This window comes from Equus przewalskii, chromosome 11 (assembly GCF_037783145.1).
Source record: "Equus przewalskii isolate Varuska chromosome 11, EquPr2, whole genome shotgun sequence".
Taxonomy (NCBI): domain Eukaryota; kingdom Metazoa; phylum Chordata; class Mammalia; order Perissodactyla; family Equidae; genus Equus; species Equus przewalskii.
In genome coordinates this window covers 31,183,929-31,297,339 of record NC_091841.1, presented here as the reverse complement: position 1 = coordinate 31,297,339, position 113,411 = coordinate 31,183,929, and the positions used below count along the sequence as shown (strand labels likewise).

Below are 113,411 nucleotides of genomic sequence, written 5' to 3'. Positions count from 1 at the left end.
AGCTTACGGTACTAAGTGTGAAGGTGATGCGTGGACTGGAGTCAGACTGCCCGCGCTCCCTTCAGACCCCAGACACCCCGTGTTAGGCGGCGACTCTGAGAAAGTCACGTAATCTCTCTAATCCTTACAATTCCACTTCGACAAAGAGCTCCTAACAAGAGTCACTGCCCCGCAGCGCTGCTCTGAGTATCAGGGGCGTCAACATCCTTCACACGCACAAAACACTGTAAATCGTGTGAAACGTTGCTGCTGGGGGTGATTGCCGTTCTGTCGCCTTCGTCACAGCCGATAAGAAGTGAGTCCCTCGTGAGTGCTGCAGCGTGATCGCTGGCGTCCCTGAGACTGGGCCCAACAGCAGAGAGAGTTGTATTAAATAGACAACGAATGAAGGAGTAGATTAGAATTATTACTATTTTTAGCTCCATAATCCCTGGAAAGATGGATTCCTCTGTGCGTCCCTGAGGTCGGAGTTGTCGAAGTGAGTTCTGAGTTTGTGAGGGGAGAGGGAAGGTGGCACAGACTCTTCCCAGTTGCTCCCTCGTCCCGAAACTCTGGGGTCCGCACAGACCTCAGCCTGGACGCCCCTCACCCGGGCACTGACTTTGGAGTGACCGTGGATTCTGCAATGACCGGCGATCGGAAATCAGCTGTCAGCACTGCAGGTGAGTGGTCCTGCCCCTCTTAGCACGTGTGGGCTCCATACCTCAGGCTGAACTAAAGAATGGAGGAAGGGTATGGGACTGATGACATTTGGTATTTCCAAAGGTGAAGAACAAAAATCATGTGTCAGAAGGAACAAGAACATGGAAAGAGAAGCTACTCCAGATGTTTGGAAAGTACCAGAATGGGTCCACCGTCAACTTACTCAACAAGCACGAGGAGGGAGGTCATCCTTCGGGTACCCATGCCAAGGCTCTCCTGTGCTCCCAGCACCCCTAAACCTTTGTCCTATCTCGAGTATTTCAGGGGAGTGCAGTATTCTTGGAAAGAATAGAGTGTATGTTTCCATCGTGGAAAAACTCAGGGTGTTATCAATCAGGCCGGAGCGGCAATTAAAGTATCTGCAGATGGTCTAACATGACCGGGAATGAACAAGGAGGAGGGACGTGAGGAATAACACGGAATTTACCCACCAGTTCTGCTCCCTGAGTACATGAGCTGGGACACTTATGACCGGAGAGGAGAGCGCGTTTCCAGAACACAGTGAATGTAATTGGTTTATATTTATGGGATGAAAATACGTCATAGATCATCAATAGAGGAGACATGGGGAAAAAGAAATGCATAAACTCTGCTTGCAGGCACACCAACCAGCACGGAGGAGACTCTCACGACTGAACGAGGACCTCAGTCTTCTGGTTTGTGCGTTTTGTCCTCACGTCTCACAACTGACGTGGTCATCATTGCTCCCAGGACATATATGATGTTGACATTGTGTGTTCTCAAATAATTATGTCCTTGTCTGCCCATCGTGAATCCTAAACCAATAAGGCCATGAAACACTTAGGATAAATTGTGGAGCCACTACACTAGATACAAGATACTCACAGAGCTACAGGATTTTCACTGTGTTTTGTTGGTGCGAAGAGAGACAAAGAAGTGAGTGTAATATACCTGTTTGAAACAGTTAGAGACTCACTCATATGAGTACACCTCATTTATCCTAAAGAAAGCACTGTGCAGAAACGTGGAAGGCCATACTTGCAAAGAGTACTTGTCATATAATTGCCATTTCTAGGGGAGTTGTGAAACCTAGAATGAAATAGTTAGAAATATTTGCTGGGCTAGAAGAAGAGAAAAGATTATTTGAGATAAGCTTTGCTAACTGCAGCTGTGCATACTCAGCCTGATCAACAGTTGTTTAAAAGTAACCAGGTCTTTTTGCCCCTCCTTAGTATATGAGGGAGCTGTTTTTCCCGGGAAGTCAAGGTCCAGGTGTCAACATGCAGCCTCACAAGGCCAAACACAGGCTGAAGATGAAAACCAATCAGAAACGTCTAGACAGTCAAGCGGAAAGAGAGTTAAGATCAAATACAGGCTGAAGATGCCAGCCAGCAGGGCCACATGCTCCCCCTCCACTACCCCTGAGCCCAGAACCTGTTCCCTCTTGCCTACCTGAAACCCCAGGGAAAAACCCCACCTTTTCCCTTCGAGGAGGTGGATTTGATTTTTAACTCCCATCTCCTCATCTGGCTGCCTTTCGATAATAAACCTCTTGCCTTGCCACAAGCCCGACATTTCAAGGAATTGGCCCTCCTGTATACTGGGTGATTGACCTGTGTTTGTGTTCGGTAAAAATTTGGTGAGCCAGCCAGGAGGTTCTCTGCCCACAGTCTGCAGCCCCAAGCCAACTGGGATTTCCTGGGAAGCAGTGCAGCAGGTCCCCAGGCAATGCACCCTGCAGACCGTCCCCGGGACTTTCCGGCCCACCTGGCACTAGACTAATTTTTCTCGTGGCATGGAAACAAGCTTCAGATTTGTTTGTTTGTTTGCTTGCTTTTGCTTCTGGTTTGGAATGGACATCGTTTTGGTGAGTTTCCTCATTAAAACTGACCAAGTCCTATTTGTCCTTTCATTTCTTGGCGTCTGCTTCAATGGGTTTTGTTCCAGCTTGCTGGAGATTGGTCAAGGGGGCCTCAATTTCTTTGCAAGTATTAGAGACCTCACTCCGAGAGGACTAACTATGGGCTCCATTTGTTTGGACGCTCGTGTGTGTGTATGGATGTGTGTAGTGTGGCACCATACTGGGAAACTCCGATTCCATTCCCAGCGGCAGCCTTCTGGGTTAGGTATTGCAGAACTGGAATGTTTTCAGCTATAAACCAATGAAAAAGAAGAAGATGAAACTTAATCAAATTTGGGGTCTCAGTTTCCTTTCATGGTCTTGCAGAGGCTAATTAAAGCATTAAGTTAACAGAAAAATAAAAAGAAGCTGAGAATAAATAGAGGGGCTCTTCTCAACAAAGTGGAACTTTTAAAGGGGTTTTCAGGAAATAAGACAGTGGGGTAAATAAGACAATTTTTTTTTTAAAGATTGGCACCTGAGCTAACAACTGTTGCCAATCTTCTTTTTTTTCTGCTTTATCTTCCCAAACCCCCCTGTACATAGTTGTATATCTTAGTTTCAGGTCCTTCTAGTTGTGGGATGCGGGACGCTGCCTCAATGTAGCCTGACGAGCAGTGCCATGTCTGCACCCAGGATCCGAACCCTGGGCCGCTGCAGCGGAGCGCACGAACTTAACCACTCGGCCACAGAGCCAGCCCCAGAATAAGACAAATATTGAAAGAGAAAAAACAAAGAGGAATCAGAGAGTTAAGAGTCCCAGAATTCATTGCAACAGGATGGAAAACTTTAGCTGCTTATTAAAAGAAAAATGGGATGAATAAAATGGACATTAACGAGGTTAAAACAAATGTTTTAATAAAAGACTGCCTAATGTTGAACAGGCCAAAGGGACTCCTACTGGCCTGCCAACATTAAAGGACCTCAAACAAGTCCATTTTATTCACCTCAGCCTGGAAAACATTTAAAAGCCAGCAGGCAGAAATCACAATGAGAAACCTGACCAACAGTTGTTTGGGGCAACAGTCAGGCCGCTAAGGTTGATAACATTATAAAGACTAAAATGTTGCAGCTAATATTATATGAAGAGGTCATGTCAACTTTGCCTGAATGTTTTTTGGGAATGGTTGCTGTGTCTGGCTGGGAATGCTTCCCCTACACAATGTCATAAGACTGCGACTTGTGCATGGAATCCTAACGGAGAGTATGACTAGAGGTATAAGAGTTGATAAAATTAAGATAACATTTTTTCACCTAGATTAGTATATTTAAATGGGCTTTATGTGAAATGATTGCATCCCTTTTGCCTGATCTATTGTAGATTATGTTGTGGGGATGAACTTTGTGTCTCACTGGGGACTGTTTCCCCTGCCTGATATGTGAGAGCATATTAATCCACCCTCCAAGCAATGCTAATGAAACATGCTCAAGGAGATCTCACTTTAAAATGGCCAAAATGGGGTAATTTCAGGTTACCCAACCTGGCGTATTTGCATATGCAATGGGAAAGAGCCAGCTATAAAATGAAATAACCAATGGGAAGCCTATTTTAGACTTTAGAGGCTTCTAATGAAATCAGGAATACCTTACTGTCTCTTTAAAAGAAAAAAGTTGCATAAAAACATGCCATATTCAAGGGCCTCAGGTGCACCAGCAGGTGTGCGAGTAAATAAAACTAAATCTGCTGCTCCTCTCTCTTCTCTCGCTGAGCTCCCCTCCTTCGACTCCCTCCAAATTCCTCATCTAAAATTAAACGAGTGGAAATAGGTAATCTTTGGAAGTTGTAATGGCCATTCTGGGGAAGCTCTGTTTCAAATAAGTCCACTTTAAGAGTCACCCTGAAAGGAAAGGATTCAGAACCTCTCAGAGACAAAGGAATGCAGTCTTTGATTTACATGCAGAAGCTCCTAAAAGACAAAATGATTTCAAAAACAGCTCTAAAAAGGATCCTAGCGGTGAAAAGGAAAGAATCTTCAGTAAAAATCTTCAGCCATCTGAGCAGGTCCATCCACCATGGAGTAATTTGGATCCAACTATTGTTTTGAATTTTGTACCTGAGACAAGGCTAAAATTTGAAGATCACTGTTTGTGTCTATCTGTATGTCAGTCTTTCTCTATGTATTTGTCTGCCACCAGAGGATAGAATTTCTAAAGGAGCTCTATTTAATTGGCGTAAGATCAGCACTTCTATATATTATTTCTAAATGTAATAGAAACTAGCCCAAATGCCTTTCAAGTGAACATGATGTAAAATGATCTTTAGTAATAAAAGCTTGTTGAAGTTTGTTGGTTTGATTTAAATAGACATGCCCTCATACTTATCAGCATTGGATATGATACAAGCCTGTTATGTCTGTTACAAAATTTGTCAGCAATAATAACAACTTAGAATAATAGCTGATTTTGTTTGGTGTCTCATGAAGTCTTTGTAGGCAATCTAAATATAATTGCTGGACACAAGTAAGCTGAATAGATATAAAACGGGTGAAAAGTTTTGGGGGAATTTTTGCACAATAATTATGTGTTATGATGTACGTACTTAAAAGAACTTAAGATGGTGGCTAAGTGCTTTAGTGTCACAGAATGTACTTACGAGGAATCTGAACATAATTGTCGGAAACGAATGATTTATATAAATAAAAATGGGTGACAGTTTTTGGGTGCGATAATTATGTTTTATGGTATGTGTCCTAAAAAATAGCTTCTAAAATCTTTGTGGTGACTTAAAACCTTCGAGTTTTGCTAAGTTCAATTAAATGATGACATTTCATTGATTATCTGTATCATTTTCTACATAAGACAAAATATGAGAATTAATTACTAAACAAAGATTTATCTATCTTTGGCTTCTTGTTTCAGAGAAACTGAAAAATGCTTGTGTTTGTGGATAAACATGTTTTGTGCATGCCAAGGAATTTTCTGTGAGACAGTGTATATTTCTAGACAGTCTGTATACAAGGAAGGTAAAATGTATGTTTTCAGTAAAGAAGGTATAAGGAATGGAAATATTTTTGTTTGCTTTGTTAAGAAAGATAAATTTATTGTAAAGTACTAAGAAAGTAAAGAAAAAAAGAACGAAAAAAGAAAGTAAAAGGCAGGGGGCAGATTCTGAATGTACAAAAGCAAGTGACAGAAGGTTCTGGAAATAAAACCTTGAGGAAAGAGTTTTGTGCATGGCCAAGTTGGCTGAGATTAAAATGAATTCAATTAAATGAAAGTGTTTCAATATCAAATGCAAGCTGGTACACACTTACGATTTGGCTTTCCCTTTCTTAAAGGGATAATTGTCTAAACTTTTGGTCTGCTCTTGATAAAGAGATTATAAAAGTGTTTTCTTTATTTTTAAGTGAGTCTACCTAAAAGACAGAAAATGTATGCTTTGTCAAAATAATTTCCTATGTTCAAAAAGACTGAGGTCTCTCTATTAAGATTTCTTAAAACTGTTTGACTCTCTCTGTCTTTGACGTCTTCTGTTGTCACCTTGATAGAATAGATAACTAAGCATTGTTTCCTATTTCACCAAGTGTTTTCAAACCTTTTGATATTTCTGTCAAATTGCCCTCCCAAAGTCAAGTTTTTCTTTTCTCTTAAAAGTCACTTTGAAAATTTCCAGTCGGCCCTGGGACTTCTCAAACAATTCGATCTCTCTTTTTATAGAGAGGGAAATATTTAACTAATGAGAATTATTTGGTATGTTACATTACATGCTGGGGCTGGCTCCGTGGCTGAGTGGTCAAGTTCACATGTTCTGCTTCAGCGGCTGGGGTTCGCTGGTTTGGATCCTGGGTGAGGACATATGCACCGCTCACCAAGACATGCTGTGGTGGCATCTCACATGTAAGAACTAGAGTGACTTACACCCAGGATATATGACTGTGTACTGGGGCTTTGGGGAGAAAAAAAAAGAAAAAATATTGACAACAAATGTTAGCCAGAGCCAATCTAAAAAAAAAAGTTACATAGGAAGCATCGTCAAATAAGTGATGACAGGCCTTCTTATGTTATATTTGGTCGGTAATTGTTATTAATATAAACGTCTTAAAAGTTATGTAGCATTCCTAAAATTCTGATCTGTCTTGGTTGTCAGTCACAATTCTAGTTATTATCTCAAAGTGTTATATCTTACATAAACAGCCATGTTTCTCTCTCAATTGCCATTTTTGAGTGTTTTTTTGGAGATAGTAGGTGCTTTACTCTGCTATTTTTGCAAATATGTTTCATCTTTACAGAGAGTGATGGAAAGAACTCTGACATTTGCTCTAGAATGCAGGTTTCTGATGAACTTGCAGATTATGCAACTGAGCTAGTAAGAAATTACAGAACTCTATCAGAGAACCCGATGGCCTCATACAACTGCTAACAGAAGATCAAGATGAAAAATTGATCACACGAGCCACAATGAACTGGTGAAGATGATTATAATTTTTCTGAATTTTTGTTTGAAATATTGCTTATTTTTTACATGCTTTGTCTTTCCAGATTTAAGGAAATCTTTGTTTCTTTTCTCTTAAGCTAACTATGATTTTCAACAATTTGTAAACAGAAGTGAAAGGTTTATCTTTTTTCCCTATCTGATCCCTCTAGAATTTGAAACCTCTTGATGAGTGAGTATTCTTATTTTCATGGCAATTTAGTTATTTGCATAAGTTCAATAAGAATAGGTTCTCCCTATAGCAGGACACAATCGGAAACACTGGTTGTGTTACCAACACTTTGACTGGAATGTCGTCTTTGAGGAAAACATGCATAAACTCAGATATAACCAAACACCTTTGAGGAACAAGGATTGACTTTAGAGAACACACGAAGCCACTTGGAAATATTGGCCTGGGATCTTGCTTACAGGGTTCCCATGATCCTTACCAGGTGAGTAAAGAAAGTCTCTCACTCTGGCAGCTGCAAAGAATCTCAGGACATTTGGGGACCTGCAGAAGAGAGAAATTCACTCAAATCTGTAGGTATTGCCAGTGCAGTCTGATGACAAGTCCTTAGCTTGGCTGGCCTGGCCTCAAGAGGGCTTAAAGTTTAACATGAGACTCCTTATGAAAAGTTCCAGCAAAGCAGATTTAAAAGAGCCTATATGATCAATTGTTATTCTTGCTGTACTTATGGAAATAATTGGGTCAAGTTTATTGAAATTAGACTTATTTTGCAAACCAATGAGTCTCCAACTTGGCTATCTTTGGTGAAAATGAGGGTGATTTTACAGAAAAAATTATCTTTCAATACAAAGTATAATACACGTTTGTGGATGTTGGATTCTGGTTCTGTTAACTGACTTCAAGGTTTTTGTTTTCTGTTTGTAAGCTGGACTGGATCCTGAATGCTTCTAGTTTCCTCAAATATCTGGGACAGATCTCCAAACTAACATTTTAAAATTTTTTTCCATCCTTTTCATTTGGAATCATTGTGAACGGAAAACACCCTTTTCCCTGAAGCCCTGCAGACTGAAATGGGACAACTTGACATCAACCTAAGAGAGAACACCATGATAGCCCATGTTGACACAGTCTTCATGCCTGTTGCTGTATACGCCACTCAAAATGTTTACCCGAACACCCAAGGACATCATCAGAGACATTTCAAAGTACAAAATATGCTTAGACTCTGGCATCTAGAAATCTTCTTGACTGGCCATCCCCTGGACTCAGAAATTGGTTTATAATTTGCTCCAGCCATTAACCTTGTTTTTCTTTTTGTTTCTTTAGAAATGGTTCTTAGTAAATACTTGCTTGCACAGTATAGGCCTAACTTTGGAAGACACTTCCTATGTTTTAGAGATGATCAAAAAGGCCCTGAGGGGGTGCTGGACCAGTGGCATAGTGGTTAAGTTCACGTGCCCTACTTCGGTGGCCTGGCGTTCATGGGTGCAGATGTTGGGCACAGACCTACACACTGCTCATCAAGCCATGCTGTGGTGGTGTCCCTCAAACAAACTAGAGGAAGATTGGCACAGATGTTAGCTCAGGGACAATCTTCCTCAAGCAAAAGAAAAAGAAAGAGGAAGATTGACAACAGTTGTTAGCTGTAGGCCAATTTTCCTCACACACACACACACACACACCCCCAAAGATCCAGAGGGAACTCAAGTTAATGTGAGACACTGTGAGATGTTCCTCTGTACCATCTTTGTCATGCAGACTGGGTGCTATTGAAATCCTGTAAGCACAAACCCCCAGAAAATCAACTTCATCCCCTTTGGATGTGACCATCTGAGAAATGCCACAGGGTACATGAACCATGCCATAGAAAAACATCACAACTGGGATGACCCAAACCTTGGCTGGCTGCATATTCTAGAAACTGACCTCTCTGAATGGACAACTGAACCCCTGACAGACCACAAGTTGCTGTTCTGAGGTCAGTCTCCTAAGATAAATAATGAATGCCTCCTGGATTCTTACCTTACTTGTTCGACTATTAACCAGCACTACTCAGCTACAGCAGATTTTACCTGAGCTTCGAGGCACTAACCTCGATTGGTTTACGGGCCTCTTCTCCTGGATTCCCCAAGGATCAAGGTCCATCATGGAAATTTGGGCTGTTTATTTTGCTAATACATGTGGTCATCTACGTAATTATAAAATGTGCCAAAGCCATTGATCAGAGTACTGAACTATTAGTCACGTACACCATACTCACTCTACCCACTTGGTACCCAAAAATATTTTTAAACAAAAGTAGAACAGTTTCATTCCCCTGACCCTGATCTTTGCCGCTTTACAGCAGGTAGTGGCTAGAGTGGTTGTCACCCCCATTCCCCAAGATTAAGGGACAATCATAAGACAGTGGGGATTGAAACCAAGGATGAAAGACTTAAAAGTCTTCCCTGGGCTAGAAGAGAAAAAAATATTTGAGGTAAGCTTTGCTAACTGCAGCCGTGCATACTCAACATAATAAATGGTTGTTTCAAACTTACCAAGTGTTTCTGTCCCTGTTTAGTATGTGAGTGAGCTGTTTTTCCCAGGAAGTCAAGGTTCAGATGTCAAGATACAACCTCACAAGGCCAAACATAGAGCAAGGATAAAAACTAACCAGAAAAATCCAGACAGTCAAGGCAAAAGAGAGTTAAGACCAAACACAGCCTGAAGATGCCAGCCAGCAAGGCCACAATGCTCTCTCTTCCCGACCTAAAACTTCAGCACACGCTCCCCTCCCCTCAAAGCCCAAGAGAAAAATCCTTATCTTTGTCCCTTCAATAAGGTGGATTTGAGTTTTACCTCCCGCTTCTCGCCTGGCAGCCTTGCGATAATAAAACTCTTTCCTTGCCACAAGCCTGACATTTTGGTTAATTGACCCTCCTGTGTATTGGGAAATGGACCTGAGTTTGGGTTCTGTGACAGTTGTAGGCTTAAAGGTGAGAGATAAAATGTTAAAATATATTGTAGAAGGAAAACTTGATAATTATGCATCAGAGCAATGCTTAAAATTAAACAAAAAGCACAGAGAATAAAGGGAGGAATTGATAAGTTGGACTTTTTTAGAATTAAGAAATTCTGTACTTATTAGAAAAAGCAGCAAAAAGTCTCAGAATATTGGGAGAATATCTGAGAACATATAATTAATAAAAGGCTATTATCCCAAGATAAGTAGATTTCAAACACCTAGAAACTAAGGTTACTTAAATCAATGAATAAAAAGTAAGATAACTGTTCAGGGACTTCAGAAAATTGCCAGAAATATACAACTCATCAAATCTGACAAGATAAAAAATATAAAATGTGACTATTTCTATATCCGTTTTAATATTGGATATGTTATTTAAAGTCTCACTAAGAAAGGCCCAAATAATTTCACTGGTGTTGTCTTCCAATCTTTTTGTGAATAAATAACACCAACGGTACAAAATCTTATAGAGATCAGAAAAAGAAAGAATTCATGTGAATGTGTTTTCCAAGTCCAGAGGAGTGGGCTTGATGCTCAAAGCTGGCAATGACATCACAGGACAGGAAAACTGCACACTAATCTCTCTAATGAATGTGCCAAGAGAGGCTCCAAACATTGGGAGACTAAACGTCCCACTTCTACATAATCCCTAGGTCAGAAAGGAGACTTCAGAGCTGATGGCACCCCCCATCTGAGTCCTGAGACATCAATGCACACACAGAGCTAACACTCACGTTGGAGGGAGGAGCATGGTGCATTCCAAGTGGATGGGCAGGTCTCACAGTCCCGCTGCTGTGGTTCCTGAGAGGTGACAATGCAGCTGGAAGTGTGGGACACAGAAACCCCACTACATCTCCATGCCTGGAACGGGAAGACACTCTGATTGGAGTCTGCTATGAACTCAATGATTGCGTGCCCTGAAATTCACATGTGGAAGACGTAATATGATGGTATTAGATGGTGGGGCCCTTGGGGGGCGTGAGATCATGAGGTGGAGCCTGCATGATGGGACCAGTGTCCTTATAGGAAGAGGAAGGAGCTGCCCTCTCTGTCTCTCTGTCCTGTGAGGACACAGTGAGAAGGCGGCCATCTGTAAAGCAGGAAGAGAGCCCTCCCCGAGCACCTGGCCATGCTGACACCCTGATCTCGGACTTCCAGCCTCCAGACCGTGAGTGTGCAATGTCTGCTGTATGATCCGCCCCACCTATGGTATTTTGTTACAACGGCCTGAGCAGACCAGGACTGAGTGTCTATGAAGTTCAATGCTGTTCAATGAGGTGAGGGAAGGACCATGTTGCTGGCCTCTCTGTGCATGAATTGTATTGGAACAGCCCTCAGGGACTTCTTTCTCAGGGATGAGATGGGATGAAAGCTATTTTTCCAAAGGGTTCTCAACCTCAATCTTAGTCCCTTGCTCATCAAGAGCAATGACATGAAACTGAGGCAGCACATCCAGCCTCGAGCTGGTCTACCCACTCCAAGGCCATTTTCCCTGTCCCTAGGAAAATGGGCCCCAGCAGCACAGGGCTGGACTCTGGGCAGAGTCAGAGAAAGGAACTGGGTGGAAAGATGAGGGAAAGACCCACACATGTGCCCGAGTGACTTTCTACATGTCTACAGGGTCGGGAAAAGTGCCTGTCCCCACCAGTCAGAGTACAAACCCTCCTAAGTCCAGGGGCTCTGGGTAGACCATGCATAAGGGTCTTTCCTTGCTGAGGAGAATAATTCACCCTAAACTAAACACTGCTCTGCTCCCACCTAACGAAACTGAAAAGCAAGACCTGAAAGATTCAAACGTTTCCAAATAGCTTAGCAGATCCAAGAAGAAAGACCAAGAGCATTTAGAGAAGTATAGAATTATCCAGTAACCAACAACACAAAATCCACAATATCTGGCATTATCATCAGCAAGCCTTAAAAAACCAGGAAGGGTCTGGCACGGTGGTTAAGTGCGCGTGTTCTGCATTGGCAGCCCGAGGTCCGCCAGTTCAGATCCCTGGTACGGACATGGCACTGCTTGGCAAGCCATGCTGTGGGAGGCATCCCACATATAAAGTAGAGGAAGATGGGCACCGATGTTAGCTCAGGGCCAGTCCTGCTGAGCAAAAAAGAGGAGGATTGGCAGATGTTAGCTCAGGGCTGAGCTTCCTCAAAAAAAAAAAAAAAAAGTAGGAAAACACACCTATAGGGAGGAGAAAACTCAATCAAAACCAACCTAGAATTAGTGCAGATATGAGAATTATCAGGTAAGGATGCTGAAAGCTATTAGAACAGTACTCTACAGGTCAAAACTTAAGAAGAAACGTGAAAGATACAAAAAAGATTCAGATTAAAATTCTACAGAGCAAAATTACAACACAAGAGATGAAAATATCCTGTAGGGAATTAATGACAGATTAGACATTGCAGAAGGAAAGAGCAGGGAAGTTGAGGAAATAACAATAGAAACCATCCAAAATAAAACACAGAGAGGTGCTTTTTGAAAAGTGAAAAGGACGTCCATGAGCTGAAGGAAACTGTTGGTCTGATGGACACATAATTGAAGTCCCTGAAAGAGACGGGACAGAAAAAGCACTTGGAGAAGTGATGGGCAAAATTTTTCCAAGTTGGGTGAAAAGTATAAATGCACAGCTCCAAGACATCAGGGAAAATTCACAATTATTTGAAAATTAAGTAGCACATATCTAAACAATATATGGGTCAAAGAAGAAGTCAATAGAGAATTTAGAAAGTATTTTGAACTGAGTGAAAATGAAACAAACAGCAATACTCGTGGGATGGCACTTAAGGAAAACAGAAATTCATAGCAGTGAATACCTCTGTGAGGAAAGGAGAAAAGTCTCAGATCTCAGACCAATGTCTACCTTAGTTTTCAACCTTCACTCAAGCAGTTCAGAAAAAGAAATAAGTACTCATGGGCTCACCATATGTTCCTGAGACAGTCCACTTAATGCCTTTTGTCCCAGAATAATTATTAATAGTCCCCAAGTCATTCCAGAGTTTCTCTGTTTGTACACCTATCACATGCTCATTCCAATTACATGTAATTTGTTGTTTTTCCTTTGCTGTGGTCTAGGTGTTTCACTATTCTGAGTCAAATACTTCCTGGGATGTGATATGGACATTCAATAATTTAGAATTTTCCAGAAAGTAGAAACATGGAGAATCCAAAAGAATCTCCAGATGACTTATTAGAATTAGTAAGTAAATTTCAGTGTCCCCAGGACAAGGTCAATATACAAAATTTAGGTATATTTTCACATACGAGCAAAAATTCTTTTAACTCTTTTCTGTCTGTTTTGTTTGTTTTTTATTATCTATATCCTATAAATCTGTGTTTTGCTTTGTTCTCCAATTTCACCTTCTTTGTGTGATATTTCCTTCTCATTTATGTTGATTCGTTTGTTTAGCGAGTCCAGATCTTAGCTCTTCCTGCTCCCTAAAAACCTTCCACAGGCAGCTCTCATATCTCTGACACGCATTCTTGGTGATTAGTGCTCGTTTCTTCACTACCGGTGTCAATTCCAAGTGAAATAACTTGTCACAAGTTCCGTCTCCTCCTTGGGAGGAATGTTACCGCTGAGACATCAGCCCTCTTTTTCACTATTTCCTAATTCATTGTTTTTGTAGCTTTTTTGTGTAGATTCTGGCCAGGCTGCTTTGGGTTTATTTATCTTTGGAAGAAGTGAGCTTTTCCTGGAACTGGAGATTCATGGCTGGCGTTGAAGACACAGGTTAGGTGTCTGGGCCACATTTCAGACAACCATCAGAGATCAGAGATGAAAGTGGACACCAACCCAAATATCAAACACCCCATTTGCAGTAGATTTTCTAAGAGATGATGTTATGGACAGAACTGTGTCCCCCTCAAATATATATTCATATATGAATATGCATATATTGAAGTCCTAAACCCACGATTTGATTATATTTGAAGACCAGACTTTTAGAGAGGTCATTCGGGTTAAACGAAATCGTAAGGGTGGGTCCTAATCCAATATGACCGGAGTCCTTATAAGAAAAGGGGATTTGACACAGACGCGCGCAGAGGGGACGACCGTGTGGGGACACAGGCAGAAGATGGCTATGTACACGCCAACGAGAGAGGCCTCCGAAGGAAGCAACCTTGCTGACACCTTGATCTCGGACTTCCAGCCTCCAGAACTGTGAGAGAGTAATTTCTGTTAAGCCACCAGTCTGTGGGATTTTATCATGGCAGTCCTGTCAGACAGACGCACAGGGTCATTACGCTGAGCTCCGTAGGAAGAAGACTGACTTCTGAGATTGTGCCTGTGACGTGTGTGCCAGCCTTTGATGGTCTGCGTCACAGTGGTCCTTCTGTATCTCCTCACTATCCACCACCTTAGTAGAATGGATTCTTCCATAGCTCCCCAGGGCCTTCCGCTTCATCCCCCATCCCCCATGTTCACAAATACAATGGGGTTCTGGCTGAAGCAAATAACAGAGATGGTAGAGTGTGTTTTTAAGGATGATTCTTCTAGATTTTGTTTGTCAGTGGGTTCCAAAGAGCCAGAGACATCGGGTAAATCTCTATCAAGCCAGCTAGAGAGACTTTGAACTCTAAATATTTACAAATTTGAAGTGGCACAGAAATCTTCTCTCCCACCAACTTCCCTCAGTGACCAACCTAAGAACATAGCCCCACCAAATGTTTGAGAAGAGAGACAAACTGCCCAGCTGAATGCAACTTTATTTGCTGTTTCAGTGAAAGCGAGGGTCGTGGTGTTCCCGAACATCAGTCAAACTCTAGAATCTCAGAAGGCATTTTTCCCACCGTAAGCCATGTTTCTTTTTACACTGACAATAAGTAAACATGTCGGTGAACTCGAAGTCGGTATTTGAGCTAGTGATGAATAAAACAAAGGAAAGACAGGGGGCAGACAGCAGATCGCTCAAAGCAGAAGGACTCGGATCAGGAGAGGAAAAGGCGGTCTGACCTCAGAATTCAGCACTTACTCATTTAAAATGATGGACCTCTTCCATTTCACACGTCATCTCATTTTATTCCAAAAAAGGGAGACTAGAATTCCTGTAAAACTTTTTGATTGATAGTGCTGAGCCTCAGAATGGCGCTGTGGCTCATATAAGTTTATGGGAATAGTTTTATCAAAGCAGGATTCCAATACCTGCTTCTCCTCGCTCGCTCCTCCCACCCCAAGGGCCCTGGACCCGGTGGACCGATCATGAGTTTGGCAAGACTTAGCTCGCATTGTGTGGAGAGTAAAACACTCAAGGGATGGAGTAGAGAGAAAGACCATCCAAAGCAAGATACGCTCACCCTGTACCCATGAGCTCCAGACATCCCGGCTCAGATGGATGGTGAATAAAGGTGGTTTCCAGGCCTTGACAGAAGAGGTGGAGGACAAAGATACGGGATTGGGGCTGAGTATATCAGAAATTCATGCAGAGTAGAGTTGTGTAATTTCAAAGGCGCCCTGACTATGTCCCTTCCGGTTACTCAGATTGAACTACTAACCGCTCCACTCGATGTATCTCCTTTCGGATCCGCCTCTTCCCCCAGAGCCCTCTGGAAAATCTCCCTCAGATGTTCCTGATGCCTTTGCTTCCCAAATCTCCCTACAAAGTAATAAATGAAGGGGTTGGCAGAGCTGCTCATACAGGAGAGCACGATCATAAGCGAAAACAAATAGGACATGTTAGCATAGGGAGCTAAGAAGATTTTAATAAAAAGAGGGCGGGAGGACAAAGGGAAGACAACCTAAGCAGTAGGATGATATAAAGCTTGAGGGGCGGATTACGCTGGGAGCCGGACCTGACTTTGAACAATGTAGTCAGAATGCACATTTTTGTTACAAAAAGAACACAAATAATCACACCAGTGATAGCAGTGTACACACGACAAGCCATGGGCTCATAAAAATTTCTACAGGGTAGGATCCTCAGTACATTTATCGTAATAGATAAGACCCAGATCAGGATGCACACCATGGTGGACGTGTGCTTGGGCAAGCGGTGTCTGTACCAGACGGGAAATGGGACAGACAGGCAGCGTCCAATGCTGATGGCAGTCAGGAGACAGAGGCCAACTGTGTATGAAGTGAATAGCACTCTGTCCATGTACCTGAGACGAAACAAAATATTGTGAAAGAGAATTAATATTACTCACATGAGAAACACTGTCTGACGGGAAAGGTGGATAAAGTCAGCCAATGACAAATGGAAAATAACGACAGTGAAGTGGGCCCACTTGACAGAGAACACGAGGGGGCCAAGAACCAGACCATTCCCCGCCAGCCCCCAGAGGGAGACGAAGACTGCAAGAGGAAGGACGGTCATCAGAGGCCGGAATTCTTCAAGATCGACACGGAGGGCGCCCTTTGCTTTGAACTCGTAAGCTGATGTGGAAGACTTGCTCATTGTGGTCGAGGCTGAGCTCGGAAGACGTCTGTAGAGTAGGGACTCCCTGCGAAGACAAGAATGTGAACACACAAGACCTATGAGAGGACGGGAATGTGTCTAAACACGTCCTTCCCTCATTCATTCATTCATTCATCCTTTCAACCAATATGTCTCGGGGACATTTTATGTGACGGGAATTGTGTTAAACGACTTGGACTGTGCAGAAGACAAGGCCACACGTCTGGCACTGTCACATGCTACACATTCTGGAGGAGGACACAGGCGATAACAAAAGGGAACAAACAAAAGGAGCAGAAAAGGTTGCGATTCGGTGCAGAGGAGTTATAAATAACGTCCAGGAACAAAGAGGAGGGAGTGACCCGACTCTTCAGCAGTTTTCGGCACAGTTTATCACACGTCCCCTTTGACAAAAATTCTCCACTTAGCTTCTAGAGCATCACCCCCCCACCCCCCGTTCTCCCTCCCGCCTCACTGGTTGCCCTCCTTGTCTCCTTCCCTCCCCCTCCTCCGCCCAGCCTCTCAGTGCCACAGTGCTCAAGGCTCCATCCTTGCTCCGCTGCTCCGTCTACACCCGCTCCCTTGCTGAGATCATCCAGGCACGTGATCTGAAGGACCATCTCTATCTCAGTGAATCCCATGTGTGCGTTTCCAGCTCTGATGTGCCTCCGAAACGTCAGACTCAGTGATCTCATTGCCTAGATGACGACTCGACCTGAAATCCAGCAGAGCCTCACACCCAACCTGTGCAACGACTGTCTCATAACAATGTCTTCCACACTCCCCAGACTGGCGTTTGCCCCATGTGGGTCGAGGGCAGTTTGGTACTTCAGTTTGCCAAGTCCAGAAGCCAGAGAGTTATCTTTGACCCCCTCGCTGTCTCACTCCACATCCAGCCAATGAGGAATCGTGCTGGGTCTGCCTGCCAGGCTCACACCACACCTGATGGCGGTTCCCCACCCCCATGATTCCTGCCGGCAGAGAGCTCCATCTTCTTTCCTGATCCTGGCAGTGGTCTTCTGATGGGTCCTCCTGCTTGCACAACACCTCTCCCCCAGACCTGGTCCATGCTCAGTGAAGGAGCCCAAATGATCCACTGAGAACTTCACCATGTCACATAGCATCTCCGCTCAGAAGCTTCCGATGTCTCCTATTTCACTCAGAGTTGAAGATGCCACAAAGTGCTAAGGGTCGGCATAAACCGCGTCCCCCGTTGCCTGCCTTCACTCATGCCTCATGCTCTGCCCTCTCTCATCCCGCCCCAGGCCCTCGTTAGGGCGTTGGCTAGTTAGGGCCGTGGCTCCGCCTCTGCTGCTGCTCTGTCTTCCCGGCAGAGGAAAGACTGACTCTCGCATCTTACAAGTCTTTGACACACGAGCCCTTCTCTCTGCACCCCCTTTATCACTGCAGCCCTTGGGCCCCACATCGCCACCCCCACATCTTGATTTGTCTCCTTCTCGTGTGTTCTTGCCCATGCTTATCTTTTAAGATGCTACATCGGTACTTACTCTTCCCGGTTATTGACCGGTCTAGATGTCTCCTTTAAGAACGGAAGCACAAGGCAGGCAGGGTCTTTGTCTGTTTCGTCCTCTGATGGACTCAACCTCTGTGCCTACAGTAGAGCCAGAGAGATTTTAATTGCTAAAAAAAAAAAAGTGTTTTTGGAATGAAAGAGCAGAGCGTTTAGGGGAGGGGCTGCCCGTGACATCCGTTACCCAGGACACCTGTTTCAGGCACAGGATTCGACATGAGCAAGAGACACCCTTGTTTGAGATGACTAACACGTCTTGAAGGATCCAAATGTGACAGCAGAGGGAGGACAGAGGACAGCACCGAGGAGTCAGGGAGGGAGTTCGTAGAAGCCGGGGAGGGTTTCGTTCTGGGAACGATGTAAAGGGGTGACAGTGTCCAAAGCAAGTCACGCCCTGGTCTGACTTATGTTCCCAGAACCCTCTTTCCCACTGGAAGGACAGATGAGGAGGAAGATCCAGGAGCAGTCTTGAGGGAGGGCTGAGTGGCCTGCTGTGAGAGGAATCAGCGATGCCCACCACCGGGCGCCCCGAGGTCTGAGGCTGTTTCCTTCCACCCGCATCAGCGCTGGAGAGTGAAAATCCTGCTGTTTCTTACTGGTCAGATCTAGAAAGCATTGTTGTTTCAGTGATTAAAAATACGTATTGAGGGTGCCAGCCCCGTGGCCGAGTGGTTGAGTTCTCGCGCTCGGCTTCGGCGGCCCAGGGTTTCGCTGGTTCGGATCCTGGGCACGGACATGGCTCATCAGGCCAGGTTGAGGTGGCGTCCCACGTGCTACAACTAGAGGGACCCACAACTAAAAATATACAACTATGTGCAGGGGGGATTTGGGGAGAAAAAAAGCAGAAAAAAAAAAAGAAGATTGGCAACAGTTGTTAGCTCAGGTGCCAATCTTAAAAAAAAAGAGAATACACACTGACTTCTCACTGACTCCTCAGCTCGGGGTCTGAGACAAAGATCAACTGAGAAGGAGACGGAGATTTATTTCTATTTCTCACTGTCTGTTTCCATTTTTCCTGATGTTTTTACAGCCTTTTTTAAATGCACAAAAATAGTTTTGAAAGAAGAAATAAAGTTGTACTAATCAATTTTTATCTCCGTGTTACCAAAGGGTTCATAATAAATCCATGTTGTTGTGATCATTCTATTTTTAATAAATTATTGATGATATACTTCTGATATGTTAATTATCATTCTTGATATTATGTTGCAAGCCTTTCATGCTGCTACTTGATTTATACAAAGGTTATTTTTTGGACACGAAATACCCTGTTGGAATGATTTGTCAGGAAATAGGAGGCATTCTCTTCTTAATGAATATTTACGGTGTTTTGTTTTTGCTGTTATAAAATTACTAAAACATAAATTATGAAAATGTTAAACTTCAGCAACGTAGAGAGTACAAGATAAATACACAAAATCAATCGTATTTCTATACACTAATAATAAACAATCCAACAATGAAATTAAGAAAACATTTCCATTTATAATAGTATCAAAAAGAATAAAATACTTAGGAGTAAATTAGCCAAAGAAGTGCAAACCTTACTCTCTGAAAACTAAAAGCTATTTCTGGAAAAAGTTTTAAAACACCTGAGAAATTATAAACGTCCCGTGTTCATGAAGCAGAGACTTAACATTGTCAACATGCCAACAGTCTCTTACTCGATCACATATTCCATGCGATCCCTACTAAAATCGCAGCTGGATTCTTTGCAGAATTTGACAAGCTGACCCTAATATCCATGTGGAAATTCAAGGACTCAAAATAGCCCAAACAGTGTTGAAAAAGAAGAAAAAAGTTAGAGCATTGATATCACATTTCCTGATTTCAAAACTTGCCACAAAGCTACAGTCATCAAGACTGTGTGTTACGGGTGCAAGGATAGACATACAGATCAATGGAAGAGAACTGAGAGTCCAGAAAGAGACCCTAACATTTACAGCCAGTTGATGTTCAAAAAAACTGCCAGCACAAGTCAATGGGAAAGAACAGTCCTTTCGGCAAATGCCCTTTGTCTTTAAAAATGCCCCTTTTTCCATATTGGTGCCTGGTGACTATGTATTGGTGACTCATAGAAAGGAAAGGAACGCGATTCTACAGACTCACCTCGGAGATGCATCAGCTCTTCAGCGCTAAGACAGATACAGGCGTCAAGACCATTGGATGCCCTTCCTCGTGACTGCCTGCTCTGAGGGTATTGGTGATGTCACCACTGAAGTCCCTGGAGAGGAACGAATGGCCATTTCCCCATTAACCTCGGCAGGAAACTGAGAGGGGAGGTAACGCTGGCAGAGTGTTACCCCGCAGGAATGATCTCCTTGGGAAATCACTCGAAGGCAGTGTTCCTTCACCTTTCTTTAAAATGACGATGGTGGTGATGATGATGGTGATGATGGTGATGATGATGATGGTGATGATGGAGGAGACGGTGGTCCCCCTAAGGAGTCTTTTTAGACTTTTTCCAATTGTTTCCATTAGACATTTTAATACCACAGATATACTGTGTATCTGTTTATATACTATGCATATACTTGCGCTTCAGACATAAAAAAGAGTTAGCTTCTTTGATCCCTCCCCTCAAACCTATTTTTGTCCCTTGGAGGTGATATCGCCTCATTGAGAATATATGCCCCAAAACATAGGGTATCATTTTCTACGTTTCCCCAATTATAATTTTCAATATCCTGGACCCTTCATTTTTATAGCTACCCGGGAAGCCTGGATGTGTCTATGATGAGAATCAAAGAGCTGGAATTTGTGGACAAGTCATGATGATGGATGAGATCGTCGACACAGTGATTGTTTCCTGAGGGACGGTGTAAGGAGCCTGTCACCCTTGAGGGGGAGAAGGAAGGAAGCATCAGACGCTTAAATCAATGCAGGTCCGGGGGATGCATAAGAACCCTCCACTTAATCCTTCAGATTTCAGAGTTGGGTTTGCCAACACCTGTCTGAGCCTTAAGTCCTTCATTCTGAAAGTCAATGAGGACCAATCCGTGCTCCAGGACCACCTGTGGGATGCGTTAGCACACACTGTCAGTGTGTGGAGACTACAGAATTGGGCAGGGGGCGGTTTTCAGCGCCTCCTTTGTTCTGCACAGCCTTCCACCCGGGAGCTTCATTTTCCATTAAGTCTTGGCGATGCTGAGAACAGAGGCCTCAGTTCAGCGAGGGAGCCCCTGGGAAGTGAGCCCCTCTCTACGGTTAGGAAGGGGACGCCCGGCATAGACAGGAGAACAGAAAAGCAGAGAGAACAAACCCGGGTCCTTACCTTCCGGCCTTCTCATCTCCTGGAAGGGCCGCGCCCGCCTCTTGGAGCCTCGAGAAATCCCTGGGAAAAGATGATCCCGGCCCTTTTCATGCCGTGACGCTTCAAATCATATTGCCACCATGCCAGCCAGAGCTAATTCCTGACGACGGTCCTGGGAGCAAAGCTCCAGAAGGGCCCCGGGAGCACCGGGGAGGCTGCGCTCCTTCCCTTTATCACACGGCTCACCCCAGCGCACACACGTAATGGGGTGAAGTGCCGGAGAAAGGCGTTTCCCAGGAGGCAACGAGAAGATGCTCGGAGTATCTTCTGCCGTAAAGCTGATGCAGGGAGCAAGGCGCTGAGGTACTTAAAACTCAGAGAGTCTGTTTCTTTATTACCTGGCCACTCTGGGTTCATTAATATTGTATGGACCCCATTAGTCCGTATTTTTACTGATATTTGATGAAATGTGCTATTTCCTGTTGCTTCTGCTGGCCCTCAGCACGAACTTACTTTACCTAAGTTGGCCCAGTTTGATGCCTGTTCTTTGTAGTCACTTCTGTGAAAGCTGCATCCTATGTGACCTGGGGCTGGCCCGCCTTGGCCCTCCCAGCCCACAGCCCGAGCCCAGGTGGTGGAGCTCTTGCCAGCCTGGCTCGCAGGTGGAGCGGCTGTGTGTTAAGAACTGAGCCGGGCTCCAGTTATCAGAGAGGCCCCCGCGGAGCAGGGGCTGGAAGTGAGGCCCCTTCGCTTATTCCTGGAAGAGCTCAGGGTCCCTGAAGCATGAGGGATGTTCTAGACCCAGTGTCTCAGCATCACAGGCTGGATCTTCTTCCTGGGGCTCAGAGCCCTTACCAAGAGTGTTCTACGGAGAGCTCAGCCTCAAGGCACGATAGAAACACAAGACAAACTGTAGTCAAGATGGGTGCCAGCAGGCCACACGTGGAGACGAGCGGTTGAGCCAGGAGGGGCTGGAGGCGTCTTAGGAAGACCCCTTCTCTCTCGGTCCACCCCTGCTCTTTGGGGGTGGCCCTCCCCTGGTTTGTACCAGAGCCTGGCAGATACCCCCTTCAGTCCTCAGTCCTGGGGTGTTTACCCTCAGGGTTCCTGGCACAGATTTGTGTTTTCTCACCCCACACGGCTCCACATCCTAGCAAAATCTTGATGGGGTCCAGCTGTGGCATGCCTGATCCCTCCCCAGCCTGGTCTTCCGCCCTAAGATCCATGAGATGCCGAATATGTCACCCCTCCTGGTGGAGGCCTCGCTCTCCTTTCCCTGCCTCTGTGGGGACTCGGCGGGCCCAGGACTCGGCAGCTGCTCCACGCGGAAATCTGGCTGTGTCCTCAGTGCCCCACGTGCCCGACTGGTCACTTCAGCTTCGGGTGGCTGCTCAAAGCTGCACTGGTTTTCCTTCTCTCAGCAGAAGTCTCTTCCCAGACCGAGCCTGGTCCTTATTTCTCATCCAGAATCTGCAAATGTCCCCAGAGGAAAACACGCTGTGATCTTAAGGCCGACAGCTCAGAAGAGTTCTCCTCTGTCTGCCAGTTTCGTTCAGCGAGTTCTCTCCTTCCTCTTCTCTCTGTGGCTTTGTCAGTGGGAGGTCTGATTATTTGGCTTTTTCCCACATTGAAACATGAGCTTTGCCCGCTGAGAGCTACTGCCTCCTGCCTAAGGGTCCCAGAATGTTCTCTAAGCTCCTGAAAACCCTGGTAACCTACGTCGGGCACAAGCAGGCACAGTGTGCAACGGGAAGTCATTTGTGGGGCCCAGTTACCACATTTAAACTTCCCTGTGAATCCTCTGCTCTCCTGACTGAGGTCAGAGTCTCAGGGGCTACGATGGGCTCCGCCTCGAGGCTTTCCTCGGAGGCGCCACAGAAGAGCTGCCCTTGGTGTTGGACGAGTCGCTCCTGAAATGTGGCAGCAGGAGACCCCATTTCCTGTTGCCTCATCTAACGAGGGAAGAGCTTCATCCCGGACTCACCACCGGGTTCATGTTGAGCCCAAACTGTCAGGGAGACAAAGTCCTTGGAAAACCAGGGGACACGCTTATAGTTTCCTTCTCCTGCCCCCATGCAGAAGGAACCCCCCTAAAGCAACCCCTGGGGTCTTGCCCCACCCCAGGCTCCCCAGGGTGGGGGAGTGAGTTGGGTGACTGGGATGTGACAGCCACTGCCCTGCGTGTCACCTGGGAAGAGAGGACAGTTAAAGTTCCTGGTGCCTCTGGCCACCACCAGTGACCAACACCGGTCTCAGCCAGAACATTTTCTCCTCCAGCCCACACAGACTCCGCTCTGGCTTCATCTCGAGGGAGGGGCATTTATTGCGGTCTTGTGGTCTCAGATTTTCTTGCCCAGTTGGCTGCAAACAGCAAGTACCCCATCACCTCTTTACCCTGTAGTCACCAAGGACCTGGATCCAGGCAGCCAGCTGGCACCAAATGGTGTCATGACTGGACAGGATTTCTCCGTGGAGCCACTCAGTGCCTGTCGAAGGCTCGGTGCTGGTTACAGAACAGGGATCATGAAAGGAGCCCCAGAAACCAGCGGGTGCTGACCAGGCGCTGGCCGAGTGCGCCTGTAGCTGACCCGGGGGTCCGTTCCTTCATGTGAAAGTGTGAGAGAGCAACTGGGAGGGGTGCCCTCCGAATTTCCCAGGAAGAAGTGAGCTGCCGCTGGCCCCATACTCACCAAATGCTTAGCTGATCTTTTTTCCAAGTTGACACATAGCAATCCAGAAATGATAAACTACTCAGAAAAGAGGAAAATAGTCAGGTCAGTTTCTATGCAGAGAGGCAGCCCTGATGTCCTTACCACCAAGCCGTCATGTCCTTGGTCACCTCCAGGAACATCCTTGTAGGACTGAAGGCATCAGGGACATTGGGTCCTGGGTCACATCCAGGTCCATAGGGGCTTACAGAACAAGTGGGGAAAGGCAGGTGACACAGGAGGACGAAGCAATCCCAAAAAATCTCATGAGGACTTGAGACCGCTCGGAGACAACGTGCCTCCGGGGCGAAGGGGCTTAGGGTCCAGGGCTTTCTCTGGGAGCGAGGCTTTTCCAGGGCGGGAGGGCTGCTGAGCGTTACAGGGCCTTGTGGGGAAGGATTGTGGGCTCCGTGGGCTCTGGTAGATGAGAGTCAAGAACAGAAGGAAAACAGAGCCCGGGGGAGAGGAACCTGCAGGGCCTCGCAAAAAGCTGGATCAAAGTGTTTGATTCTGGGTCATCAGAGAAAAAGACGGGTTTAGGGGAATGGGGTAATTTCTAAGGAGCTGTAACAACCAAATTATGCAGCGGAACTTTGTGGCAAGATGGAAGCAAAAAGTTGTCCCAGGAGTCCTAGCAGAAGGAGCCCCCGGGGGGCGGGCAGGCACGCTGGGCAGCGGCCCAGGGAGAGTGCCAAAGTCACCTCCGGCACGACAGGTGGGGCGAGGCGTGGCCAGGCTCTAGGCTGTGGGAAAGGGGCGTTCACATCTCCCCTGAAGCTTGTTGACCCCGGGGGCATCAGGATGACTCAGGACTCCCAGGTGGGTCTGAAGCAGAACTCTCCAGAAGGGCTTCTGGAGATGGACAGCAGCAGGTAGAGCTTCTAGCAATCAGGGCCATCTTTTCACGTTTAGCGTGGGGTCCACTGGTCCCACAGCTGCCGACCACCGGCCTGGCCACTCGGCCGGTGTGTGCTGCCCATATCCGGGTTACTCGGCCCGTGTGCCTGGGTCTCGCTGTTCCTCACTGATCATATCTGGGGGGGGGGTGGTCCTTCCTATCCCCCTCCCACCCCAGGCTTCTCCTGAACTTGGAAAGGAGTAGGGTGACCCTACGTCCCGGCTGCCAAGGACAGTCCGGGTGTTCTTCTTGTCACAGCATTATTATTAATAGCACCTTCTTTTATGTTTACTAGTGTCCCTGTTGGGGCTACAGATTATATGGTCACCCCAGAGAAAAGCTGCTGAACTCCCAGAGGCCTAGAGGACAACAGTATGATGATTTTCAGAAGAACTGATCTCTGAGCCAGCAAGTCGATGCTGTTCCCACTGGCAGAGTCATTTCCACCCTCCCTGGGCTCCTCCCACTTCTGGCCCATCAGCCCCAAAGCAGATTCCACACCTGCATCTCTGCTTTCCAAATAACGGACACTGCCAGGTGACAGGTGAGCAGACCAGACTGAGCCCGCGCTCCCCCCCCCCCAGGGACCCACCCTCCCACGAGTGCCCACGGGACTCACACACTTGGCACCAACGAACGGGTATCCAGACGACACCAAGGTTACGATAACCAGGCTGAAGTGAAGGGGGAAGGAAGTCCACAGCAGAAGGACCCCCAGGCTCATAATCATGGCCCCTGAGAGGATCTGGATGGTCTGATGGGGGAGAGAGAGGCTTACCTGGTGTTGCGGGTTGAATGCGTCCCCCCAAAGTCTACGTCTGAGCCCTCCACCCCGGAACTGGGAAATGTGGCCTTGTTGGGAAAGAGAGGTTTTGCAGGTGTAACTGAGATGTGAGTGAAGGTGAGCTCCCAGGGGGGTAGGGTGGGCCCTTAATCCAACGTGACTGATGTGGTTACAAGAAGAGGAGAGACAGAGAGACAGACAGACGCAGAGGGAAGGGCGCGAGAAGTCGGAGGCGGGGACTGGAGTCCCGCGGCTGTGAGCAAGGAGCCCGTGCAGCCCCAGGACTAGGAGAGCTCACAGCCCTGCGGAGCCCGATGCTCGGCTCGTAGCCTCCAGAACTGGGACAGATTATGTTTCTGTTGTCTTCAAGCCACCCGGTTTGTGTCCTGTGTTATTTCAGCCTGAGGAACGGACTCGCTGGGTAAGCCAGTTAAGGGCAGGCCCGCTCAGAGCTCTCGGTGTGACCCCAGCACACTGTGTAGAACTCTGGGGGTTTGGAAAGCCAGCGTGGATGGTGTGCTGCCCGGCCCTGCCCATCACTGGCCCCGATGAGGGCGCAGGGAAACGCATGGTGTTCCTGCCTCTTGGCCCTGGGTGGAAGGGACCGGGTTTCCAGCGAGAGCCCTGGAACCCAGCCCGCAGGCTGCCCATGCTCTCTGCTTCCTTCCGGCTTCTCCCCTCCTCCCTTCTGTGACACGGATGTGCCTCCAAGACAGCTGGTGGTGTGGGAGCTGGTCCCCACCTTCTGCCAGATGAATGGACACATGGACTTCTGTTCAGGGCATGGCTCCCTAGCTGAGAGGGACCCCAGGAGCTATGACAGGGGTATCAAGCGGCCTGTCTGAATCAGCCCCAGAATAATTCCACCGCAAGATTTTATGCTCATGTAACATGTACCAAGCAATTTCTCAGGTGTTGTGAGAAGGGAGTCTCTTAATGGACCTCAAGACTGACTCAGCAAGCAAGCTCTTTTCAACCCAAGGTGAGACAGATACATGGTGAGACTGAGGGAGCTGTAGCAGCCTGTGTGGTCAGGGAGGCACTGAGGAGGTACCAGGCATCAGGATCCCCGCCCCTGGGCTCTGCAGCCGCTTGCCCCGTCCCCGCCCCCTCGTTGCCTCCCTTCAGTCATGAAGTGGAGCGGCTTCTTGTTGAGGGATCGTGGATTATAACAGAGATCTCATTGGAAGTCAGACAAAGGGCAAATGTCCAATCTGTTTTCAAAATGGTTAACGTTTTCAAAAGGGGTGAGCAGGGGGATGAAGTTTCTATAATTTTCAGAAAGAACTTCCCTGGGAAGTAAAATCTAGAAGAGTTTTTTTAACAGATTTTTGAGCACCCCCAAAATAAGGTGTATACAAGTATATTATCACCCAGTCGCTCATTTAAAATGAGTTAAGAAAGCCAAGTTTCGTAAATCAAGCTCAGGTGAACACTCCCTGGGAATGCAAACTGGGACATCTCCTGCTTTCCCAAGGAGAAGGCCCCGGGTGGTCTCAGAGGACTCCTCTCCCCTGGCCTCCAGAGCAGCCTGGGGCCCCGCAGTGACACGGAAGTCTCCCCCCCCGCCCGTGGACTTGTCACCTGCACTCAGCCGGTCCCCTGTGTGCAGCTGCACTTGCCCCAAGCACTTTGGCCTCATTCTTCAGACCTTTTTTCCTGTCGTCCTGGTCGGGAGGCTCCAGTTCCTCTGGGTGGGGCATGAGGGAGCCCCCCGGTAGAAGGACCGTAATGTTCTCACCGGGCACAGTGTAGGACAGCATGCTCCTGCCACTGGAAGAGGCAGGGACCTCTATCTGGCTCCAACTGGACCTTAAAATGGCAAACCTCCCACATTTCAGATCTCCCCGGGTAGGGGCCAGAACCCTCCGTTAATCTAGGGGTGACCCGGGTTTTGGGACGGGACCTGGCAAAAGAGTGGGCACCTCACATTGCAGGATGGTGAGCATTCTCGCGGGGGACTCGACACCGTCGACGCCTCTTGGTAACCAGAGATCCCCGGACAGCAGAGCCAGACCCAGAGGAGCATCAGAGGCAGAGATGCCAGCCCGAGCCGGCCTGTGGCTGCTCCCTCTATGTCCCTCTCTCTCCGCTTCCCCTGGTCGCCCCCAGCCCTCACCTCCACGAACAGGACAGGAATACACTCCCCTTGGCCTCAGCCAGGAATGAGATCCGATGCCTCCCAAGGTCCGGTGTCCTTCCCTTTCTTGGGCGAGGCCCGCCCCCTTCAGGACGTCCCCTTAGCTCTGACTGCTTCTGTGGCCCTAAGGAGAATAGGAATTCTTATTAGTAAAACTAACAATTGACATCAGAGTTTTCCAGGCTCCCACAGTGTACAAGGCTCTGTGCTCTGCTGGTGCTGATGCCAACACCCGATGACACTCACAAGCGGAGAGTCTAAGTTGTTGGTTCTGAACTAATAACACGCTCAGAACATAAGCACCTGGCACAGCACGCGGCAGTAATAAATGTGCAACAAATGTTAGCAATTATGCCGTAAATGTAATTTACATACAGTAATTACGTGCAATAAGTGATTAGCAATAGCGAGTATCGTCATGTCGAGTTCTCACGCTGACAAGTCCCGTCAGCCGCAGTTATCCTGCAGCCTTGACATGGGGCTGCACGCGGGCGACACAGACTAAGATTTGGGAAAATTTGGGTTCGGCCTGGCTTCTCTCCTGGGAACATCACTGGCTCACAGGCTGTGGTCCGGCCCTTCAGGGGCATGCGGTCTCCCAGGTGCGCTCGGCCCTGCCTGTCCCTAGTCCTGTTCGCTGCACGGCCCCTCCGAGGACGGCACAGTTAGAACAGGGCACACGGCTGTCTGAAGAGGCGATGGTTCTGCCCCCTGGCCCTTGGTCCAGCTGTCTCAGAGCTTGCGGGATGCCCCAGGCCTCCAGGCTGGCGGGGGTAACATATACAGCTGGGAACCACACCCCAAACTAGGCGCCTGGTGGAGTCTGGTGGGAACAGCATGGGGCTGCAGGAACACACAGCCAAAGACAGCGCAGGACGCAGGAGAGACCCTGGGATCACCGTGGCCCCTCTCTGCAGCTGGAGATCACACGTGGGCCCGGCTTTGTTTCATCAAGGGGACGTCTGGGCTCCACAGGCCCCCGTCGACCCCGCGCTGCCCTAACTGGCAGGGAGCATCGAGGTCTCCGTCTTGGGCACCACGAGGACTCACACTTCACAGGGTTCTACCCGCAGCAATTGTCTCTGTATCTAGAACTAGGCCAGAGACATGATGGAGCTGAATTACCCTGGAATCAACTAAACTGAGTGTGGGCTGAAAGCTGCGATGTGTACTGGAAGCAGAGGGCGTGCCCCAAGATCGTGGACCCCCAGAGCTGCCAGGGGCCCGCTCGACAGGCGAGGGGGGGCCGCCCCGAGGCCTGAAGCTCCTCAGATGCAGAGACAAGAGAGCAAGACTCTCCTCTCCCTCATCAGTGCCCTTTCCAAAGGATGAGGGGCTCGCAGCCCGGGGAAGACCCCCTGGATGCCTACCTGCCCCTGGGGTCCGCCGCGGGCTTCGGCTGAGCTGCAGGTCGGCGGGCGTGCGGGGCCTCCTCTCCCGGGCCAGCGGGGGCCTCACCAGGAGCCCCCCTGCAGCTGGTCCTGTCACAGCCCCTTCCGCTCTGCTTTTAGACCCCGAAACTCCCCGTCTCTTCCTTAACCGAAACAGGGGTACTGGTTGCGACACAGGAAGTGGCACTTGCTGTTCTCACGCGGGAGGATTCCCGAAGTGATCAGCTCTTCCTTTTTCTCACTTCTAGGACTGATGAGTGGCCCTAACTGGAACCAATTTACATGAGAAGAGCCGGCTGCAGGCTCTGAAGCCACTGGGCTGGGCTTGGATGCAGGCGGTCCTTCAAACCCGTGGGGTGAGACAACTTGTCCGAAGCCCCCAGTCTCAGATTCATTACCTGCTTAACGGGGACCCAGACGCCCCGCTCCATACAGCTGTGTACCCAGCTGTAGGCTCCTCCTCGCCCTGCCTCATCTCCCTTCCACACTCCCACCTTTCAAACCCGCCCACCCTTGTCTTTGTGCCCTCCCGGGTCATGGAGCACCGTCTGGAGCCTGCCGAGGTCCCCTCTGCAGCCACCCACAGCTGCGGTCACCCAAGCCGGTCTTCACACTCGAGCCATCTTTCACAAACTCGAGAGGACGATGTCACCTCCCCCCTCCACCTTTAAAAACATTTTGTGGCTGCCACGGGCCTTTGTGTCAAGTAGAGAACTCTTAATGGGGCCCGAAGGATGTCCCCTGCATGCTCCGGCCTCACCCGCGTGTTCCCGCTCAGCCTTCTGTCCTGAGCCCCGACTCCCAGAGCCTGGGTCCCCTGCCAGCCCCCAGGGCATTGGCACATCCCGTGTACTCTGCTGGGCGTGCTCTGGTGGGACCTCCTTCCTGGTTCATCCTGCTGACCCGTCACCTCAGAAAATGTTATTACCTCTGAGAAATACAGTTACTCCTTTCTTGCGTAACGGAACCCAGAAGCAGAGTGGCTCACTCAAGGGTACATATTCTTAGATGGTGGCTCTCTGGCACATTGTAGCTGTGGCATTTGGTTCACACGTAAAGATCAAGGAGCCGCCGGCCCTTCCCCAAACTCGCCCACTTCCACATACCCCTCTGAGCCCAGGTCTAGGCCACTCGGCTCTCTTGCAATTGGCCTCCAGCTTCCTGGGGCCTCCCCTCGGGCTCTGAACTGTGTGGGGCAGCATCATCTCCTGAGCATTTTCAGGCACACCTCCTGGGCTCCTGAACTTCTCTGCGTGCCCAGACGACACTTCGAGGAGGCCGGGGTCTGGTCTCCAGGCTCTGGGGAGCTGGTAACTCTCCCGGCACCTCCTTCCTGCCAGCGCTTGTTCTTTCTGTACTCCCGACCCTGGGAATTGGGGACTGGGATCCCATGAGTTAGATGCCAAGGATCTGTACGTCCCTGTGTTCGGCGTGGAAAGGAGACCAGCACAAGGTTCCTGGCTTGGGGGCCTATTCCTCTAGGGTCGAGGGGAGCCTGGACCCCAGACCTGCTCAGCACTCTGGCGTGCGGTGGGCCAGTGGAGAGAGGAGGCCAACAGAGAGTGTGGTCAATGGAGAGTGGTGAGCAGCCCGATGGCACCTCCGTGCTCTGCACCATGGGAGCACCCTGGGATGTTCCCTGTCCCTCCTCCCCAAGCTTCTGTGAGCCCCTCCTCACAGAGCCTGCTTCTGGGGACCCTGATATGCTGCAGCTGACTCCAGGAGTGGCGGCAAAGAGCAAATGCTGAGACGGCATCTGGACCAGGAGGATCCACCGCCTGCAGGCGGCAAAGAGCACACAGGGCCCCGGCCCGTTGACGCGTGACGGGTGAACCTCCCTGGTGGCGGGTGGGGTCCTGCTGGGGCAGTGTATCAGGCATTTGAGGAATATGGGGGAGTAAAATCTGTACATGGTGGGGTCAGGTGGCTCTTTACATTGAGTTAAACGTGATCAGCGGCTGTGGGATGAATCGACAATGGGACGGAGGTGTGGGTGCCAAGGGCTACTGGGTGGATGGAAGGCCCTCCCCTCCCGCAGCCAGGATGCTGCCGCTGAGGTCCAGACCCAGGGCCTAAAGGCCAGCTGAGCTCCAGAGAATGACCTCCCCACCTGGCGGGTCAGCCACCTTAGGGCAGAATGGGACCCTGATGTGGATGAGGACATCGGGGTGATGCACCCCAAATCTTGAACCCCCAGATTCCCTGCACCCTCTGAGCATGCAGAGTGCTCAGCCCTCCCTATTGGGGGGGCACTGTCCCCTTGCTTGGACACAATGCAGGGACCTCTACCCTACAAGAGAGCACGTGCCCCCGATCCCCCAATATCTGCCCACACCTCCTCTCCCCGCCACCAGGCAGATGACGAGCTTCATCTCAACACAACCCAGCCTGGGACCTTCTGACCTAATAAGGAAGAGCCCCAGGAAGGAGCCGGCATACACCGGCAGAAGTCTTGGGAACCTTCCCGCTACAAGGGTGGAGTCGGGAGTTCAGTGGCCTGTGGAACCTAAAATATTTATTATCTGGCTCTTTACAGAAAAATGTTGCCAATCTCTGCTCTAGATGAAGAAATGGGGACACAGAAAGATCAAGTATGTTGCACAAAGGCCCTCACTAGTTAGTGGGAAGGGCAGGAACCCAACCCAAAGAGTCCGGCCCCAGAGTGGCCCTGATGCCCTCCAGGGAGTCGCACGTTTCCGATCCAACGGACTGGGTTTTGTGTGGTTATGGAACTTGTAGGAATAAGAAACATGCCATGAAGGGCACGAGTTTGAGGGGTGGTGTTCTGCTTGGTGTTATCAGGAGGCAGTTCAATAAGCAAGCCTGGGGCTAAGGAGAGATGGAGGCTAGAGACGGTACCTGGGAACTGAGTGACCACAGGAAGCCCTGCGAAGGAGGAGATCAGAATTCAGGGACACGGCTTAAACAGCAGAGAGCAGAATGCCGAGAAAAGGGGCCTGGAAAGCATCAGCATCTTGGGGAGGAAAAAAGGAGAGGAGCTGAAGAAGTCTGAGTGGAAAGCAAGGAAAAGCCGGAAATCAAGGGAGGGAAAGCTAAGAGGTGTGAAGCCCAAAGGGCAATGGAAGGGGTTGCCGTAAGAGCCTCCTACTGCTGTTGGAGCAAATTACCACTAATCTGCTCCCTGACAGTTCTGGAGGTCCAAAATCCAAAATGGGTCTCACCGGGCTACAATCAAGGTGTCAACAGAGTTACGCTCCTTCTGGAAGCTCCAGGGCAGAATCCATTCTCTTGTCTTTTTTCAGCTTCTAGAGGCCACCTGCACCCCTTGGCTCATGGCCTCTTCCAGTATCTTCAAAGCCAACAATCGCATCACTCCTCCCTCTGCTTCCATCGTCACATCTCCTCCTCTGACCCATGTGATTACATTTAGGGCCCACTTGGACAATCCAGGATAATCTCCATGTTTTCAGATCAGTTGATTAGCAACCTTCATTCCATCTGCAACCTTAATTCCCTCTTGCTAGCTTAACACATCCACAGGTTCTGGGGATCAGGGCGTGAGCACTATTGGGAGGAGTCATTCTTCTGTCTACCACAGCTACCGAGGTGTGAGAACGCATAGCCCTCAGAGCCCAAAGAGCACCGTTGGTGGCTGACTCTCTTTGCCGAGTCATTAGCACGTGGATGGCATTGAAGCAGCTGGAGTGGTTGAGATCCTCTGGGATCAGGCCTGGCTCACAGTGCAGACATCAGCACATCTGGGCGGCCACCGAGCTCACCGAGCTCTCCACCCGGACCCAAGTAAGAAGGTGGACCAGATGCCTCCACCCACCTTTACACTGTCTATGGTCCTCTCTCCTGATCCCAAACTGCTCTTCACGTACCAGCCATAGCAAGAGTCCCACCCTTGAGTGGACGTGCTCCCCAAGCACCTGGCTCTTCCTCCAGCGGTTTCTCTGCGTTGTGCATCGTCCCTCTTGACGATTTCTACTATGTCTTCAAGGGTCAGCTCAAGGAGGTGCTCTTCTTTCTCTCATCACACTGTCCTGTAAATGGTTGTTACCTTGGGGTCCTTGAGGGCAGAGACTGGGTCTCCCCAACTCCCCTCACCCTGACCTGGAGGGGACATCCAGCAAATCAGTTTGTTGAATGCAGAAAAGAATGAGTGAGCCATTCTGATGCTCAAGGGGCCCAGCCCATGAGGGAAAATCTGAGAGCTCAAGCATGCTCTGGTGGGAACCAGGAACGGCAGGAAGGCCTTTCACTCAGGACTTTTGTGGCCAGGGCTGGGGGCGGGAAACAGAGGGAAGGGGAAGAGAGAGAGAGACAAAAGGAGGGAAGAGGGAGGGAGGGGTGGAAAGGAGGAGTGAGGAGAGAGCCAGAGAGAGGAGGAAGAAGCAAGGGGCCTCCTTGCCTGAGGTTCTGCATTTCCGTCTTTGCCATCTGCCCAAGAGTGCCCAGAATCCACTGATGGAAAGAACCCAGCAGAACTTTCCTGAACTCAGATCTCCTCACCATAGACCAGTTTTGCAAGCCAACCAATAATTCCAGCATTGACCCCACAGGGAAATCTCCAAGAACAGAGATTACTGGCCACGTGCTCTTCCGGTCCTTCATGCTAGCTGTGGCCCTTTATGGGTTGGTGGGAAATGGAATCATAATCTGGCTTGTCGGTTCGTCCATCAGGAAAAAATCCTTCTCTGTCTATAGCCTCAGTCTCACCACTGTGGATTTCACGCATCTTTGTTTCCAGATCATGTCTCCATCTGTCAAACTCTAAAGTCTTCCGTTCCTCGTTGCTTTCCTCTTCTTGGTATCTTTACGGTCCTAAGGTTCTCCTATTTCACTGGCCTGGGCAGCATGACCGCCATCAGTTTTCAGCATCGTCTCTCCGCCCTCTTCCCTATTTTGTATCCGTGTCATTGCCCCAAGCCCCTGGCAGCCGTTGTGAGCACCCTCCTCTGGATTCTGACCCTTTTGATGAATATACTGACAGGCCACACCTACGGTCACTTATCCCCAAAACGAAGCTCTGCCCCGCACTTGTAACCACCACCAGCGCCTGTATTTTCCCCGTTCTCCATTGTGGCTGCGTCCATCCTGCAGCTCCCCATCCGAGTCCAAGAGCATCAGCCAAAAGAGCTCCCACCTGGCCATTCTGCTCTCCATTCTGGTCTTTCTTCTCTGTGGTCCGCCTCTCAGCATCATCGGGCTCCCCACGCTGGAAACGGAGAAGAAGTCTCGCAATGACATCTGCGTCCTCCTGTCTTCCACCAACAGCGCTGCTAACTCTGCCATTCATTTCTTCACTGGGGGCTTTTTGAGGCAGCAGCTGAGGGAGCCCATCAAGGGGGTTCTTCAAGGAGCCCTGGGCGAGAAGACAGAGGATGGCGAGGATGGGAAGATGCCCCTGACGGGCAGAACAGAGAAGGCGGAGCCCCGAATGACGGGGAGCTCGCTGATGGATCCATGTCTCTGGGACACGGCCCTAACTACCTCCCCAGCAATGACCACTTCAGCGTGGAAGAGCTCCTCCAGGTCAAGCACCCAAGTAATTCCCTTGGCGACCTCCTTCTCTTTGTATAAAAACTGAGGACGAACTGTCAGAAGCAGGTTCGTGTGTGTGAAATGAAATGCACGTCTTTGGGCCTTTTGGAACCTACTGTCAAACTGTCCTTCAGGAAGCTTGCCGAGGAGCTGTGTAAAGCCACGCGTCGCCGACTACACACAGCGGATGATTTTAACCTTAGTCTTACTATCCGAATTCTGCTAATTTCCAGTTTTGCATAACCAGCTGCTCACTCCTTTTGGGTGTCAATGGGTCCCTTGGAAACGGTGTGCCTTTGTCTTCTGACTACTTTTCTGGCATGTTCTGGGGTCTTACTATAGTTTTTTTTTTTCCTTGACTTCTAATGGATTGACCTTACGGGACGTGATATCTCTCTCAAAACTCTCCCGTCCTTTTGCCTTTAGGATTCCAGCGAAATAAAGTTTGGATCAATTCCTGTCTGAAGGACCACCTGAGCCTGGTCGTGGATGTGGCTGCTTCAGTAAACCAGTGTGATGAGACCTGGGTCCTCGTGGGCTCCCTCAGGCTGCTGTGTCACTGAGTGTTTTAGCCCAGGCTTGTGGGACCCTCCGGGGTGGAGAGAATGGCGCTGGTGAGTCTTAGCTCTCAGGAGCAGCCCCAGCAGATGTGGAGTTAGCTCTGCGTTTGACCTTCCCTCTCCAGGAAGCAGGGTGGGTCTTGTCTGTGTCTGTGTCTGAGGAGAGGGCCAGGACCCTTCAGCGACCTGCTGGCTGCAGAGAAGAACCAGTATCTTTTCATTGGCTGAGCTCTGGTGACTGTCCTATAACTGGAAGGACACTACCCTATGGACAGGGGAGACACTAGCCTGTAACTGGAGGACACTGCCCTATAACCGGGAGACACTATCTGTAACTGGAGAGACATTGCCCTGTAACTGGAGGTCACCACCTGTAATAGGCTGGCAGGGGCCAGGGTCCCGGGGCCCCTGAGCTCAGGCAGCTCCTGCAGTCGATGTTTTGAGACCTCTGACCCTGCCTCCATCCGACGAGGCCGTCCTGTGTCGCATGCTCACTCTCTCTCCCTTCCCTGAGACAGAGGCTCCCTCATCCCGTTTCCAACACAGACGGGTGTGGGAACAGGCAGGCCTCACCTCAGACGTGGAGTGCTCCTGCTGAGTGCTCCAGCAGACTCGGGAGTGCCCAAGCCATGGCCTCCCCCAAAGTGGGCGGGGCCTGCAGACATGAGGATGTCACACCAGGCGCCCACTTCCTCCCCACAGTCAGCAAGGTGCCCACCCTGCCCTGGGACACCCTGGGGTGATGAGGCCTGTACTGAGGGGGCCTGCCCGTCACCCGGGGTGAGGTCATCTCAGGTGACAACATGTGAGCTTCCCACCTCCTCAGCTGCTGAACCCCACGGCCCCACTTCCTGGGACTCCTTCGTGTCACCACCCCCATCCCCTCAAAGCCGGGGACAGGTCACAGGGCTGGGGAGAGTTGCCTGCAGCGTCCGCACCCCTCCACGCGCCGGCCATGCCGACGACCATCCTCGAAGGAACAAGGCTCCCGTCACCCGCGGGCGGGCGTGTCTCTGACTGCTGGAGTGTCACCCCATCTCTGGGTTCTCCTGAGTGGAGGAGTGAATTCTCCTTGAGGAGTAAACTGCTCCTGTGTTTCAGAAAAACCACCTTGACGTGTGTGCTAGCTCAGACTGCTGTAAGAATCCACGGACCAGAAGCTTCTCTAAACAGTTCTGGAGCCAGGAAGCCTGAGTCAGGTGCCAGCGTGGTCCAGCATGGGCCCTCTTCCAGGTCACCGACTTCTCGCTGTGTCCTCGCACGGAGGGGGCGAGAGAGCTCTCTGGGGCCTCTTCCATGGCACTAACCCCATTCACGGGGACTCTACCTTCACGACCTAGTCACCTTCCGAAGGCCCCACCTCCTAACACCATCGCACTGGGGGTGAGGGTTTCCACAGACGAATTTGGGGGGACACAAAGATTCAGACCGTAGCAATGGGCTTTTGGTTCTCCAAGGCCAAGAGGAGGGGCAGCAAATGGCTTTTCATCGTTGTACACACGCTGTCTTTGCGCGGCTGACTCCGTCCTGAGAATGGGCCTTCAGAGGGGTGGGGACGGTGGTTACTGTGCTCCTGGCCCTGCAGGAGGGGCATGGAGTCCAGGAGTGGAAGGGGCGCAGATGCTGCCCGGCTTATGGGGGCAGCCTTGGGGGAAGGAGGACGTGTCGTCATTGCCCTCTCCTCCCCAAGCCTTCAGGGCAGCCTTGTTAATCCCTGCCTGGGTCTTGCTGCCCCTGTGGGAGGCTGAGGGCAAGGTGTGTGCAGTCTGCAGGCCCAGAGCCCACAGCAACGTCCCTGGGAAGTGTGGTTTTAGAGAGCGAGCGGTGAGGGAGGCGCCGTCGTCCAGCGCCAGGGCGTGTCTGAGGGGCGTGTGCAGTGGAACTTCCTGTCTGGGGACTCGCCATCTGTTCTCCCCAATTCTGGCAACACCTCCTGGTCCTCTTTGGGGAACCCAAGAACTGTAGCTAATTGGCGCCTGGATGGGCATGTGACCCGGCTGAGGAAAGCCAGGGCTGGTGCTGAAGAAACAAGGAAGATGAATGTCCTAATTTCCTACTGGATTTGAGCCCAGGAGTTCCCAAGACGGGAGCCACAGCACCCAGACGCGGAGCACGAAGGAGGCCAGCAGAGAGAGGGACGAGCTGAGCAGGGTCGGGGAGAAGAGAAACAGAGTCCTAATGAGACGGCCGACATCATCCCCTACCTTAAACCCAGCACGCATGGGGTCAAAACCAAAGCACCCCACCCTCCTCCTGTTTCCCTAAGTTACAATCACAGGTAATTACCAGGTTCTGTAACCCTGTATCACCAACTTCACTAGGCAAGTAGAAGTCACAAACTGTTAGAGCCCAGGTGGCCTCATATGCACATTTTGACTGGTTACGGGTCCTTTGAAGTTCATTACAGGGAAACTGATGTCCAGAGAATATCAAGAAACGGAAGCTTCCCAGGCCCCAACTCCTCAGCTTCCTGGGACCAGAATCCACCATGCACCATGGAGGCAGATAACCAAGGATGCTCTCTTGTGGATTCCCTTATCTCGCCATCCTCCTCCCTACCAGCAGCCTCACAAGGCCAAACGCAGGCTGGTGGGACAGTGCCAATCAGCGAGGCCACAGACTCCCCCTCCCTGCAAGCAGCCACATTCCTCACAACTTTTAAAATACCTTGCCTCCCATCTTTCAAGGAGACGAATTTGAGGGCTGACGTCACCCAAAATAAAAATCCTTTCCTTGCCATAAGCCTGGCCTTCCAGTTTTCATTTTGGTCTCTCTCATGTGGCAGGTAAAAGAACCCGTGTTTATGTCTGGTAACACTAATGATGTTGCACCTACCCTGGATCCAGCCAGACCTGAAGCTGTCATTACCCCTGGACTGCTCAGCACGCCGATCAATAAATTCCTTTTCTTGTTTACGAGTTTCTTTTCTTGGGTAGGGCTTTTGGTAACCTGCACACAGAAAGTCCAGGCCGATGGGGTTTGCAAATATTTCTGGGAATTCCTGGGGGCCCAGCAGAAAGGGGGCCATGCTTTGTTGCTGGAACCCAAGGCTGGACATTCAGCAAGGGCTGCACCCAGAGCCCAGCTCTCCTCCTGGCGCACACTGCCTGGCTACAGAAGAACAGACGCAGGCAACGCCCATCCTCAAGCTGTGCTAGTTCTAACTAATCAACCGCCATCGGATCTCAACCTTCTGCATGTTTCTCCCCAAAACCTGCCTGTGTGCCCCCCGTCCTGCCAAGACGCAGGCCAGCCCAGCCCAGGACAGGCCCCAGCTAACCCTGTGCCTTCAGACCCATCCAGGCAGGAGGGTCAGGCCACGATGTGACGTGGAGGACGGATTCCTTGAGGCAATGACAGATGACATGGTGACAACAGCTATGCAACACAGACAACACCCAGCTGAGTGCTCCATATTCCGGCACCACCCCACTTAACACTGGTACCCACCCAGAGATGAGGAGACCGAGACAGACGAAGGACGCTGGCAAGGACGTCAGGCAGCCTGCCACCCGGGGGGACCCTTCCTTGTGGCAGCACATCAGGAGGGTCACAGACTGACGAAGGAGCAGCGGGCCCCGTGCGTGCCATGTTCTGAAGCCTTTCCTGGTGGCGTGCGATGGAGGCAAATCTATACCCCCGCCGGCTTACGTCCTCAGAATGACAATGATGATAACCATGAAACACAGATCAGGGAAACGGGCCGGTCTGGACAAAGAGGGACAGTGAGAACAATCGTAAGCAAGGACAGAGGAAGATTGCAAGGGTGGGTGCACGGGTGAGCGGGAGTCATTCCAGAATCCTCCTGCCCCCAGGTCCTCCTCCATCCCTTCCTGAAGAACTCTCCCTCGACTTTGGCGTCGCCCGGGGCTCTGGGGAGATTCTGGAGCAGCTGCACGAGGGCCAGGGAGGCCAGAGAGAGAGCTGGCTTCAAGAGGAGAGTTAAACATCACGCCCTCTTTATTTCTGCCATTTGTTAAAGGAACGAGACTGAAGACTGAGGAGATCCCCTCTCCCTTAAAATGGAAAACAAGACTTGCTGACCACGCCGTCTGGGCAGGGAGTGGCTCACGCCGGTGGTCACTAGCGAGGCCACATGACGTGGGATCCTCAGGGGAAGGGGAGCACTCCACGCAGGGCCCGACGTCAGTCCACGCCATCCAGGTCCTGCGCCTCTCTCCGCTCGAGCTGGAGAACCTGGAAAGAGAAGTCTCATGGACACACGGCGTCCACGTGCCGACTTCAACAATCACACTGCCGAAATACACCAATTCACACCCAAAGAGGGTGGCAGTCGGGGACCTGAAACAGCAGGTTCTCAGACAGTATCTACAACGTGCCGAGATGTGGGCAGAAGGCAGAGCACGTGCACGGCACAGGCTGGAAGGACGGGCTCCACACCTTCCTGGTGGTCTCTACCTACGTGTCTTACAAAGGTCCTGACACTTGTCCATCTTTTGGCTGCACAACCTGTGAACCCTGCACCTGATGTGGGGGAATCCCTCGCTGAGTGCCTCTTGGTGGCGGCCAAGCCCTGCCTTGCACTAATTCTCTGTGGGAGGTGGGCTGTCCCACGCACGGCAGGATGTGTGCAGCATCCCGAGCTCAGACGCCTCCCGCAACCACCAGGTGTAAAGTGGGCTCCTGCTGGCCCCCAGGACTCTCGAGCTCGGCGTCCCACTTCTCACGATGTCTTCTTTTCAGTGTTGCCCTGTGCGCATACCAAGGGGCCGTCCTCCTCCCGTCAGCTTCTGCCCGCTCCAGGGAGGGCCCCGTCTGACGTGCCCTCCGTCACGGTGCCAACGCTTCACCTTGGACGAGGGAAGGCGGGCAGGACCTCGACTTGCTTTCTAAATTGACGTTATTAATCCCTCCTTTATTCTATCAATTAATTACAAAAAGAAAGGAAAAACAGGGCGGTTTACAAGATCTGAAGCCATCTGGACGCTCGGGTTGTCTAGAAACGACAGTGACAGGCACACGTTCGTAAAGCCATGACGGCGACTGCTTTTCTATGTGCAGCACCAGTAAACACAGCGCGGCCTAAGCAGCACACGCCAAGCTCTGACGGCCTTAGACACACTGGTCCCTTTGTGGAAATGAGGACACCGGAAAAGATGACGCCGTGTATATAAAACCGCTTTTCGGTCTTGGACAGAAACGAGTTGACGTTTCCACGACAGACATTTAACACAGAGAAAAAAATCACTTGTGCACTTGTGCCTGACGTACCTGGTTTTCTATGCACCGGAACTGCCACGGCCAGCCGGTGTGGTAGAGAAACGGCCGCAGATCGAACCTGTTGTCGTCGGGGCTGTAGCTCTCTGCGTGGTAGGCGGGCGTGAGCGTGGTCATCTTGTGTCTGTTCGCGGAGTACTTCGAGAAAAACCGCTTCACCTTCTCAGCCACCTGGGAGGTGAGCCACACACACGACTTCAAGTTGGTCAAGTTGGATGATCCGAGGCCAGAGTTCTGACCCGGGTCACCTTGGGCCGCGCAAGCGAATGGGTTCTCCCGCTGCATCTGGACGTCCCCGAGGGCAGGAGGGGACGAATGCCAGCGCTCAGGTTGGGGCGGCCGGCTGAGCTATAAAAACGCGGGTTCCCCACTCTGACGCCCCAGGATACTGCATCAGGAGAGCTGAGCGGGGGTCCCAGCAAGACGTATTCCATGAGGCTTGCAGGCGGTTCTGTGGGGACCACCATGTTTATGGGCTTCTAGCAGAAGAGCAGTGATATTCGGACCTCAAAATTTGCCCTCTACCCCCCTGAAAAGGGGAGCAGCTAGGGGTCAGCCCAGTGGCATAACATTTGGGTTCACATACTCTGCTCTGGTGGCCCAGGTTTCGCGGGTTCGGATCCCGGGCAGGGGCCTACACACCACTCATCAAGCTCTGCTGTGGCGGCGTCCCACATACAAAGAACAGGAAGACTGGCACAGATGTTAGCTCATGGCCAATCTTCCTCAAGTAAAAAGAGGAAGACTGGCAACAGGTGTTAGCTCAGGACCAATCTTCCTCACCAAAGAAAAAAGCAGAGGGGGAGCAGCTTGCTTGCTCGATATGGTGTGGTGGAGCCCCAGTCAGATGCACTTAGGCAGGGCCCGAGCTGGCGACAGCTCAGACCTGGGCAGGAGGACCATGAGCTAGAGTATCACTGCTTTAAGGGTTCACCATGTGTCCTGGCTCTGGTGTCAGACCCACCACTGTGAGGTGGCGTTTCCTGCCGGCTTCCCTCTGCGGTGTCACGCACGGTCTTACCTGCCGCGGGGTACAGATGTGGCCCCACATGGTGAGGAGTCTGCAGAACATGCTATAGGGCCCGGTCTTGGCCACCTTCCGGAGTCTCCCGTAGACGGAGAGCTCTGCGTACGTCATCCCCATGTCTTCCTGCGGAGGAACGACAGGCGTTTCCCGGAGGGACAGCACGTCGGCGCCGGAAGAGCACTTAAAACTTCTCTCGGGGACGGGGATCGGAGACGCAGGGGAGGGGAGACGTTCTCAGAGGGCCAGGAGCAGAGCTGAGGGTCCTGTCCCCAACACTGACTGGTGGATATGACGGCGGCATTCGGAAAACATGACGAAGAACAGACACCTGATTTTGAGAACTGCAGGTCACTGAACTGCGGCCTCACAAAAGATGTGTACATGTCCTAAGCCCCAGAACCTAGAAATTGTGACTTTACTTGGAAAAAGGATCTTTGCAGATATGATCGGGTTAAGGATCTCAAGGGGCGATGACCCTGGACTTGGGGCAGGCCCTAAACCCAGTGACGGGCGCCCTTAGAGGAGACAGAAGAGAAGACACAGAGAAGGCCAGATGAAGATGGAGGCAGAGGCTGCAGTGATGCGGACGGAAGCCAGGAACTCCTGGGGCCCCTAGAAGCTGGAAGAGGCAGGAAGGACCCTCCCCTAGAATTTTCGGAGGGAGCGCAGCCCTGCCAGCACCTGGAGTCCAGACTCTGGCCTCCAGAACCAGCAGAGAATGAGTTCTGTTGTTCAAGCTGCCTGGTCTGCGGCCACTGTTACAGCCACCCCAGGAAACCCATACAGGCACCATTCCACGTCAGGCACAGCGGCCGAGCAGACAGGCCCCAGGCCCTGGCCCCGGGAGCCCGCTTTCCTCAAGAGCGGAGGACTCAGAGGAGAGAGAATACGTTTGCAGAAATCAGGGCCCTGTCAGAGGCTGCAGCATGCCCCAGGCCCGGCTCCAAAGGGTCAGCCTCACACCGAGGCTCACCCGAGCTGGACGCCTTCTCCACTCCTCAGCATCTGCTCCAGTTCCCTCTCGACTCTCGCGCAGCCCAGAATAGACAGCCAGAGCCCCGTCAGAGAGACGGACGGTGACGCAGCACAGCCCTCTCCTCCGAGCAGGGTCTGGAGGAGCCCCGCCTCCTGCTCCCATTGCCCACCCTGGCCTTCCCTCCGGCCTCAGCTCCACCATCTCCTCCTTGGGGAGGCCTGTGCTGACCTCTATCTAAGGGACACTGCCACCACCGGGTCACCCGGGTTGATTTTGCGGGCAGCAGTCATAGCCACCTGGGGCCACCACGGTTCCTGCCTGCTTGTCTGTCCCCTCCAGGGGACTATGAGCATTTTAGGGAAAGTGACCGTGTCCACCCTGCTCACCACCGAGCCCCCAGCACCTGACGGGTGCTGGCATGTGACCTCCTCTACTTCCTTCTTTCACACAAAGTGCACATTTTCTCGTGTGACGCTTTAATGCCCTAAATTCAACACTAATAGAGACTTCGATTGCCCACTTTCGACAACAGGCAGAACTAGAGAAAACAATCGAGGGGAAGCTGGAAGACTGGAACACCGTCAACCAACCAGCCCCGCAAACACCCTCAGAACCTCCAGCCAGCACCTGAGGAATACAGGCGCTTCCCCAGCGCACGCGGAGCAGTCTCCATGACAGACGCACGCGAGGCTGTAACAGCCTCCATAAATTGTAAACGCTGAAATCACACAAAGTGTGCTGTCCGACCATACTGGAACAGAATTACAAATTCAGCAGCAGAAAGAAATTTCAGAAGCTCACGCACATGTGGCAATGAAACAGCACACAGCTGAACAACCAAAGGCTCAAAGAAGAAATCACAAGAAAATCGGAAAACACTTGGAGATGAAGGAAAATGAAGACGCAGCCTATCGAGACACGGGCTGTGGCGACAGCCGGGCGAGGACAGAAATTCATAGCTGTAAACGCCCATATGAAGAAAGAAGATCTCAAATCGACAACCCAACCTTCTGCCCTACGACAATGAGGAAAAAGCACACTAACCCTCATGCCCGTAGAAGGATGGAGTAAAGACTGGAGGAGAAACGAACGAAATAGAGAACAAAAAACAGAAGAGAATATCAACTGTGTTTCTGTACGTTGGCAACGAAGCATCCAAAAACGGAATGAAGAAAACAGTTCTGCTGACAATAGTAGCAAGAAGAGTAAACTACTCAGAAGGGAATTTAACAAAACAAGTGCACGCTTATACTCTACAAAACATTGTCGAAAGGCACTACCGACAACCTAAATAAATGGGAGCACATCCCATGTTCATGATGAGAAGATTAATACTATCAAGATGGTGTTACCCGTCAAATTGGTCTACAGATTCAATGCGATCGCTATGAAAATCCAAGCGGGCTTTTTTCTTTTTTCGGCAGAAAATAACTGGTCTCAAAATTCACACAAAAATTCAAGGGACCCAGAAGAGCCAAAATGACCTTGAAAAAAGAAGAACAAAGCAGGGAGACTCACACTTACCAATTTCAAAACTCACTACAAGCAACAGTAATCAAGATAGTGTGGTACCGGCACGAGAACAGACACACAGACCAACGGAATAGAATCCAGAAATAAACCCACACATTTACAGTCAACTGGTTTTCAACAAGGGAGCCAGGACAGTTCAATGGGAGAAAGAAGAGTCTTTTCAACAACTCGCGCCGGGACACTCGGATGTCCACATGCAAAGGGGTGAGGGTGGCCCCCCTCCCCTCACCATTCCCAAACATTAACTCGACGAGATCACAGACCCCCAACATAAGGGCTGAGACTATAAAATTCTCCGAAGAAAATACAGAGGTAAATCTTTGTGACCGAAGGAGCTGGCAGCAGGAAGGTGAGTTGTCTTGGATCTTACGACAGTCTATGGCCACTTCCACAGTGTCCACAAAAGCTGCAAACCACAGCCTATGACCCCAACCAGCCCCAAGCGTTAAAAGGTCAGGACAACATGGAGAAGTCAAGAGCGACTCTTCTCTGAGGTCGCCCTATGGCACATGGAGACACTCCCCTCGTCCATGCTCTCCCTCCCCACTCACCTCGTCCCCCTCATTTCGGGACCCGACCTCAAGAAGCCTGAACCGAAATGTCAAAGGCCGGGAGTGCGACTGAAGGAATCCCCCACAGACAAGCCAGGAGCAGGGAGACGGGAAGAAACACAGTGACAAGGCCCCCACCGTTACCTCGTCAGTCTGCGACACCTGTCCGTTGGTCAAGGGCTCCAGCTCTGCGGTGGCCGGCGCTGCCAGGATGCTGCAGCCAAGACACACAGAGGGCAGTCACAACGGCTGCCAAAGTGCTCGTGAGCTTTGGGACAAAATCCCCAAACCAACTGTCCCCAGCACGCGAGCCAGTCTCCAGTTGCGCACTGTCAACCCATCGGTGTCGGCGAGAGCCAGGGTTGGCGGTGCCGGGCTTCCCAGAGGGAGGGTCCCCGGATAGAGAGCACGGATGCCAGCGTGGCTTCATCACCTGGAGGGCAGGAGGCTGACGGTGGGGAACTACACGTGGCTGCTCCACTGTGGCGCCACTGACATTCGGGCCAGGCGTGCTCCACTGTGGGGCCGTCTTGGGCACTGTAGGGCATTTAGAAGCCTCTACGCACTTGACGCCAGGAGCACACCCCATCGTGAACCCAAAAAAGTCTCCAGACGTTGCCCAATGTCCCCCTGGGGAAACGACGGAGCAGTGACAAGAAGGAATGGGGCGGCCTGGTCACGAGACCCCCAAGAGCCCGCCAAAGGGCAGGACTATTTTCATCAGGCAACAGGGAGCTCAGAAGGTGGCTGCGTGGGGTGAGGGTGGCCCAGGGGCCACAGCCACGGTCTTGCGGGCACACATTCACCTCTGCAGGGCGGGAAGCTGGAAGCGCTCGATGCAGAACTGGACGAAGGCTCTCAGGTCCGACTTGCTGATCCCGCCTATGGGGTTGATGTCTGCGCTGGAGCAGTCGTACTTGGTCAGGTAGCCGAGGAGACTGAGCACGAGAGAGAGCACACAGTTTCTGTGCGGCAGCCCAGGGGGGCCCAGGAACCAGAAGCTTGGCAAATCGGAGGGTGGCGGGGAAGTCTGGTATGACTAGGGCAGATTAGGAAAGGGGCAAAGGCTGCAGGTGACCAAGGAGAGGTATTTGGCACCCCAGAGAGGAAATCGGGGCTGGGAAACACAGCTGGGCATGATCAGCTGGGAGCAGCCTGTCCCAGGAGGGCCGGGCAGGACCTCAGCGCATGTGGTTGCTCAGGCAAGAGCAGCGAGGTCATCTCTCCACACCTGGCAACTCCTCCTCTAGGAGGCCTCCTGGGTGGGCAGAAGAGTGGCCCCCAACGATGTCCACACCTATGCCACGTCTACGCCCAGAACCTGTGAAATACGTGACCTTACAGGACAAAAGGGACTTTCCAGATGTCACTAAATTGAGGACCTTGAGATGTGAAGATTATAGGTGGGTCCTAAATGCACAAGAGTCTTTAAAAGTGGACAAGGGAGGCAGGGGGTCAGACTCAGAGGGAGCTGTGACGACAGAGGAAAGACACAGATACGCGACACTGCTGGGTTTGCAGACAGAGGAAGGGGCCACGAGCCAAGAGACGTGGACGACTCCGGAGGCTGTGAAAAGCCAGGAAGGGCGTGTCCCTGGAGCGTCCAGAAGGAAGCAGCCCTGTGACACCTTGACCTCAGCCCAGCGAGACCCACGCTGAACTTCCACCCTACAGAACTGCAAGAGGATCCTTCGTGTCGTTGAAGCCACTGACCCTGCGGTCATTTGTCACAGCAGCCACAGGACACTCGTCCACCTCTTCAACCGCTCTGTCCCTCTCCACCCCACCCACCACCATGCAGGCCACCATGTTCTCTCGCTGGACCACTGGATGACCGCAGGTCTCCACCCCCGCCCCGAGCCCGCCCGCCCGCCTCCACGGCGATGCCTGACCACGCCCCCTGGGCTGTGAGTCTCCCCGGCGTCGGTGTCTTTGCTCCATCAGGCCTTCCAGGGTCCGGCCGCTGCCTGTCTGGCCACATGCATTTCTCCACGCTCCCCAAGCTCACCCCGCAACACCAGCCTTGCTGAACATACAGTTCCTCAAAAACAGCTGCTGCTCTCCGCCCGTCTCCCCTACACCTCCACACACACCTGGAAACGCACCTGTGCCACCGCCACGTGGCCCCTGCCCACCTCCACTCACACCACGGACCTCTCCCCACTCTCCCAGAGAGACAACAACCTCGCACCCCTCCTGACTCCTACTAGGGTGCGATGCCCGGGTGGGAGACCCCCAGGGTGCCAAACAGAGGGACGATCACAACCTGGTGCCTGGCGGGGCCTCCTCCAACCAAGCCCCGCTGGGCATCCCACCGCCCCCCGTCCTGTGGAGGGACAGCTGACAGCAAAACAGGTCATCGTGTGGGACTTACTGGCCGGAAGAGATGCCTGTTTTCATCTTTCACCGCACCTCCGCCATTCCCTGCCTACTCCCAAAGATGCACCAGGAGTAACGCAGACAGTGTGGGGACAGCGCCTGCAGGTGTGGGGCCCCGGGCCAACCAGGAGACCCACTCAGGGCAAGGCTCCTGCCGTGTCTCTGTCTGAGAATGAAAATCTAGAAGGGAGGCGGTTACCGTGGGGAAGGGGGTTGGTATGTTTATATGTTGAAAATTAAGACAGACTTTTCCTGCCTGAAATTGAGACGGATTCGGTGGCTCGGTTGGACTCGAAGGACAACTTGGCTGAAGAAGTCACTGTTACAGACTGAACGTCTGGTGTCCCCCCAAAATTCACATGCTGATTACCCAACCCCCAGCGCGACCGTATTTGGAGATGGGTCTCTAGGAGTCCATCAAGGTTAAATGAGGCGATAAGAGTGGGTCCTCGGGCTGGCCCCGTGGCCGAGTGGTTAAGTTCGCGTGCTCCGCTGCAGGCGGCCCAGTGTTTCGTTGGTTCGAATCCTGGGCGCGGACATGGCACTGCTTATCAGACCACGCTGAGGCAGCGTCCCACATGCCACAACTCGAAGGACCCACAACGAAGAATACACAACTATGTACCGGGGGGCTTTGGGGAGAAAAAGGAAAAAATAAAATCTTTAAAAAAAAAAAAAAAAAGAGTGGGTCCTAATCCAACAGGACTGATGTCCCTATAAGAGGAGGGAGAGCTTTCTGTCTCCCTGCCCTGTGAGGACATGGCAAGAGGTGGCCATCTGCAAATCAGGAAGAGTCCTCACCAGGAACCAATCAGCCGGCACCCGGATCGCGGGCTCCCAGCATCCAGGACCGCGAGCTACAAACGTCTGTGGTTGCAGCCACCCAGTGCGTGTTGTTTCGTGTGGACACCCGAGCTGACTGAGACCGTCACGTAACAGGCATTTTCACCAGTTTCAGCAAGTGGACCAGGCTCCCCTCATGCACGCGCATCATCGATGCTCGCCTCCACTTCCACTTCCGTGAGCACAAGGAATGCTCTAAGGCCTCCCACCTTCAAATCCTCTCTCAGCCCCACCTTCCTGCGACTGAATCCCTCGGGGGTGTCTCCACGCCCCATCCTGTTCTCTCGAGAGCCTTCTCCTGCCAGGTTCCTGCCGTGGCCCCTCCAGCAAAACCGTCCTTGTCAAGCTCCGCCCCCCGAGTCTTCAGTCTGGAAAACCCTGTGGCCAACCCCAGTGCTCCCCATCCCTGATCAATAAGCACCGTCAGCCCCCTCCTCCTCCCGGGAGGAGCCTCTGCTTGGCTCTGGGTACCACTTTCTCTTGGTTGACTCCCACCTGGCCGCCTGCTTCTCCTTTTCTCTGGGACCTCTTCACCCCCTAGGTTCCCAGTACAGGGGTGTCTCAGGGCACAGTCCTTGAAGCCCCTCCCTGCTGTGTGGACAGTCTCATGGTGACCCCACCCGGTCTTGTGGCTTCAATGGCACCTCACCACGCTGAGGACTCCCTGATGTGTGTTTCACCCCTGAACTTCAGAATCCCTGAACAGCTGCCTGCCTCACATCTCCACTTGGGTGTCTAGAAAGTACCTCCAACTCAGCATTCCCAAAACCGAACCCCTGATCTCCCCACCCTCTTCCCGCCGTCTCCCACATCTGGTCACGGGCAAGTCCATCCTGTAGGTTGCTCAGGCCCCAAAACTCAGGGTCGGCCTGGGCATCCTCACCCCTCATCTGGTCCATCAGCAGAAACTGACGATTCTCCCTCTGACACCAAAGGATGCCAGAAGCCAACCACGGCTCGCCACTCCACATCCCCATCCTGCCAGGCCACCCTCTCTCGGCTGCGTGAGCAGGATGCACAGGAGGTGGGGCCCGGGATGGACAGTTAACGTTTTTGAAATTCGCCAGCTAATAAGGAACAATTTTTTTTAACAAGAGAACAATACAAGAAAGCGGTCACATGAAAAATGAACTCTGTGGCTTGGAAATGAAAACTGGCTACAGACGGACGACCTAAGAGGCAGAGGAATCGCCCAGGAGAGAGAGACCAGCCTGAACGCGTGCGGCGGGGGTGGAAGATGGTTGAGACACAGGATGAAGGAAGACCCAGGAGCGAGGTGAAGCCGGGCAGGGCTGGGGTCGAGGGAGCCGGAGGGACACAGCGCTGGCCGTCTTCACACTCGGTCACGGGGAAACTGGAGAAACGACGTTGCCCCTGGAGCCAAATGTGCCCTGAGATGTAGGATGATGTGACCCCCACCACACACACAGACGCTGCAAGAACCAGTGAGACATCATGGTCTCATCGCCTCCGGAGTGCTCGCCTGCAGAGACTCAGGTGCTAGGGAGCCCCCGCCACGCCCACCGGGCCACACTCACCTCTCATCCACGTTGGCGGATCCGAGCACCAGCAGCCCACCTCGAGCACCCCGGGACCAGAGGCTCAGCTGAGCGAAGAGATAGGCAACGACCATCCTTATCCGAGCCTGGACGACAGGAGGGGACATGTTACCCTGTGCAGGGCCCGAGCACGCGGGGCCCACATATCAACACAGTGTTCCCGTCACAGCTGGAGAAAGGGTTCTCCCCAGCCAGCTCTGGAGAAGAGGAAGATCATGGTAATCTAGGGGCTTTCTAGCATCCAGAGAGGGTCCAGGAGGCCTGTGTTCCTCCCGGGGTGGCCCCGTCTCCGCGGTGCTCGTGTGCGCCCTGCAGCAGTGGTGTCCGAGATGGAAGGACCAGAGCCGGGAGGCCGAGAGCCTGGCCTGGACTGCAAAGTCAGCGGGGCGGGATCTCGGCCATCGCGCACCACTCCCCACACCACAGGTGTTTCTGGAGGAGGGAAGGCCACCCATGCCCACAGAAAGGGGTCAGAGGGAGGCGCAGAGCTGAGCAGCTGGCGCCCAGGGCCCCTCTGTCCCTCCACCAGCTGACAAGTGTCCAGCTCTCCTGCTGTAGCCTGGGAGCTAGGGCAGTCCCCGCCCGAAGATGCAGAAAACCGACACTCACACGCACACACTTGTGCACACTCACACCTCACTCTCACAAACTCTCACACTAATGCACACACTCACACCATGCATACACACTCTGATCACACACATGCACACACTTGTGTACACACTCATTCACACTTCTGTCTCACTCTCATACTTTCACTCACACAGTCATGCTCACACATACGTTCACCCACACACACTCACGCACTCTCAGACACCCTCACACCCTCTTACTCTTGCACTTACACATTCACATGCACAATCACACCCTCTTACACACTCAAACACTTGTATGCTCTTTCCCACACACACGCAGACCCCTGGCCTTGTCCACGAGGCTGCATGGTCAGTGTCTCTATTGAGGACACGGCTGCTGACGCCACACTGGCTGTCCCTAGGGTGCCCTGGCTGTGGGGTGGCAGCGGCCAGGCTGGGAGGCCCACCTGTACATTCTGCAGTGCGAGGTTTTCCCTGCTGCTTCCTCCCTGGACCGCAAACAGGGGGCTTGTCCCTGTCACCAGGCTGAAGATGCCCACGACAGCCTTCACGGCGGGATCAATGTTGAGGCCGATGTGGTGGCTGGAAGGAGAAATGGTGTGCGTGGAGGGGCAGCACGCACGCGTGTGTGTTACATAAAACACACGTAACACACGGTTTACCATTTTAACCAAAGTGCACAATTCAGTGGCATTTAGTGCATTCACAATGTGGTGCAACTACCACCTCTATCTAGTTCCAGAACGTTTTCATCCCCCATAAAGGAAACCCCATACCCATTAGCACTCCTTGTTCTCTCCTCCTGCAGCCTCTGACAACCACTAGTCCACTTTCTCTTTGGATTTGCCTATTCTGGACATTTTAGAGAAATCACACAATATGTGGTCCTTCCGTGCCTGGCTCCTTTCACTGAGCATCATGTCCTTGAGGTTCATCCAGGTGGTAGCCTGTGTCCGCGCTTCCTCTCTTTACGGTTATTCTATGCCTGGACCACCATCTGTGTGTCCATTCACCTGCTGACGGACGCAGGGGTTGTCTTCACCTTCTGGCTATTGTGAATAGTGCTGTGAACACGGCGGCACAGACATCCGTTTGAGTCCTGCCCTCACTTCCTTTGAGTCTAGACCCAGGAGCAGAATTGCTGGGGTGGGCAGGTGAGCTCAGCACGCAGGAGGGGCAGCTCCTTGTGCTTTCCTGAGAGGCGGAATAAACGGAACACTCCGAATGGAACTGTCTCCCTTCTCTAGCTCTCTGCATCTTCCTCAGGGACAGAGAACCGACTGGGGTGGAAGAGGGCAGCAAGGTTCGTCGCACCACCAGCCCCTCCCAAGACTGGCTGAGCGGGCACCCCGTTATCCCATGGGGCAGCACGTCGGCCCTGGCAGCCTGTGCCTGTGACGCAAGAAAGGAGCGGAAGGAGGGGGGAAACCTTAGACACAGCTGGGTTTTGGGATAAAACTGATACACAGTTTCCCTAAAATCTGGCTCAAATCAAGAGAGGGAAGAAACCTCAATTCCTGGACCTACATTTAACCGCAAATGCCTACACAGGAGGAGTTTCTGGGGGCTCTAATCCTCGTCAGCGCCATCCGCTCATGCCCAACATGAGTGCCCACCTCTACCTTCCAATCTGCTGGGCCAGCTCTGTGGCCCTGTTGCACGTCTCCCGGGAGGAGTTCTCGCTGGCCATGTAGCAGGTCGTCAGGATGCGTCCACACAGCTCCCGGGGGTCCTGGGGGGTGTAGCTGATCTGGTTCACGATGGTCCGGACGTCGGCCAGCACTTCCTGATCTGAAAACCACCGGGACACAGGGCATCAGCCGCTTGCTGTGCGAGAGGTGCCCGAGGGGCTTAATCCCTCTCCCTCGGCCCGGCTCTTTCGTCAGAGAAGGGTCATTGTCCTCAGTTTGGGTTGTACGCACAGAGGGAATGGTCACCATCGGAGCACGTGGTGGGAGCATCTGAACCTGGGTTGCCTGACCCCAAAGCCTGTGTTCTTTCCACTGGGCCACACTGCCAAGAGGCAGCAGCAGGCACCTGTGCCTGAGGGACACAGCCATGTTGGTCCAAAGCCCTGGGGAGGGACTTCAATGGCCCTGCTGTCCCTAGGCCCCGGGACTTGAGCATGATGTTATGACAGGTGAGCAGGTCCACAAAGCCTCCACGATCCCTGCTGCCCAGGACCTGGGTTTTTCCTCTGCTCCTCCCGCAGGCAGCCCCATGGCAGACCCCCACGTCTCCCTCCAGCCGACGGACGTCACCTACTTCCGTTCTTCACGGCCTCGCAGACCTGGCGGCACAGGGAGTAGACGAGACAGGCGGTGGCTGCGCTGTCCACCCCGCCACTCAGGGGCAGGAAGAAGCCCGCCTGGAAGGGGCCAGACAAAGGCGGGTGTGAGCCGAGCCTCAGAGACGCCACGTGCCCAACAGGAACCCAGCTCCACCCGCAAATCCGACTGATGCTCCACAACCAGGCTCGTGGGCGTCTGAGCTCTCGCCGGGGGAGGAAAAAAGACGGCCTGCACGTTCCAGAATGGATTTTCCGGAGGGAAGGACGACCTTCCCCTGCAGAGAGTGTCTAAGGCTGATTCTCCATGTGAATTACAGACGTGCGGGGCCACGAGACTAGCAGCAGAGGGCGAGTCTCGGAACTGCGAAGGTCACGGGACATGGGTCCCACTAGGACTCCAAAGGTGGAGCCAGCCTCAGCGTGCCCTTCAGCCTCTGGCTAGCATAGACTAAGCTCCCAACTGAGGCAGAGCGAAGACATGTTTTTTTGTTGTTTGCATTAAAAAAAAAAAAAACAATCAGGGCCGGCCTGGTGGCGCAGCAGCTAAGTTCACACTTTCCACTTCTCGGCGGCCCGGGGTTCGCCAGTTCGGATCCCGGGTGCGGACACAGCACCACTTGGCAAAAGCCATGCTGTGGTAGGCGTTCCACATACAAAATAGAGGAAGATGGGCATGGATGTTAGCTCAGGGCCAGTCTTCCTCAGCAAAAAGAGGAGGATCAACAGTAGTTAGCTCAAGGCTAATCTTCCTCAAAAAAAAAAAAAATCAGAGCCCAGCCCCATGGCACAGTGGTTAAAGTTTCATGCGCGCACTCTGCTTCAGCAGCCTAGGTTCGCGGGTTCAGATCCCGGGCATGGACCTACTCCACTCACCAACCACGCTGTGCAGGTGACCCACATACAAAAAAAAAAGGAAAAAAACCAGTCACTCGTCTGCCATACAATCCAACGCAAACCAACCGGCAGTATGAGCAAAGGGAGCTGGTGAGACATGGGAGATCTTACCTGTTGGCTACGCCTTAAAAAATCCCAGAGCCAGCAGGCAGGTCCAAGGCTGGGGAAAATTGGAAGCAGGAGGTTAGGGATCCACTCTGCTAGGGGCAGGTGCCAAGGGGGAAGCAGCGCCAGCGAGAACCGCCAGCAGCTGGGCTCTCACGACACACCCGTCTCTGTTCTAAGCACCTCACAGCAGCCCTGGCAGGTAGGTGCTGTCGGCCCCTTTAGGAAATGGGAGAACTGAGACACAGGAAGGAGGGGACGGCGCGTTTGTACCCAAGGTCCTCGCACAAGGAAGGGCACAGCTGGGAGCAGAAGCCAGGCGGTCTGGCTACGGTGTCCACGCCCTCGACCCTGACGAGCTACAGCCTCCTCCTGACCAGCAGCCAGCGCAGGCAGGTTCTGATGACCGGCCACCACCACTGGCTCCGTGCCACCACCCAGCGCGATCAGTGCAAGCTGACTCGGCAGCAGTGGGGACAAGGGAGTGGCTCCCGGAGCCACAGCATCCCTTCTTGCACTCGAAGGACCCCCACCTGATCTCCTCGGCAGGACGGTGGTACTTCCACTCGAGGGGCTCGGACAGTGGCTCCAACAGATCCTTGTGGCACGAGAGGGCGAAGTCCACCTTCACTCGGGGGTAGGGGCTCACCCTGCTGGCCTGCGATGGACATTCAGGACAGCATGACACCCACTCAGTACCGAAACCCTCACGGGTTCCTGAGACCCAGGGAGGAGCAGGACCCCATAGGCAGTGGGATACACCCATCGAAACCACGGTGGGATCCCCCACACCCGCCAGGACGGCTCGAATCGGGACAGCTGGTAACAAGCGCTGCTGGGATGTAGAGAAATCAGAACCTAAGACGTGAGTCCCAGGGGGGAACGTGAGATGCTGCAGCCGCCGTGGAGACGTCTGACAGCACCTCCAAAGATTAAAACACAGCATTAAAATAAGACCCAGCAATTCCACTCCCAGGTACGTCCCCAAGACAAATGGAGGACATATACGTCTATATGTCCCCACGAAAACCTGTGCATACGGTCCTAGCAGCAGTATTCGTCACTGACAAAAAGCAGAAACAACCCAAATATCCAGGAGTGGACAGACGAATGGACAAACAAAAGGCGGTCTATCCATTCGGGGGAAAATCATCTGACAATACAAAGGAAGGAAGCACGGACACGCCATGACATCAGTGATCCCCGAGAACAATATGCTCAGTGAAAGAAGCCAGACGCAAAAGACCACATATCATGTATGACTCCATTTACAGGAAATATCCCAGAACAGGCAAATCCATGGACAGAAAGCGGACCAGTGGTTGCCAGGGGCTGGGGGTGGGGAATGGGGAGTGATGGCTACTGGGGACAAGTTTCCTTTCGGGGTGATGAAAATGTTCTAACGCAGACAGTGGTGATAGCTGCATAACTCCATGAAGATGCTAAACACCACTGACTCACGGGCTTAAATCAGTGAATCGCGTGGTCGGCAGACGATAAGTCAATAAAGCCGTTATTAAAAAAGAACAAGTTTCCAGGTCTCTGATGAGCATCCTACACTGGCGTCTACTGGAGTGCTTACCGCCAGGTTTCGAGACGAAATCTCCGCCCGGTAGCTTCTGACATCCTCCAAGTCCAAGGTGGCAGTGAGGACCTCCTGGAGAAGGAGTTTCAAGGAGAAAAGGTGACTTCCTGGGTTTTTTTTCACTCACTCCTGTAATCTGGCCACTTTAATAGGTGTGCCAAATTACACCCGGATGCGTCCCGCCTTGGAAGGCAGGGACTGGGTACCCGTGGATTCCTAGGGGCTCAGGGAGAGGGGCGGCCAGTGTTTTGCCAACCAATAACCCTTCTCCCTTGCTGTTGCCCCCAGAATCTCTGTTGAACTCAGAACCTTGCCAGTGATCTGTTAATCATGGCACAGGACCCAATTTTGTCAATAAATGTCTGCTGGGAGCTTCTGAGAAGGCCTCTCTCTTCTCAGACACCCGAGAATCAAGGGCCCCTTTTCTACCTTTGAATGTGGCTGTGTGGAGGTGAGACGGCTGGAGCTGCTGCAGCCATTCTGCGACCATGAGGGGACACAACCCAAGAATGAAGCCAACACAGAGGAAGGCGGAGCTGGAAACTGGCAGAGAGGTGAAGCCAGAGCCCCGGCAACCCACCCCAGGGTCCTGGCCTAGATGTGCTGCCTGTGCTATAGGAGGTGACACTGCCCTGCCTTTGACCCCAGCTGAGGTGGGGGGTTCTGCCACTTGCAACACATAGCACAAAACAGAAGGTCTAAACTCCCAGATGTCATTCCTTTCTTTATGAAAAAGCATTCCTAATCAAACTATGTTATTAGAATATGGTCTTATACACGCAAGCGTGGGACAGCAGGAACTGCTCTGTATACCACGGGTGACACAGGACGGCTGGGGCCCGTGGACCCAACGCTGCCTTTGTCAACCACGGGCCTAACGCAAGCTGGAAACATCTGCGAAGAGAATGGGAACAGGCGGCTCCCATGAGGTCTGCTTCTCCTGTCATTTGCCAAAGTGACAAGCCACCGAAGCCACCATGCTTCTGGCATGACAAAGCCAAGGGAAGCGAGAAGCCACAAGAAATGAAAAGCCCCTGGACAGCATGAGTCTTGACATGAGAAGAAGGCCCGTCCCACCTCTCCAGGACTAGGTGAGCCTCAACACCCACGGCGACTGAGGCCGCACACACCAGAAAGCCCATGAGGCCAGGAAGCCCAGGAGCAGCACGTGCCAGAGAAGAGGGTCGCCGATCTGTTCCGCGGAGCGGAGGGGACAGAAGGGGTGACTCTGTGATTCGAGTCTGTGCCATGAAATTTCTCCTGACCGTTTTGGGCAGATCACAGAGGATGCGTGCACAGGAGGGGAAGGCGAGGTCCTCAGATTTCAGTGTGACTGGAGATCACCAGAGTGGACCCCTGGGAGTCCATTTCAGGGCGGCCTGGGTGGGGCCGGCACCTGCAGGGAACTGCACACCTGCTTATCCTGGTGCAGGAGACCCCCGACCCACCCGCCAGTCAATGCTGCCACCAAGCTGCCTGCAGCTCTGATGTCCGGCCGAATGTGTTGGCCAAGCCAACCTGGACCGAAAAACAACTCAGCAGTCTCCAGGGACAGAGGGACACACAAGGCCATCTGCAGGAACCTGCTCTTTCTCTTTGACCCCATTCCGTCTTTATTATGGTTAATACTGGACAACAGGGGGCCTCTGGGGAACTGTCACTTGGAAAGCAGAGCCCGGGTGACAGCAACGAGGACGCTTTCACACGCAGACAGTGTTCCGCCCGCTGCAGCTGAGTCTGCCAAACCCTCGCCTCCCCCCGGGGGGCAAGAAAACACGATGGGATTCTTTGCGAGGTTCCCTGCACTCAGCCACTTCGAAAGCGAAGTCTGATTTCTTTTTTTTTAAAGATTTTATTTTTTCCTTTTTCTCCCCAAAGCCCCCCCCCCCCCCCCCCCCGGTACATAGTTGTATATTCTTCGTTGTGGGTCCTTCTAGTTGTGGTATGTGGGATGCTGCCTCAGCGTGGTTTGGTGAGCAGTGCCACGTCCGCGCCCAGGATTCGAACCAACGAAACACTGGGCCGCCTGCAGCGGAGCCCGCGAACTTAACCACTCGGCCACGGGGCCAGCCCCCGAAGTCTGATTTCTTAACCGCTTCCCTGCCGGCAACGCCAAGGTGGCCGCGGGAGGCATCACACGAAAGCCCACTGGGGCGGATGAAAGGAAATGAAGGAACAGACGTGATGACAGAGGGCCTGGGAGAACTCACTGCTCTATGACGAGGGCGCGCCCCGCTCCAGCCCTGCCTGCAACTCATTCTCCTGCCACCGCCTGCCTCAGTACATCAGCATTTCCAGCACTCGTGCCCCCAAGGACAAGAGCTGAAGACAGCGGGATGAAAGACGAGCCAGGCGACGCCATGAGAGGGAGCTCCATGGTCCTGGACCGTGCGACCCCTTCCGGGGAGAACTCAGTCCACCAGGGAGGCTGCGCAGGTCTGACTCCCAGCCTGCCCTTCTTGACGTCCTCGCCCTCTGCCTTCTGCCCGCTCCACGTGCCTGCCAGCCCTCAGCACTTCTTGACGCTTTTTCTGAAATGCACTGCCCAGCTCCCCTGGACACACGTGGCCCGGCCCCCAGGCGGCTGGCCATCACCGTGTGCAGTGAGACCAGAGACCCCCGGAAGGAGGCCGTCCCCACCAGAACAGCATGGGGGTCTCCATCCCGCCTCCCAGCACTCGCGGGCGGGGCCACGTAAGGCCTACAAGTGAACACGTGCTGCCTTGACATCCGGGGGAACCGCGGGGGTCTAAATGGCGTCAGCCATGGCCCTCCCCACCCTACTCTCATGGGTGAGGTCCCCTGGCTGAAACCCTCCTCACCATGGGGACCAGGCACAGTGCCTGCTTATTCCCAGGAGGTGACTTCAGGTCCCGCCAGCCATGGAACTATTCACGCCAGCCAATCGCATCCTCCACGGGGGTCACCCACCCTCTGGTTACTGCAAAGCCCCCTCCCCACGGCCCCTGCTTGCTCACTCTGCTCCCAGGTGCAGCCTCAGGCTGACCCCCTCAGCCTGGTGGCCTCCTCCCCCGGGCGGTGCGTGTGTGACTGAGAAACAGCTGTGGGTCTCACCTGTCCAGGGCCTAGTGCCGCATGCTGTGTGTGGACCATCTCCTTAAACGCGGGGCGGGGACCCCTCCCTCACCGACAAGGCGAGGGCGAAGCGATCTAAGCAGGCGGGACACCCCACGGGGCCCCCACGAGACAGCCTGGTTCGGAGGGGGCAGAGACAACGGCCTCCGAACAACAGAACCGACTGGACTGGGCGTGCCCACAGTGGCACGCGAGCCCGCTCCTTACCACGTCGTCCAGAGAGAACTGGGATCCTTGAGCAAAAATGTGGCCGTTCATCGCGATCATGGCACAGCCGTCATAGTAGAGACGGTCCCCGTCACAGCCCTTCTGATTGGCCAACAAGTAAATCCCGCCGTTCTGGAAAAGGCAGAGCCAACAGGGGGCGTGTCAGCTGTGGTCCGTCCCCTCCGCCTCCCACCCGCCCAAACACGGGAGGCTCTGCCGAGCCGGCTCACGCAGGCTTCAGACACCCCCAGCCCACTGGGTCACCGTCAGCGCCCCCAGCAGGGAAGGCACAGGTGTGCGGGACTGCCACGCAGCTGGACTGTCTTGGCCTTCCGAGCACCAGGCATCATGCAAAACGTGTTTCTGCCTCCCGACAACCCCACGGGGCAGGCGCTGTCATCTCCATCAGAGGGGAGGAGAGACGGGGGTTCAGAAAGAACAAACTCCCACGTCACGAAGCCAGGATTCACACCCAGCTCGGCTGAATGCACACCTGTCCTGGGAATGACCAAGCACCACGGCCCTCGCCACGTCACGCCACCCAGTGAGAGTGACAAACTCATGGCATTCCCTGCTTCCGCCACGATGCCAACAGGCAAGGGGCATGTCCTGGTTCCCGGGCATCATGTCACTTGTCTGGAAACACAGTGGGAAGCCCGGGAGCCGGACGGCTAGGGTGTGAGCCCAGCAGCCACTTGACCACCACGTGCTGGCGTCCAGCTCTGGAGGGCGGGCATGACAGTGGCATCTGTCTCTCAGGGCGGCTGCAAGGGTTAATGAGGTCGGGCAAGTGCAGCCCCAGAACGGAAGCTCGTGTATGCTTGTTGAGCACTGGCCGTGAATGTCCATGGTGCTTGGGCCACGCCCTGTGCTCGGCACTGGGGACTCGGAGGCGTGTGAGACAGACACAGTGCCCGGCTGGGGGCGCCCACACTCCAGCATGCCAGCCCGACACCTACCTTGGTGGTGGCCATGGTCACCAGGTCCACCCTGGCGTGGGCTTTGCGCAGCACGTGGTGGCTGCCCGAGGCGTTGGTGAAGATCTCCACGCCGTCCAGGCCCATGTCGACATGTGGGCTGCGGGCAGAGGCAGGTGAAGACAAGAGACTGGCTATGCTCCTGACCCGCCCTCCCGGCCCTGCAAGCCCCCGGGGGTCGGGCAAGGCCACGACTCCAGGATGTGTGCAAACCCCCAGTCCTCCCAGTTGGTCGTGCAGGGAAGGCGTCCACCGGATGGAGGGCGGGGCTCACCTGTGGGGTGTCCAGAGCTCCTCACAGATCTCGCTCCCAATGCAGGTGTCCCGGGTGGCCAGCACCGCGTCTCCAAAGGGCACGGTTTCCTGCAGTTGGAGGACAAGAGTGCATGAGGCCCCTTGGCCATCGCCCTTCTGGGCTACCTACTGACCCAGGACCCCCCACGTCACCAGGAAGACTTTCACAAAGACGCCCGTTTCGTCTCAAGCCCCAAATGAGTCCTTCCTCGGCGTGGAGCATGTGCAGCCCAGGTGGCCCACGCTAGCTGGCATCTCCTCGGCCGACCCTTACGGGCCTCCGGTCAGCCATTCATTAACGAGAAGCCACGCTCTGAGCTGCCGGGGAGCTGACCGTGTCTGCCACAAACCATGACTCAGCTCCTGGAGTTTCCACTGACACAAATTGCCATCGTCATCCTTGTGATTAATGATAACAGCTCTCCTTAATACAGGGTTACTCTGCCAGGCACGGTGCTGAGCACGTCTACGTCATCTAGGCTCCTGACCGTTTCACCAGGGAGCGTTCCCAGCCCTGCGTCAGAAATGACCTAACTCAGTCTGACGAAGTCCAAGAAACCTGACAAAAGCCACGTAGTTCTCGAGTAGCAGGGCCGGAAACAGAACGCAGGGACGTCCTCCTCCGAGAGCCACATGTGTCAACGCCAGGTGCTGGGAGCGAGAGAGCACCCCCGGAGGCTGCCGACAGGTCTCACTCGGCACTGAGATCAGTGTACGCTGACCGGGTAACGTGGGCACAGACGGGTTGACGTCCACAGACACCTCTGCTACCTGCTAGCTCGAGCCCAGCCTCGGCATGTCTTTCTGCGCCAAAATTACGTCATGGTATTGCTGTGCTTGTGCTTGAGAAATCATCGCAGGAGGCCTGGATGCATCCCAGAGCCTCTCGTTTGGGTTCTCTGACCTTTGTGTGTTAACCCCTTCATCGCCAAGGGCAAGGACCGGGGCGCACGCCCAGCACTTTCTTCTCCGATGCCTCCTGCCACGGACAGTCACTGTTCACCTGTGGCATCACGGAGAGCCCTGAGCAGAGGACCCTGTGCTGGTGGTCGCGGGACCTGTGTGTCCCCTGCTCCCTGGCGCCTCGCAAACCTGACCCCAGGGCAGGCCGGGAAGCCTGACCCCGTCGTGCTGTGAGGACCCCAGGACTCAGAGCAACGGGAGGGATACAGACAGGTCTGGAACGCGCTCTGGGACTGAGCCCGGGACACATGGTCCAGTTGTAGTGGTGTCAGGCCGTCTTCACTCGTTTCTTGAAAATGCCCCTAACTGTCATCCACATTCATTTCGGGGCCAATCGGTGCAACGTGCCCCGTGACCAATGAGACCCAGCAGAATCCTTCACGCTGCAGACCACACCCCCACGTTGCGTCAGTGGGTCACCAGTGGTATGTTTTTTAAGATATGACAGGATCAGTAAGACAGGAGAAAGGAGAATGAAAGTGGGGTGCGTCTCCCTGTAGAAGGATTGCTGCTGATGTGTTTGTTCCACACCCGCCCACACTGCGTTCCAGGTCACAATGATTTTAAAGTGTGCTCATTCCTGCAGTTCATGGTCAGAAAGGTCTCCAGGTCACTTGGGAGGTGATCAGACCAGGCTGACGGTCTCTTTCCAAACCTCAGCCAGTCCATCCCTGCCAGTGCAGAGGGCACTGAGCCCGAGCCCGCCTCTCGGAGCCAGAGCTGGTACCAGCGACTCAGTCTGGCTCCTGGACGGGGCGAGCTCAGCCCAAGGGCTCAGGGCAGCCACTGTCCACCTGGGAAGCAAGAGGCAGAGAGAGACCCACGATGGCAAAGAGGAAAATGGAGCTGGGGCCTGGTGGGAGTCAGGGGAGTGGTGGACCCCTGCCCCTCGAGCCTGCTCAGGTTGAGCCAAGGTCCAGTTGCGTTCCCGCTGACCCACTCTGTCGGAGGCTCAGTACATCCTTATGAGCTACCCTGACAGCAATAATCAGGGTGCAGAGGATTTGGTGTTCCAGGCTGAGCTGTGTCCCATTCAAATTCTTGTTAGGGACATGACCCCCAGCACCTCAGAATGTGACCTTACTGGAGATGAGGCCTTTAAAGAGGTGATTAAGGTGAAATGAGGTCACTAGGGTGGGCCCTTATCCAGTGTGACTGGGGTCCTTATAAGAAGAGATGAGGACACAGACACACAGAGGGACGACCCTGTAAGGACACAGGGAGGAGACGGCGTCTACACGCCAAGGAGAGAGGCCTCAGGGGGAACCAGCCCCGCCCACACCTGGACCTCAGCCGTCCAGCCTCCAGGACCAGGAGAGAATAAATCCCGCGGTTTAAGCCAACTAGTCTGGGGGGCTTTGTTACAGCAGCCTAAGCAAATTCATACACTTGGCAACCAAGATGAGAAATGAGGCCGGAGGCAGAGAACTCGAAGGGCCCCCAAAGACCCCCATTGCAGCCCCAGCTCCCAACCAGCCACGGGAAGGGGACAGAGCAGTGTTCCAGCTGTCCCCTGTAGGAGGAGGATGGATGAGGCCCCGAGTTAGGGCTGCAAGATCAAGCTCGATGGGCCTGTCCAGCCCGGTTCAGAAGACAAGATGGATTTCTGACGCAGGGTTTGCACAGAACGAACAGGCAGCCACGTGAAGTCTTCCGTGAGCTTTATAAGTAGAAAACCCCCAACTCGGCCCCTCGGGCAGCCCCCAGGTCCCAGCCCTAGAGGAAACAGCCCACTAAGCAGGGCAGGAGGCCCCCAGCACGCTCCCCACACACACGCGCCAGCGGGAGCTGGAGGAGAAGAAGGGGGCAGGGACAGGAAGAGCATGAGGGACGCACGAGGAAGGAGGCGCCCACCGAGGTCTGTGCTCCTGAGACCCTTCCCTGCTGGTCACAGAAACCCCGTTTCTCACGTACACCAGCTGAGGCGGTTTCTGTCATGTTGATCCCAAGGGCCTGGCCCCACACGGTCCACCCATTGGCCTAGAATAGTGACATTTGGCCGAAAAAGGAGTTTTATTCCCAGAGACTCACCTGCTTTGTCAGGTCCTGGAGCATCCGGGGAAGAAAATATTCCTCTGTTTGCCTAGAAAGGAAAACACCACGGATCTGAGACAGAGCACCTCAGAAAAAAACAAAGAAAGGCATCCAAGTTTAAACAAAAATCCCACTGTCCAGTACTAACATATGCTCTAAACCCTCCATTTAAGCTAAAAAGAAAAGGATAAGGTGAACTGATAAAGCTCCTGTGTGCTCTACCAGGTGACACCAACACGCTCCGAGCTCTCCTGTCACCACCTGTCGGCTTCCACTATCCGTGATATACGGCGTTTCCCAGAGATGAGTCACGGGGATCAGCCAAAAAGGAGTCCCGTTTCCCCATGGAGAAATCCAGGTGGAATTCCTGACCAAAGTTGCTGGATCAGAAAGCTCATCCCGCATGAACTCAACATACACCTGCAAACCTATGTCATCACCGACATAACAAAATCACGGTCTAAGTTTTACAAGACGATGGAAGAATTTAACACACAACTTCAGTACGAGGCATCCCGAGCTGCCAAACAAAAAGGCAGAATTTTAAAAAAAGACGGTCTACAAAGTTGACCTCAAATAGGCTGTCAGAAGATGCACGATTAAGACACTCCATGAACTTATTTCTTTTTGCTTTCTTGGAATTCACGAGAACCTTCTGGGATGATTTCAGTTGGTCTTTTACTTAAGTCAATTTTAAAAGCTGAGATATTAAGAGGATGCCTTCTCTCCTCGCTAATGAAGGGGACAGGGACACGTAGGCACCCCGCTGACCTCCAAGCTGCCTGGCCATCCCACACTAAGCATCAAATCCACCATCTGTAGGTTTGCTGATGGCCATGTTGCTGCACCCAAGTTCATTTTAAAGGGAACAGTCGTCCAAAGGTTTCTCCCTTCATCCTCTCCGTCCCCCTCAATCACACAAAGACCCACTCAGCACCAGACCAAAGCAAGACCACCAGGAAACAGCGCATGTTCGACCTCACTCTTTCTCACTCTCTGCTCCAAAACCAGCCGACACCTTGCGGGTGGCCGGTGTGGTTCATCACAGGTCATTGGAGAGCCAGGATATCATGAATAAAAGTCATGGCTCTAAAGCTTGTCACTCAAGCCTGCCTCGGGCTGGCCCAACCCATCTCCCTGGCTGTCTCCACACCTGTACCTTTCCTGCTCCGCACAGCTTGCAGTGCTCTCTGATGGGGTGCCCTTCCTCCGCAGGAAACATCCTCTGGACAAAACCGAGCAGTGTATTCCTGCCAGGAAACCATTTGGGGTCATGCTAATGGCAAGTCTTTTTTGGCCCCCCTGGGAGCTACAAGGGCCCCTGTGACCCATTTGCTGCACTTAGATTTGGGGGTCCACCTAAGAACATGAGGAAAATGAGCAGGTTCTTAAATTCTCTGCGGTCAAGAACTGGGTCTTGTTTCTATTTTCCGAGGAGGATCTGAACCTGTGACGTACTCCTCACTAAAGGGGAGATGCCGTGCACGCACTGTCCCCACTTTCACACAGCTCTCAGAGGGTAAAAGTCTCCGTCTTTTTAACTACATCAGAGTGGAAGCATCTGGTTCTTCCAGCTCAATATGCCGCCCCATCTGCAGGCACAATTAAACAGGCTTCAACATGAGACCTACACACACGTTACAAATGGAAGAAAAGGTGAACTAGAGATATATGCATATCCTCTCAAAGACATTAGAGACAACATAAACCCATAAAAGATCCCAAAGTAAAGATGATTGAACAATAGGAGATAAAAAGTGAGCTGGCAGGGCCGGTCTGGTGGTGCAGCGGTTAAGTTTGCATGCTCTCCTTTGGCAGCCCGGGCTTCCCCAATTTGGATCCTGGGCGTGGACCTACACACCGCTTGTCAAGCGATGCGGGAGCAGGCGTCCCACATCTAAAGTAGAGGAAGATGGGCACAGATATTAGCTCAGGGCCAGTCTTCCTCAGCAAGAAGAGGAGGATTGGTGGCAGATGTTGGCTCAGGGCTAATCTTCCTCAAAAGAAAAAAAAAAGTGAGCTTGCAAACTATGAGAAGCATTTGAAAAATTCAAAACATTTGTAAATACCAAAAGCACATCAGAAGCATCAAAGAGTAGAACAGATCCGACTGCAGACTCTGCATAGAGGACAAATGTGGGGAATGAACCCACAAATAAGAGACAAACAGATGAACAGACAGCAGTGGTCAGAGAGAGGGTGAAAGATACAGAAGACACACACGGAGACGTGAGACAGGGTGGGGCTCGAGGCCAAAGGTGGGACAGGAAAGGCCACTAAGGTCAGCGTGGGACGCACAGCCTAGAAGATCAATAGACTTTTTTTCTGGATGAATTAAAAGGCCCCAGAGAAAAGACATCCAAAAAGAAAGCTTTGAAGGTGCGCTGGTGGAAAGCTCAGCTCAGTGGCTGCTCCACGGACAGAGGTCAGGAGCGGCCACGCTCTCAAGCAAGCACACACTTCCAGCTGATCCTTCACAGCTTTATTTCCGAACGTGCACTAAGAGCCAAGAGTCTTCCAGAGACCTGAAGAAAGCCCCATGGTCAAAGGCAGAGACCCGGATGAACAGAGAAAACAAAGGCATTCAGAAAAAACATAGCCAATGCAGGGAAAAAGTCCAAAAAACAAAAAACTGGTTAATACACTCAGAAGTAAAAGAGGATACTGAAAAAGACGCTTTATGAAAGAAAATAAAAGAAAAGGAGAAAGCGCTCTCGGAAATTAAAAATAAGATGGCTAAGTTTAAGGGCCGGCCCCATGGCCGAGTGGTTAAGTTCGCGTGCTCTGCTTCGGCGGCCCAGGGTTTCACTGGTTTGGATCCTGGGCACGGACGTGGCACCGCTCATCAGGCCACGCTGAGGCAGCATCTCACCAACAGCCACAGGAGACCCCTCAAACTGCATTTGAAACAATGGAGAAAAATTACGTTAACCTAGAATTTCAAAAAAACTCTGCACAAGTATTCACCACCTGGGAGAGTCAAATAAAGATACCTGCAGGCAGGCAAGGTCTCAAGACTTCACCTGCCGGGAACAGTTGCTTAGAAAGCATGATACTGTGATTTATAATAAGAAATATCTATTTGGTCTTCCTCCCAATCCTGGCACTGAGCTCTGAAAATGTTTGGAACTACCCAAGATGAGAGCGTTCAAGGTGTCTTTTGTGATGACTTTTGGAAATAAGATGACTTTGGAAAGGCACCCCCAGGTCACCTAAGGATGGGGCTGGTTGCCTGGGAAACCAACTAGTGATGAGCCAGGGAGGAGAGGGGACCGGAGGTTGAATCAATCACCAGCGGCCAATGATTTAATCAATCAGGTCTATGTGATGAAGCCTCCATAAAAGCCCAAAAGGACAGGGTTCAGAGAGCTTCTGGGCTGTTGAACTCATGGAGACTCGGGGAGGACAGTGCGCTCAGAGAGCACGGAAGCCCCTTCCTTTCCCCATCCCTCGCCCTGTGCATCTCTCGCATCTGGCTGTTCCTGTTACATGATCTTATAATAAACTGGTAATCTACTTAGTAACATGTTTCTCTGAGTTCTGTGAACCACTCCAGTAAATTACTCAAACCCAAGGAGGCGGTCATGGGAACCCCTGATCTATAACCGGTCGGGCAGAAATAGAGGTGACAACCTGGACTTGCGAGTGGCATCTGGGGTGGGGGTCGGGGTTGTCTTGGAGGACTGAGCCTTCACCTGTGGGACCCGAGGCTATCTCCAGGAAGACAGCGTCAGAACTGAGTTAACTGCTTGGCGGTGGTCGAATGGTAGAAAGCCACTGGAAGCTGTGTTCCAGCAAATGAATGACAAGAAAAAAAACAGTCAATCCAGGAGGCTGATCGAACCCGGGGGAGAGGGAGAGAAATCCAGGGAACTGGGACTGGAAGGGGTGACAGCCCTGGAGCAGGCTGGAGACAGCGTGGGGCAGGAGCGCAGGACCGACCACGTGCCCGACGGGATGGGAGAAGCGTCAGGTGAGGCGGCGGAGGGCAAGGAGAACACGGAGCACGGTTGACTCCGGGCAGGAGGAAGGGCAACATCACAGGCTCAGAACAGAACCTCGGCTCAGCCGTGACCTTCCACTGGGGCGAATCACGCAAACAGTGAGCTGCGATGTCACCAGAAAACTCGGCGCGTGCATATGAGGAAGAGGATGCAGACAGAGAGGAAAGGTGGGGCTGTGCGTGCTCAATCCTGTTCTTCCAGAGCAGGAAGTCGTGATACGGCAATAGCTGCACTTGATTTAGAAATATGGAGGCAGAACCCAGAGGCTGGGGGGGAAAGGAGAAAAATGGAAAAGGGGCCACTACTGGGAAGCAGGGCTCGGAGACGGGGAGGGGGCAGAGTGAGGGGTGTTTGTTTTGTTATCAAGCTTATGAAATTATTTAGGACTTTTAAAACCATATTATTATATAAAAGAGGAAACTCCTTGTATATATAAAGGAAAAACCACTGAATGAATCTCAAAAGGCTCATGTTAAGCAAAAGAAACCAGTTATGAAAGCGTGTACACGTATGACTCCATTTGTATGAAATCTAAGAAAAGACAAAACTAAGCTTGGGGGACGGGATCCACTGGGAAGGGGGCAGAGAGGGCTCAGGGTGATGGAAATGTCTCTTCAGGGTAGTGAGTGCATAAAGGCACATGTTTGTCAAAGGCAAAACACCCGAAATCTGCATATTTTATTGCATGCTATTTCTATCTCAAAAAATTTAAAAGTAAACATTATTCGATACATCATTCCTAAGTTTTAAAGAGAATTGTAGCCATATTATTCTTTGATACATCATTTCCTATAATATTTAAAGTGTCAGAGCACAGAAAAATTTTCTTAATATTTTTTTAAAACGCAAGTATAATACTGGCACCTATATCTGGAAAAGAGAGAAAAATCCTGAATAGACAGTAGCAAATTGAAACAAAGTTTAACGCCCCACATTCATCTGGAGTTTATTCTAGACACAGAGATTTACTCTCCATTCATCTCAGTGTTGCTAAGAAGATATCCGATACATTCAACATCCATTCTCAACTCATTTTAAAACTCCAAAGTAAAAATACCTAGAGACAGACATAAATCCGAAACCAAATGCAAAAACAGGACGAGCTTTCCAAGTCAAGTCGGGAAAAAGACAAAAATGCCGGTTATCAAAGACACTGGTTCTAGAAATGACCTAGAACAGTGTTCTAGAAATGCTGGCCAACAAACGCTCTTAGGAAAATGAACTGCCAGGTGTAACTATCGAAAAAGGGGAAGTCAAATTAGCTGTACCATATAATTTCTACTTGGAAAAAAAAACTAAGAAAAATCAACAGAATAACTAGTAGACACAGCAAGAGAACGTAGTAAGGTGGTCAATTTCAAAAGCAAAAGACAAAAATCTAAAGTTTTCCCACATAAAAATATGAACCACTTAGAAACGTAATGTGAAAGATTCCATTCACAACAGTAACGATAATAAGGAAATAAGAATAACTGTGATAAGAAGATAGGGCAGGGCTTCTGCCCTGGGGATGATGTCGTCTCCCCCCCCACCCCCCGCCCAGGGACATGTGGCAACATCTGGAGACAGTTTTGGTCGTCACAGATGTAACGGGTGGAGGCCAGGACACTGCTCTGCACCCTTCTGTGCACAGGACAGACCCCCACCACAAGGATGACCCAGCCCCAGAGCAGCAGGGCTGGAGCTGAGAAACCCTGACACACAGGGTGACCCAAGACGTAAGTGACACTACACTTAAAACGACTGGTGATGGGTGACGGATGATTGACAGTTTTACGTGATCTGTGATCACTTGGCTATCATTTAATTGGCAGCATCAAAACAGCCATATCCAAATGACAGGTACCAGGAGGCAGGGATTTTGCCCCGAATTCTCGTGTATCTCCCCCACAATCTGCACCGAGGTGACGCCCGGCAAAGATGCTTCATCAACATCCAAGGAGCTGTCACAAAGCACGACCGGGACTCACCGACTCCTGGACCACGGGGTGAACCAGCGCAGCTCTCGGTAGTTGCCTTCATTGGCCAAGGCCATCTTGGGTCTGATGAGCAGGATCCTCCTGCAGGCAGAGGAACAAGACTGCTCCTGAGACGACCACGCCCGGGAGCAAGGAGCAGCGCAGGGGTCTGTCCGGCGCTGACGGTCGACGACAAGAGCAGCTCAGACCCAGCAGGTGTCCACCGTGCAGTCAGCTGCCCAGTCTGCGAGGGAACATACAGGCCCACCCTCCCTCGACTGACCTGCCGGCAACAGGGCCGTGTGTCCCCAAGCCCCACCCTGAGGTCTCTCTCTTTCTAAGACCTGAAGGTGCCCACGTCAGTGGCGGCAGGGACCAGGAACAGTGCCACTCGAGTCACCTGCCTGGTGCCTCGGCCCTCACTAAGGATGGGGTATTTCCAGAAGAGGCCTCCCAGCACATGGCCCGCAGGGGCCCTGCCACTGGGCACCAGCATGAGTGCCGCAGTCCCCGAGAGCCCGGGCGAGGCACGCGGGCCCCCTGCTCCTGGGGCCACCCACCTGTTGAGGAAGATCACCCTGCAGTTGTAGCGGACGTTTCGGTGCATCACGGGCCTGCAGAGAGAAGGGACGCACACGCTCGTCTGCACACAGCAGGAGCAGCCCTCTGTCTGCACACGAGCCTTCCTCGGGTCCCTACAGGGAGTCAGGAGGCTCCTCGGCAGCTTTCTCAAATCACAGTTAAACACAAGCCGAAACGCTGCTGCCTCGGCGGAGACTCTAAAACGGGAGAGAATCTCCTAACAGGAGCACAAACTCGCTCCCTGCTCAGGGCTCTTCCTTCTCCTCCTGGAATGTTCTCAGACCTTCCAGTGGCCGCCTCCCTGCTTTGCAACCTGCCACCCCTCCACCCCCTACTGGCCTCCTGCACCAGCCCCTGCGCTTTCCCGATTCTCCTTCAGAGCACTTCTCCCGACCTGAGGCCCTTCTAGAACGCAGGCCATGGGGCAGCGGCCACTGGCCCAGGCACTGTCGGTTCCTCGCGCCCAGGGCTGGTGCCAATGGCTCTGCTCACCGCTGTTAAAAGGGCGGGCTTGGAGGTCGGGGCTGCAGGGCCGACCCCAGCCCTGCACTGGCTAAACCACCCCGACCTCGGTTTTTCCTCCCAATGTGGATGAGAGGACAGGATGCAGTGGGCGCCCCCGTCCTGCCCACAGACATGGACAGCCACCTGAAGCCCTCGCATCATCACGGTTTCCATTCCCCACCGGAGCCAAACCAAACCACGCTCCTGTTCGCATTGCAGGAAACGCGTGCACAGCATGAGGGAGACACATATTTTAAGTAACACAGACACCTACGGTGAATATCTGATTTCTAACTAAATGAGCCTCTCTCGCAAAAACAAACAAAAAGCACCACAGAAATTTAAAGCTTAAAACATAAAATTAAATAGCAAACACACAAGGAAAAGTACTTTTCTCATAACAGGCTGACATCTGTGGGAGGTCTATGTAAACTTTTAGCATGCTGGCAAGAGGACGCAGAGACTCACTCGTCTTGCATTCGCCCAAGACAAGCCTTCTGCATCAGTCCCCTTGCTTTTTAAACCCGCCACCCACCCATCTGGACTGAGGTGCCTCTCTCTTCCGTCTCTCCTTGCCCTCCAGGTACGGGGGCCCATTTTGGAAACCAAGCACACCTTTCATAGCTAAAGAACTCTTAAATTACACACAAACACTTCAATTGTAGCCAAGAGAACGAGTAAATGGCGCCCCAAATGACCAATAAGCGGAAAAAATGTTCAACTTTGTAAGTAATGAAAGCAAATAAATAAGATAGTTCTTCTTTTTTTTTTTAAACTATCCATCACTCTAACATCTTCTTTATTCCGTTTGTAAGAACAAATCCCACGTGATCAAGGATACCGTGCCTCCAGCCACAGAGCGCGGGAACGGGACTGGACGCCTCGTTCCTGGAGAGCATCTTGGAAAGACGATTCAAGATGGCAGACGTCAACAACATCAGGATAAAACTGTTGTTTTGTTCAGTGGATGTTACAGATGCAGATAAATGCTAGATTTCAAAAGAAAACTATCTTCTAATATGATTGCTAACATTTTAAGGGTAAAAACTGGAAAAAGAAAAATGGTATTATAAATTCAAAGCCAGCAGAGCAAAGTGGAGCAAAGAAAAATAAGCAAAAAAACCCAAAAAAAAACGATGTCTAGGAAACTTAATAATTAGGTGAGAAGAATCGGTCCATCTGGTAGGGTGACGAATGGCCCCCTAGTAGTGTCTACGTCTTAAATCCTAGAACCTGTGAACATGTCACCTTCTACGGCAAAAGGGACTTTGCAGATATGATAACTAACTTATAGATCCTCAGACGGCAAGAGAATCTGCTCGATGTAATCACAAGGGTCCTTATATGAGGGAGTGACATCAACCCTGATATCAGTTCCCCCACATCAAGCCCAGCATACATGCAGTTAAAACCAAAACACTCTTTCCCTGCTTAATCCCTGGCTTCCTGGCTCCAGAATCCACTATCCTCCATGGAGACAGACAACGCCAAGGACAAGCACCTGGATTTGTTATCTCCTCCCTGCAAGGAGCTACAGGCCGGTGGGAAAGCTGCTGACCAGCAAGGTCACGGGCTCCCTCCTTTCTGCAAGAGTCTCAAGGCCAAAGGACAAGCTAGTGGGAAAGCTCCAACCAGCAAGGCCATATGCTCCCCCTCCCCTCCCTAAAATCCCAAATAAAAACCCTTCCTTTTAGCTTTTTGGGGAGTTTGGGATTTCAGCGTTAGCTGCGCATTCTCCTCGCTCAGCACTGGGCAATAATAAAATTCCTACTTTCTTCCACTACACCTGGCGTCACAGATTGGCTTGCTGTGCAACGGGTGAGCGAACTCACTTCAGGTTTGATATCAGGAGGAGGTGAGTCGGAGAAGGAGATGTGAGGATGGAAGCAAGGGTCAGACTGATGCATTGCTGGCTTTGAATGTGGAGGAAGGGGCTGCGAGCTGAGGAACGCAGCAGCCTCTAGAAGCTGGAAAAGGCTGGGAAACAGATTCTCCTCCAAGAGACTCCAGAGGGAACCAGCCCTGCTGATCCATTTTAGCTCTGACCTCTCGAAAAATAAGACAAAAAAGCTGTGTTTTATATTTGTGGTGATTTGTCACAGCAGCAATGGGAGACGAACACAGTCCACGTATCACAAATTATAATAAACGTGAACAAATTGGATTAAAAATCCCACAGATGTGCTGCTTAAGAGAGACCCTACCAAGCAGATGTCACAGCGAGGGTGAAATGAAGTGGCAGAACACACACCAGGCAAAAACCGAGAGAAAAAAAGCAGAGGTGGCAACGTTCACATCACATAAGACAGAACTGAAGGAGTCAAGAGAAACAACACAGAAGCCCATCAGCGGGCTGTGGTTACGCACGGTATGCATCAGACACATACACAGACACAGCACTGGGCCTGAGGCCTACCCGTACCCCCTACATCTGTGGAACCTACACCATATGGAACCTACACCTACAGAACCTACACCATATGGAACCTACACCTACAGAACCTACACCATATGGAACCTACACCATATATACCTATACCTACATACCTTCACCTATGGAACCTACACCATATATGCCTACACCTACGTACCTTCACCTATGGAACCTACACCATATATACCTACACCTACGTACCTACACCACATGCTCCCTACACCATATATACCTACAGCTGTGTACCTGCACCTATGGAACCATATGGACCTTCACCACACGAACCTACACCACACGCCCCCTACACCATATATACCTACACCTATGGATCCTACACCATATATACCTACACCTACGTACCTACACCTATGGAACCTACACCATATATGCCTACACCTACGTACCTTCACCTATGGAACCTACACCATATATACCTACACCTACGTACCTACACCTATGGAACCTACACCATATATACCTACACCTACGTACCTACATCTATGGAACCTACACCATATATACCTACACCTACGTACCTACACCTATGGAACCTACACCATATATGCCTACACCTACGTACCTACACCTATGGAACCTACACCATATATACCTACACCTACGTACCTACACCTATGGAACCTACACCATATATGCCTACACCTACGTACCTACACCTATGGATCCTACACCATATATACCTACACCTACGTACCTACACCTATGGAACCTACACCATATATACCTACACCTACGTACCTACACCTATGGAACCTACACCATATATACCTACACCTACGTACCTACACCTATGGAACCTACACCATATATGCCTATACCTACGTACCTACACCTATGGAACCTACACCATATATACCTACACCTACATACCTTCACCTATGGAACCTACACCATATATGCCTACACCTATGTACCTACACCTATGGAACCTACACCATATATACCTATACCTACGTACCTTCACCTATGGAACCTACACCATATATGCCTACACCTACGTACCTACACCTATGGAACCTACACCATATATACCTATACCTACGTACCTTCACCTATGGAACCTACACCATATATGCCTACACCTACGTACCTACACCTATGGAACCTACACCATATGGACCTACACTATGGAACCTACATGATATGGACCTACACCCATGGATCTACACCTATGGACCTACACCATATGGATCTATACCTACGTATGTATACCTATGGAATCTACACCTACAGAACCTACACCATATGGACCTACACCTATGGAACTCACACCATATGGATCTATACCTATGGAATTTACACCTATGGGACCTGCACCACCTGGAACCATATGGTTGGCATGTCAACATGGAGTGACGTGGAACCATCTCAAGATTTGCCATCACGTGAAGAAAGTGCTATACGTGACAAAGTGAGCACTATGCTCCCACTGTGTAAAGTGTGCACACACGTGCATAGCTGCTTTTGGAAAAACATACCAAAACCGCTTCCAAGAGCTGCCTCCGGTGGGGGAATTAGGTGTGTGCAGCTGGGGAAGGAATAAACCCACTTCTCCACAAAAGGCCTTCGTATCTTTCGAAACGCACAGATTCCACATCCCTGACGTGAGGATGGGGTTGGCTATATCACGTCCTCGAACTTCACCCTTTCCCGAGCTCACCTTGTCACGCGCTCACGGTGGCACTTACATTCCCACATCGCAGATGATATCGCGAGTGACCGTAGATTCCAAAAGGGCAGCCAGGACTTGCAGTGAATGCAAGAGGGTGTCCGACTCGTAATAATGATCCCAGCACCCGTAGCCGCTGCAGAGGGAGGGAGCAGACAGGTGAGCCCCAGAGATGTAGCAGGTGCGCCCAGGGTGGGGGTGCGGGCAGGGGCCTGTGGGCCAATCAAGTCGGAGTGTGCAGGGCTGCGACTCCAGCCTTGCTATCTTCCGACAGCCTCCAGCATGACTCGGCAGTGTAGCAGAGCCAGGATCACTGCCACAAAAACCCATGTATTTTATGGGAAATTAAGAAACATGAGGCCCCTGCCCATTTCTCTTAGTTTTAAGCTACTGTGAGAAATCTCTCTCGTGTCAAAATGTGTCTGCTCTTGGAATTTTTTTTTAACCTTTAATGTGGCCCAAATCACACTGCTCTACAAGAAAAGGATGCAAAAGAAGCAAAGCTGACGCCCCAGGAAAACATTCTTCGGGCAAGGAAGGTCATTAATAACCTCTCAAAATGCCGCTCACATAGCTGCCCTGAGCTTCCTGCTATAGATATTTGCAAGGGGCTGAATGGTGTCCCCCAAAAAGGTATGTCCGCGTCCCAAGCTCCGGAACCGGTGATTGTGACCTTATTTGGATAAAAGGTCTTAACAGATGTAATTAAATTAAGGGTCTCAAAATGAGACGATCCTGGATTATCTGGGTGGGCCCTAAATCCAATGACAAGTGTCCTTACAAGAGACATAAAGAGGGAAGAAGGCCGTATGAAGACGGAGGCAGTGACCGGAGCGATGCAGCCATAAGCCAAGGAATTGGGAGCTGGAAGCACAAAGAGGCAGGAAGAACCCTTCCCGAACCCCGTCAGAGGAAGCAGGGCCCTGCTGACACCCAGATTGTGGACTTCTGCCCTCTTAAACTGTGAAAGAATAAGTTCCTACTGTTTCAAACCACCCAGCTTGTGGACTTTGCAACAGCAGCCCCAGAAAACACATGCAACGCTCAACGATCTCACAAAGCGTGAAGACCGGGTGAGAGCCATCTCTTAGGATGGGAGTTCCCGTAACAAAATGCAGAGCATCTAGAAACCTCTTCTAAATCTTCCACAAGTTTTCCTTCCTACTGCCCAGCAGCCAGGGAGTGGTGTTTCAAATGCTGAGCAAACTTTGCACACACGAACAGAGATCCCCAAACTGGCACATGCCATTTTTAGTGCCTGGAAAAGCATTCCCCTCGGCCTTTGGCTCTGGTTCTTGATGAAAAGAGGGTCAAGGAGATGCCCCGTGAGGGATGGAGATCCAGGATGTCCTCTCCTCTCCAGCAGACAGACTCCTGTTTCATGGATTTTCGCTCCCTGGTAGCGCCCAGGCCACACGTGACACCAAATAACAAGGCAACGCCAGACGTCTCGCTGCCTGATGTCCAGCCATCGGCTGACCTCTCACTCCTTTGGCTGCCCGGCAAACAGAAGGGCATTTTATAACGGGGGCGATCAGGAAGTGCCCGGGGCCCATTGTGGGTGGCAGCCCTCCATCGACAAAGCCTACAAAGCTGGCTCAAAGAAAACAGCCGGCCTTTCTGGGGCAGGACCTCTAGATCCATGAGTCAGCCCGCCCTGGGGGGCAGCAGCCCCTCATTCTCCTTCCAGGTGCCCCTTCTGGGGTGGGAGCTGGACTCCTCACCAGCAGGGACAGCAAGAGGGTATACTTGGTAAAGGATATGACTTTCCTCTCTGTCAACGGGTGCAAATAACAAATGTGAGCTGGCTCGGCACAGTCTAAACCGCATGGAGCCCAGCTCAGCTGGGCCCTTAACCCTGCTTGATGTGAATACACCATCCTGGGGAGGCGGGTCGGGGAGGGCGGGGCATGGAGAAGACGACAAAGAAAGGGATGAGGAGCTAATGTGGAAGTGTGTGGACGGGGATGATGCCAGGAGGGCTGGGCTGTTACTGCAGCCCCTCCAGAGGGAAGGGACAGACAGAACAGAAAGACGAAGCAGGCGTTCAGGAGCAGAGGTAACTAAAGCTACCCAATCTTAGGCAACCAGGATCCCAGGGCCCGGGCAGGCAGACAGGGAACTTCTTAGAGAACAAACCAAAGGAGGGGTGTCGATGCTCTCAGATATTACGGGAGACACAGCCCGAGATGACGTCAGGATTCCAAGGAGAGAAATCAGCGTAACAAGGACAATGATCTGGAACGGACGGAAAAGTTGCCTCAAGGACTAATCCAAAAACACCCGAGAGAAGGCAGTGTCTGCTTACACTAACTCCAGAAACAAGAAGGAAGCGAGGCAGGGGCACAGGCAGAGGATGGACTTCAGACTCCACAACGGGGCAGGAGCGGCAAAGACGAAAGGAACAGCAGCACAGAGGGCAGCCGACGGCCGAAGTCAGAACAGAACCACAGCTGCGGGAGACTCACCGTGTGGCAGCCAACTGATTGTTATTGAATAAGAGACAAGAAGAGAATCAAGGAATCAGCTTTCCCAATTATGGCAAAAAGGCAGAGCAGAAGGGATCGCCTACGCTCGCTTACGGAAAGATGCTGAGACCACTAAATGTAACCTGTTCACGGCCAAGTGTGCAAATGACGACCAGGGAAGCATGGTGGTAAAGGAGAAGCAGCCCAGCTTTGAAATCAGCCGTGGCCTCGTAGAACTCACCTCCTCTGGTTACTCAGCACAGGAACCTAGGATCACCCGGCCTTGCTGGGCCTGCTCTTGGTCGATGGCACTAAGCAGGCCCACTCACAGGTTTCTGATGGCCTCCTAAACGGACCCGCAGAGCCGCAGCTCTGAACACCAGTTCCCAGTGCGGTGGAGCGGAGCTGATGCACACACCTCTACCTGCCCACCCAGGGGTGAATGTGTGTTCTGTTCTCACCATATCTCCAGTTCTGGTCCAAGCCTGTATCTTGCTCCTTTGTGTTTGGCAATTTCGATACCTACATGTACAGAGAAAGAAAGGGGCAATGTCAGCACCTACAGCTTTGTCAAAGCCTGCGGCAGGTAGGATAAAAAAAAAAACAACAAGGGAAAAAACCACTCCACCATCTCCCAGAGCCTGCTTACACCTGCAAGAAACGAGAAACTCGCAGGGCCCGCACGGCAGACCCTGAGCACCATGGAGGAGGAGGAAGAAGTCACATCCTGACAGTTTATTCACAAGCAGATGCAACCACGTGCAGGGAGGAGGCGGGACCTACAGCGGTACCAGCCCCGGGCACAATGACCTGTGGGTTCAGGCAGCAGCTTCTGGGTGCAGTCCAAGGGGGACAGGCCAGCTGAGCAGAGGATCAGCTCTGGCCACCCAAGACCGCCCCTCGTCACCCCAATTAGATTTACTCTGACCTCTGATGAAATGAAACCAGGCTGATATCAAAAAAATAAAAAGGATGAAAGTCCGAGGCACATGGCTGATAAGATGTCCTCACTTGAATCATTTTTTCACATTTCTGCTCTTGGAAAACCCTCTTGCAGGAAGCTGCTCAGTACAAGAGAATTGGGATGGCCACACTCGCAGGGCTGCCCAGGATGGCCCCACGTTAGGGGTTAAGTATGAATAGTGCAAATGAATAGTGCAAACTTTCACTCCTGAAAGTGAGCAATAATTACATGGTGAATCCATGTGGCCACACCCTAGTCTCTAAGCTCACGGGCTCACCCCTTATTCCACTTCCCTCTTTGGGCCAGCTTCCCCAAATGTCTGCCCCCCAGGAAGCTTGTCAGGCACCAGAGACCACTCACTCTAGGACACTTCTTCACAACAGCATCCCTGGAGGCTGGCGACTCTCCCCTTAAATGCCTCCGAGGATGGGCAGCTCAGCTCTAGATAAGCCACTTGGGACCCCAGAGATATCTGAAGACAGGTACGCCCCAGCCCTCCCCCTCTCCACTCCTCGGCCAGCCAGGCTTTTCTTATTACGTGCACACACCACGTGTCCTCAGGCACTGTAACCCCCGCCCCCCATTCTAGAGGAGGACCTGGGCACTCACACGGTCGTGGTCATCATTATCTTATCTGTCCCCACGCCCACCGCTGCGGGTTTCTGCAGGGCAAGGTTGCGCGTGCGTCACGAGCAAGAGTGGACCTTTGCCCCTCCTCCTGTCCCCCTCCCCCCGCCGCCCCCAAACTCACTCTTTAAAATCCTTTGCAAATTGCCCTCGAAGTCCAGCGCCCACTGGTTCAGCGAGCAAGTGGCCACGGTCACCTTCCGGCCCATCCTGGCCGCAGTCGCCTGTGGAGGAGGCCGGCCGGACAGTGGGTCCTCCCGTCCTGGGGAGACCGGCGGCCCTGGCGCGGGCCCTTCCGGGTCGCCCCGCCCCGTCCGGCCAGGCCTGGCGGGGACTGGACCGCCGAGCCCGGCGTCAGGCCCCGCCCCCGGATCGCCCCGCCCCGCCCCGCCCCGGAGCTGCCCGCCGCGCCTGCGCAGAAAGGAGGCCCTTCGCACCGCGGGTCCCGCGCGAGCGCGCGCCCCGGCCAGCTGACCGGGCGCCCCCTGCACCCTGAGCCGGGCGCGTGGGAGAGTCGCCAGGTCCTGGGGCGCAGATGGACGGGCATGCCGCCCAGTTGTTCCCACCCCTCTATTTTATTGCACACCTCCCCACAAACTGCACCATAATGTGCTTCTGCTTCTCGATTTTTTTCCTGCAATTAGATACATTCTTTTCATTGTTTTTCTGCAGTTTGGCGCTCGGTTGGAGGAATAAAGCACACTTTACCCATTCAATAACGACAGCCATTTAAGTTATTAGCAGCGTTGTGTCAACACGCACGCGCTTGCACACACATGCGCTGCTATTTCCATTCCGATAGGTGTCTCCCTCGGAGCCACCTATGGTTTCTCTACGCCCGTAGTTGCCAGTTTCTCCCGGGTTTGCACCTCCCTGCAGCTTACCTGGTGACACGTTCAACCTGACTAAATACTGCCAAATTTCTTCCCCGAAGCGTTGGTACCCGTTCACCACCAGCAGTGCTTCAGGTTTTCTTTTCCCATTGCACTCTCTAGTCCACTTAGGGTAGGAATCAATTTTTTTTTTTTCTCCAAAGGACTAAGTGGCTCATCATCATTGATGGAATAGTCCATCTTTTTCTCCTGGTTTGCGATGCCACCTCTGTCATCCATACACCGGTTTTCACACTGTCAACTTAAAAAGCAAATTTGCCTGTTATTTTATCTCAAAATGAGTTTATTCGGGATTAGCCAAAAAGAATTGCAATTCGGGACGTGCATGCTATGGCAAAACATAGGCAGATCCTGAAAAGAAAGAAGGAGATGAAGACGGAGTATGGAGGGGCTGTTCTAAATGGGAAGTCTATTAGGGGACAGTAGCAGTTCAGGGCCACAAGGGCTGTGCATTGGCTGGGCTGCTGCCGGATGGGGAGAGAAATCTACCTTCAAGTAAAGTAGTTTTACTTCCTGTCCAAGTTGACAGCGCGCATCTCATCCTGGTCGGTGTAATTGATGATGTGGTGGGCGTGAGGGCTCCCCCTACACGCCCTCCCGACTCCAATTTAGTTAGGGTTTCTTTTATTAATTTCCACACAGTACAGGATCATAACTCAATGAGTGAGAAAATCCATTAGTCTGTACTGACAAAAAAATTAAACTAGGGAAGTTCTTTACAGAAAAACGACAACTAATAAATGTTGAAAGGATGATGAAATCAGAAAATCACCCCTTTGCACCAAGAAGTAAGTGATTCAGGCCAGAGACATTAAATCTAGATGACTGGGTGAAAGGTCATTAGGAAGCAGCCATCTCAAAGGATCCACAGGTTGGCCATCAATCATGAGAGGAAAAAGGGAGAGTTCTGGCAGAAACCACCTGAACCACACAATCAAACTTACCATCGACCATGGGGCACAGAGACACTGCCTTGCTCCTGACGGGATGCGTGAAGGCGTGTGTTGACACAAAAAATCAATAACGCAACTATAGATAAGAGAGACATTTCAAGAGCTAATGTTGACAGCTAGCCCAGAAGTGTTCTCTTCCCCCAGGGAAGAAAGCGCTCCAGAGAAGTGTGGTTTAGAGTGTGATTATATATTGTTTCAGAACAAAGAACCTATTGCAAGCATGACAGGAATACAATTTTTTATCCCCAATGTCACAAGGATATGTTTTGCTGAAGTTTAGCACATACCCAGCAGGTCAACTTGACCTTGGTTCTCTGGGAAGAAAAGCTTATCTTCAAAGAAGTGCTGGCACTGGCGTCAGAGAGAGGGAAATATTCATCCTAGATTTAGTGAGTGTGTTCTTTGGGAAAATGTTTGAAGCAGATGTACAAGGCAGGAGTGGCGGGCCATAAATCAGGCTGCTCTGGGAAAAACAAGTTTTAGGCCAAATCCGGGTTAAACCAGAATGGCTCCCCCATATACCTCAATACGTGCAAACTTACTATTTTCGTCACATATGGGACCGGCCCCGTGGCCAAGTGGTTAAGTGCCCGCGCTCTGCTTCGGTGGCCCAGGGTTTCGCTGGTTCAGATCCTGGGTGCAGACGTGGCATTGCTCATCAGGCCACACTGAGGCAGCATCCCACATGCCACAAGTAGAAGGACCCACAACTAAAAATATACAACTATGTACCGGGGGGCTTTGGGGAGAAAAAGCAGGGGAAAAAAAAAACCAACAAGGGCCATCACGTGACATCACCTATATAGTATATTATCCTGCCTAAAAATGCAGAATCTAAATGCAAAGAGGAGGAAAACGGCCGAATCCAAATCGAGATAGGCTGAAAAAGCTAGCTTTGACTCTTCAAAAGCCTTATGGCATGAAAGAACAAAAAGATACAATAAAACAAAATATAAAGGCTGGGGCAGGCACTAGACTGAGGAAGACTAAAGGAGTTGGGACCACTCGAATGCACCGTGCAGGTTCCGGATTAGATCCTGGGTTTTTAAACAGAGCTGTAAAGCACATTATTGGGATAATCAGGGTAAGCTGAATACCGACAACATATTAGATAACAGCATTGATGTTAAATTTCCAGAGTGTGGTCATTTTATTTTGGTAACGTAGGAGAATGTCCTCGTTTTCAGGAGATGGATACTAAGTATTTAGGAGGAAGGTATCATCTGCCAGATAATTAACAGTTGAGAAAAAAAGGAGGGGGATACACACACACACACACACACACACACACACACACAGAAATTAAATGTGGCGAACTGTTGAGAGCTGCTGAATCCCAGGATACGGGTGCTCACTTTACTATATCTTCAACTGCTTTTTTGAATACTTATATTTATTTTACTTATACCTATTTTATTTTTAATACTTAATAATACTTATACTTATTTTTCAAAATAAAAACCTGCAGAAAAAAATGCAAACGTTTCTGTGAGGGGCACAGAGACCAGATCCAGGCTTCGACCAGATCCCTCCACCAGGAAGGCTTGACGCCCAGGATGTTGGGAGTGGGGTCAGCAGACCCCTTTGGCTGCCCACCCCTCCAGAGGCCTCCTGGGCTGTACAGCTGCCCTGCCCAAGGTCATGCCCTCAGAAGGGTGGCCCGTGTCCAGTGACCGATGGAGGCAGGGGCACATGGTTTAGCCATCCCTGCCAGGGGGACAACTCTGAGGGGCTCCCTTATCACGGGAGCTTCCCCATGTGGTTGACCCAAGCCAAGGGGTTTGCACTGACACTCATCGTCTCCCTCTGCCCCACCCTACTGCTTCCTCCCTATCCATCTCTGCACAGGCGTGATCCCTACTCTAAACGCCAGCTTCAGGTAACTTCCTGGGGAACCAGACCTCTGATGGCAGGGAGCCCTCCCAGACACCCCAAAATAACACTGCTACCCACACACCCAATCTCTTACTTGCTTTAATCTTCTCCAACCCACTTTTCACCATCAGACACCCTAGATACCTACTTGATTGTTTACTGACTACTGCCGCCCCTACCCCAACGTGCACCCTAAGAGCGGCGATCTTGTCTGTTTTGCGCGTGGCTGCGGACCCAGCACCTGGACACTAGATGCATAGTGTTTACCGCGCGCCTTTGAAGCTTCTTTGGCAGAAGAGGAAACAGAGCACGGGGAGCTAAGGAGCTTACCCACGACCACCGGCAGAGGACTGGCGGGGCATTGCTGGGTCCCAGTGGGGCTCACGTGGACGCCCCGGACCAGACCCCGCCCCCACCGGGCCAGATCCGGGGGTCGGGCCCTGGGCCGTCAATCTCCACGCCGCCGCCGCCGAGTGGCGCGCACTGAGACTCTAAGTCAGCTCAGGGGGTGGGGCGAGGCGCCGCGGCCAATCGCGGGGCGCAGGGCCTCCAGCCGCGCAGGGTCCGCCTCTGATTGGTCGTCTACAGCAACACCTCAGCCTGGGGGCGGGGCTGCGGGGGTGGCAAGAGGCCTGCACCGCGGGGATCGAGGCGAGTGCGGAGCGTGGTGCGCAGGTGAGCGGGCGCGGGGCGCAGGTCCAGGGGCGCGTAGGTGAGCTGGCGTGGGGTGTAGGTGGGGGCCCTCAGGTGAGCGGGCGGGGGACGCGCAGGTTGGGGGGAGTGCGCAGGTTCGGCGGGGGCGTGTTCGGGTGTGGGGCGATGTGCGCCCAAGTTGGGTGGGTTGTGCGCTCAGGCAAGGGGGCCCTATGCGCAGGCGAAGAGCAGATGCGCGCTCAGCGTCTCAGGGGGCGCGTATGCGCAGGTGAGATTGGGGAGGACGCACGTGTGTTCCGATGAGGAGAGGCCAGAGGTGTAGGGGTGCCCGTTGGCCCACCCGAGACGACCCTACGGGGACGCTCTATCCCCAGAGTGGTCAGGGCGAGGCGGAGCCAGGTGCATGCTTCCTGGACTGGGGCGTCCCGCGCAGGAGGATGCATTTTTCCGTTTAAGGAAATAACGGAGCTGCGGTCCTTTGCTCCCTTGCTGGCTGAGAAGCGAGGAGCAGGTAGGAGATGCTGAACTGCTTTCCTAGGAATGGATTAATGAGGGTAGGGGATTGATGTGCCGGGAGCGCCCACAAAAGGTCAAGAGTCCTGTTTCCTTTTCCAACCATCCCTCCTTTCCTGTTCTTAAAATAATGATATATTGCCTCTTTCCTGGACATCCTAGGATTTTATTAGAAAGGTTGCTAAGGGTAGGAGTTGCTGGTTAAGGTTTCTGACAAAAGGTGAAGGAGAGAGGAAAGCTGGAAACGAGGAAGCGTTTTTATGGAGAGGAGTGTGTGAGACCTTCTGTCGTTCACTGCTGGGCGGTCCCGTGTGTCAGGCACCATGCTTAGCACTACATATTTGGCATCACCTCCATTTTACAGACGAGGAGACTGAGGGTCCCGAGAGGTGAAGTTACCTGTAGAGAGTCGTGTACTTAGAGAGGGCCAGAGCCAGGGTTCAAACCCACTGGCACCAGTGACATTACTTTGGTTGTGAGGGAACAGCTCCGTCTGCAATGCCTGCATTTAGGGGGCTGGCAGCAGGGGCAGAACACTATCCTGGCCATTCTCACCCTCCCAAACCCCCACGCTAACGGTCAGGGTTGACCAGAGAGCAAGAATTCCACACTGACAGCCTGGTTTCTTTTGCTTAAAAGTTTGTGCTTCTCAACCATGACTCTGTCCAGAGCTAAGGAAGGGGCTGAGTGGCCTGCCCTCGAAGCGCCTGGCACCCAGCGCCCCGGTCTTAGGATGGAGTGGTCTCCTCGTGCCCGCCTGAGCTCCTCCTGCAGTTACTTGGGTAAAGAAACAGGTGCCGGGCCCCACTGTGCACCATGTCGGGTGCCCAGATTTAAGACGCAATATCTAGGGCCTGCACGGTGAAGTGAGAAAGACACTTTTGTACACTTTTGGTGGGAGCAGAGAATGACCCACTCTTTCTGAGTGCAATTTGGCGAATCTGTTTTTAATAGAATTTTGCATAGTCCTGTTTATTCTCTCAAGAAGTATATAGATGGCTCGGGGGAGGGAGCTGAGAAGCTTAGGGGTCAAAGAGGTCAGGTGTTGGCTTGTGTAGCCCCACAGGCCGGGATGGCCCCCAGGAAGGCGGCAGGCAGGGGCAGGTCTGGCGAGGATGGAGTCGTTTCACCTGCGGGACAATTTTCCATGGAAAAACTAGGATGGTTTGCAAGGCAAAAACTCAGAAACAACCAAGCACGGTTAATTCTTAGAATACTTCTAAACCGAATCCTCTTACGTAACTACTGCTAAAAAAAGGGGACAGATTTCGATACAGTCATTCCTCCATATCTGCGGCTTCAACATCCTCGGATCCAACTAGATGCTGCAGGTGGCTGAGTCCGTGGATACAGAGGACCAGCTAAGGGACTTGGGCACCCAGGGCTTTTGCTATCGGAGGCAGGTCCTGGAACCGATTGCCCATGGACCCTGAGAGAGACGACCGTGGTAGGAAGCCGCGTACCAAGATAGGACAGAGGGAAGAAGCGAAATTGCAGAAGAATTTGGATACAAACCGATTTTTGGAATAAAGGAGAAGGAAGGAGAGTGGGTGTGTGTTGTGTAAGTCATGAAGCAATCTGGACTGATGCACACCGGAGTTGAATGACTCCTGGGAATGGATTGGAAGGACTTGCAGGTTTGTCTTTTAAACTTGTACTGCAATGAGTGCTTTATAATTCCCAGGAGGCAGAAACCCTCTCCTGGCAGCCAGGGCTGCAGTTCAGCCTTTAGCATCAGAGGTCAGAGTCTCTGGACGTTTCCTTCCAACTAAGGCACATGCCTATTTCTGGAGGCCTCAGAAACAGCTCTGCCGTTCAACGTTCAACGTGAGTGTTCAACGTTCAACGTGAGCGGAGGCCAGAGCTCTCGAGCTGCAGGAGCTGGGTGGGGCCACACACCCCGGGAGTAGCCTCTGCACTTGGCAAGTGAGCCTTGTGAATTGCATGTGCCAGTTGAGGGGGGAGCACACAGCCTGCAGAGGGCCAAGGGGGATGGAGAAAATCTGCCAAAAGTCAGCGTCACCATAACAGATGACCTCCTTGACCCCAGTTAGAGCCACGAACGTTCCAGAATTGTGGATCTTGTGACTCCAAGAGCTGTTAAAAAAACTCTTTTCCTTGTTGTTAAATTATCCCATGAGTACTCGTCTACTAGAAAAATTAGGAAAAAAGAGGAAGAACACCCGCTATATTTCCAATACCGTTTAGGCTTTTGGTGTACAGCTGTTTACATAGTCTTTAATGATAAGACTATCTTGCGACCTATCCTTATGCCATAAATACACCGGGGAATGTTTTTCTGTGCTCAGCTCCTTTTTTTCAACAGTTGCAGAGTATTCCACTGTGTGGGGGTGTCATCATTCATGTGATCTTTTTCCTGAGAGCCACTTGGTTGCGGTATTTTGCAACTGTGTACAGCAGACTCTCATGGAAGTTCTGCCTCTGCGCGTCTACACAGCCATCTGTCTGTGTCCCAGGATAGATTCCTACACGTAGATGCTGGGTCAACATGCAGGTCTTCCTAGCCTCCAGAACTATCCTCACGCCAGGAGAGCGGCTGCTCTCCCCCCCCCCCCGCCCCCACTGATCTGGATTTTATCGTTCTTTTTCACGCAAAGCCCAGCTAGGGGTCTGTCTGAATGTTTCCGTCTCCACCAGTCCCTACACCAACGAATTTCCAGAACAGACCCAGCTGCTGTTCCGATGAAGTTCCCACTCAGTGTTTCTACGTGTGTGTTAGAATGGTACCTGGCACAGCCCTCGGGGAGGTTAGCTGTCATCATCATCGTTATTCTTCTGAACTTTACTCCAGAGCCTCCCAGGTGTGTCGCAGCCAGTGGAGTTCCCGCAAACCTGGCTCTGTCCCCATAGGCCTGCGCCAGCAGAGAACTGCTTGATCCACCTCCCTTGCCTTTTCAACCTCCTCGTCTATAAAATGGGCATGATAATATTCTCCAGGGTCGGTGTGGGAATCCAGGAAGATAATGGGTGCTTGGAAGCTGGCAGATGCTCAGTCAAGAATCTGTCTGTGACACGTTGCATCATCCAGGGATAACCTCAACAATCTCTCATGTTCTTCTAATATCTTGCCTCTCTCCCCGCCTCAAGAAGTGGAGTGTGATTCCCCTCCCTTTGATGGGCGGTGGGCTTGTGACTCAGTGGAACCAGTAGAATGTGCTGGGAGTGATGTCATGAGCCTTTCCAGGCCAGGTCCAAAAAGGCTATACCACCTCTGCCTTGTCTGCTGGAACTCTGGCTGGTTCCCGAGGCTGCCACGCTGGCCCACACTGCTCCAGCACAGCCCCAAGCCGTAGCTACCTTGCCAAGCTCTCCCCAAATTCCCCACGCACAGAAACAATGAGAGCTGGTAAAAAAAAAAAAAAAAACAAAAAAAGCGGTTGTTGTCTTCAGCCGCTCAGTTGCGGGGTGATGAGTTACGCAGTGGACAACCAGAACACTCTGTGGTGGCCGCCGTGGGTTCATCTCCTTAGCGCTCTGCCGGTCTGAACCTCGCCCTGCTGCCCTGCGGGAGCCTGGCGGAGCCCTCCTGAGGCCTGGATGGTACTGACAGTGGTCTTGGCCATCCCTGACTCTCTTAGGTGAACTCTGATGGGGGTCGGGTGGGGCTCTGAGCCCTTGGCCCCATGACTTCATTTACTGGACAAGGTGGGTGACATGGTCACTTTGCACATGAAGAGACTGAAGCCTTACAGTTGTAAATAGCTGTTTAAGGTCACATAGTTTGGATCCCAAATGGGGACATGTTGGCCACATATTCTGCTGAGAACTCACAGCCTTGATGGGGACCGTTGGGCCTCCTGGGCATTCATCGTATCAGCCCCCAACCTCCCTGCCACCGTCCTGGGTCTCAGGTGCATCCCCAAATTACTAAACCCTCAAGATGCCAAAAAGCTGCCGTGGGGCTGGAGTCACCTGTTGCATTGCTCCCCGCCTATGGACAGTGGATGTCTCAGCTCGAGGCATTTGCCCCAGCCCTCTGGTCTTACTGCAGGGAGCTCCCACAGACATGTCCCCCACCGGGGCCGGTGGTGTGGCTGGGTCCGCCCTTGTGGTTCTTAGGATCACAGGATGCACTTCAGTAAAAACCATCAGGGAACTTGGAGGAACAAGATTTATTACTCACAGGTCCTTGAGGGTACACGGCAGGCCTGGGGCCACACAGCGAGGTCACGGGTAGAGAGAGAAGGAAGGAGTATGAACCTGGGGCTCTGCCTTTATTAGGGTATGAGGGTGGGGTGTCTAGGGTTTCACGGTTCAGTCTTTATTGGTAAATTTTATTGGTAAAATTTTATTTTATCAGTCTTTATTGGTAAAACAGGAATTAGGACAGAGGAAGGAAGAAGCAGGGCCACTCAGAGGTCACTCAGAGGTCAGTTAACCACAACAGGGCTTTCGGAATGAGAAGGCTTTGTGGGCGGGGCCTCCTAATTCCTTCTCTGGTTGTTTGGCTGGTAGCTGTGTCACATGGCTACCAGTATGTTTATTCAAATGGATGTCTTTTGAAATGAATGCTTAGCATTAGACCCTTACACTACCTCATCCCCACATCCTCAGGAGCAACGCCCCTTTAGCTTTGGCTGTGAAACTCAAAAAACAGCCCAGGGAGCTGACCAGGTGCCAAAAAGCCCCACCCATCTCCCTGGCTCTTCTTCCCCAGGTGTGGAACAGTAAACCTCCTTGATCCCGCTTTCACAACAGCTGCCAAACCTCACGTGCGTGGGTTTTCATGGCCCAAGACAGTCAAGAAGGTCCCTCAGTCCAGCGAGTCTGCAGACAGCCAGGCTCTGAGCCCTGGGGACTCTCAATGCTGCTCTGGGTTCCTAGGACCTCACTGGCTCTTAGAATGTGACCATGGGAACGTACAAACCCTAGGCGGGGCCTGATTCGGAGAGATGGCACAAAGAAGCTTCTAGAACTGTTTCAGGTGCATATGCAGCTACCTGTTGTAAATGTACAAAGAAAATACCTTTTGGTTCATCACTGCTTATCAGGGATGCGTCTGTGGCGTGTTAAGGCTGGTATCCAAGGTCCATCGACTGTTATGAAGTGTTTCCTATTTGCCGGGCATCGTATGTGCCAGGCAAAAATCCTGGGAGATGCAGTGGCCTTACGCACCCCCCACGAGGCCACTTTCCCTTTTGAAGCCCTGAGCATCGAGCTCGTACCTCTCACTCGGTTCCAGCAGCGGGCTTGGAGTAAATGCCATTTGGGTCCTTAGCTCCCTTTGATCCTGAAATAGCAGCTCCCTGAGTGTCTTCGTCATCTTCGTGTCCCTGCAGAACTTGGTTCAGCGGGTTGAGAAGGATCAGGCTGACCTGTTGATCAGAAGAGTCTGGAGATCTTAGAGGGGCCAGTTCAAGAAGGAAAACTTCTGCTCTGCCGTGAAACCGCTTGACAAGAGGTTGGAGGTAAGCGTGTCTTGGCGCTGTTGTTCATGAGCGCCGGCCGCGACCTTTCAGCTTTGAAAAAGTAAAGACAGCTAGTGCATCAGCTCTTGGCATCGGGTCCTGTCTGTGAGTCTTAGGGAAAAAAGAAAATACACCCAGAACACCTCCTTCTCCTCTTTTGCGGGCCGTCTGTTGCCAAGGATATTATCTACACGTTTACTACAAAATTCATTGCTTCCGACAGCCAGCGAGGTGACTCCTGCGCAAATGAACTCTGTGATAAGCTCAAAATATTTGTATGGGCTTGTTTTAATCCCTAGAAAGTATGCTTTTTCTTTTTGGCAGCGTTCTTTGGTTTTCCACGCTTAGTTCTCAGCCTGTGCATCTCTGGCCCTTTTGTAATTTTCCAGCCTGTTAGATGAGAGTAGCTGCCACGCACCAGGCTCTCGATTCTGCGTTTTAGGGCCGTAGAGATGGATGGTCCCAGCCCATAAAGAGCTCTTCATCCTGCCTGGTACATCGTAGGTGTTCCCTAAACCGACCCGTGTAAATTAAATTAAATGATGCAGCTACAGTTCCCACACGGCAAGTCAAAATGTCTTTCATCATTGAAACTTTTTAAATGAATGCACATTTGTATTAAAGTAGCTCATATTCATATCTTTTTTAAAAATCAGTGTTAAAATAAACTATGCCCAACCTCATTCTATAGTCTCACTTCCCAGAAGCAAGTACTTTTCATTCTTTTACCTACTTTTGTGTCATTGTTTTTACCAGCTTATTTCTAAATGATTTGCTTTCCTTCCGACTTTATACATTTTCCCTTCCGACTTTATACATTTTCCCTTCCGACTTTATACATTTCCTTATACACATCCAGTAGTCAGTCAATAACCAGAGTTTACGTGGTTCTGGCAAACTTACTATTATTTACTGTTACGCTGAGTAACGTATTATAATTATATATTTTTTTTCCCTTGTGTGACTTTTTATTTTTCTTGGAATTAATGCTCGCCTCACTTACTCCATTTGCTAAGGTTTCTACGCATCTATCAATAATTGTTCTTCTGCGTGTTCTAACAGAGCTGTCATACATGTCAATGATTTTTCTACACACTCTAACACAACAAAATTTATCATTTCCCTTCCTGCCTCCGCTCACAGCCAATCATCCTGTACCAATGTGGGTGGTACAATGGGGACTATCTCGTCCATTGCACAGCTGTCACCCTGGGACTTCCTCTTTTCCTCTCGCTGGCCATCCCTTTAGTAGCCCTCTTGGATCTTGCATCTTCTCCTCTGAATCGTAGTTAACCTGGAAATAGAATTCCAGGTTGAAAAAAGTCTCCCTCAGAATTCTTAAAGTTTTCCCATTCTCGATGTCTGGAATCTAACTTGCTGCCAGTGTGATGCTTAATCCTGGATTTTCCCTGAAAGCTTTTAAGATCATCTTTTTTTTTATCCCTCATATTTTGAGACTTCACAATTGTGAACTTGTTCGGAAAGTCGGGTTTCACTTCCCCCATATTCTAACCATTTAGAGCAGCTGCTACTTAGCTGCATATAATTCCTCTTCTTCTTTTTTTGTAAAGTGATCGTTTCTTCAACGGCCTATATGTACTAGACACTCTTCCAGGCCCTGATAGAAAAATGATGAATAGAACACACAATTACTGCCCTTGGGGAGCTTACATTCTAATGGGGAGAGACAGACAATAAACATGTGCCCAAGGAAATAAGCAGAAGAATTCCACAGGGTGAGAAGAGTTATTAAGAAAATAAAGTCATAGGTAGAGTGGCTGGGCAGGGAACCTGGGGTGCAGACAGTGTAGCCTGGCTGGTCGACTTGCACCCTGGTACAAGATGAATGACTATCAGGGGGGGCGGAGAATGGAAATGATACACTTTGTGGTGTTAGAGTGTGTAGGAAAATTATTGACATGTATGACAGCTCTGTTAGCACATTCAGAAAAAAAAAATGGCGATAGGTGCATAGAAACCTTAGCAAATGGAAAAAGTGAGGCAAGCACAAACTCCAGGAAAAATAAAAAGTCATACTGAGGAGGGGACATTTTACACGAGACCTGAACGAGGAGACCTGCAAAGCGTGTTCTAAGCAGAGAAGTCTCAGGTATTATGGACGGGATGAACCATTTTCGAGGATCAGTAAAGACCCTTGTGTGCCTGGAGCAGAGGGTGTGAGGGGAGAGTGGAGAGGAAGGGGGCCAGGAAGGCAGGAGCAGATGGTGTGGGCTCCGAGCCATGGAGGGCATGTGGTGAGAGGGGCATTCTACTGCCATTTAGGGGATGAATTGAGATGAGCAAGCCAGGTGGGAGGTTGTTCCACGTTCCCAGGGAGAGATCCTAAGGTGCAGCGATGTCTTCCTGCCTGGCATCCGCTGTCCAGGACAAGGCACAGGGAAGGGAGTGAACGAGGCCGACCCAGCAGGGCTCGTGAGGAGTGGGGGATGTGGTGGGGAGAGGCAGTGTCTGAACAGAGTGTCTCTCCTTCCCTCAGGGCCCGATGGCTGCAAAATCTCAGCCCAACGTTCCCAGAACCAAGAGTCCCGATGGGGTCGCCAAGGATGGGGCTGCTCCTCATGGGCAGTGGGGCCGTGCCTGGTAAGGACCTCACCCGTCTTCCCAGCCAGAAAAGAGAGTAGAGTTTTAGCGAGAGGTTGCCAGCCTTTGGGATTTTATGAAGCTATTAGAAGAAGTTTCTTTTATCGTAAAGATTCTGAAAGGTAAACAGTTTTCATTTTATAAAGTAAGGAATTAAAAAAAAAAGAAACTAAAAAGTCAAGGATAGCCGGTGCGCTAGCCGTATAGTACATGGGCGTCACGGTTCTCCTGGGGCCATAGAGTGATGGGGGCGTGATGTGGGTGAACAGCCCCCATGGCCCGGAATGGAGAAGCCCCTGGCCTTGTTGGTCACAGATGGCCTTCCTGCATCCGTCTCCTGGGCCCTGGGCTTTCTGTGGGTGCCCACAGATCTATCCACCTCCTGATTGGTGGCAGTAAGACGAGCCTGCTGAGTGGCTTCTCCAGGCAACGGGAAGGGCTTTGCCCTGAGACTGACACCCTTCTCTCACGAGGTGCTGTCTGGTTGGAACAACTGTGTGCGCACAAGCAAAGCATCCTCTTTGCGAGGGCAGAGGGCCGGGCAGGCCGTGGGGTGACCACCTGCCATCTCCCGCAGGGAGGTGGACTGGTTCTCCCTGGCGAGCATCCTCTTCCTGCTGCTCTTTGCACCTTTCATCGTGTACTACTTCATCATGGCGTGTGACCAGTACAGCTGCTCCCTGACCGCGCCCGTGGTGGACATCGCCACCGGGCGTGCTCGTGTCTCAGACATCTGGGCCAAGACGCCATCTGTGACGAAGAAAGCAGCCCGGCTCTACACCCTGTGGGTCACGTTCCAGGTCAGCCCTCCCAGCCATGGTGGTCAGGGTACAGTGTGTATGGAGCGTCCCCTCCTGCTGGGATAGTCCCGGCCATTTGTCAGGGAAATAGAATCCTGGCTCAGATGGGCCTTATTTCCAGGACCCAACAGGGCACGACCCAGAACCTGATGCACTTAGCTTCACCTTCAGATAGGGGGCACCTGACAGCGTCCTGGGATCCAAGACGCCTTCAGTGTGAGCCTCCCCACATCAGGAGTGTGCCCCGCCCTCCAGGGACAGGCCGAGTAGTAGGGAGCAAGACCCCTTGGGAGGGCGTAAGGGCGTGGCTGGCCCAGGGAAGCCCTGTTCACAGCAGGAATCTTACCTTATGGGAGCTCCATTGAAAGAGCATCTCGCCCCCAGAGGGACCCTCGGTTACGAGAGACACCACTCAGCAAAGCCAAGGCCTGTGTTCCTGACAGGTGGTCGCACAGTCTTGGTCAAGGATGTCCTCAGCTCTTTTGTGACCCCACTGGCCTCCCAGGCCAGAAGGAGTTCACCAGGCAGGGGCCGTTTGCACGGCGAACCTAGTACACAGTGGCATTATTTATTATCGGAACCCAGGACGTTTCCAGGGAAACAGGAGTTTCTCGTCGTGGAGGAAGGCTCCAACCGTTTTTAGCTTTTTCTCCCCAGGGTCCCAGCTTTTGGGCTTCAGACTCCCTCTCACTTCAGATCTCTTGGTCCCTTTGGGTAAAAAGTAGAAGATAAGAGTAGCATGAGCCACAATAGCCCAAAACTGGGAACAACCCAAATGTCCATCGACAGACAAATGGATACACAAAATGTGGTCCGTCCATGCAGTGGAATATTATTTGGCTGTAAAAAGGAATGCAGTGCTGGCATAAGCTACAACGTGGATGAACCTTGAGAACAATCTGCTAAGTGAAAGAAATCTGTAATAAAAGGACAAATCCCATAGGATTCCGTTTATATGTGAAGTCCAGAACGGGGAAATCCGTGGAGACGGAAAGTGGATTAGTGGTTCTCAGGGGCTGGGAGAAGGGGTATGGGGAGTTAGTGTTTAGTGGGGACAGAATTTCCCAAAGAGTTCATGGAAGATGGAAAGTTCTGGAGACAGATGGTGGTGATGGTTGCACGACACTGTGAATGTACGTGATGCCACTCAACCGTACACTTCCTTCTGGAAGGGATATCTGACCATAATCAGGATTTCTTGCCGACATACGGTGCCTTCCTATCTGTCATCTCAGTTAATAAAAGCCGGGCTGTGTCAACACAGGCAGGCCCTTAGGGACGCAGGGGATTTAGCTCAAAATCTCTGTGTTTCAGGTGCTTTTGTACATGGTGCTTCCTGACTTCTGCCATAAGTTTCTGCCGGGCTACGTAGGCGGCGTGCAAGAGGGCGCCGTGACTCCTGCAGGTGACCTGGAGCTCAGCCGCCGCCTCCCTCCCCCGGGCTGCTTCCGTCCCAAAGACTGCTCGCTGACAAAATTAAAAGTTTGCTGGGAAATTCCTACAACACCTGGCCTCGAGACAATCCAGGGCAACCCAGGGCTGTCCCGGATGCGGGGCTGAAGAGCAGGCTCTTCAGTAAAGAGGGGGCTGAACGGCCTCCCACCCCACACTGGTTGCCATAACTGGGCTTCTGGAGCATCTCTCTTCCAAGAACAGATCGCATCCATCAGTGGTGTCTGGGGGCGGGGAGCAGGGGCAGCTTTTGCTTAGGGGACCTCAGAGCTACCCAGTCCCATTCGTTCCCCATGGTTACCGAGACCCCGTGAGGAGCTCTCCCACTCTGTCCCTGCCCACTCAGAGCTCCCGGTCCAGTGGGGAGACTGCAGTGCTCCCCGATGAGCCATAGGGGCATCCTCTAGCTTCTGCTGGAGCTTGGCCCCAAATCTAACAAACGGCAGGCCGGTCACTCAGCCTCTGGTCCGTTGAGGAGAACCAGGACCAAAGCAAGAGTCTGCGCCCTGTCCCTCTTCTAAGGGCTCTGCCAGCAGGAGCAGTTAGTCCCTGGAATAACAGCAGGAGGTGTGCGCCTAGCCTGGGGCTGGAGTCTGGGTGCCCTGGATGAGGACCTGAGCAGCGAGGCCCCGAAAGCGTGGAGGGCCCGAGCCAGGTGCTGCTGCGTGGCGCGGGTCGGGAAAACGCCTTGACTTTTAAATCTGCCTTCCTTCACAGGAGTTGTCAACAAGTACCAGGTCAACGGCCTGCAGGCGTGGGTCATCACGCATCTTCTCTGGTTTGCGAACTCACACCTCTTCTTCTGGTTCTCTCCCACCATCATCTTCGACAACTGGATCCCGCTGCTGTGGTGCGCCAATATCCTCGGCTACGCCGTTTCCACCTTCGCCATGGTCAAGGGTTACTTCTTCCCCACCAATGCCGAAGACTGGTACGTGCTTCCGCCACTGGAGTGGAAAGAGGGTGCCTTCCCTCCTCGCCTTTTTCTGTTCCCTTGGGAGGGGAGGTTGTAAAGCCCTGAGGACTGAGAATCCTTGAAAGAAGAGCTTGTTGGAACTTGTCTGACTCTGGGGGACATCCTGCCTTAGGAAGAATACAGTTGAAGATGGCCAAGTTCCATCCTTGGTGGCCGAGTTGTCCCCTGTAGGGCTGGCCTGGGAGCAGGGAGGTGGGAAAGGCAACTTCTGGCCAGGGGCAAAGGCAGCCCATTGCGTCTTTTTCTGGAACATCAGCGTGGCCTGAAACAATCTTAGTGAAGAGTCTTGTTGTCTCAGTGGCTTTAATGTAACAGCTTCCCAGGGAGAGCCCTACTGGTTGGTGCCCATTCTCATGGAAGCCTTGAGTTGGACAGTTGTGAGCCATCCATCCATCCATCTCTTCATGTATTCATTTATTCAGCTCTTCATCCATCCATCCATCCACCTACCCATCCATCCATCCATCCATCCATCCACCCACCCACCCACCCACCCATCCACCCACTCACTCACCCATCTACCCACCCATCCATCCACTCATCTATCTATCCACCCATCCATCCATCCATCCACCCACCCACTCACTCACTCACCCATCTACCCACCCATCCATCCATCATCCATCCATCCATCTATCAATCCATCCATCCATCTATCCATCATCCATCCATCCATCTATCCATCCATCCATCCATCCATCTATCCATCCATCCATACATGTATCTATCCATCCATCCATCCATCCATCCATCCATCTATCCATTCATCCATCCATCCATCCATCCATCCATCCACCCATCCACCCACTCACTCACCCATCTACCCACCCATCCATCCACTCATCTATCTATCCATCCATCCATCCATCCATCTACCCATCTATCCATTCATCCATCCATCTATCCGTCCACCCATCTACCCATCTACCCATTCATCCATCCATCCATCCACCCACCCACCTATCCATCCATTCACCCATCCTTCATCCCTCCCTTCCTCCCTCCCTCCATCCATCCATTCATCAACAGATATTTGTTGGTTTCCCCCCTGTAGACAGGTGTAGGCAGTGGGGCTTTAGGTGAAAACAAGATTCTTGTTCTTGGGCTGCTTACATTTTAGTCTGGATGCCAAAATAAAACCAAAGGGTGTTTCCTTTCACTGTCACCCCTCGGCTCGTGGAAGCATGTTTGGCGATGGTGCTTTGGGCGTGTGCGATGATCACGTAATGAGGCTGGTCTTCTGCGGCTTGTGGGAATCATTCTCACTGTTCTATGATCACCTCACCTATTGTAGACTTCATATGTTTTGCTTCTGCTTCCCCTAACTGAGGGAAATGGACAGAAAAGTATGTTCTTCTAATTACACAGAATTCCCCCTATGTATACAACAGCAAGTTACATCTAACAAGGGTCTCCAGTGAGTTATCTTGGCCCATTCTCCAGTCACCCCTGGAGAGGGCTTTGGGGTCAGGGAACCGGGTAGTGAATGGTTCAGGAACTTGACCAGTGAGGGGTCCACGTGGGCCCCAGAGGCAGGCACACATGCTGCTTTTCTCTGCACCTTGGCATCATTTACAACTTTGCACGCCCACCGGAGGCTCCAATGCCCTGTGAGTCCGCTTCAGGGGAAAATCTTAGTTCAGTCGAGCCAGTTCTGCAGCTCACCTGTGCCATGCCTCAGGGGAAGCTGGAGGAGGGTGGGGAGAAACCTGGGGACGGCGGACAAACTCTTAAGCACAGATACATCTGCCCGCCTTCCCAGGACGGGAGCAAGCAGCTCACGTGGCTCCTGCTGGTGGGGGTGGGGGGGGTCTCTGCAGAGCCGAAGCCGAACGCAGAGCGAAAGGACACGAGGCCGCGGGGAAGCAGGGAGCACGGACGCACCCTCTGCTTGCGTGGCTCTCCACGGCCCGCGGCAGCCTCCGCCTCGGGCATCTGCCTAGGCCCGGGCTGAGCACCTGCATCCATGCCAGCTAAACAGGCCACACGTCGTGAGCTGCGCTCAGTAACCCAACGCATCTTTCGTTTCTCTTTTTAAGCAAATTCACAGGCAATTTCTTTTACAACTACATGATGGGCGTTGAGTTTAACCCGCGAATTGGGAAGTGGTTTGACTTCAAGCTGTTCTTCAACGGACGCCCTGGGATTGTTGCCTGGACGCTCATCAACCTGTCCTTTGCAGCGAAGCAGCAGGAGCTCTACGGCCACGTGACCAACTCCATGGTCCTGGTCAACGTCCTGCAGGTAGCCTGGCTGCGGCCGCAGCGGGTGGAAGCTCTGACACTTGCTGGGCGCTGGGGAAACCCAAAAACCGGATAGTTTTCAAAGGGAGTCGGCCCCCTTCCCTCCTGTCTCTGAGGAGCAGGCTAGCGAGCACGTAGTGACAGGTCTGTCATGTGCAGGTGCCACGTGGGCCCTGGGGGCGCTTGTGGCCAGTGGCCACTTTCCTAGAGGACGCCTGTTAATGGCTCAAGGGTGTTCTGATGGCTTGAGAACATTAACACCATTCCGACAGTTCTGGAAGGTCCCAGGCTCACGGTCCTGGCCACATCCACAGCTTACGGCCTGTAAGGCATTTTCCCCACGTGGTCCCCGTGGCTCTCAGGCAACGCCCTCAAGGTGGGGGCTGAGGAGCAGTGATTCATTTTCACCTTTTCCCCATTTATGTAAATGGACATCAGTCTCCTCCACTCCCCCTGGGCACAGTGGTCACCCCCCATGCAGGGCACACATATGCTGGGACATTCCCTCCATGGGCGAAGGGCTTCCGTGCTGGCGTGGACCCTGGCCCATGATGCCACATCCCCCGTGGGCCATCCGCAGCCCTTCCACTCTGAGCGATCTCTGCTCCGAGCTCCACAGCCTGGGTGTCACCTCCTAGCACTGCCCCTCTTTCAGTCATCATTTGCGGACCATCCTTGTCTCAGACTGCAGACTTTCAGGACAAGGATGCTTTGTCCCCCCACTGTCCTCCATGTCCCAGGCATGGTGGGAAGCACAGGGCCAGCCCGATGGTGCGTGTCACCCGAGGAGCTCAGTGACACTCCCGTGCCACCTCCTCGTCTACTGAAGCGGCTTTCCCAAGGTCCCCCATCACTGCCCCACAGTTGGTACCTGGACACTCCTGTTTTCCAGGCCATCTACGTGCTGGACTTCTTCTGGAACGAAACCTGGTACCTGAAAACCATTGACATCTGCCACGACCACTTCGGGTGGTACTTGGGCTGGGGCGACTGCGTGTGGCTGCCGTACCTGTACACGCTGCAGGTGAGGAGTGAGGACCGCGAGCCCCCGGGGCTGCCGCGCCCGGCTCAGCACGGTGTTAGGCTGTTTGGTCCCAGGTGTGCCCCGGGCTACCCTCCGAGCAGACGCAGCTGAGCACATGCTGAGCTTTGCTCCCTGCGTGGTGTCTGTTCTCGGGGGCACCAGATGCTGCAGAGCGGAGGCTGCTCCCGTTTCTGGGAAGAAGGGAAGGCTTAGTGTCGCAGTCAGCTCGGGCTGTCTAAACAGTCCAACGGACGTGCGGCTTAAACCACAGACATTGACGTCTCCCGGTCCTGGAGGCTGGAAGTCTGTGATCCACGTGTCACCAGGGCTGGTCCCTCATGAGTCCTCTCTCTTTGGCATGTGGATGCCGTCTTCTCCCTGTGTCCTCACAGGGTCGTCCGTCTGTGTGTCTGTGTCCTGATCTCTTCGTCTTATAAGGACCCTAGCCACACTGGATCAGGGCCTTCCCCGAGGACCCCATTTTACCCTAATCACCTCTTTAAAGACCCCAATTGCAAATACAGTCACATTCTGAGGTTCTGGGGGTCAGGACTTTAGAGTATGAATTTGGGGGACACAAGTCATCCCGTAAAACTTAGAGGAGAAGAGGATACAGGGGTAGACACTGGGTAAAAGGGAAGAATTTGGGGGATCTGGGTGGATGGAGAAGGTTATTTATGTTCATGTGTATTCAAATCTTAATGCTTAAATGATAAGAGGCCTTCTTTCTTACCTTTATTTCTTCCTTAAATACTTCGTGAGGGTCTCCGTGGCACTAGGCACGTGCCGGAGAGGCAGGAGAAGGAGACGCGGAGGGCCCTGCCCTCGGAGCCCACGGCCCGGGGGCAAGTCCATGAAAGAGGCAGCGCAGAGCAGGGAGGGGGTGCTTGATGGGAAGTGGGGGTGCTGACCCCCAAGAGAGGGCCAAGGAGGGGTCCCCAACCTGCAGTTGTGGGCCAGCAAAAGCATTGAGGCAACCACAGCCAGGCCGAGGGCAGAATGATGATGCTGGGGGTAAGAACATTCCAGAAAGGTGGCATGGTGTGTGCAGTCTTGTATGTGAGAACATTTCGGGGCCAGGGGCGTGTGGGGAGCTGACGGGGACATTTAAGGCAGGAAACAGTTCAGCATGGCTGGGACGCAGGACCTGAGGCGTGGTGGGGAGAATTCTCCGACGGAAGCTGGAGGATCGAGCAGGGCTCGGCACCGTTGAGCAGGCGTTGATGTCGGAGGCGTCCGGGGGCTGGGAGGCCTAGGAGAGGGGAACGTTCTGGATGAGAGAGGACCGGCAGGTCTCCAAGGGGGGTGTCAGGGAGCCGTGAGTGCCGAGATGGGCTGAACCAGGCCAGAGTCCTCAGGAGAGCCCTGGCACGCTGCACTGAATCCGGGTGTAGAACGCTGGCCTGGGGAGCCAGAGGGACCTGCGTGTGCACCTCGGTAGGGCCACCAGCCAGGGGAGGGGCCCCCGAACATCTCTGAAAAACAAGGGCAGATGCCACCTCGGTTGGGGCTGCGTGAAGCCGAGGACGTGCGCGTGTGCAGTGCTAGGCAGCTGGCCTGGGCGGCTTCAGACGACACCCCACCCCACACTGCGCCCCGTGTAGAGCTGCTCTTGAGGGCAGGTAGGGGGTGGGAGAGGCCTCGTCTGTAGGCCCCCAGCCCGTCGCAGCTCTGCCGAGAGCAGCTCTGCTCCCCTCTGGGTAAGCTGGCTGCTTGAGAGGCCTGGCCACGTGCCACCTGCTCGTTCCCTAGGTGAGTGAGGAGGTCTGGGGACAGGGCGAAGAACTTTCTAGGACACCCATGTCGTAGCAGCAAGCTGGGGGGTCTGCTTGAACAGGTTGTGCAAGGATGGAGAGAACCAAAGGGGAAAGACTTCACAGGCGGTACAGGATGTGAGCCAGCCAGTGCATGCAGCCTCCCAGAGCAAGGGCCCTGGGAAAGCAGGAAAGTCACAGCAGAGCCAGCACGGTCAAGGGAAAGAGCCTGCACGGGAGGCCAGACGTTCTGAACTGTGGTCCCCACGTGGGATCCTCTGGATGGGTCCTCTGGACCCGTTTCTCCCCCTGGCTGGTGGTAGGCCCACCCTACCTGATTCCCTGATTCTGTGAAATCCTTTGTTCAGGTGTGCAAACAGTAGCAACAAATTTTATGTATCTATCCATCTCTATCTTAATATGTACCAGGCCGTGCCTTGTTTTGGCCTCTGTATATCTTAGGTATATACATATGTATATTTCATATTATATTTGTATTAGGGTCCTCTAGAGACAGAATCAATAGGATGTATGAATTTTATATGCACACATCTGAGCATGCACATACGTCCATAGATACGTGTATGCAGTCATGCACTGCATAATGACTTTTCGGTCAACAATGGACCGCATATATGACAGTGGTCCCATAAGATTAGGACCGTACAGCCTAGGTGTGTAGTAAGCTCTACCATCTAGGTTTGTGTGAGTGCACTCTGTGGTTGCACAACTGAATCACCTAAATACACATTTCTCAGAACATATCCCCGTCACTAAGTGACACATGACTGTGTGTATATATATATGTGACTGTGATCCTGGCAAGTCCTAAATCTTCAAGGCAGCCAGCAGCTGGAGGTCCAGGGAAGAATTGAGCTTGCAGCTGGATCTAGAGGCCATCTGCTGGTGGAATCCACTCTGGTTCCAGGGAGATCAGTCTTTCTTCTCTTAAGACCTTCAACCGATTAGACAAGGCCCACCTACATTATGGAGGGTAATCTGCTTTACTCAGTCTACTGGTTAGAAATGTTAGTCACCTCTTAAAAATACCTTCATAACAAGTAGACTAGCGTTTGACCAAATATCTGGGTACCATGGCCTTGCCAAGGTCACACACAAAATTACTATCATGATGTTATATTCAAATGATCTCTTTTCTATTGTTATATATCTTATATTTATACTATCTATGATGATACGTATATGTATGGAGGTAGATAGATAGAGAGGTGGGTAGTTAGGCAGGTGGATATACAGATTTGTCTATTTACTCATTTGCTCCCCACGACAAGCCTCTGAAGCAGGCGCTTCTATTGACACAAGAGGAAACCGAGGCACAACCCAGGCAGGCAGCTAGTTGGGGTGCAGGCGGGGTCTGACCGCTGGCCGCGCTCCCGAGCCCCTGCTCCCGCCGGCTGCCTGGATGCAGCCGCGCCTGACGTCTCCCCTCCTGCCCGCAGGGCCTGTACCTGGTCTACCACCCCGTGCAGCTGTCCACTCCGCACGCCATGGGCGTCCTGCTGCTGGGCCTGCTGGGTTACTACGTGTTCAGGATGGCCAACCACCAGAAGGACCTGTTCCGCCGCACGGGCGGGCGCTGCCGGATCTGGGGCAGGAAGCCCGAGGCCATCGAGTGCTCCTACACATCGGCCGACGGGCAGAAGCATCGCAGCAAGCTGCTGGTGTCGGGCTTCTGGGGCCTGGCCCGCCACTTCAACTACACGGGCGACCTCATGGGCAGCCTGGCCTACTGCCTGGCCTGTGGCGGGGGCCACCTCCTGCCCTACTTCTACATCGTGTACATGACCATCCTGCTGACCCATCGTTGCCTCCGGGACGAACACCGCTGCGCCCTCAAGTACGGCCGCGACTGGGAGCGCTACACCACCGCCGTGCCCTACCGCCTGCTGCCTGGCATCTTCTAGAGGGGTAGCCCGGGCTGCGAAGGGCGTTTGGAGCCGGGTCTGTTGGGGCTGACATCCCTGCTCCACCCTCTGAGAGCCTCAGTTTCCTCGTCTGTAAAAAGAACCTGGCGTTTGGCAGGCTTCTTGTAAACGAGAGTGTGCTTCCTTTCCCCTTGTGGGTGTTTTTGTTTTGTTTTGTTTTGTTTTTTTGGTGAGGAAGATTGGCCCTGAGCTAACATCTGTTGCCAGTCCTCCTCGTTTTACTAGAGGAAGATTGTCACTGAGCAAAGGTCTGTGTCGATCTTTCTCTATTTTGTGTGGGATGCTGCCACAGTGTGGCTTGGCAAGCACTAGGTCTGCACCCGGGATCCAAACCTGTGAACCACAGGCCGCCGAAGTGGAGCACGTGAACTTAACCACTAAGCCACCGGGCCGGCCCCTCCCCTCGGTTTGAGGGGAATTCTGAGGGTTTACACCCACTGTCTTCTCACCAGCAGATATGACCAGTTTTCTCTATGCAGTGATCCAAGAGCAGGAGGATGGCCTGATCACCTGTGATGGCCCATTGGTGACAGTGTTTCTTCTCTGTGCTGGGAGCCTGAGCAGCTGTGCTGCCCAGACACACTGGCGTCTGACACTGAAGGGACGTCTCCAGCTCCCCTGATCAGGAGGGCACCAAGTCTTGCTGGATAAAGTGGAAGGGCTACAGAAGGTGGGCCAGGAATCAATTTACTGCCTTCCGGCCGCAGTTCCCCTTGGCAGTGTGCACGATGTCACATTTGTCTGTAGAGGGCACTGAGGGATGCTGCACGAGGAAGGGGCTTCTAGTTCTGGTACATCCACGAACTCAGGCTCAGGCGACCCAGAGAACCTGTCCACCATCCCGGGAGCCTCACCCCTGTCTTCTCTAATGAGATCTGAATCCCAGACTTGGGGAGGGGACCCTCTTGCCTTAGGCACTCCCTCAACCCTAGGCTATTCGTGAAAGCTCTCTTTAGACATTCTTGCCCCAGCGGAGTTAACAGTTCTCTATATTAAACTTTCCCTGTTCACACTTCTGTGTGGTTTCTGTCTCCCGGTCGGGCGCGACCATTCGTAAGGCTCAGGTTCTGGGATGTAGAAGGATGCCCAGGAAATGGTGGGCCAGATGCTTGGGTGCTGCCTCCGAGCTCTGGTGCCCACCAGGGGGGATTCAGGGAAGTGGTGCCACCCTCACCCAGGGCCGGTCCTTTGTTGGGGCTTTTCTCATGCTGGGTGTCGGAGTCCGTTCCATTTGCCAAAGGAGGAAATCCCAGCATGGCCTCCTACCTCCCAGCAAGTGAACAGAGAAGCCAGAAAGCCGGGGCCAGGGTTGTCTCACGCCCTGAGAAACCAAAGCTGTGAACGAGCGAGCCGGGATCCTTGAGCGCCTGGGCAGGGAGGGGAGGGGCAGGGCGGCACCAACCCTGCTTCAAGTTAGAACCTGTTGAACAAGACAGCTGGCCTCCTGAACAGCTGGAGGGCATCAGAGCTGGGGCCCCACACCGGCCGGACTTTGACTTCAGAGCAAAGTTTCCCAGTGCTGGGGCCCCACCCCTGCCCATTCCAGCTCTTGGGCCTGAGCGAGTCCCAGGCATCTGTATTTGTCACAAGCTACAGGAATGATTCAAATACTGGCCAGACCAGTTAACCCCTGCCCTGCGTGGCCCTGAGTAAAGCGGACTCCTCCCTTTCCTCCCAGACATGGAGTGAATTCACTTTAAGGAGGCTGGAGTGTAGTGGTTGTGAGCTCAGATCCTGGCTCTGCCATTTAACAGCTATGTGGCCTTGAGCAGGTGACTTACCCTCTCTGTGCCTTGGCTTCCTCGTTTGAAAAATAAGGGTAATTATTATTTTCCTGCCCTGCAGTGAGAACGGCTTCTCATTGATTTCATAGGAGAGCTCTAGTTCAAATCTTAGATCTGCCTCTATCAATTAGCCAAGTTTTGTTTGCGTTAGTCCCTCTGAGCTGGGCTGCAGTTTGATCGCTTGTGCACTGTGCTGGGCACACACAAGTCCAGTCTGTGCTCACTGTGGTTCACTCCCCTTTGCATGTGGATGAAACCCAGCCCCTCCTCTGCAGATAAGGACAGGTGAGACCAGGAGCCCCACCGTCTGCACAGTGACATTGGACCAGGAGGCCTCTGTCAGTCACTAGGTACAAAGTACATTAAATTCTTGGTGAAGCCACAGCCCACGGACCCCTTGGGAAGACGGCCTGGCCTTCTGCCTCCTCCCCACGGAAAGGACTGCTCGGACCCTCACAGCCAGGCGGGCTGGACCATGCTCCAGGGTCCAGTCCAGAGGAGACCTCAGTAGGGGACAGAGGAGGGAGGTGGTCTGCCCTGGAAAGTCTCTGTAGTGTAAACTGATGGGTTCTGCCTGTTGGGAAGCTTTTCAAGCAGCCCACCCAGCTCCATGCCACGGCCTTTCTAGCTGCTAAACAAGTTTCCTGAGCACCCACGAGGCCGAGCTCTAGAGAGAGGGCCTTCAGGGCATGCACTCTGGCCCCAGATGGAATCTGAATCCCAGCTCTGCAGTTTATTAGCCTGTGTCAACCTAAAAGCAAATTTATCTGTTATTTTATCCTCAAAAACGAGTTTATTAGGAAATAGCCAAAAGAACTGCAATTCGGGATGAGCTTGCTATGGCAAACTGTGGGCAAACCCAGAGAACAAAGGAGCGAGCTGCTTTTATAGAGAAGGGGGTGGGGCGGACAGAGAGAGGCTGTTCTAGAGGAAATTCCATTGGGGGAGAGTAAGAGATCAAGGGAGCAACGGCTTCTCATTGGCTGAGCTGTGCATTTCTCATTGGCTGAGCTGCAGTGTTTCTCATTGGCTAAGCTACAGCGTTTCTCATTGGCTGAGCTGCAACATTTCTCATTGGCTGAGCTGTGGCATTTCTCATTGGCTGAGCTGCGGCATTTCTCATTGGCTGAGCTGCAGTGTTTCTCATTGGCTGAGCTGTGGTGTTTCACATTGGCTGAGCTGAGGCACTTCTCATTGGCTGAACTGCAGCACTTCTCATTGGCTGAGCTGCAGTGTTTCTCATTGGCTGAACTGCAGCACTTCTCATTGGCTGAGCTGCAGTGTTTCTCATTGGCTGAGCTGCAGTGTTTCTCATTGGCTGAGCTGCAGTGTTTCTCATTGGCTGAGCTGCAGTGTTTCTCATTGGCTGAGCTGCAGTGTTTCTCATTGGCTGAGCTGCAGTGTTTCTCATTGGCTGGGCTGCAGTGTTTCCCATTGGCTGGGCTGCAGTGTTTCTCATTGGCTGGGCTGCAGTGTTTCTCATTGGCTGAGCTGCAGTGTTTCTCATTGGCTGGGCTGCAGTGTTTCTCATTGGCTGGGCTGCAGTGTTTCTCATTGGCTGAGCTGCGGTGTTTCTCATTGGCTGGGCTGCAGTGTTTCTCATTGGCTGGGCTGCGGTGTTTCTCATTGGCTGAGCTGCAGTGTTTCTCATTGGCTGGGCTGCAGTGTTTCTCATTGGCTGGGTGGCAGTGTTTCTCATTGGCTGGGCTGTTGCCAGGTGGGGAGAGAAATCTTCCTTCCCTACTGAAGTAGTCCTACTTCCTTCCAAGATGCAAGTGTCTGACTTTTCCTGTTTGGTGCAATTGACAATGCGTGACGGATGTGAGAGCCCCTGCAGGCCTTCCCAATTCCAGTCTAGTTAAGGTTTCTTTATTAATTTCCACACCTGTGACCTTGGGCAAGCCCCGCTATCCATCTCCACCTATGAAATGGGGGTGATGATAAACGTGCTTACCACCTGGGGTTGTTTAGAGGATCCGCTGGTATATGGAAAGTTCTTACAACAGATCCCGGCGCGCAGTAGGAGCTGTAAGAGTCAGCAGCTGACGTGTGGCACACACGTCTGGGGATTGGGGACACGTCAAGGGGCAAAATAATCAGAAATTTACCCTCACTGAGCTTGTATTCTAGTGGGGAGACAGATAAACAAAATAAATTGGTAGTTTATATTCTGTAACTGGTGTGTGAGTTCTATGAAGAAAAATAAGGCAGGGAGAGCTGGGATGAGTGTGTCAGCAAGCCCCCGCTGTGAAGTTCTGTGAAGATGTTGGGGGAAGAGGGCTGCAGGCAGAGGAGACAGCCTGTGCAAAGGTCCTGAGGTGAGAGAGTGCCTGGGGCCTTGGAGGACCGGTGAGGCGGGCAGCATGGCCATTGCTGAGTAAATGTGGGAGAAAGTGGTGAGAGAGGGCATGGCGAATCTTAGGCCCTTGAAATGACCTTGGCTTTTATTCTGAGTGACCTGAGAAGCCCTTGGAAAGTTCTGAGCAGAGCAGTGACATGACCTGACTCATGTTTGTTTCTTTTTTAAAGTATGCTTTCTTTGGTGAGGAAGATTGGCCCTGAGCTAACATCTGTTGCCAATCTTCCTCTTTTTTTCCTTTTTTTTCTCCCCAAAGGCCCAGTACATAGTTGTTTATCCTAGTTGTAGGTGATTCTAGCTCTTCTATGTGGGACGCCACCACAGCATGGCCTGATGGGCAGTGCCATGTCTGCACCCAGGATCCAAACTGGGCAGCCGAAGCGGAGCACGCGAACTTAACCACTCAGCCATGGGGGTCGGCCCCGCCCCGACTCATGTTTTAACAGGACAAGTCTGGTTGTTGTGCTAAGAACAGGCTGGGGCGGTGAGGAAGAGGCAGGAGACCAGTACTTTTGCAATAATACCCCAGCTGAGAGGGTGGTGACTGGGACTGCAGGCCGTGGGCGGGGGCCGGATCCTGGATGCATTCTGCAGGGACAGCCTGCAGGACTGCCCCCGCATCGGAGACGGGGTGAGAGAGAAGGGAGGCAGGGCTGCTTCCGTGTTTGGGCCTGAGCAACTGCAAGTACGGACTTGCCATCCCCTGAGAGCACATTCCGAGGGAGACGCGAGGAGTTGCTGGCGTGTGAAGCTGGAGATGTCTTTCAGACACCGAGTAAGAGGCGGAGGAGGCATCTGGGCACACGGACGGGGTTCCGCCCAGAGAGGCGTCGGGGATGAGCCTGTGGAATTACTGGTGTCTGTAGGGGATTGAGGGTCCCGAGACAGGTGAGCTTACCTTCAGAACTGGGAAGAATAAATTTTGGTTGTTTAAGCCTCCCAGTCTATGGTATTTTTGTTATCGCAGCCCAAACGGACTACGACATATGCTGAGTAATGCTGCTCAGCAATAAAAAGGAGTAACTATTGATCCACACGACACCTTGGATGAATCTTTAGGGAATTCTGTCGAGCGAGCAAACAAATTCCAAAAGGTTACATGCTATGTGATTCCATCTCTAAAATTCTGGAAATAACCCGTTAGGGAGCTGCAGGACTGATGAGTGGGGACCGCGATTGGGACGAGGGCAGAGGTGGTTCTGGAGCAGCAGCTTGAGGGATCCTTGTGGCGATGGGACGTGCTATCGCTCCACCATGCTGGTGGCTACACGAATCTGCACATGTGATAAAACTGTGTAGAATTACACACACTCACACATGTGTGAGTAACATTGGAGAGATCTGAAGCAGACGGGTGGGCTGTATCAGTGTCAGCATCCTGGTTATGCGATCGTCCTGCAGTCCGCAAGCTGTGACCACTGGGGGAAACCGTGTAAAGGCCGATGGGGTCCCTCTGTGTTCTTTGTTACAATCACATGTAGATATACGATTATCTCAAAATAACAAGCTAGTTAAAAAAATCAGTAATACGTCCCATGGCCTCCCCCAGCCCCACTGCCCCTCCCCAGTGGTAAACACTGTCACCAGTGTCCTGTGTCCCCTTCTGGAGATATTCTGGGGGTTTTCAAGCACGTGTGGGTCACCTTTCTGGAAACAGGAGTGGTGGCTTACCAGACACCCGGCTCTGCACCTTCCTTTGGTCTCTGGAACAAACGCCTTTATCGTTCCCCATCAGCTAACTGCCTTCTTCTTTTTGAGAGCTCCATAATCTTCCACTGTGTGGGTGCGCTTAGCTAACCAATCCGTTACAGATTGACGTTAAGTTATTCCCAATCTTTGGCACAGTCTTTCACACCCAATGCTGCGATGCACAGCCTTGAACTTGCAGCCGTTTGCACATGTCGGTACACCTGTGAGGCCATTCCAGTCCAGAGGCCTGGGATCCACCACATGCTGGGTGTCTTGGTGTGTTCTGAGTCTCAGAGGGTCACGGCCCCCTGGGCAGGGAGGAAACAGCACAGGGGGCCTGTGAACACCTTGCGGCCCCCCTCCAAGTGTCACCAGCTACCTGTCCCAAGTTGCTTAGAGTTACTTAGAGTTACTTAGACTGAACGAATCACTTCTTGCTTAGTATCTTAAAGACCTGCTTTACAAGTGCCATCAGCATTCAATAGTTCCTCAAAGTTGTTTTTTAGGAGGATGAGCCGTTCCCCACCGGCTTAAACTAGCTCAGACCAGTCCCACCACACGGCGGCAGTGACGCCTGCGCAGAAGAATGGAAAAGTACATAAAAGTAACCTTTACTTTGTTATATATTAGAAACACCGCTGGGGGAGGAGCTAAAGTCCTATTAACATAACACACGATGTACGTGGAGGCGTGTATCTGAACTGCACACGTGCCAGCCCACGCCCGCCTCTATGTGGCATGACCTAACATCCTTCCTGCATATTCATTCTCCACCCCAGATCAGAGGCACCCACTGTCCTCGTTCCAGGAGCCATAGCTTTGGGAAATTACTCCCTGTGGTCTCCAGTTTTTTTTTTGTTTTTTTTTTTGCTGCATACTGAAAATAAAATTCTGCGTTGTGTGACAACCACTTCTGGTGTAGCTGGATTAACTCGCTAAGGAGCGGACCCACTTTGGTCTGGTGACAATTTGGTGACCCAGGTGGGACTCCTGTCGCTTTAAGGCTCCTTTCTTTCAACCATCAGGTCTCCAACAGACGGAGCAATGGGCAGTGGCAGCTCGTCCCGGGCTCACCTGTTCACGCTACTGGAGCTCAAGGGGTGGGGGCCTTACGGTGAGGGACACCCTTGTCAGTGTCCATTCTGCTGGCTTGACGTCACTTCCCCATCAGGAGACCCAGAGGCCACATCGCACATTTTGCTCGGAGGATCACTTGGCGGAACTAAGTGACACTGACCCCCCAGTACAGGTACAAGAATTATTTCTTTAAATTGTCTCACAAAGTCAGGCTGCCTGAACTTTGGGTTGAAGGCTGCCCCAGCCTCACACATCCAAGGCCCTTTTTTTTTTGGCAAGGAAGATGGTTCCTGAACTAACATTCTTGCCAATCTTCCTTTACTTTGTCTGTTGGACTCAGCCACAGCAGGACTTGATGAGCGGTGTGTAGGTCCGGGCCCAGCATCTGAACTTGCAAACCCCAGGCTGCCAAAGTGGAGTGCACGAACTTAACCACTATGCCACTGGGCTGGCCCCTTGAAGCCCTTTTGTGTTTGGTGTTATATCTGTAACCAAAGGAGAAATTCTCTCTGGCATTCAAGGGTCTGAGTCTTGTCTTAGAAAATGACCAGGAACACCTGGCAGCTAGTCTCTTAGTGTCTTCCTCTTTCTGTCCTCCTGGTATCTTCCTTATTCTTCGTAAATTAACAGCTGGGCTCCTGGACCCCACAAAACTCTTTCTGTTCCTCAGATCCTTTACCAGCAGTCTCTGGGCAAGCCTCAGCGTCCGCTTACTCTGCTCTCTCAGGTGTTGACTGCAAAAGAGATTCAAACACCAGTAATTTCTGGGAAATTTGGTGGTCTCCCCACAGATCCTCTTCCTGAGATGGTCTTCTCAGATCCCATTGGGGTGATCTCATACTTCTAGTTCTTCTTTTGCAGGCCCTTTACGAGAACAAGGATAAACGATACCAAACCTCTACAGAGCCCCTTGTTTCCCAGAGAGTGCCCCTTACCAGAGAGCTCATTTCAATGTTGCAATCAGAGATTCAGGAAGAGCTTTTATTTTTACGAGGGAAAAACCCAGAACCCCTGCCAAATAGCACATTGTGGCAATGCCTGGTGGTCACCGGTCTAATTGAAGCTACTAAGATTCATTATTCCCAACCTGGATATCAGGACTGGTACCCCAAAGATCGGTCAAGAGTAGACCCATCTAGAATAGACCCATTTACGGCTTGGACTTTGCAACAGACTGCTAAGGTTTCCAATCTCACCTGGGAAAGTCTTGTCACCACCAATCATTGTAGGCAGCCTTTGGGAGGATGGAAACAGACCTTGAATAAGGACCCTAGAATATGGGAGGAGGGGCAAGCTCCATCCCAGAGGAGAGCCCCTCTGGGAATCGGAAGGCCTTCGGTACTCCCCCATTGACCAGAAGATGGATGATTCTTTTGTGTAACAGCCTGGCCACAGTATTCCCTAGAGGATGGGGGAAAGCGGCCAGAAAATGGGACTCTCAATTTCAACACTATACTCCCATTGGATCTGTTTTGCAAAAGAACCAAGAAGTAGGAAGAGATCCCCAGTGTCCAGCGCTTTATGGCACCACACCAAAATGAGGGGTCACCAAAGAAACGCAAAATCTACACATTAAAAGTAGAACCCAAAGCTCCTAAGATGATACCCATATTACAAGGCCCTTTGATTGAAGAGGATTTACCCCTCCAGGTCAGGAAGCCTGGGGCTAAGGAAACATTGTCCCCCACCCACCAGACTCTCAGACTCTGGCCTCAGCCCCACCCTCAGACCAGTCGGGGCCCTGAGAGACCCCCACCTGATTGTCCTGACACACACGCCTCACTCCCGCCTGAACCCAGGCTGTGACTCCAAAGTGTCTTGGCCCCTGTGGATTCAGGACAGAATCCATGACTGTCCCCACCTAGTCATCCTCCCACGAGGAAGATGACTCTGCAGCCACCCGAGACCCTCGCCCCTCCTCTCCCAGACTGTACCACCAGGGTGGGGACTGGTTACAAGCCTGGGAACTAGCTCGACCCTTGAGTCAGGCACCCGATGATGGAGGAGACCTTATCAACGTGCTCGCTCCCTTCCCCACCTCACACCGGAACGATTGGACCGCAGACATTCGAGAGTCGAGCGCTGACCCAGAGGACTTTCTAGCCTTGATGAAAGGAACCTTCTCCTCTCACAGCCCAACCTGGGCGGATATTCCAAGCCTGTAGACAGCTCTTCTCACCGCTGAGGAGAAGTCCCCTGTTCCTCTCAGAGCCAGGGAACAGGCTGGTCAGGACTGTGACCCAGGGTCAGAGATCCACAGGCCTGGGGCGCAGGGAGAGCCAGGAACCGACCCTGGCTGGCATCCCAGACTCTGAGGATCGGGAGAAGCTATGACGCTTTCGAGGTCTGCTTTGAAGGGCAATGCAGATGGTGAGTCAGCCGCTGGTTAACTGGTCAAAGCTGAGAGAAATCCAGCAAGGCCCTGAGGGGAAGCCCTCTGCCGTCCTACAGGGACTCCGGGATGCCTGCGGCGAATTGGGATCCAGAGGCCCAAGGCAGTGCGGTGGTCCTTAGTACCTATCTCGTATCTCAAAGGGCTCCAGTTAGCTGTAGGAAGCTCCAGAGATGGGGTATAGGTCCTGCTACCAGTGTGCGGAGTTAGCAGACGCTGCCTTCAGGGTGTCCCACAACGGGCATGAGACAGAGAGGAGAAAAAGGATGAAAACATGCAAAGACAAGCAGCTCTGCTCGCAGTGGCCTCCAATCTTCTCAAGGGACCCAGGGGAGAGGAAGAAGACACCACAGGTGTGTGACCCAGGCCCCCACCGTGGGACCAAAGGCCACCAATGAAGTTGGGACCTAATCAGTGTGCATACTGCAGACGGGAAGGACGTTGGAAGTGGAATTGTCCAGACCAAGCCCACCAAGGGAAGGTTTTGGACCAGACCAAGCCACGGCAACTTCCCGTGGCCACAGAGGAGATGTGACAGGGTCTTGGGGCTCCTCGGTTGGCCCCAGGCCATCTCCCTAGAGAGCCCTGAGTGACCTTAGCAGTCGGAGGAGAGCGTGTTGAATTTTTGCCCAATCCTGGAGTCACATTCTTGGTGTAAAACACCCAAAAAGGAAGCCTTTCAAAAAGAAAACGTGATAGAAAAGGTTATATCAGGTAGAGGAGAGACCAAAAGGTTTCTGGAGCCTTTGACCTATGAAATACAATCAAAAACATAAAGATGTCCTTTTCTGTACGTGCCAGAGTGCCTTCTTCCTGTCCTGGAGAGGGACACCTTACCAAAGTTGGGGCCTCAAGAAACTGGGAACAAGATAAAATACAAGTCCAAGTTTCCAGAGGTTAGGGAGTCGAGCTCGTGGCCATATTACAAGAGAAGCACCTGAGAAGGAAGAAATTTCCTGAAATGTTCTAAGCCGAGTCAACTCAGAGGTCTGGGCACAAGGACGGGTGGGAAGGACAGCCAGTGCTGTACCTGTAAAGATGGAATGAAAACAGATAGGCCGCTGGCCTCCAGGAAAACAGCAGCCCCTGAAGCCAGAAGCCGTAACTGGAATCCTTTCTGTAGTTAACACATGTTGAGAACAAGCATCAATCAGACCGTGTCGATCCTGGAGTCACACTCCTAGTTTCCCGGGTAGAAAACCAAGAACAGGGGACAGAGGTTTGTCCAAGACCTCAGGGCTGTGAAGGAAGCAATCCAAGGCACACATACTGTAGTGCCTAATCCTTACCCCCTGCTGGCTAAGCTTCCCGGGGATAGCAGGGCTTACACAGTCCTAGGTTTAAAAGATGCGTTCTTTTGCATCACGTCGGACCCTGAGTCCCAGGAGAGGTTTGCCTTTGAATGGGAGGACCCAGCCTCCCTCCAGAAACAGCAGTGCTGCCCGACTGTCTTACCCGAAGGATTTAAGAACCACCCCCCTACAGTTTTCAGGGAAATCCTGGGCCGAGATTTAAGGGAATTAAAATTAAAACAGAGCACTGTGTGACAGTATGTGGATGACATCCTAATAGCTAGTCCTTCTGAGGAAATCTCTGGCGAGAACAGCGTCTCCGTGTCATAATTCTACCCATCGCGGAAAAGGGAGCTTATACCTGCGGCTAACGAAAGTCAGGAGCACCTTAGGGATGCAAGAGCTGGTTGACCAAATGACTGGACGATGTGTTCATTGCCAGAAAAACAATGTAAAAACCAGGCCTCCTGTATCCCCTTGCCTAGGGCAACTCCAATTCGGGGATGTCTGGCAGGGGAAGACCAGCCTGTTGATTTTACCGTGCTGCCCACAGGCCCTGGGGGGACACAAGTACCTCTTGGGGTTCATGGATACCTTGACTGGATGGGTTGAAGCCTTTCCTTGCAGATCAGAAAAGGCACAGGAGGTAGCAAAAATATTGTTTAGAGAACCCCCCACTTTGGGTCGCCCACATTGAATCGGAGTGACAAGGGGCCAGCCTTGATATCAAAAATGAGCTCTGAAGTCACCAGGGTTTTCCAGATGAGGTGGAGTTTCCTGCCGCATGGAGACTGCAGTGTCCTGGAACAAATGAGTGGGCCAATCAAACTCTCAAGAAAACTTTGGCTAAACTGTGGCGAAAGATGCAGGAAACTTCGCTCAGCTCCCCACCAGTTGCTCTCATTAAGATAAGGGCAGCTCCAAAGGGCAAACTGAAGGCCACACCTATGGGAGACTCAGCTTCACTCATAAACTGGACCCAGGGGTTTCCGTGGCAACGAAACACAGGCTCAACCTAAGTCGGGTAATAAATGCACTTGATTGATGTGCAAACTTATGTCTTCCCCGGCCTACAGAGGTCAAGCTCCCCCCATAGGATCTGGTGATGGGGTCTGTCTTAACAAACACCTGGAAAAGTGGTTCACCTTGAGATCAACTAAATCCTATTTGGGTGGGACCTCGTCTAGTATTACTAACCACAGGCTCTCACCCCCAAAAAGGGAGCCAGCCCTTGGGTCAGCCACGCACGGGTCCAAAGGGCACCTGCACCTGGACCCCACGAGAGAGCGTCACAGTCGGTGGATGATGCTGAATATTCCTGCAAACCACGCTGATTTGAAACTCTTGTTTCAGCGACATCAAAGATGGGTGAATCCCACGGCCCTGCCTCCCCGCCCTGACTGAGTCCTGGGAACTGCGTTTGTGCGTTTTTGATAACAGCTTGAACCCTCACGCTGCCCCGAGCTCCCCCTGGACACCATCACAAGGGCTTTAGTCATCTCATGTGACTCAGTCCTGCTCTTGTCGGGGCCTGGACACTAAAATAGCTGGCTTATCGTGGAGGGGTGTAGGCAACTCTGCAGTCCTCAGTGCTCTGTGTTCTGCTGTCCGACTGTGGCAAACCAACCTCCTTTATCATCTGAGCCAAAACATTCCAAAGGGATGGACCTTTACTGACTGTTGGCTGTGTCACCAGCAACCCGAATTGCTAGACAAGAGAACTATCACATATGTGCTGGGGACCCACCCCAGGCTGTACTGTAGACCCTAACGAACCCCATAACCACTCGGGTGGGGTATGCTTACAGGGGGGTTGTATGTTTCTGGGTAGCAAAGGTGGGTCCAGCAGAGAAGGATGGGCAACCCAGTGTTTGGATTATAAAAGAGCTGGTGGAGTGTGGAGCGTAGGACAAGTGTTGCCAGACCCTAAATACCTCTGGATTTATAACCGTACCTCCTCAGGACCTCACACAGCAGGACAGAAAGCAAAGGAGGGCAGCAGCCTTCCTCATTGCTGGATGATTGCCCTGATTGGGTCATTACTGGCACTTGCAGGAGGCACCACTTAGAATACCATCGGTATCAAAGAACTTACTGCTCCGGTGGCCAGGGCAGCTAATGGGTCAGGCCTGGATGTGAAGGTGGTCCAGAGATCTGTCGGCTCCCTAGCCAAAACGGTACTCGAGAAGAGATTGCTCTAGGTGACCTG

At 52.1% G+C, this 113,411-nt stretch overlaps 3 protein-coding genes across 12 annotated transcripts; 1 reads left to right on the top strand and 2 right to left on the bottom strand.

Annotated features, from left to right (window-relative positions):
• Nucleotides 1-14,640: 14,640 nt before the first annotated feature.
• On the bottom strand, nt 14,641-29,154 carry LOC139074540 (membrane-spanning 4-domains subfamily A member 6D-like). Its single transcript, XM_070565772.1, has 6 exons — nt 29,033-29,154; nt 27,642-27,786; nt 27,145-27,334; nt 25,358-25,492; nt 23,823-23,879; nt 14,641-16,394 (listed from the first exon to the last, which is right to left on the bottom strand). The coding sequence occupies exons 3-6, from the start codon at nt 27,283-27,285 to the stop codon at nt 16,284-16,286; spliced, it is 444 nt and encodes a 147-aa protein (XP_070421873.1). The 5' UTR covers nt 27,286-27,334; nt 27,642-27,786; nt 29,033-29,154; the 3' UTR covers nt 14,641-16,283.
• A 9,904-nt stretch (nt 29,155-39,058) lies between these two features.
• On the bottom strand, nt 39,059-81,710 carry NADSYN1 (NAD synthetase 1). Of its 7 annotated transcripts, none has more exons than XR_011524223.1 (22): nt 81,548-81,695; nt 77,621-77,720; nt 76,367-76,427; nt 73,457-73,573; nt 68,791-68,844; nt 68,243-68,332; nt 62,266-62,317; nt 59,252-59,340; nt 58,960-59,077; nt 58,001-58,132; nt 54,695-54,769; nt 53,646-53,770; nt 53,119-53,167; nt 52,089-52,191; nt 51,446-51,614; nt 50,270-50,405; nt 49,207-49,313; nt 45,253-45,384; nt 44,591-44,660; nt 41,381-41,714; nt 40,354-40,530; nt 39,059-39,318 (listed from the first exon to the last, which is right to left on the bottom strand). XR_011524223.1 is itself a non-coding variant. In XM_070565765.1 (22 exons), the coding sequence occupies exons 2-22, from the start codon at nt 77,703-77,705 to the stop codon at nt 39,268-39,270; spliced, it is 2,121 nt and encodes a 706-aa protein (XP_070421866.1). In that variant the 5' UTR covers nt 77,706-77,720; nt 81,548-81,710; the 3' UTR covers nt 39,059-39,267. The 7 variants fall into 7 exon arrangements, 5 of the variants coding, with proteins under 5 accessions (XP_070421866.1, XP_070421868.1, XP_070421865.1 ...); XM_070565765.1 differs by having other exon boundaries at nt 41,381-41,509; nt 81,548-81,710; XM_070565767.1 differs by having other exon boundaries at nt 41,381-41,509; nt 73,429-73,573; nt 81,548-81,600.
• Nucleotides 81,432-101,621, top strand: DHCR7 (7-dehydrocholesterol reductase). Of its 4 annotated transcripts, none has more exons than XM_008540162.2 (9): nt 81,432-81,892; nt 87,685-87,813; nt 90,311-90,414; nt 90,992-91,214; nt 92,529-92,619; nt 93,384-93,597; nt 95,682-95,886; nt 96,778-96,909; nt 100,124-101,621. In XM_008540162.2, exons 3-9 carry the CDS (start codon nt 90,317-90,319, stop codon nt 100,586-100,588), a joined length of 1,428 nt encoding a protein of 475 aa, XP_008538384.1. In that variant the 5' UTR covers nt 81,432-81,892; nt 87,685-87,813; nt 90,311-90,316; the 3' UTR covers nt 100,589-101,621. The 4 variants fall into 4 exon arrangements, with proteins under 4 accessions (XP_008538384.1, XP_008538385.1, XP_070421871.1 ...); XM_008540163.2 differs by having other exon boundaries at nt 81,835-81,929; XM_070565770.1 differs by lacking the exon at nt 81,432-81,892 and adding an exon at nt 82,047-82,382.
• Nucleotides 101,622-113,411: the final 11,790 nt, after the last annotated feature.

Bases quoted from the DNA above. Each gene is read 5' to 3' on its own strand.
- DHCR7 (XM_008540162.2), top strand. From the start codon at position 90,317: ATGGCTGCAAAATCTCAGCCCAACGTTCCCAGAACCAAGAGTCCCGAT. The intron at 92,620-93,383 runs GTGACCTGGAGC...CTTCCTTCACAG, and splicing joins GGGCGCCGTGACTCCTGCAG to GAGTTGTCAACAAGTACCAG. The intron at 96,910-100,123 runs GTGAGGAGTGAG...TCCTGCCCGCAG, and splicing joins CGTACCTGTACACGCTGCAG to GGCCTGTACCTGGTCTACCA.
- LOC139074540 (XM_070565772.1), bottom strand. From the start codon at position 27,285: ATGCTGTCCTACACTGTGCCCGGTGAGAACATTACGGTCCTTCTACCG. The intron at 23,880-25,357 runs GTGAGTCCCGTG...TTTTCTGAGTAG, and splicing joins CGTTCGTTGGTGCCAAGTGT to TTTATCATTTCTGGATTGCT. The intron at 16,395-23,822 runs GTGAGTATGGGG...TTGTCTTCGCAG, and splicing joins AAAGATCAGCTAAGCATTTG to GGAGTCCCTACTCTACAGAC.
- NADSYN1 (XM_070565764.1), bottom strand. The intron at 52,192-53,118 runs GTAAGATCTCCC...GGCCCCTTCCAG, and splicing joins TTTTAAGGCGTAGCCAACAG to GCGGGCTTCTTCCTGCCCCT. The intron at 51,615-52,088 runs GTAGGTGACGTC...GGTGGTTTTCAG, and splicing joins CGAGGCCGTGAAGAACGGAA to ATCAGGAAGTGCTGGCCGAC.